Source organism: Stenella coeruleoalba (assembly GCF_951394435.1).
Source record: "Stenella coeruleoalba genome assembly, chromosome: 3".
Taxonomy (NCBI): Eukaryota; Metazoa; Chordata; class Mammalia; order Artiodactyla; family Delphinidae; genus Stenella; species Stenella coeruleoalba.
In genome coordinates this window covers 164,338,020-164,472,861 of record NC_137148.1, presented here as the reverse complement: position 1 = coordinate 164,472,861, position 134,842 = coordinate 164,338,020, and the positions used below count along the sequence as shown (strand labels likewise).

The following is a 134,842-nucleotide window of genomic DNA, read 5'->3' as shown; positions in this document are numbered from 1 at the left end:
AGGTGAGCAGAGGGCGAGAGAGTGAAGCTTCATCTGCCGCTCCCCATCGCTCCCCACCACTCTCCATCACTCTCCATCACTCGCATTACTGCCTGAACTATCCCCCTACCCCCCGCCGGTCCGTGGAAATATTGTCTTCCATGAAACCGGTCCCTGGTGCCAGAAAGTTTGGGGACCGCTGCCTTATAGGATCCCTGTGACCCCAGCAAGCCTAGGGGGTCATAATGCTCCCCAGACCCCACTGCACCATTCTGGGACCCATCATGCCCCAGCATCCTATGGTGCCCTTCAGGACCCCACAATGCAATAACTTTGCCCCTGGTGACCCCTCTGTCCCCCCATCACATGACTGTACCTTCTTATGACTCCACAGCATCCCTGCAAGCACAAAGTGCTTGGTAGGCCCCCATAGCACCCACCCCTCAACCTCACTGTGCCTTCTGTTGCCTCAAAGGGCTCCCCTGTGACCCCCATGGCATTCCTGTAATGTTAAAGTGCCTAATGAGCCCCTACCATACCTTCAAGAGCCCCACAGTGCTCTGCCTCAAAGATCCCCCATGACCCCACCACGGCCCCTGCACCCACAATACCCTTGTTAGGCCCATAGATACATCATGACCCCAAAGTGTCCATGGGGGCTCCTCAGAACCTCTGGGCCCCATCATTCCCCCTGTAACCCCACAGTCATTTTTGTGTCCCCCAGATTCTGATTTTGACCCTGGGCTAACCATTGATGTTTAGGGCTCCCTTTATGCTCCCTAATGATTCCCCCAACGCCACCAGGCCCCGCTGACCCCTGACCCTCAGGACCCATCACCTTGAACCCAAATGCCCCAAGGCTGACCTGACACCTTCCCCTGCCCTGAGGGCCTCGCATCCAGGCTGAACCCTTGACCTCAGACCCGCCTCCTCTTCCCATTGCCCCCGCCCGCAGGCAGTCGTCAGAGCGCGCAGGGCAGCTGGAGGCCACGCTGAGCAGCTGCCGGCGCCGCCTGGGCGAGCTGCGGGAGCTGCGGCGGCAGGTGCGGCAGCTGGAGGAGCGCAACGCCGGCCACGCAGAGCGCACGCGGCAGCTGGAGGAAGAGCTGCGCCGGGCCGGCTCCCTGCGCGCCCAGCTAGAGGCGCAGCGGCGGCAGGTACGGGCGGGGGCCTGGACCTGGACTGGGGTGGGGGCTTCTCTTGGCCGGCCGCTGACTTTAGCTCACCCTCAGCGTGGTGCTAAGTCCTTCCACCCAGCGTCTGCTCCCATTTTTATATAGAGGCCACACCCTTTAGGCCAGCCAGCTCCTCCCTAGGCTTGTAAGCCCCACCCCTTAAGCCTCCTCCAAGTTCCCTCAGCTGGTCCCTCTGGCTCCGCCCTTTCACCTTGTACTCAGTCCCTGCCCCTCCTTCCCACCCTGCTGTCCTCTCCCCTCTCCTCTGTTTAGGTTCAGGAATTGCAGGGCCAGCGGCAGGAGGAGGCCATGAAGGCCGAGAAATGGCTATTCGAGTGCCGCAATCTGGAAGAAAAGTATGAGTTGGTGTCAAAGGAGAAGGAGGTGAGGCTGAGGTCCCTCCACCCAAGCCCCACCCTGACCATCGTGGCAGAGCCCATTCCCTAGGACAGCAGTCCCCAACCTTTATAAGATTTTTTTTTAAGGGAACTTTATTATTTTTATTTATTTATGTTTTGGCTGCGTTGGGTCTTCGTTGCTGCACGTGGGCTTTCTCTAGTTGCGGTGAGGGGGGCTACTCTTCATTGCGGTGCGTGGGCTTCTCACTGAGGTGGCTTTTCCTGTTGCAGAGCACAGGCTCTAGGCGCACGGACTTCAGTAGTTGTGGCACGTGGGCTCAGTAGTTGTATCTCACGTGCTTGGTTGCTCCGCAGCATGTGGGATCTTCCCGGACCAGGGCTCCAACCTGTGTACCCTGGATTCTTAACCACTACGCCATCAGGGAAGCCCAGAAGTGCCCAACCTTTTTGGCACCAGGGACCGGTTTTGTGGAAGACATTTTTTCCACGGACTGGGGGTTGGGGGCAGTAATGCGAGCAATGGGGAGCTATAGGGAGTGGCAGACGAAACTTCACTTTCTTGCCCATCGCTCACCTCCTGCTGTGTGGCCCGGTTCCTAACAGGCCACGGACCGGTACCGGTCTGTGGCCCAGGGGTTGGGGACCCCTGTCCTAGGAGACCGATCCAGCCTCAAGTGGCCTGTTGCATCCCGTCCCTCCAGCGGCTGCTGGCAGAACGGGACTCCCTGCGGGAGGCCAATGAGGAGCTGCGCTGCGCCCAGTTGCAGCCTCGCGGGCTGACCCAAGCCGGTGAGTTGGAGGCCCATCCCAGGGCCTGGGAGATGGCTGGCCTGGCCTTACCTGGTCTGGTGTGCTGTTAGGGCAGGCAGAAAAGGCAGTGTCCCAGGGCTTGTCTAGGTTGGGGGCAGAGCTAGGCCACATTGGAGGGAGGCTAGAGTGGAAAGAGGTGACATGGGCTGACAGAAAGCAGGGACTGTGTATCGGGGCTCTGGGTGGGGCAAAGGCAAACCCAGGCCAAGGATCATGGCTCCTTGTCATGCCAGGGGTGGGGTTTGGGTCAAGTCAGGCTTTTGGCCGAAGTTGAACCCCCAAAGATGCTTCTCGGAAAGAGGATCCTAGGGATGGGGACAGAAACTGTGCAGCCACCTGAAGACTTTTCACACATTCTCCAGACCCTTCACTGGATCCCACCTCACCGGCTGTGGAAAACTTAGCAGCCGAGATCCTACCTGCGGAGCTCAGGTATCCTGGGGTCACTCAGAGCTCTGGCCCCACTGGGGCCTGCCAGTGCCCACCCTCAGCCCCGTCCCCAGTACAGGTATTTACCACTAGCCAGGCCTGCTCAACTTGGTTCCCAAGTCCTAGCCGGGCTTCTAGGCCCACTCACTCCTAATTCTGCTCTTACCTGGCCAGGGCTCTACCCCTATTGGTGCCTCACCTCTTCAGGATCCGTCCTGAGTGCACAAATTAGATCCAACCCATCTGTCTCCACTCCCCAAGCAAAAATCCTTTGCTCCAGCCCTGCCCACATTGGGTTCTGCCCCCAGGATACAGCCCTGTCCTCAGTATATTCCCTGTTAGGTTCACTGCCCTGTGCGCTGCCCGTAAGAACTCCCACCCCAGCTTTTCACTTTTCAGTGTCTTACTTTACCGGCAGCCGCATCTCAGTGTTCTAACCCTCTCCTGTAGCCCCACCCTTCCCTGGCGCCACCCCTAGACCCAGCTCATGGCTCCGCCCACTTTGCCCCCCAGCCCCACCGGCGCTCCGCCCACCCATGCCTAGGACCCTACCCCAGGGTCTGGCTGGGCTCTTCCCCCAGGGCTCTATCCCTCTCCTGGCCGCGTCTGCCCAGTTTCCCTGCTGGAGCCTTGGTAGGCCTGAGTGGTGACCCATCTCCCGCACTGCTCACTCCTTCCCGGTCCGCAGGGAGACGCTCCTACAGCTTCAGCTGGAGAACAAGCGCCTGTGCCAGCAGGAGGCGGCCGACCGGGAACGGCAGGAGGAGCTGCAGCGCCACCTGGAGGAGGCCAACCGCGCGCGCCACGGCCTGGAGATGCAGCACCGGTGAGGACCCACCTGGCGGAGGGGGGCCTCTCACACGCTTGGAGGGGGGCTGAGGGCGGGCGCAGGCACTAAGTGGGCCCCCCAACCCTGCAGGCTGAACCAGCAGCAGCTGTCGGAGCTGCGGGCCCAGGTGGAGGACCTGCAGAAGGCCCTGCAGGAGCAGGGGGGCAAGACTGAAGATGTGAGTGCCCACCTCCTCCCTGCCTGGCCCTCCTTTGTGTCCCCCAATAACCCTTCTCTCTCTTCCCCCTGCTGCCCGATGCCCCGTGAAGTCCATTGTAAGTACCTTGAGCCCAGGGTGGCACCCCCTACCCTCAGTCTGGAAAGAGGTTGGGACCTCTGGAGCCCTCACTCACCCAATGCCTCTTCTCTCCTCCAGTCAACCCTGCTGAAGAGGAAGCTGGAGGAGCATCTGTGAGTCCCAGAGTGGGGGTACTCTTCGTGGGGGGAAAGGCTGGGGCAAAGGTGTGGGAGGTGGATCCGGTGTCGATGGGGAGTTCTTGATGAGGAAAGGGAGTCTGACGGGTCAGCTCAAGTGGGGCCTTATAGACTAAGGGAAGGCATATGGAATGTTTTGGGGGAACAATGGGGTGCCACAGAGGAAATTGCAACAAGGTTGTGTGACAAAGTAATAGTCACCTTTTACTTTTGCATTGTTAAAAAGGAAAGTTGTTTTTGTGTGTTTTTCATTTTTGGCCACACTGTGTGGCTTGTGGAATCTTAGTTCCCCAACCGGGGATTGAACCCGGGCCCACATCAGTGAAAGCTCCGAGTCCTAACCCCTGGACTGCCAGGGAATTCCCAAAAAAGGAACTATTAAAAAAAAAAAAGAAAGAAAGAAACTATTTTAAATGGCTATCACATTTATAGTTTAAAAACCAAAATGTATACCGAGCTATACAGAAATAAAGGGTATACCTCTGAGTGCTCCCTCATTGACTCAGTTTCCACCCCATTCCACCCTCATTTCTATTAGTTTATTATGGAAATCCTTCCAGAATTTTTAAAGCAGATCCAAATGAATATGAATATAGATTTTTACTATCATTCCTTATTTACGCAAAAAGTAGTGTAATATGTGCACTTTGCTTTCCCTACTTAACAAGTTAACTGGAGAAATTTCTCCTTAAGAATAAATAAAGGAGTCCTTATTTTTTTTTTCACATATAGCAGCCTTTGTCAACTGGGGTTCCATAGGGGAACTAGGCCTTACAGAAAATTATTTTCGTGACTATTTTCTCAGTTCTGCCAAGGATGCAATGAAGCTAAGGCCGACCTGGAACACAGAAAGTTATTTCCTTACAGAGGATGGATACCTGGAGGCATTAGGGCTTAATTCTCCTGTAGAATTCTGGTCCAGAAGGTCTGGCCTATAGCATTTTTTGTAATATTGTAATGTGTTTAACTCATTCTTTCTAGGTATTTGCAATTTCAAGCAATGTAACAAAGTAAACCTTGTATAGGCATCATTTTGCTTGTGTGCAAATATACACAAAAATGCAATGGGTGGCTCCCAGGGTACATGCCTTTGTAATTTTAGTAGACATAGCCAGAGGTTCACTATTAGATGTTACACCATGTTCCATGTCCGACACATGATAATAGTCTCACCTACAGGAATCTTTGGGGTTTTGCCACAGGTGGCAGAACTGTCAATTATTAGCTTGCATTTCCTTTCCTGTTTTAAAAATGTTTAAAAGTTTTAATTTATTTTTGGCTGCATTGGGTCTTTGTTGCTGCACGCGGGCTTCCTCTAGTTGCAGCAAGTGGGGGCTACTCTTTGTTGCAGTGCGTGGGCTTCTCATTGTGGTGGCTTCTCTTGTCATGGAGCACGGGCTCAGTAGTTGTGGCTCGTGGGCTCTAGAGCACAGGCTCAGTGGTTGTGGCGCACGGGCTTAGTTACTCCACAGCATGTGGGATCTTCCCGGACCAGGACTCGAACCCGTGTCCCCTTCATTGGCAGGCAGACTCTTAACCACTGTGCCACCAGGGAAGTCCCATATTTCCTTTTGTTTTATAAGAGATTTGCATTCCAGAAAGATACCTGGCTGCTGGGTAGAGAATGGAACTGAGGGGTTGAGAGTAGAGGGGGCTGGCAAGGGATGATGGTGCCTGGACCAGCGAGTGGGCTGTGGAATGGGGAGAAGTGGACAAATGGGAGGGCTGGTCCAGGGCCCACCTGATGAGGGGTGTAGAGGGTTGGGACTCTGATGGCTGAGGAGATGGTGGGGCCAGCGCACATAACCCCCAGGCTTGGGGTCAGGCAGAAAGGTCTGCAGGGACACTTCTGGCTGGCTGGGAAGGCTGTGGCCACCACTAGGAGAAAAGAAATGGGCCCAGAGCTCAGCCTACTGCTGCCGGTCCCTTGCCCGCAGGCAGAAGCTGCATGAGGCAGATCTGGAGCTGCAGCGGAAGCGCGAGTACATCGAGGAGCTAGAGCCCCCTGCCGATAGCAGCAGTGAGTGGGACTGGGTGGCCGGCTGGGTGCAGGGAGCCCCAAGCTTGGCACAGAGCTGAGGGGCCACCTGTTCCCCCAGCAGCCCGGCGTATCGAGGAGCTGCAGCACAACCTGCAGAAGAAGGACGCGGACTTGCGGGCCATGGAGGAGCGGTACCGCCGCTACGTGGACAAGGCGCGCACAGTGAGGACGGGCGCTGGGTGCCCTACACGCCTTCTGCCGAGGCTGCTGCCTCCCATTGGTTCATGCCTCCTGCCCCCACACCTGTCATATCTAATCATGTCACAGACCTTTACACCACGGCCTGTGAGGCCAAGGTCACCCTGGCTGTGTCTTCCCCAACCCCTAGGTCATACAGACCCTGGAACCCAAGCAGCGGCCACCTGGGGGGGCTCCTCCGGAACTCCACACCCTGAGGACACAGCTTCGAGAGCGGGATGTCCGCATCCGGCACCTGGAGGTGGGTGTCCTTGTCCCTTCTCACTGTCCTCAGCATATCCAGGTCCTTGACTATTGCCTCCTTAGCAGATGGACTTTGAGAAGAGTCGAAGTCAGCGAGAGCAGGAAGAAAAGCTGCTCATCAGTGCCTGGTATAATATGGTGAGTGCACCGTTGCCATGCCTGAAGTATTGGGTGGGCATGGCGGTCCTGTGGGCTCACCTGACCCCAACTATGCCCCTCCCTCCAGGGCATGGCTCTGCAGCAGCGAGCCGGGGAAGAGCGGGCACCTGCCCATGCCCAGTCATTCCTGGCACAGCAGCGGCTGGCCACCAATGCTCGCCGCGGACCCCTGGGACGCCTAGCACCCCTGAACATGCGCCCCACTGACAAGCATTGATGGATCTCAGGATCCTGCCACCTGTCCAGCCAATCAGGGCTTAATCCACCCTGGATTCCCCTGACTCACATGGGGCCCAGCATTATGCCTCAGCCAGTTGCTTGAGAGCCTTGAAGTCATAATCTCTGCCCTTTTCTCTCCCAGGTGGGACGAGAGTGCAGGATGAGGCGGGAGGCAGGAATGGGCCTATTCTTTTTAGCAATGTGATTCTTATTCTTGATTTTAGTGAGCTGCCAGGGGAGAGAGTGATTTTATATTTGAGAAGAAAGATAATAAAGACTTTCAATCTGACCTGGCTGGACTCTGGGCTCTGAGGGGAGGGAGAGAAGGTAGGCCAGGGGCTCAGGTCACTGCTTTTAAGAAAATCCTAGCTTGTGTTCTTACTAAAGTGTGAGTGACCGATAGCACCCCGTAGGAAGTTTGAATCATGTTTGTATCTGTGTAACTGTATGTGTGTGTGGTGGGTTTTGAAGAAGCTTCAGGCAAAAATCCCTACCTCAGGAAGCTGTCAATTCCAATGGAGACAGATAATAAACAAAATAGATAAAATATTTGATGTGAGAAGTGCTACAGAGAAAAATAAAGCAGACAAAGTCATGGGGTTGCAGGAGGTGGATTTGGGAGGTGGTGATTTTTTTTTTTTTCTTTGCGGTACGTGGGCCTCTCACCGTTGTGGCCTCTCCCGTTGCGGAGCACAGGCTCCGGACGCGCAGGCTCAGCGGCCATGGCTCACGGGCCCAGGCGCTCCGCGGCACGGGGGATCTTCCTGGACCGGGGCACGAACCCGTGTCCCCTGCATTGGCAGGCGGACTCTCAACCACTGCGCCACCAGGGAAGCCCAGGTGGTGATTTTTAATAAAAGACCAGGAAATGAGGCCTCACCAAGGAAGTGACAGAATTTTTTATTTTTTTATTTTTTGCGGTACGCGGGCCTCTCAACGCTGCGGCCTCTCCCGTTGCGGAGCACAGGCTCCTCACGCGCAGGCTCAGCGGCCATGGCTCATGGGCCCAGCCGCTCTGCGGCACGTGGGATCCTCCCGGGCCGGGGCACGAACCCGCGTCCCCTGCATCGGCAGGCGGACTCTCAACCACTGTGCCACCAGGGAAGCCCTGAAGTGACATAATTTAAGCAGAGACCTGCAGGAGGGAGGGACCATGTAGGTATCTGGGGAAGAGTGATCCAGGCAGAGGGAATAGCACGTGTAAAGGCCCTGGGACGAGACCTTGCTCGGTGGGTTAGAGGAACAGTGAGGAGGCCAGTGTGGCTGGAGTGGAGTGAGTGAGGGGAAGAGTGGAGAGAGTCAAGACCAGGCAGACTGTCCAGGGCCTTGTAGCGTGTGTGGATTACTTTAGCTTTCATTCTAAGTGAAGTGGGAGCCACAGAGTGTTCTAAGCAAAGGAGCGACATGACCTGATTCAAGTTGTCACAGGCTCCCTTTGGCTCCTATGGGAGGAACAGACTGCGGGGGTGTCAGGGCCAGAGCTGAGAGACCAGGTCACTCGTCCAGGTGGGTGGTTGGGTGATAGGGCTCTGGCCAGGGTGTGGACCCTGGAGGAATGGGAAATGGTTGGATTCTGGATACAGTTTGAAGACTAAGCTGATGGGGTTTGCTACTGGGTTGATGAGAGGGGATGAAAGAAAGGAGTTGAAGGTGACTCCCAGGTTTTGTCCTCATCATCTGGAATGACAAAGCTGACAGAGGTTGGGACAGGTGGGGAGCTGATAGGGAGCTGGTTTGGGGGCATGTTATGTTCGAAGTGCCCGTGAGATCCCCACATGCAGATGTCAAGCAGGAAGTTGGCTCGCTGGGTCTCGAGTCAGGGGAGGGATCCTGGCTGGACTTCTAAATTCAGGAGTCACCTACATACGACTGATGTAAAACCTAGAGCACTGAAGGGGTATCTGAGAGTGCAGGGGCTTGAGGCAGAGGGGTCACTTGCAGAAGCATAAATCGAGGCTGGCAGGGGAATTCCCTGGAGGTCTTGTGGTTAGGACTCCGTGCTTTCACTGCCTTGGGCCCGGGTTCGATCCCTGGTCGGGGAGCTAGGATCCCGCAAGCCGCGTGGCAAAAAAAAAAAAAAGAAAAGAAAAGAAAAGAAAAAGAAAAACGCTGGCAGGAGAAAGCTATGGTCCTTGGACCGTGGGTCCTACATTGATGAATGAGTAAAGCCCTGGGCACTAATGGGGCCATTTCAGAGAGAATTTAGGAAGAAGTGGGCAGGGCATCATCAAATAATCTGGAGGATTCCTTAAAGCTTACTTAGCATAAATGCCTGGCAGGAGTTGAGTAAAAAAAAAAACACTAAAAGTTTATTGAGCACCTATTATGTACCAAACACTTTAAAGCCACATTTCATTTCATCCTCACAGCGCATTGAGGTGGGCACTCATATGTCCAATTTGAGGAAAGAAGAAAGGCAAGGCACACTGATAAAAACTCTCACGCAGTGGCGGGTAGGAAGTAGAGCTGGTGGTAAGGACCGACAGTTCAAAGATGCTGGAAGAATACCCTGCCCTCAGTGCAGTGCCTGGCCCACAGGAGGCGCTCCAAGCCTCTGTGCCAAACGTAAAGGCGGGACGCAGGCAGGTAAGAAGCGGGCAGGCGGAGTCCACAGGCAGCTTATAAAGCCCAAACCACTGCTTGCGGGCGGTGTTGGGGCATTTTCTCTATCCTTGGGGATCCAGGGTCCAAGGGTCTCAGGTTAGACTCTCCTCCTCCTCGCCAATAGGGCTGGGCACCCAGGGTGGAGCCGGCCCCCGGGGCCCGGGCATTGGCACAACGGTGAAGGGCTCGGCGGGTGGCCTGGGGGCTGGCGGCTCGCGGCCAGCGTGGGGCTCAGACTCCGGCTCCAGCAGGCCTAAGGGTAGCAGCGCGTCACTGCCACTGCACTCTGGGGCCGCGCCATCAGGGGCGCCCGCGCATGCGCAGCTGGCGGCTGTGGCTTCCTCCGACACGCAGCTGTTCTTGCGGCGCAGTAAAGACAGGCGCCGGCCCAGCAGGCCTCCAGCGGCCATGCCCGCGCCCACCGGCAGGAGGCGCTGCAGGAAGTCGCCGTGTGCGTCGCTCAGCGGCGCATCCACGCCGTCCTGCCGCTGGAACTGCATGTCCTCCTTGGCCAGCCTGCGGAAGAGACAATGGGTCAGCGCTGCGGCCTCTCTCTTCTTCATCAACAGAGTTGGGACCGAGGAACACTGCTTTTCCACCCCATTGTCCCACTTATCCCAAAAGACCTTGGCTCCTCACCCGAGAGCCTGGCCTTATCCTCTGGCTCTGGCTATGCTCAAACTTAGGCCTCAAAAGGCTAAGTTGGGGCCCTGCCGCCTGTCCTTTGGTATCGCTTCTGGCCCGTCCAGTCCTCATAGACTGTAGCCCTTAGCTCTGCCCCCAGTTAGTGGCCGGGTCCCAGACCTTGACCCGGATCCCTGACCCCTGACCCGTCCTAGTCCTCATGACTTTAGCTCTTAGCCCCGAATCTCCAGGGTGTGGCCTTTAGCCCCGACCTGGTCACCCACAGCCCCTTCAATCAGATACACCCCGCAGTCATGAGCCCCGCCCCCAAGAGGCCCCGCCCATCCCCACTGGCTCACGTGATGTCGAAGGTGGAGCCCTGGAAGGAGGGCTGCTGCAACAGGAAGGCGGTGGCAGCGGTGTAGGGAGCGCGAGCCTCAGCTGCGTCCCAGTATAGGTCCTTCTCCAGCATGGCCAGGTCGTCGTACATCTCGTCCACGGCCAGCATCGACACCTGCGGGCGAGGATACGCGGGGAAGAGTGGGCATGGAACGGCGCCGGCACCGAAGGGTGGACCCCTCTGGACGGGTAGGAGTGTGGTGACCAAAGAGAAGGATGGATCAGGGGCGATGTCTGAGCGAGTCTTAGCAGGGGTGGGGCCAGGGCCGCTTTGGGAGCCCAGGGATGGTCTTAACCGAGAGAGTCTCACTTGGAAGTTGCGGTCGATCAGAAAGTTGGTCTCAAAGTCATCGTCGTCCTCTCCGAAGGGGTTGATGAGCTGCTCAGCTACCTGAGTGGGTAAGAGGAGAGGTAGGTGGAGAACTGAAAACCCCTGCCCGCTCCACCCCTGGAGTCCTGGCCTTGGGGCCCCACCCACCTTGAGCCAGCCCGCGTAGAAGAAGAACTGCAGCAGGGTGAAGATGGGTACGCACAGGTCCAGGTCGTGGTCTTTGTAGCCCTGCGCCGGGTCCAGGAACTGGCGACCGATGAGGCAGGCCAGGAAGTAGCTGTACACAGCGATGGTCACCACCTGGGGGAGGGGCAGGACGGAGTGCCAATTCAGGGTTCTCTGGGCCTTGGGGGGTCATGGAGAGACCAGAGCTAGGATCGCGAGTCACTGTGATGGGGTCTTAGCTGGCCCTCAGTTTCTCCTTGAGACCAACGCTCCAGGGCCTCTGACGCGGGATAACGGCGGGGTTACCTGGGTGTAGACAAGGGGTACGCTAATCCAGTCGTAGTGAAAGAGCATCCCACACTTGGCCCGAAACACAGTCAGCTCCTGGAGGCAGATACACGTCATGAGGGGGCCTGAATAGTGAGCTCACACATGGGGATTAAGTGGGGGGGGGGTGTACCTGGGATGGAGGTGAGTGGTCACCTGGTGGGAGGCGGGCGTGTGCTTCTAGGGACTTCAGGGAGAATATTTAGTGGTGAGTGTACGCCTAGGAGCACTATGCACCTAGGAGCCGCCCCATAGAGATTAAGCGTACACCTGGGGGCTGCTAGATAAGGGTGGTTGGGATCCGCCTTGTGGGAGGCGCATGGCAGACACACAACCTCAGGGTGCGTGGGGTACAATTTCCCTGGCATTTGATATGAGTGACCACCCGGAGAGCCCACCTCCAGCAGCAGCTTAAGGGCGCCGTTGTTGCGGATGCGGCCCTCGCGCTGAGCCTGCGCCGCCAGGTTGGAGAACCAGACGCAAGGCACCCAGTACTTGTTGTAGGATGAGTTCAGGTTCTCGAACTTCTTGCGCTCCTCGCGGGTCATAAACCCTGGAGGGGCGAGGTCGGGGGTTATTTGCCCCACCCTCAGTCTTTGCTCCCCCCCGCCCCCCCCCCACCCGCGTTCCTTTTGGCCGGAGCCTCACCTGCTTCCACCACATGGTCTATGGTGGGGAAGCGCTTGAAGACAGCGGTGCTGACAGAGCGCAGGATAAGCACAGCAGAGAGTCCTGCATAGCGCATGAGCGTGCGTCGGTAGAGGCGGCCGCGCTCGTCGCGCCCGTGCACTGTGCCGACCACCACGCACATGAGCGCGTCGGGCAGGGGCATGCATAGGTACTGGTTCCACCAGCGGTGCACCACCAGCGTTACGTAGAAGCCTGCGGGAGAGCCGGGAATGGGAGACTCAGTTGGGACACTAGGGCCAGGGGTGTGGGGTCCCAGGTCATGGGAAGAGGAGTGACATAGGGTCTTCATCAGGAACATTCGGTAGGCTGGATACCCAGACCATGTGGGGCCACCTGAGCTGGGAACCTGGAGATTCAGCCCTGAGGTCAGAGAGGTTGATGCAGGCTGGATCACCCTGGCTACTTGGATGTCACCTGGGATGGGAGATTAGGATCTCCGTATAGAGGTGGAGACAGAGGGCCCACAGGCAGGTTGTCACCAAAGCCACAGGGAGCCCCGGAGCCAGGGATGTGTGAAGGGGTTGGGCATGGTGTCTAAGTCAGGGAACCTGGGGCAGGCTGGTCACCCCATCCTTGTGGGCCCAGAATGGTGGGAGGAAGGCTGAGGTCAAGTGAAGTCACTGAGGACAGGGAGCTGGGACTTGTCAGAGATGCCCCTCAGGCTGGACTTGAAAGGATGGAGTCATGAGGGGCTCTTGGATGGGGGTCCCTGGGGCTCAGTACATGTGAGGGGAGGCACTAGTAATCCCATGCAGACACAGATGGGAGTCCCTGAGTTGACCAGGGATAAGCCTATGCATGACACGGAGTTCTCATTGGGGGCACCTCAGGGGACCCTCTGACCAGATGACATACAAGGTCTCAGGAACTGGGGCCATACTTGGCCTAAAGGACGCAGAAATGGGGATTTGTGGGGGGGTGGCTTTGATGGGGGGGGCGTCTCAGAAAGGCAGGAATGGGAGTCTCCAAAAGGCATGAATGGCAATGGGTTTCTCAGGATGAAGGGAATGGGGAACTCAGGAGCGCGAACGCACCGAGCACAAAAGAGACCGGGATGAGACTGGCGTACTGGTCGCAGTAAAGAACGAGCTTCTCAAAGTAGCGCTTCTGCTCTTCGGTCAGCACGAAGCTGCGAGGGAGGGGGCGCGGGATCACGGGGGAGCCCCGGTCCCCAGTTGAAGGTCTCCCTTCCAGCACCTCCTCCGGGGCCGGCCCGGAGCCCTCCCCAAACGCCCCCACTCCGGCCGGCCCTCCCCCCTCTCCCGGGGCCGCCTCACCGATAGGCGGCACTCAGCGCCATGTAGAGCCCAAGGAAACACAGCAGCTCGCGCCACAGAAGTTTGTAGATGCTCCCGCGCCACAGCAGCAGCAGCTTCGAGAAGCCGCCGAAGCGCGCGTTCGCCACGCAAGCTGTGTACGTGACAGTCATCGCGGCGCCCGGGCCGGTCAAGCCCAAGGAGAGGGGGCTGGACCGGACCCGGGATTGGGGGCCGAGGAATGCGGGGCCGGGCCGGGCTGGAAGGCTGCTGGCGAGGGTGGAAAGGTGCGGGGACGACTCAGCTCCGCGTCACTTTCCACGCCCGGCCACCTCCTCGGTACCGGCTCTGGCTCAGCTTCCCGTCCCCTCCCACCTGCTCAGTCCTGCCCTAGCCCCCAGCCCTCCTCCCCAAGGCCCTCTGGCAGGCCACTCCCTTCCTTGGACTCCAGGTCCCAGCGTCCGGCGCCGACCTCCCCAGGCCCTCTCCGTTCATCCCCCCCCCACCAAGGCCCTTGGTCCACCGAGTTAACCCGAGCTGCCCTCTCTGATCCCATACCCCTTACCTGGACGCCATCTACAGCCTCCCCCCAGCTCCCCGAGTCCCTAGCGCCTCCGTTTCTATGTTCCCGGGGCTCCAGCTGACTTCCTTCCCTCAAGTCCCACTTCTGCTTTCCCTCCCCCTACTCCCCTAACCCAGTCTCGGCCTATTCTCTCCCCTGCACTTCCTTTTGAAGCCCTCCAAAGCCAGATCCCCAAGCTTCCAGGCCCCAGGTCCTCCCCCACAGCCCCTCAGCCTCGGGCTGGCTCCGTCTCCTGCACAGCTGCCCCAGCCTATCCCCCTCCCACTTAATCGAACTGGCTCTGCTCCCTCCCTCTTCTGGATCCACCTAGACCTTTCCTCTGTCCATTCCCCTCTAGCCTTCTGAGCCCTCCAACCCTACCCTGAGGACTCAGATTCTTGCCCGCAGACTGACTCGTCCTCAAGGTTCCCTATTCCCCCAGGCCTGGGTCCTTCTCACCTGGTGGCTGGTTCAGGAACACTCAGGGACAGGGAAAGAACGGGCTTCAGGGTTGGGTGGGGCTGAAGCCAGATTCTGTGAGGGAGGGGGCTGGGGAGTGGGCGTGGGTGGCCCCTCCCTGGCCCTCCCCCCTCAGCTGCAGCCTCAGAACTTTGAAGTCTCATCAGTTTGTTACCTGGGGCAGGGGGTGGGGAATTCACCTTGTCCTCCTTAGCTCCTTCCTGTCCAGTCTCCCAGTCAGTCACTGGCAGATCCAAGAAATCTTGGACCTAGACCTGGGGGAGGGGGCAGGAACGCTGTCTTTACCAGACCCAGACATATACACACACTGCTCAGTGAGTCTGGGTCGCTCCACACTCACCTGTAATCACACACAAAGACGCACCTAGAAACACACACCATAGACCCAGACACAAATTCAGCTTTCCTCAACATAGCCTCCCACAACCACGGTGACCCAGAAAGCAGTACGCACTGTCACAAAGACTTCCAGAGTCACCAAAGAGACAACACTTAGCCCCCCCGCCCCCATACGCAGATATAAAGCAGATGGACCCTAACCCACCAGGCTCTCAGCTCTCAGGCACCCACATAGTGCTCCAAACAGCCACCCAGGAACACAGGGGCAGGGACCCAGGCACCCTGAATTCCTTCATGATCATACTATGTAATAAAGACACACGCAAGGTCACACAACCAGCCAAGTGCAGACCCCAGCCCGACCCCAGAATGCCTTCACACGTGAGCCATCACACAGAGGGAGGTAGCAGACATTTATTCCTGATCTCCCCTGCACAAAAACACACCATGGCCACACACCAGATGCAGGAGCACAGCAGCACACAGTCCTGGGGTCAGAGCCGGGTCCTAGGGAGTCCCTTTGATATGCCAATGTAGCAAAGACACACTCATACAACAACGACCCCTCCCAACAGTCCCACAGACCCAGAGGGTCACATCCAGATGGAGTCAGGCCATAACCCCTCATGAAACTCACCTGCATTCATTTGTACATCAATACGTACGACACACGCTCCCCAACACCCCTTCACTGCGGGCGGCGACGGGCAGGCACACACACACCCTGGGTCTCAAACACTTTGGGCGTTGTCATGAACACACAAGCTTAGGGACACAAAACCTTGTCTCCACATTTGGCATGGATACAGGACAGATGTTCTCCCTTTACAGACACACCTACAAAGGGGGCACTCTAGCCTGGCACAAACAACCCTCCATCTTCACCATTGAATGCACAGCCCAGTGTGGGAGGGGTAGATGCTCAGGGTTTCAGCTCCAAGAGGGGTGCCCTGGGGCGCCCCTGAGCCTCTCAAGTCCACCCCAGCACCAGGAGTGCACATGGCTCCGCTCGACCCTGCACCCGAAGGTCTGGCCAGCCAGGACGCAGTGTTCCTAACCTGGCAGGTGTCTGCCCAGCCCGGGGTAGTTAGGAACCAGCTCGGACTGGCTGTACTCGGACCTGTGCCTCTGCCGTCCAGCTGCTGGACAGCACATCAAAGAGGATGAGGGGTGATGCTGCTAGCTACGGGAACTGGGGAGGGGACAGGCTTCAGGTTGATGGGCTCCATACCTGACCAGAGGCCCCTATTCCCTTGGATGTATCCTCACATACTGCAGCCAGCCCTCCCCTCCACAGCCCCCATCGACCCCCGTGCGCATCTCCCCTCCTCCAGCTCACTGTCCCCACATACTTCTGACTGCCTAACCCGGGCTGGGGCAGAGGCGGGTTGCCCAGGCTAGTTCACATGCTTACTAATTGTTACAGTGAATAGTAACAAATAGACCTTGGCAGGTACATGCCTGGGGCCACTGTAAAGGCGTTACCTATTTCATTTCATTGTGTCCTCAAAAGCAGGAAATGTGAAGTTTGTGCTCCTTATTCCCGCTATCAAGGTAGGGAAGCTGAGGCTCAGAGGACGCACAGTCTGTTCATGGCACAGCTAGGATCTGAAGCCAGGCAGTTTGGTTCGGAGCCGGGGGTCCTGCCATGGGCTGCGCTGCCATGTTCGTCTACAAGCACCTCCTCAATGTGGGCGTGCCCCCATGGGTTTGTGTACACCTGACTGAACTGGGGGGACACGTCTAGGCTCGTGGTTGCATTCCCCTCACACACACACCCTGGCACGCCTAGACCCTGGGTGTGCACTGTCTGAACACCACTTCCTGACTCATGCATATCCTTAGTCACCCCCTTTCTCCCGCCATCCCCATCCAGCTCCAGCTTGGAACTTGCAAACGCCCAAGGTCATGCCAGTCCTGGGTCTTGGGGATGACCATGACTGTCCAGGCAGTGGCAGAGGGAGGAGTGAAGGAGAGAAGGGGTGCTGCTTTATGCCTTTCCGGCTGGTTTGCTAACCCTTCCAGGGTCAGGTGAATTTGTGCCATGGCCCTATGAATGGCCACACTTCTGTCTCCATTTTAGGAATACGGGGACTGAAGCTCAAACTGCAGGAAACAGGCGGCAGGCCACTCAGTGAGGCTGCTCTGGGGGCAGGACAGGACTTCAGGGCCCGTCCAGCCTGAGTCCTTTGTCATCCTGCCCCTTAATCAGCCCCCCTGTTGCAGCCCTGTGCTGGGAGGGGCTGAGGCCATTCCATGTAACAGGAATTGGGAGGTGGGGGTGGAAACTGTTAATCCGCAGTCTGGCAGGCCCAGCCTCTGCCCAGGGTGCCCACTAATTCCCAAACCAAACAGCAGGCAGTGCTGGGCCCGCTGCCGACCTAATCCGCTCCCCACCAGCCTGGAGCTGGCCAAGGGGCCTCCCCGTTCCCACGCTCTGAGCCTTGAAGGAAGTGGGCAGATGCCCCTTTCTTCTACTCCAGGCTTTACAGCCCCAGAGGACACCCTTACCCATATAGAGCTAGAAAAAGGCACCCCTTTACAGAAGAACCCTCCTTCCAAAATTACCACAATAAACACACATCTCTATTAGGTCTCTGTTGTGAAGGACCTAAACATACATCTATGCCTCTCTGGATGTGACATCTTCGTGCAGTGTACAACCTTTGCAACTGTACATGGAGGTACTAGGCCATAACCCCCCCATGTCAACATCCACAGTAGTTTAAGATCATTTTATTGAGGGAGGAGAGGCGGGGAGAGGTGCGGGGGCAACTACAGCTCCCCCAGCCCCACCAGGGGGAAAAGACCCCCTCCCCGCCTCCCTTCCCCCAAGTGGTTCCCCTGTATTATGGGGGAACTTTGTGCAAACTCTGCCCCGGTGGGTGGCGGCTGAGTGTGAAATGGCAGCAGCTGGGGCTGGTGGTGGTGCTACTGGGCACTGGGGGGCTTGTAGGGCTCCAGGAGAAGAGCAGAGAAGGTGTTGACCTTGTCCGCCCCCCGAACCTCATGGGGCAGCAGTGGCAGCTTCACAATGTGGAAGTCTTCATATAGGTCCTCCATCTGCGGCAGGGGTAGAGGGCAGAAGGCAGCAGGGCCACAGGGCAGGGACAGAATGTGATCAACGTAAAGGGTCAGGCTAGGGGTCTCCCAGAGTCAGGGAGAGAATATGAGCAAGGGCTTCACAGGGACATAGGTGGGAGTGGCGCCAGTGAGGTCAGAGACCACTGGGCTGGACCTCCCACTCCCCAGGGTGAGAGGTATCTAGGCCAGGCCAGCCAGTCTATGAAGGCCAGAATCAGAAGGTCTGAAGCAGTGGGTGAAGGGCAGGGGGTTGGGGCGAGGAACAGAAGGTGGGCTGGAGCAAAAGGTCAGAGAATACAGTAAAAGGTCAGCAGTGCCTTGGCTGGGCTGGGACGGACCCCAGCTTCCAGGGTCAGAGCTACGAGGGCTGGGCGGGAGGGTGGGTGTGCGCACCTGGTCCAGGTACTTGGCCTGGATCTTGTGGCGGGCCTCACACATCTTGCAGGGCTTCTCGGGATCAGGGAAGACGAGTTGGTTGACAATGATGTTGTGCGTGTCGATCTTGCACTTGGCCAGCTCCTGGATCAGCCGCTCCGTTTCATACAGGGACAGGAACTCAGCAATGCACACACAGATGAAGGTGGTTTGCTCCTGCAGGATCCAAGACAGGACAGGGAGGGGCAGATTTCAGCCCTGTCTCTCTCCCCTGAGCTTCTCGCCGCCCGCCTGGACCGCAACTCACAGGGTCCTTGAACTGCTCACTGACGGAGCGGATGACAGGCAGCGTCTCCTCCAGCTTGGAGGCCAGCTGGTCTGCGTTCATGTCCCCGAGGCCCAGCATGTTGCACATCTGTGGGGACGATGTGAGAGGGCTCATGGTTTACCTGGGGCACATTATACTCCCTGGGTTGGGCTCACCCGGGGGACGACTCCTGACACCTCCCAGTGGTTAAAGGTGTGGGCCCTTGAGCAGATCGCAGGGGTCCAACCCTAGCTCTGCCATTTCTGCGGGACTGTGGCCAGGTTAGCTTGACCTCCCAGAGCCTCAGTTTCCTCATGTGTAGAGCCGTTGTGCTGTATGACATGTCACGTGCTTGGAACGGTGTCTGGCACACAGTAAGGGCCCCACAAATGTGACTGAGGCACAGGTCCCCGCCGGGGGACCACACACAACCAAGGAGGTGTCAGTGGCGTGCAAAAGTGTGACGGCATCAGGGTTGTCATGTTGTGCTAACAGTAACCCATGGGGGGATTCGCATGCTCTCCATTTGACAGATAAGGCCCAGAGAGGGGAAGTGACTGGAGGTCACACAGCTGTGTCACACCAGAGTGCAAAGCGTTTGAACCCGGGCCATCTGGCTCTGGGATATGTGCTTTCAAGCTCTGTCTGGGGCACTCAGCGGGTGGAGGCAGGGACACTGGGTGCTGTGGAGTAGGGGGGACAGTTCCCCCGCAGTGAAGATCCATCCCATCCATTGGGAAGCGCTGACTGAGAGCATATGTGGGAAATGCCTTTGTTTCTGCACATCTTGGGGTCCGGGGGCCCACTCTGATTCAGGGGACTCCTGGATGCCCTGGGGCTCTGCCTGCCTGTGAGATGAAGGGGCTGATCTGGTTCTTGATCTGCATGAGGCGGCCTAGTCCCCGCTCGACGATGGTGGGGAAGTTGAGCAGTCTTAGCGTGTGGCCTGTGGGCGCTGTGTCGAACACCACCACCGAGAAGTTCATGCCCTTCACCAGCCTGTGGGGAGATGAGGATCAGGCCCGCTCTGCCCCCTCTTCCACCCTAGCCCCAGGCAGCACCAGGCACCCAGAGTCCCCGCCGGGCCTGACCTCATGACCTCTGCATAGCTCATGGCCTCATCGATGCCTGGGAAGGCACTCATGGCTTCCTGCATCATCTTCTTGCCCATGCTCAGCATGTTGTCCTCCTCAAAGAACTCGTCCGGCAGCTCCGCCACACCCAGGCTGGGGTCAATCTCCTGGGGGCCGAGAGGGTCAAGACTCAGGCTGCTGCTGCTGGAGCCTTCCCACCTGGGCACGGAGCCCGAGGGAGCCTGTGGGGTGCCCTGAGCACAGCCCTTCACCAGGTCACAGCTGGGGAGACCTCTGAGGTGCCCTGGCCCTTCCCTTAGGCGCTTAAGGTCTCGGGTGGTGGCACAGATTGTTAAAGTCTTTCACAAGCAGATGGAAAATCGCCAACTGTGCTCAGTGTCCCAGAGGGAAGCCAGAGTGCGTTGCAGTGCCTTCTCACGGGCTGTTCCCCCACCCGGGCCTGTGGCCTCTTCCAGATCATTCCTCTAACATGAGTCATCCCTGACCGCCCAATCTAACAGTGCAGCCCTAGCCCCCTCTGCCCTGCCTTCCTTTCTTCTTAACATCTGGCCTCTCCTCACATGGTTTACTTAGCATGTTTTTCGCCTGTCTCCCCAACCAGAATGCTGGCCCCACAAGGGCAGGGGTTTTTCTGTCTTGTTTACTGCTGTGTCCCCAGTGCCTGGAAGTGTCTGGCACAGAGTAGGTCCTCAACATGGATGCAGATTCCATGAAGGGGATGACCAAGCCTGGGGTCCCTGGCCCGTCCTGCACTCATTGCCTCTCTATCTCCCGCCTGTCACCTCCTCTACTTGAATTCATGTTTCCTGTGGCGAAGCCCTCCACTCCCTGGCCTCAGAGGTCATTTCCCTGCAGGGAGCTTGTCCACACATCACCCCCCCACAGTCACACCCTTGATGGGTTGTTCCTAGTCACCAGGCCACTCTCTGACCCCAGCCTTCTCACTTCCTGTTATTCTAGACCTTCCTGGGCCACCTCATCCCCGCACCTCTGCCCGCTTGTTCACCGTCAGTGTCCCTCTTGGGCGGCACTCTTATCCAGCCCAGTCTCCACAAGATGCCTCTGCAAACACTCCCTTCTCCCTCTGTGGTTGGCAAAAGCCCCATCCTGTTTATTCACAGCTCGCTGGCATGGCTACACCAAGGTGAACATCAGGGGAACATCCCAGACGAAGAACTCAACCTTGCTCCCCATTCCTGATCACAAGTCTCCAACAGGCACCCGACGAGCCAGAAAATCCACCCATGGGAATGTTAATGCCATATCTTCTCCCTGCTCAAACCCCTTCTGGCCCGTGTGTCCCTCACCCTCTGCTGAGGCCTGTGCCTCGCCTGTGTCTCAATGAGAAAGCGAAGCCACTGGCTGCCTACACCCTCATTTCCTCCCAGGAAACGCCCCAGTCCCCCCACATTCCTTCTAAGCCCCTGGTCCTGGCAGAGCCCAAGTCCTGGGTCTGTGCGCTGGAGTGAGCTCACACCTGCCTGAGGCCCGTCCTCAGCCGGCATCCTCACTCCTTCCTGCAATATCACTTGTCCCTCCCAGTTGAAGCTTCCCCCCACCCCCTCGGCTGCACCGCGCAGCTTGTGGGATCTTAAGTTCCCTGACCAGGGGTTGAACCTGGGCCCTTGGCAGTGACAGCCCAGGGTCCTAACCACTGGACCACCGAGGAATTCCCTGAAGCATGTGCAGCAGCAAACAAACATGCTCTAGCATCTCCTTCCTCAGAAAAGCCTTCCTTAACCCTCATTCCCTTCTCCCTCCAGGGATGGCCATGCTCATTTCTCTGCTCCCATCATGGTGATCATTGTGTCCACCTCAGCTCACCCATTCCAGGCAGGCTTCTGCCCCCATTCCCAGGGTGATCTGCTTAAAACTCATGTGCCTGCTAGAGCCGACAACCTTTCTGCCCTAGTCCCTTTGTCCTCCTGGAGCTTAGGAGCCCACACTCTCTGGCTTTCCTCCCACCTCACCTGTGGCTCCTTCTCGGCCTCTTTCAATGGTTCTTCCTCCTCCTCTGCTGGACCCTAAATGCTGATGTGCCCCCGGGGTTGTTTCTGGGCCTCTCTATTCTTTCACGTGCTCCTCCACTCACACAGCTTTAAATACCACCCTTGGGACAATGACTCTCAAATCAATGCCAACCTCCTCTGAGCTCTAGGTTCACATAACTAAGCTGCTGTCCTGATGTCTCCACTTGGATGACCAGTGGGCACCTTGGTCTCACTGTGGCCAAATAAAATTCCTGACGTTTGGTCTTCTAAACCTGCTCCTCTCCCAGTCTTCCCCACCTCAGCTGCCCAGGGAGATAACCAAGACATGTACTTATGCTTAATTCATTTTTTTCTCTCACCCATTACAAACAAGCAGTTAAATTGCTTTAATTCCAAAATACATCCCAAATTTGACCACTTCTCACCCCTCCTCCCAATTTTGGGCTGCCATCATTCCTAGCCTGGTCACTGTCCCAGTCTCCTTGTTTCCATCCTTGACTTACAATCCAATTTCTGCATGAGAGCTACAGGGAACTTTCTGGAAAACAAATTTGGCCATGACATTACTCTGCTTAAAACAAACAGCTTCCCATTAACTTGGAAACAAAGCTAAACTGATCTCAGTGGGCTGCAAGGTCCTACACCATGTGGTCCTGATTGATGTCTCCCTCCCTTCCCTTGCTCACTAAGCGCCAGTCACTCTGGCTTCCTTTCTGCTCCACAAACGTTCCTCACTCGTTCCCCTGTGGGTATGCTGAAGAAGGAGTGAAAGTGGAGAGACAGAGGATGGAGAATGGGCAGGACATGGTAACTGATGGTGGGTGTTCACAGGAAAGGCCTGAAGGTGACTTTGCCAGAGTTGGGGCGGGGGGGTGGGGCTAAGCCCTGCTGCACTCACCATGGCGAAGAGGTTGTCATAGCCTTTGACCTTGGTAGGCACCTTGGAGAACTTCTGGTCAAATGCATCGGAGATATTGTGGGCTGGGTCAGTGGAGATGATCAGAACACTCTCCCGCCCCTTGGATAGCTGGACTGCTAAGCTGCAGCTGGGCAAGGGAAAGGCCAAAAGGTGGGAAGTGAAGGGTTAGGCTCTGCTCCTTAGGTCTGCATGGGGAGAAGAAGGGTCCCAGGAGCAGGGGACCTGGATCAGCAAGGGCCTTGAGAGAAGAGTACGGATGACTGTGGGATCAAGCCTCAATCCCTGCAGAGGGACCCTATCAGACCTCACCTACTGAGCCCTCCAGCTGGCTATATAGTGGTAAGGTTCAGCTGAATGTGTCCGTCCCGCCTGATGCCTGCTTCCTTGCTGGCACAAAGTAACATGGTCCAGCTATCCAGCCAACTCGACCCTGTGTCCCCTCCCTCAACTCTAAACTAAGGGGTCCTTTGCACCTCCTGCTAAATTCGATAGTTCAGTCCACTTGTCCAGGGTAATTTGCCCCGGGGACCCCTCCCCCTCTTCCCAGCTGAATGGGTAGTCTGATCATGTGCCCTCTCTCCCGCCTTCCACCCCCACCCCCACGTGGGCATAGAATGGCAAGGTTCACCAGACTAGGATAGTTCGCCCCGGTGCCCCTCCCCCTACTCTGGGCTCACTCTGGTACAGTCTAGCTGATTGGGACATTTAAACGCTCTCCAGGCTCCCGTGCGCTGGATCCAATGTGGTTCAGCCCTTGAACAGGCCTGCGTTCAGGAGGTAGCTTCCATTTGCTCCCGATAACTTCCGAAGAGTACAACCCAGAAGGCCCCAGCCCAGCCCTCCTGCCCGGCTGGTGGTGGAAGACCCGGTCCTTGGCCTCCCCTTCGCCCTGTGGTACATCCCACCCGTTTTCCCGGCCACCACCGCAGCCTCCTTACCTGCAGGTGGTCTTTCCAACACCACCCTTGCCCCCGACGAAGATCCACTTAAGGCTGCGCTGCTCGATAATGTTGCTAAGCGTGGGCTCCAGCGGCTCCACATCAGGGGCATCTTCGAACTCCTCTGCCTCAACCCCCCACCCGGCCACCCCTGCCGCCATCTTGGAAACGGCTCACGTGATCAAGCGGAGCGCACCATGCAAAGCACCTACAGGGGAAATTTCCTATCACAACCCCATCAAGGCTAGAAGATTGAACCAATTTTCTCATGGCCTAACTCTTAGGAGCTAATAGAAGCTATATTTCCAACGTCTTCCCCTTCCAAGGTTCAGCTTGTCAGCCTCTTGTCTATATTTTCTTCAAAGACTCCCCCTTCCTAATTAACATATTGGTACATCCCAGGTCACTCCCCTTTACTGATTGGCCCCTAAGTCTTGCAGCACTCCTTTCATTGGCTACATCTTTTCTTACTTTTACCAATCACTCTCAGGTCCCGGTAGCCGCCAACCTCTCCTTAGCAACCGGCCAAACACCCACTGCATACCTTTTTGAAGAAGTTAGATCCGAGGTCCACCCTGACCTGACCCCATAGGCTCAACTTCATGTCGATCATTCCCCCCCTATTCTCCAACCTGGGTTCCAACACCGCCTCAGGCTCGTCTCTTCTGTTATTCAATTGGCTGGGAACCACCGGGCTCCTGACGCAAACCAATCATAAACGAACCGATTAGTTGGCTGGAGACGGTCCCGGGGCTGCTGTGGGCGAGGTCCGCAGATCCTTGTCCAGTGAGCCCTGAGCCCCCATGCAGGACAGGACAGGGCAGGGACAACACTTGCAACTGCGCTCCTTGTCGTAGAAGGGACCCTGTTCCCGAAAACCTCCTTCCAGTTTGCTCTCTGTCCGAGGGGAAACTCCAGTTCAGCCAATTCTCTGAAACTCTGCCCTGGGCAGGAATACAGGCTGGGTCCCAGGCCCTTAGCGGATACTCTTAGGTGGAGACTCCAGCCTAGAAATATCCGCGGTTTCATGAGTACTCTAGCACATAAAATAATACCCTGACGTTCAAATGGGGATCCCCGCTCCTTGGAGTCAGCTGTGTCTCTATTCCCAAATAAAAGCTCCACCCCAGAGACAGGTACCCAATCCAGAGACACCCCTATTTCTATTCTGGGGGCCCAGGCTAGATATGCCCTCTAGTTAGTCCTAGTTAGGGACCCAGCTTCCGAGATGTCAGCTGAGCACACAGCCTCAGGCGAGGTCCCACCCCTCACTGAGATTATCCCTGGTGCCAGAAGTGGATTCTAGCCCCGAAAAGCTAATACGCCCCTAAGTCCCAAGCGGGAACCTCACTCCGAGAGCCCGCTACAGCCCCAGGCGCAGACAATAGTCTCATTCCGGAAGAGACCATCTCTGCGTAACGCCTGCGGGAGTCTAGCAGGGCTATAACCATCCGCGGGGCGGAGGCGGGGGCGGGGCGGGGCGGGGCGTCTGCCCGCCGGCGCGTAGCGTCAAACCTTACTCCTCATTCACCCCGCCCCTCATGCCCCGCCTCCACTGCGGATGCCTGAGGGCCAGACCGGTCTTCCCGGCATGCATTGCCCGGGACGAGGCAAGTCTGGCGCCAAGCGCGGGCCCGGAGCGGCCTTCCCGGAATCCTTTGCGAGGTACCTGGCGACAAAATGGCTGCCCGAGGGAGACGGGCGGAACCTCCGGGCCGGGAGGCGCCGGGCCCCGCGGGCGGCGGCGGCGGCGGGAGCCGATGGGCTGAGTCCGGGCCCGGGACGTCGCCCGAGAGCGGGGATGATGAAGTGTCGGGCGCGGGTTCGAGCCCGGTGTCGGGCGGCGTGAACTTGTTCGCCAACGACGGCAGCTTCCTGGAGCTGTTCAAGCGGAAGATGGAGGAGGAGCAGCGGCAGCGGCAGGAAGAGCCGCCCCCGGGCCCGCAGCGACCCGACCAGCCGGCCACCGCCGCCGCCGCGGGTCCCGGGGATCCGAAGAGGAAGGGCGGCCCGGGCCCCACGCTCAGCTTCGTAAGGAGCCGCGGGGGTGGGGGCGGGCACCAGGGCCTTCCTTGGCAGGGGGAATCGGGCTCGAGAAAGGGGAGCGGGATCCAGGTCCACCCTCCGACCCCGATGAGGGAGCCGTCCGGGTCACCCGCTGAGGATTCGGAAACTGGATTCTCGACGAGAGAGGTCTGGGGGCGGAGGTGGGGACCCCCGCAGTATGCCCGCAAGAACTGGGAGTTGGGGGGAATTCCATTGGAAACAGCGCTCCGAGGATGGGGAAACCAGGATACCAGGATTCCTGTTTGAGTGGAATCCCGAACTTTGGATACTGGGACCACCTCCCACTATGGGGATGGGGGGCATAGTCAAGTCTGGACTCTGAGCTGTGTGGATGAGAGACTCAGACTGCTTACTGTGTGACCCTAGCAGATTTGCTTGAGTTCCCTGAGTCTCATTCGTCCAGTGTCCATTTATTGAGCACCTTACCTTGTGCTGGGCAGTGTGCTAGGTGATGGGTATGCTGTGTTGATTATGACAGGCATCTCTGCTTTCCTGGGGCATCTGATCTGGTCTAACCTCATTTTCCCTGCTTGTAAAAATGGGCATCATCGCATCTTCTGATGTGATTAGCACTGGGCCTTTCTTATAGGAAGGGCTAAACCAGTGGTTCTCAACTGGGGACGATTCCCCTCACCTCATCCCCACATTTGCCAAAGTCTGGAGATATTTTGGTTGTCAGAACTGGGGGAGGGAGTGCTATTGACATTTATGAGTAGAGGGCAGGAATGGTGCTCAACATCCTACAATGCGCAGAACAACTGTCTCCCCCTCCCGAACAAAAATGATCCAGTTCAAAATGTCACTAGTATATGCGATTGAGAAACTCTAGGCCACAGAAATGGTACCTACCTTGATTGTCAACTCTGAGCTTGCTTTGTCTCTGGTGTTGAGAGCAAGTTCCTGTGGTATGAAGAAAAAAGTGTGGTGTGAGAGTAACGAACTGGGGGTCAAGTTTCTTCATCCGTCAAAAAAAAAAAAAAATGAGTGTGAGAATAGTCCCAACAGCGCAGGTCACTTAATGCCTGGCTGAGGGTTAGGGATGGGATGTCTGTAAAGCCTGTTGCAGCCCCTGGGGCACAAGAAACCCTCAAGTGTGTGGGAGAAAACAGAAGACCAGGATGAAAGTTCAGAGTAAGACTTATGTTTGAGGAAGGGGAAGTGGCAGGACCTGGGCTGGTGTGAGAACTGGGTGGAGGCCGAGTGCCCCTCTGTGAGTGAGAATAACAGTAGTTGTCGCTGCCTGTTTCATTTGTTCATCAAGGGGCCGTTTGCAGGAGCACCTGCAAAGAGGCCAGGCCCGGTTACGTGTAGGGGAACAGTGTCGCTTGGTGGTTAAGAATGCTGCTCTGGCCTAGACACACCTGACCCAGAATCCAGCTCCACTGTTTGCTGTTGGCATGATCCATGGTACAGGCTTCTCCTTTTCAGAGATGTTTCCTCATCTTTACAATGGGGATGGTAACCTTCATCGTAAGGTGACTGTGAAAGTGGAAGGAGATAGTATATCCAAAGCACTTGGCACAGGGCTTAGCATACAGTAAGTGCTCAATAAAGGGAACTGTTGCTGTCTGTGTGGTTTCTACTAGGGGAGGGTGAGGACAGTGCTCGTCCCCACCGATGTGGGAATTCTTTTCTCTCCCTGGGAGGGCAGCCTGGGGGCCCAGGACTGCCTGGGCATCATGGGCCCAGGGCAGGCGCTGAGTCGCGTGTGCTCCTCTCTGATTGCTGCGCAGGTCGGCCGGCTGGTGGAGCTGGGCGCGGCGTCGGGACGGGCCACCGGGCCGGGCTAGGAAGGTGTAGTGGGCCTCAGCGCCGCCAAGGGCGGGCCCCGGCTCCTGTAACCGTTGCAGTCTTCTGTCCCTTCACCCAGGTGGGCAAGCGCAGAGGCGGGAACAAACTAGCCCTCAAGACGGGAATAGTAGCCAAGAAGCAGAAGACGGAGGATGAGGTGAGCAGGCTGGGTGTGGGGGGCTGCCCACGTTGCCTTTTCCTTCCAGCCTCAGTTCCTGGCCCAGGTGCCCTGTCCCTCCCTCCTCAGTATCTAGCCCTTGGATGGGTGTACTGGGTGGGGGAGGAGGGCTTTCAACAAAGTTCCCAGATAACTTGATTCTCCATATCTTTATCTCACACCCAAGACCTTTGCGGTGACTCTGTGGGTGGGTCAGCTGTCTCAGGACAGTCCTGACCCTGGTTCCTGGCCTCCTTGGCATCTCCTTCCCAACCCCCGTGTGTCCCTCCCCTCCCCCCAACAGGTATTAACAAGTAAAGGTGATGCATGGGCCAAGTACATGGCAGAGGTGAAAAAGTACAAAGCCCACCAGTGCGGCGATGATGATAAAACTCGGCCCCTGGTGAAATGACCCCCCTCCCTACCTGCCCACGGCCTGGGACTCTGCGATGTACATAACTATTTAATGCAGCGGCAGCGCGGCAGCCTTTTTCCCCCAAGGACTTATATACAGAAGGAAACCGAGATGCTTCCTGCAGCTGCCGCAGCTGCGGACGATTCTCCAGGACTCTTTTTTACCTTGAGCACTTGTCTCCTGAGACTTCATAGAACAGTGGTTTACTGTCCCCTGTCTTCCCAGCTCCTCCCTCTCTCTGGCTCTTTCTGTCTTCGTCTTCTCATCCTCTCCTCCCTCCCTTTAGCCATCACTTCTGGGAAGTAAAGAACTTGACCTAGTGCTGGAGCTGTGTGCTTGGTTTGCCTTCTTTGCTGTTCTCCAACCTAAGCCCTCCCCTCATGGCTGGCACTGCACCCACCAAAGCCTGGATCTGGCCCAGTGAGGGAGGGATTTGGGAGGGTGTGGGGGGAGAACGAGGGTGCATCACCTCCTGTAGGCCTGAACTCTCCTCAGGTCTCACCCCTGACTTTCCCCCCCACTGTTGGGTGTTCTTGTTCAGTGTCCCTTCACAGTCCCATTTGGGCTGGGCCAAAGCTGTCAGTTTGTTCAAATCAGAAGACACTGAGCACCTCTGGTGTGCCTGGGTTTTTCTGGGCCCTGCGGCTGCTGCAGTGAACAGAACAGACCATGCATGCTCCCTGCCATTGTGGAAGAAAACAGACACAGATGAAAGGGGGAAGCCGTTCTGGGAGGTGACTGCGAAGGACAGGATAGAGGCTGCAGGGAGGGGTCTATTTTAGTTGACACATCTGACCAGAGTCCTGAGGGAGGTGAGAAAGCCTGTCCCAGGGGTAATGAACAGCCAGCATAAAGACAGGGAGAGTGCCTGGCCCTTATGGGCAGCTTTGAGGAGGCCCCTATGACTGGAGCTGGCTGAGTGAGGAGCATGAGTGGATTATATGCAGAGCCTTGTGTGCTAGGGTGAGAAACCTTTGGGGGTGTTGTGAGGTAAGGAGCAACATGATGTGTTTTATTCAGTATGTCTTAACAGGATCCCTCTGGCTGAAGGGGTCTGGGCAGAACCTGGGAGATGGAGGAGGCCAGGCCATGATCAGGCAAGGGGAGGTGATGGGGTGTTGGCAGTGGAGGAAGTAAAGAGGGCTAGGATCTGGATTCCCGTGGGGCTGCTCTGTCCTGCCAGCTACCTGTAGCCCTTCCAGGGAAGGGGCTTGTTTTTCCCACCTTGCAGAACATGACAGTTGATATATCAGGGGACAAGGTATCCTAAAGGAAACCTGATGCCCCTAGTGCCCCTCTAGTACTCCTTGTACTTCTGTGTCTTCCTGGCCTCATTGCTCATCCTGCTGGAGCTGAAGGCTGCCTGGCTGCCTGCTTTCCCTGGAGCCCACAAATATTTTAAGATGCCCTTGCCTCCTGACCCCTTTTCAAACCTATTAGACCTGGAGCAACATCTAGGCCCCCCAGCTGTGGGCCCATCTCCCAGGCCTTCCCAGGCACGAATGCTGAGCAGCTCGGCACTCCTGCCCATCCTAGGGCCAGGCTCCCAACCCTCTTACAACAGGGGAGCATCATGACTCTGAGGATCAGGTGGTAACCATGTGCTTGGCCCTCCACCACCCATAGAGGCAGGGGGAGGAGGGCTGAGGTAGCACCTACCCAGCCTCACACTGCCAGATTCAGCCTGTGGAGCGTGGGGCATCCCAAATACTGAGCACGAAAACACCAAACTCTCTGTCCTAGTGGAGCGAACATTCTGGTTGGGGGAAACAGACAAGAAACAAAATACAGAACACCACATGTTTATACATTCTGTGGCGGGGGAAAAAAGCATGAAAGGGGGACTGTGATGAGAGTGGGAGAGATGATAACTTTAAATTGGTCGGGAATGGCCACACCATTTGTTCCAAGTCCCGAAGGAGGTGGGGCAGGCAGTGAAGATGGTTCTTGGAAGAGTGTTCAGGCTAAAGGAACAGCAGGTGCAAAGACCCTGAGCTGAAACCACGCCCGGCTTGAAGAGTGAGCAAACAGCCTTTGGAACAGGCAACATGTCCCCCCTCACTTCCTGCTAACACACTGTAAGGCTTGTCTGGTTTATTTTCCACATCACCTCAATGGTCTCCCTCCTACTTTCAGGATGCTGAGCTGGCCCAAGTGTGACTTTAACCTTGGGGATGTAGTGTGGGGGAGAGGACATAGGAAGCCAATGGAGCCAACTCTACCTCCTCCTCCCTCAAAGCCACCCACAGCCTCTGGATCTTTAAAAAGAAACATAAGTGGGAGAAGTAGGTCGCCCCTGCAGCAGCTCAGCCTCTATTCTGGAGTATCAGGAGGCAGAGGGAGCTGATGGCGTCCCAGCACCTCCTTTCACTGAGCTCACCTACCCTGACCTGGGGAAAGTCTGAAGAGGGAGGAGAATCAAATTCAGGTTTTGGTGAGTCACACAGTCCCAGCTTCAAACTATTCTGGTGTCTGTTTGCTGTGTGATCTTGGGCAAGTCATTTAGCCTTTCTGTGGTTCAGGTTCTTCATCTATAAAGTAGAGAGGAAATACTGAAGCTCCTTGTAGAGTGAAGTTCTAAAGTAAGGGCACTGTTCATACAGCCATCGTTAACTCTGACAAAGTGGCTGTTATTGCTTCTCTAGGTGAAGCAATTGGCTTGTGTTTGGGGACCGTGTTTGAGAAATACCTTGATAGGAAGGTGCAGTGTGATGAGATGCTCAGGCAGGGAGGCTGTTGTAAACTGAGAGGTGTTTGTCTCCCATCTCAGATTCACGGTTGGGCATCAGTTCTTTGAGTTTCCTTTTTGCACTGAGCGCTTCTAGTTGAAGTAAGTTTGCCGTGCACAGCGCTGTTGTGAGAATACCATTTGTACACTGAAAGGCAGTAGGTGCATAATAAATACGGGGAAAAAATTTTTTTTTTGATTTTCTATTCAGTACTGAAATTCACCATCAGGGGAGAGGAAGAAAGATCTGTGATCACACGAGGGCCAACACTGTGGACTATACAGGCAGCAGGGGTCACATTATTCTGCCCTAACTCCTCGCTCCCCCGAGGCCTGCTCGGGGCCGTTGGACACTAGACATATTAAAAGTAGGGGGTGAGCATTAACAAATTTTCTCCTGCATCTCCAACTCGCTCCCCACCTGACCCTTGTCTGAGGCAACCCCCAACCGTGAGCAGAAAACTACGGTTCGCATCCTCTCCCGAAACCCCCAGATCCCGTCCCAGCCCCTCAGCCTTATTCTTCCTTCTGCTCAACGCCCAACTCTGGGGAGCTCTCCAACCCCTCAGATTCGAGTCTCAGCCAGAGACCGTAAGCGCGGCGACGCGGGCGCACGGCAAGATGGGATTTGTAGTTCTAGGTCCTCACGATGCGCGAGGGAAGACCATTGCGCATGCGAAGGCGGCGGCTTTCCGCACGTGTCCCTCAAACCGGTTTCCTGTCTAGCGGAGCCGGCTGAGGTGGGAATCCAGTCCGCTACTTTAGGGATCCCAACTCCTGAAGTGGAGTTTGGCGCCAGCTGACCCTTCCCAAAACCCTGGCGGCCCCAGTATTCGGCAAGAGAGGGCTTAGGTACCTGTTTTTCATGAATGAACGGAGCCAGGACTGACTTTGCCAATGGCAAGTGGGCTGAGAAAATTGTCCCCCTCCTCCAGGCTGGGGCAAGAATTGACCTGTGCGTCTCCCGAGGCCAAAACGTCCCTCAGGGCAGGGCGGCTGGGTTGTTCTTTGGGATTAGAGCCCTAGTTGATTCAGTGAATTCAGTAAATATTGGTTTAGGGAGGAGCCAAATACGGTAAAAGGACGGCCTTGAGCCTCGGAGTAAAAGCCACGTTTTTGAAGAACAATTTACTGCATATCTTGTAATGCTTAACTTGGATTATCTCAAACCCAGCAAACTATTCTTACACCCATTCCACAAATGGGGACACTAAAGCTCCGAGGGGCATAAGGTCGCCCAACTTTTTGTCAGGAGGGCGGAGACGTGGGGAGGGGGGAACGGGGACGCTCATGCTCCTCCCTACTCCGCTTTACTCTTAAGAGAAAGAAAAGGGGTGCCCTACTTTGTCCTCAGACGGCACAAGAATCACGGAATGTCTTTTTTCATCTTCCTTCCCTTACCTAAATTTCCTTAACTGTTTCACCTCATTCAGCCTCAGGGAACGAAAGGAGATAAGCCTTTTGCTCTAGCGTTTATTTTATTAGTTCATTTCATTTAAAATTTTATATCCTCGTGGGTTTATTTTTTTATATCCTTTTAAAAGTTGTCAAACAGTACTGGAAAATAAATAACGCAAAATATGGCAGAGGCTTCTTCAGGAACCCAGCCCGTCTCAGGCACTCCCTTTGTCTGACTTTCCCTCCTTTGTCTCGGGTATAAAGTCCACCCCAGGCTCAGTCCCCTCCACTCTTTCTCTGCACGCACATGTACTCCTCCCAAGTACCGTCTGGATGGAGGGAGGAAGGCACAGTTAAATTCTTAGAGGAGGGGGGTGACAAAGGCGCAGGTGGCTCTGACTGAAGGGTTTACAGGTCCACCATACACCAAAAAGTCCCACGCGCCACCAAACTCCTAGTTCCAGAAAAGAGCTCCGGTCAGGCCGGCGTTGAGGCAGGCTGAGAAAACGAGATGGTGGGAGGACCGGCCGGCCAGAGAGGCCTAGAGAGCCTTCATCTCTTCGGTCACGTGACCCAGCCTCTGCTGGGCCTAGGTCTCCCGGTGCCAGGCCACGTGCGACGGCTGTTTCTCCTGATTGGTTCTTCTAGGCCAGTTTGAACGGCGTACGGAAGCCTCCGCAGTTCATATACGGCCGCGTTTTTTTTTCTTTTTTTTTTTTTTTTGCTCCCTGTCTTTGGCTCCCTCCTTCCTCGCGAGTCTCAGGAGAAGCCGCGGCTTAAGGCCCCGCTGCTGCTGCCCGAGGCCGGGTAAGTGAGCCTCACCCGGACCCTAACCGGCTGGGCCCCGGCTTGCGTCGACCCCCGCAGGGCTTCAGGCCTGCGCGGCGCGCGGCCCGGGCGTCGGGGCCGCGCCTGACCGAGAAAGGCCGAGAACCCGGTTGGGCCCGATTGAGGAGGCAGCGAGAATGGGCCGGGGCGGGGGAGGGGGGAACCGAGCCGGGCTTAGGGGGTGGGGCCTCGGAACCGGGCCAGGTCCCGGTGCCGCGAGAATCGGGCCAGTGGGACGTCTGGGGTCGGGCTGGAGGGGCTCTGATTGGGGGAATCGTATGGGGACTGCTTAGGGACTGATTGGGGGACGTCGCGAGGATCGGGTGTGTGTAGGGGGCTGTTTCGGTGGGGCATGGTTGGGTCTGGTTGGGGGAGGCCGCACTGAAAAGTTGGGGGGGTGCTTGTTGGACCCTGATAGGGAAAGGGCTTCAGACTTCGGCCTGGAGGGCTTTTCTGGGTCTGACTGCGAGGCGTCGCTGGGATCAGTTGGAGGAAATGCCCTGGGGAGTGTTCGGCCAGGTCTAATTGGGGGTAGCCGCAGGGATCGGACGAAGAGGGTTTTCGGTTCGAGGTGGTGGGAGGCTTGGTCGAACTTGATTGGGGGAAGCAGCAGTGACCCGTTAGCAGGAGTTAATGCTGACTGGGGCGGGGGGTTGGAGCGCTGTGTGGGGAGGCTTTGCCAGACCTGACTGAGGAAGCGACAGGGACCCGTCCAGGGGCCTTCTGTCGCCGGATAGGTGGGCTTGGTTGACTCTCCTGCGGAGAGGCATCAGGGACCTGTCTGGAGACTGCTTTGGGTCTGATTAAGGGGAATCGCTGGACTGCGTGCCGGCACGGGAGAGACCACGGGGGCTGGGGCACTATCGTGTTCTGGGGCAGGGTCCCTGGATGGGGAGGTGGCTGGGCCCTCGCCTAGCAGCTTCGAGGGAAGTGGAAGTCTTAGGGCCCGGAGCCGAGGGCGGCGGTATGGGCCGCGGTGGGCTGAAGGCCCAGTGTTGGGTGGGATGAGGATCCGCCGGGTCCCGTCGCCACCTCGCATGGCCCGCTTCCACATACCCGCGCCCGCGCTCCCGAGCCCGCGACTGCGCGGCCGTGGATGGCGCAGCTGGCGGGGACCCCGCACTTGGGCGGGCGTGGATCGGCGGCCTCCGTCTGTCCGCCGAGGACGCTCCCGCCCTGCTACCGCCGCCACCACCTCTGTGGGGGCTCAGCCCGGGACTCACACGGAGCCCCTGGGATCCAGCGCTGATCCTGGCCCCTACCCCCGCAGTTCACCTTGCACCATGGACTGGCAGCCAGACGAGCAGGGCCTGCAGCAGGTCCTGCAGCTGCTCAAAGACTCGCAGTCGCCCAACACAGCCACGCAGCGCATTGTGCAGGATGTATCCTTCCTTCCTTCCGGGTCTGGGGGGACGGGGCAGACATCTGCAGCTCCTGAAGGCCAGAGAGGAAGGGGTCTACTCCCTAATTCTTAGACTCTTTCTGCTGTGGCAGGAGCAGGCCTTGGCAGAGAATTAAGGATTAGGATTACTGGGTCCCATTCCCAGAGGAAATGTGGCCCGGCAGGAGAAGGGGGCACTTTTAGCTGGTGCTTGGCTTTAGTTGAGTTTCATGGGTAAAATTTCCTTTTTTCAATTGGTCATTTAAAATGCTATAAGTTAAACTTTTAAATTATTTAAACCATTAGCAAGTTTCACTTGAAAGTGTGAGTTCCCTTCTTTTTTTTAAAAAAAAAAAACATGCCACATTGGATTGCTAGTGAGTGGAGCTGCCAACATCAGAGAGAGCTGAGTTTGCTAACCCTCTCCTGCTCTGGCCAGATCTTCAGGAGTGGTGGGAAGCTCAGACATGCTCCCCCACCCGCTGTATGAATCTCATGTGCCTGAAATGCTGTGTTATTCTGGGCATGGGGGTTGACAGGTGGGGTTCCAGGAGCTGGTTGCCTCGTCCCCATAGTCAGAAGTAGTATCAGCTATATGGCAGTAAGGGGGCTCTGCCTGGGGAAGACCTCTGTCTCCCAAGACCCTTAACAACCTAGCAGAAACTCAAACAACTGAACCAGTTTCCCGACTTCAACAACTACCTGATATTCGTCCTGACCAGACTCAAGTCGGAAGGTATGCCCTTGGTGTCCCTCCACACAAGCCTGACCCCACTTTCTCCCTTGTGGTTCCCTAAGCCTCAGCCCTCTTCCCCCAGATGAGCCAACTCGCTCTCTCAGTGGCCTCATCCTCAAGAACAACGTGAAGGCACACTACCAGAGCTTTCCACCACCTGTGGCCGACTTCATCAAACAGGAATGTCTCAACAACATCGGCGATGCCTCCTCGCTCATCCGGGCCACCATAGGTAAGAGGGTGCAGCGGGAGTCAGCCTGTGATGATGCCCTGAGCTGTCACTCTTGGCCAAGAAACTTCTCAGTGTGTTAAGGATATTGATTCACAGAATGTTCCAGCACCGTGGATGGTAGTGTAGTACTGTTATTACTGCCATTTTACAGATGAGAAAACTGAGACACATAGATGTTAAGGGATTTGCCTGGCAAGTAGCAGAGCTCAGAAGTGACTAGGTCAGGTCCATGCTCTGAACCACTCCCTCCTGAAACAGCTGTTCTCATTTCTGAGAACAGAACCTAGATGGCTTCTCCCTCACCTCCTCAGGTCTTTGCTCAGATGTCAAGGTGTCACCTAGTAAGGCCTTCTCTAGCCACCCAATTAAAAATTGCTACCCTCATCCTCAGCACTTGCTAGCCATCTTCTCTGCTTTACTTCCTCCCTTATATCTTGGCATCTAGCCACCGAGGTCTTTTGCTGATTTATCTTTACCTCACAGCCTCCCTCACTAGATAGTCAGGTCCTAAGGGCAGGGATTTTGTGTTTAGTTATGTGCTGCATCCCAGGGCCTGAAACAGGGCTGGCTCACGGTAAGACTCAGAGGATCTCAAAGAGTGTGTAGGGTTACAGGGGGTAGCGCACAGAAAGTGTGCTGGAGTGAGTGCGCAGCAAGGAGGGCTGGGGCGCCAGGCAGGCCCGCACCCAGCCTGAGGCAGCGTCCTTTCCTGGCCGCCCCAGGCATTCTCATCACCACCATCGCTTCCAAGGGCGAGCTGCAGATGTGGCCCGAGCTGCTGCCCCAGCTGTGCAACCTACTCAACTCGGAGGATTACAACACTTGTGAGGTAGGGGATGAGCCATGGCCTGCCTGCCTAAGCGGGAGCTGGGGCCAGACCGGGACCCACACCCATGTGCCTGCTCCCCTCCACTCAGGGAGCCTTCGGAGCCCTGCAGAAGATCTGCGAAGACTCATCCGAACTTCTGGACAGCGATGCCCTCAACAGGCCCCTCAACATCATGATTCCCAAGTTCCTACAGTTCTTCAAGCACTGCAGCCCCAAGATCCGGTGGGTGCGGCTCCCCAGGGGTCTGCAGGGGGCCTGGAGCAGGTGGGATGGGTGGGGTCAGGAGTGACCCATGTGCGCCTGCCCCCTGCCAGGTCCCATGCCATCGCCTGTGTGAATCAGTTTATCATGGACCGGGCCCAGGCACTGATGGACAACATCGACACCTTCATCGAGGTGGGCCACTGGGCTGGGGAGGGGAGCAGGGGGAGGGCCGAGGGCCCAGCCACAGCTGACCCTGGCTTCCCTGCAGCATCTGTTCGCCCTGGCCGTGGATGATGACCCTGAGGTGCGGAAGAACGTGTGCCGTGCACTGGTGATGCTGCTGGAAGTGCGGATCGACAGGCTCATCCCCCACATGCACAGCATCATCCAGGTATGCCTGGCCAGGGCCAGCCCGCGTGTGCGCTGAGGGGTGGGAGGCAGGTGGGGAGCCACCCCTAGCCGGGCCAAGCCTTAGCCTTTCTCCCATCCCACCCCAGTACATGCTGCAGAGGACCCAGGACCATGATGAGAACGTGGCCCTTGAGGCCTGCGAGTTCTGGCTGACACTGGCCGAGCAGCCCATCTGCAAGGAAGTCCTGGCCTCCCACCTGGTCCAGTGAGTGCTGCTTCTGCCCTCTGTCCCACCCCAGCCTCCACCTCTTGCCATGCCTATGCCTTTCCTTCTGGTCAGCTCCTGCGCTAGCCTCAGTCCACATCTTGTATCTTGGTTTACTTTTATTCCTGTGCACGTTTATTTTGCAAACGGTAAGTATGTAGCTTTAATGACTTAAAAATTAGGTTAAGTTATAGGTGGAAAAAAGTGAAGACTCAACAGAGGCTTTAGGCATAGCTGGATCCAGGTGCTCAAAGGATGTGAAAGGCGCCTGTCTGGTCTCAGATCTACTTCCTCTATGCTGGCTTTGTTCTCAGGCACAGCCTTCCCTCGTCGTAGTACTGTGGCCTTCTGCAGCCTTCCAGCTCAGGAGCCTCAGAGTAAAGAAATTCTCTCTCAACCAGTATCTCCGCAAAAGTCCTAGGGCTGATCCTCCTGGACCAACTTGGATTACTTTTCTATCCCCGAGTCAGTGAGGGCTCTAACCAAAATCTCCGATCCCGACGTGCATGGGCTCCAGCTGAGGGGGCAGGCTGCCCTGCCTGTTTGGTCCCCTAACCAGGCCCCATCCTAGGGAAGTGCCTGGTGACAGGGCCACATGTCCCTGCTTTATGGTGTGCTAGGGGTCAGGCACTATTCCAAGCTTCTCAGTGTATTCAGGGGTCGGGAATTCACTGAGTGGCCAGGGGTCTGGGTCCAGAACCTTCCTGTGGAGCTAGGAGTAGTGTCAGCTCTGACCCAGTCACAGTGGCTGAGACTCGGCTGAGATAGTACCCACTAAGGGAAATGAGTGGATGTAGCATAACCAGGATCAGCATGTGCAGTCGGCCCCTTGGCTCCCTGACCTCCTCCCCTCCCCGCTTCTTCCCTCTCCCCCAGGCTGTAAGCCCCCTCTGGGGCCCCTGCATCCTGATTAACAGCCTCTCTTCCAACAGGTTGATCCCTATCCTGGTAAACGGGATGAAGTACTCAGAAATCGACATCATCCTGCTCAAGGTTAGTTAGGGCTGACCACCAGGCACAGGCAGGAGGATGAAGGCTGGGGCACTGGGGATGGGGGCCTCTGTGGTGCTTAGCCATCTGCCTGGCTCCACAGGGGGATGTGGAGGAGGATGAGGCCGTCCCTGACAGCGAGCAGGATATCAAGCCACGCTTCCACAAGTCACGCACGGTGACGCTGCCCCATGAGGCTGAGCGGCCTGATGGCTCTGAGGATGCAGAGGATGATGATGACGATGATGCTTTGTCCGACTGGAATCTGAGTAAGTGGCCGGGCCTGGGGTGAGAAGGGGGAAGTAGGGGGCAGCAAGCCCTGGGCTCCCCTCTTAGGAGGGAATCAGAAGCCTATATGGAGCAGATCATGAAGATTCTAATCATGATCTCTGATCCTGGGGGGCACAGAGAGGAGGGCTGGTGGCCTGCCTGATGTGCCTCCCTGAGCCCGCCACCCCTCCCACCCCAGGGAAGTGCTCGGCGGCTGCACTGGACGTCCTGGCTAACGTCTTCCGGGAGGAACTGCTGCCCCACCTACTCCCCCTGCTCAAGGGCCTCCTCTTCCACCCCGAGTGGGTGGTCAAGGAGTCGGGCATCCTGGTGCTGGGCGCCATTGCTGAGGGTAAGTGACCTGCCAGCCTGGCTGCGCCTGACCTCTGATCCCCACACTGGTGCGAGACTGGGGCTGGCCCAGGCAGGCTTGTGGGGGGCGACGCCATCCCCAGGTTCTCTCCAGAGGCCTGCTCACCCCACTCCAAACAGCTCTGGGATTTGAATCTTCCCTTCAGCCCGTGGGCCTGAAAGGGACCCCCGAAAGCAAGCTCTTTCCTTAATTCTCATGGACAGGCCATAAGCATAATAACAGCAACAATAATAACAGGCACTTCTGCAGTGCTTGCCCCACAGCAGGCAGCCCTGTCCTGCGGGCTGACTACCACCTGAGGAGGTGGGTTTCTTAGATGGGGGAACTAAGGTGCAGAGAGAATCAACGGCACTTCCCTCGTCACCCAGAGTGAAGCTGGGCCTCAAACCTGCTCTGGCTGCGAGGCTGGCCTGCCAGAATCAGAAGTGTGCAGTGGTGTTTCCTTAAACTTCACACGGTGTGCTTGTGCTGTACTGACACGGTTTCCAGGTTCCCCTCGTCCCGATGGATGGGGTGTACAGCGTGAACTACCAGAGGGCTTTGCAGAACTGTTACAGGCAGCACACACGACCCCCTCAGCATCCAGGCCTGCTAGAACAAGCAGAGAGGGCAGCAGGAGCCCTCACCCTGGAGAGCTTTTCAAAGTTGTCTAAGGAAATGTTTCCTCATATAATAAGTAATGGGCCTTATGTTAACAGGACACATAACACGTTCCACAATGCACATATGTATTTTAATAGACTATGTGAAGTGCTCTGCATATATAATGGGAAAAGATCTCAAGGAACTGACCCTAAACTGGTAAAAATAGATCTCATGGCTTGGGATTATCAGAGGGTGTGCTATTTATTACCCGTGTTCTGTAATGAAAAGAGAGACACAGTTAAGGGTTTTTAAAAAGAGAAGATGTAAAGTAGAAAAAGAAAAATCACAAACATCCAAGAAAGGTTTCAAAGGAAAGGTCCTTTCTGTCCACCTGCGTTGTTACTGCCCATAAAGCCCAAGTCAGTGTGCAGCTTGGCCATCTATGAATGAACTAGTGACCAGATAAAAACATCACAAGCCCTGGAATGGGGTGGAGCTGATGGAGAGGAAAGTCTTGCTCTGATGCCGTTTCCCATCCCCATCCTGCCTTTCACTGGCTCTGTGACTCTGAGCCAGTTATTTAACTTCCAAGCCTCAGTTTCCCCATCTGTCAGGTGCGGCTGATCCTCTCCCCAGGAGGGTGGATGTGACCCGGCCCAGTTGGGCTCAGCCTTGCCTCTGTGCCGGCTCCTTGCAGGCTGCATGCAGGGCATGGTGCCCTACCTGCCAGAGCTGATCCCGCACCTCATCCAGTGCTTATCAGACAAGAAGGCCCTGGTCCGCTCCATCGCCTGCTGGACCCTGAGCCGCTATGCCCACTGGGTGGTCAGCCAGCCCCCTGACATGCACCTCAAGCCTCTGATGACAGAGCTGCTCAAGCGCATCCTGGATGGCAACAAGAGGGTACAGGAGGCAGCCTGCAGGTGAACCTCGACCCCTGGCCCCACAGCCCTCACCTCACCTGGCCCCACTGGCTGCTCTCTGGGAAGTGATGATACTCATGACCCCTGACATTGTACTGATTTCTCACGTATTCGTACTGGCTGATCCCGAGTGCACCCTCCCTGACCCGACTCAGAGCCTAGCCCTGCCTGTGGCTGCCTGCTAAACCCCTTCCCCCTTCCAGTGCCTTCGCCACCCTGGAGGAGGAGGCCTGCACGGAGCTGGTCCCTTACCTCAGCTATATCCTGGACACCCTCGTTTTTGCCTTTGGCAAGTACCAGCACAAGAACCTGCTCATCCTCTACGATGCCATCGGCACCCTGGCCGACTCTGTGGGCCACCACCTCAACCAGCCGGTGAGACCCCACAGCGGCTCCCTCCTCCCGATCCCTGTGCCCCTTGGCATCCGGTGACCTGGCGGCGACCCGTGTCGCACGCCAGGGACGTGGCCATGACCTCGACAGGCAGACATACAGACCCGGCCCCAGCCCTCGCCCTGTTCCCAGTCTAGTGGGGGAGACAGACAGTTATGAGACAGCGTGGTAAGTGCTGTGCCGGGGGAGCTCAGGGGCCTGCAGGAAGCAGGAAGCGCTGACTCAGGCTCCAAGGGGCAGGAGGGGGGGTGGGGGTGGGGCTCGGGATGGGTGAGAAGGGAGTAAATTAGAAGGGCCTGGAAGTCTGGCTGGATGGCGAGGCCTCGCAGGGCCCCATGAACCAAAGCGAGGAGCCTAGACCTCATTGCTCAGATGACGGGCACCTCTGAGTCACAGGGAACCCTGCTGGTTCCCAGGCCACCACCCACACCCAGGGAGCCCCAACTTCCTGCTCCCCTTCCAGGAATACATCCAGAAGCTGATGCCTCCGCTGATCCAGAAGTGGAACGAGCTCAAGGATGAAGACAAGGACCTCTTCCCTCTGCTGGAGGTGGGTGAGCTCCAGGCCCTCTCCCGAGGCCCCGTCCCACCCACCTGAGCTCACCTCTCCTGCCCTCCTCCTTGCCAGTGCCTGTCATCAGTGGCCACTGCCCTGCAGAGTGGCTTCCTGCCCTACTGTGAGCCCGTCTACCAGCGCTGTGTTACCCTGGTGCAGAAGACGCTGGCCCAGGCCATGGTGAGCATCCCTCCAGCACCACCCCATCACCCGCTCCTCTGCTGCTGCCCCAGCCTGGGCCCACTCCCCTCACCTGCCTGCCCCCTTCTGTGCCCAGATGTACACCCAGCACCCTGAGCAGTACGAGGCCCCTGACAAGGACTTCATGATCGTGGCGCTGGACCTGCTCAGCGGCCTGGCTGAGGGCCTGGGCGGGCACGTGGAGCAGCTGGTAGCCCGCAGCAACATCATGACACTGCTCTTTCAGTGCATGCAGGTGGGTGGGCCCCTCGCGGGCCTCTAAGTGGACAATGGTGACACCTTTGTGGGCTGCCTTTGTGGGCTGCCTTGGGTGGACTCAGGGCCTTGGTTATGCCCTGAGGACATCAGGGAGAAAGGACCCATTAAAAAAAAAAGCTTGTAATTATTTTTAAAAGTGATTCAAATAAAACATGTAAAATCTCATTGAAAAACCTAACAATGTAGAAAATTAAAAAGTAGAAAATAGGAAATGTGAAAGCACAAGCCCCTCCAATATGACGCCCCCATCCCCCAGCGTACTGAGGATGGCAGCAGTTCCAAGTGCTCTCTTCTGTAGTGGTACCGAGCTGGGCATTCTCGTTCACATGCCCCGAGTCCCAGATGTACAGATGGGGCCTGTAGCCTTGGCACTGGGAAGTGGCAGGGTCAGGTCATGCTCCAGGAACTGTTCCCTTAGCTGCCCTGCTCTGAGGGGTTAGTTGGGATCCCGGCTGGTTGGGGGAAGGGGAGCCCGGCCACCCTGACCCTGCTCCAACCCCCAGGACTCGATGCCTGAGGTCCGGCAGAGCTCCTTCGCCCTCCTGGGAGACCTCACCAAAGCCTGCTTCATCCATGTCAAGCCCTGTATCGGTACGACCCCCATTTCGTCCTTACCCCATGACCCCAGCCCTGGCCTCAAGTGATGGAGAGATGACCTGGGAGGACTGTGACCGCACTGGGATGTATTCGTACTGTCTGACGGGGCCTGCTTCGCAAGTGTCAGAAGCTTACCCTGGCTGGCCCTCCTGCTCAGCACCCTTCTTTCTCCCTGCCAGCTGAGTTCATGCCCATCCTGGGCACCAACCTGAACCCCGAGTTCATCTCTGTCTGCAACAATGCCACCTGGGCCATTGGCGAGATCTGCATGCAGATGGGTAAGTGCCCCACAGCTGGGCAGGCCCTGTCCCTCCCCATTGGCTTGTTCCCAGCCTGGGGCCAGGAGTCTGGCTCTAACTGACAGGTTCCCTCTAGAGGGCCCTGGTGCTCCTTGAGGAAGGCTCCGATTGGCCAGGGACAAGGGGACACCTCTGAGCATTTTCATCCGAGATGGGGACACATGGCTGAAAGGCCATCTGTAATTGGCTTTTCCAAAGAGGCACAGGACAGGAGGCCTGTACTTATTGGACTACTTGTCACCTCCCTCCCCTCCAAGCAATTGGCTGAAAGGCCCCCTGGGATTGGCTGGGAGACTGTCACTGCTTCTCTGCTCTCTGCCTAACCCCACAGGGAGGCTGGGCGGTGTGGTCTCACCCTGGTGTCCAGCAGTGACGCCAGGGAAGCTTCCGGTGTTGGGAGGGTGTAGGTCTGTCTCTGGTTGGCCATGGCGCCTGGGCAGCAGATAGCCAGAGAAGGTTGCTTGCTTCCTCACTGGTTGGCCAGTGTCTGGATACAACTCGGGTCAGTGTGGGTGGCGTGGGCTGTGTGGGGCTCTGACTGGCCTGTCCCCCAGGGGCAGAGATGCAGCCCTACGTGCAGATGGTCCTCAACAACCTGGTGGAGATCATTAACCGGCCCAACACGCCCAAGACGTTGCTGGAAAACACAGGTGGGCCCCAGGCCTGGGCCCTTGCCGCCCCCTTGCCCGCCTCCTGGAGGTGGGGTATCCTGGCTGGGAGGGTAGCTGACAAGAGGCCTTGGGAAAGAACCAGGGAGGGTGACTGGAAGGACCTGGAATGGGGCTATGGGAGGAGGCCTAAGAAAGATGTTGGCCTCGGGGGAGACCTGGGAGAGACCCAAGTGGGGGGGGAGGAGACCCTGACCGGGCCAAGCTTGGGGGCCCAGGGAGCTGGCAGGAGCTATTCTCTTGGGGCCCGTGGGGCGGGGCTGGTGCCTCGTGCTAGAGGCCCTGCCACGTACCGGGGCCGCTCGGGGTTGCAGGTCGCCTGACGAGTCCCTCTGCCATTCCAGCCATCACCATCGGCCGCCTGGGCTACGTGTGCCCACAGGAGGTGGCACCCATGCTGCAGCAGTTCATCCGGCCTTGGTGTGTGCCCACCTGTGTGGGGCCTGCCGTACGGTGGGCTGGGCGGTGGGGGGAGGGTGGGACAGGCCCGACCCAGTCCCTCGCCTGTGCCCACCCAGCCCTACCCTGCCCACCCGTGGATGCCCGACCCAGCCCCACCGAGCCCTGATCTCCTGCTTCCCCCACGCCTCACAGATACATGTCCCATCCCAGCCCCACCACCCACTGGCCCACCGCTCCCTGCTGTCCCCCACAGATGTCCATCCTGCCCCAGGCCCACTGGCTGATTCCCCACTGCTTACCTTCCCCACAGGTGCACATCCCTCAGGAACATCAGGGACAATGAGGAGAAGGACTCGGCCTTCCGAGGCATCTGCATGATGATAGGCGTCAACCCCGGGGGTGTTGTGCAGGTTGGGGCAGCTGGGCTCTGAGGGAAGTTGCTGGGGCTGGGCTTGGACGGCCCCTCACGTGGGATCCGTCACGTTTCAGGACTTTATTTTCTTCTGCGACGCTGTAGCCTCCTGGGTGAGCCCGAAGGATGACCTTCGGGACATGTTTTATAAGGTAGGGCTCCCGCTTGGCCCTGATCTAGTCTCGGAAGGCGGCAGGGTGGGGAGAGACCGAGTTCATCTTCATCTTGCTCCGCTCCGGGGCGCCCCTCACCCCCTCCCTCGCTGCAGATTCTCCATGGCTTCAAAGACCAAGTTGGGGAAGAAAACTGGCAGCAGTTCTCAGAGCAGTTCCCGCCGCTGCTTAAGGAGAGGCTAGCTGCCTTCTACGGGGTCTAGATGAGTACTGCGACTGCCAGGTGAGGAGGCCGTGTGCAGAGAGGGCTGGCGCTGTTGTGGGAGCCAAAGGGGCGCAGACCCTGACCCTCTCCTCTCCTCACAGGTTTCTGTCTGCGTCGTCGTCAGAGGGGTTGCTGGGGAGCGCGCTGCGTCCAGAAGTCGCCGTGCCCTGGTCGAGGGGGGTTAGGGAGGAGTGAGTGGGACCCAAATCCAGACGCCCTCCCCGTCCATCTACCTGCCATACCCGGCCATAGGCCGGTCAGCGGGTGGGCAGGTGGGTGGGGCCTCCACGTTCATCCTATAAATGGGAGGGGGGTGGGACTTCTTGGCAGCAAGGGCCCCTTGCTCTAATTGGGGTCACCTCAGGCAGCCTACTTGGGCCAGCCACGTGTGGGAGGGAAGAATCAACACGGCCGACCAAATCCGGCTTAGGATGAGGCAAGGGAAAAGCAGGTGGGGAGGGGGGTCCTTGTAGAGACACGTACACTCACACGTACACACGTGGCTACACGCATGTGCGGGCGCTGCAGCCAGCCAGGCTGGGCCAGCCGCCCCACCATTTCCCCGACTGCATGGAGACAGTAGAATTAGTGAACCCCTGAGTTAACTCGTAAGGCCTTCCGTGTAACCTGCATCTAGAGTTTAAGAAGCTTCTGCTGTTTTGCCGGAATTGGCGGTGATTAGGGAGGGCTGGGTGGGTTGGGGACCTCCGCTGGGACCCTGGGGCGGGTGGGGGGGAAGAGGACGGCCACCTTGGGGCCGCCCAGTCAGCACGCACACGCTTTGGACCTGCTCCGCACACTTCTTGCCAGCTCTGTGGCAGCCTCAGCCAGTGTGTCTCCCTCCTTGTCCCGTCCCAGCCAGAAGAGTGGGGACCACCGAAGTGGCCGGGGCTGGCCAGAGGTCGCCTTTTTCTCCCTCCCCTGTGCTCCAGTGACTTTCGAAGATGCTGGGCTGGAACTTTTTCCCCCTGAGGAGAGTTGGGGGCAGCCAGAGCTGCTGACATCTACCCCTGTGTCTCTCCATAAGCAAGTCTGTTTCAAAGGCAGTCCGTTTCTCTGCTTCCGAGAGCCCTCTTCCAGGCCTGGGTTTTAACACAAGGGCCGAGGCTGAGGCATTTAATTGATGGTGATAGAAAACCAAGGCTTATGCTTTGCCAGCAAGAGGGAAACCAAAGGCTTGGAGGAAGGGAAGGGTGCTGTATTCCCTTACCCGACTCTGGCCCTGGGACTTCCTGATCATCACAGCTCCCAGTAGGCCCCAAGACCCCACCAGATTGGGGTAGCGATCCTAGGGAAACTTCTGGGATTGGTTGGGGATGCAGGCACAGTGGGAGAGGCTCCCCTAGAGAGAGGAGGTGTGGTTGCTTCCCAGTTGGCCTCAAAACTGAAACCAAGCCTTGAAGCCCCCTTAATGTTGTTTTCCTCTTCCCTTTCTACTTCTCTGGGGGCCTCTTTTTGCGGTTTTGGGGGTTTGACTGGATTCCTGCATTCTGGGTCCTGCTCCATGCATCCCTCTCGAGCACTGGATCACACCCTCATCACAGCCCTGTGTCTCCTATCAGACAGGGTCAGGCCCCACCTCTCTTCCAAGGGGCACTTGGTGCACATTCCATAAACTCAGCTGGTTCCCCCGCTGTGAAACTCCAGCAGGTCTCTGGAAGCCATTTGTAAAAAAAAGAAAAGAAAAAAAAATTAAATACCATTTAATTTTCTGGTAATTCCAGTTCTTTGGAGCATCCTCTGCTGGGTCTTGGGGTGTGTGGATTGGCTGTCTGATGGGATTGGTAACCCCTTCTCCATCCAGGATGGGGGGCCTCCAACCACCTTCAGGGAAGGGGAGCCTGGTTCTAGTTATCTTTTTCTTCTTTTCTTTTTTTTAATTAAGGAAACTATTTAATTTTTTAATTTATTTTTTTGTTGATTTTTGCACAACGAAGTTTCAGCTTCTCAACCTTTTCCCCTGCGCAGGGCTGCGGACCCTGACTGGCCTCGATCTGCAGTCCCTCTCGTTCCCACATCCCTCCTTCCCCCTCATCCTCTTCTTCCTGCGGGCTCCCAGGGTCTGTCCATTTGTTACCGTGCTGTGCTGGGGACTGGCGCCAAGGTGGCGTGAGATTCCACTTGTGTAGAACTTTGTTGAGTAAAGATCAGTTTCTTGTGAAACCCTTGGTCTCCATCTGGCCTCTTGTGTCCTGGGCTTTGGCAGTAGAGAAGAGATGTGGAGGGGGGCCTGGGAAGTTTTAGAAATAGGGATGCACAGGAATCAGGTCAGGAAATAATTGTGGGAGTGGGGAAGTAAGTAAGGTTAAAGATTAAATGTGGTAACGTAACACATGCAGTGCAGTCTTTGGGACATAATTACAGCTCACTAGAGCCTGAGCTCACTAAAGGGGACCCATTAGTGTTACAGCCCAGATTCAAGATCCCCATCTACTAAAGACTAAACTGAGTGGCAAGGAGCAAGACCTTGCAGCATTCTTATAATCTTTGACTTCACAACTCTGGATTGCTGGGCAGGTTAGACATTTTTGTAGAATGCTCAGCTCAGCGCCAAGCCTGTGGGACATAGGTAAATATGTGCAACAGTTAAAGGCAAATGAGAAACTGCTCATCTGGGGACGCACAGGCCTCAGGATAAAATCTTGTTGCAACCTCAGTACAGCCCAAGCATCACCTGCATCAAACTGGGAAAATCTTTTGAAATGCTGACACACAACCAACTTTCGTTTAACAAGTGTGTGCATTTTAGTGAGAGGAAAGCTAATCAGTGAAACAGCGATATGTCCCATAGAGAAAAATACAGCGGGGAGAGGAGAAAGAACGTTATGGAAAATGGTCACAGTCTTGACAGTAGGGTACTCTGGGACTTCCCTGGTGGCGCAGTGGATAAGAATCTGCCTGCCAATGACGGGGACACACATTCGAGCCCTGGTCCGGGAAGATCCCACATGCCGCGGAGCAACTAAGCCCGTGTGCCACAACTACTGGGCCTGGGCTGTAGAGCCTGTGAGCCGCAACTACTAAAACCCGCGCGCCTAGAGCCTGTGCTCTGCAACAAGAGAAACCACTGCAAGGAGAAGCCCGCGCACTGCAACGAAGAGTAACCCCCGCTTGCTGCAACTAGAGAAAGCCTGTGCGCAGCAATGAAAACCCAACACAGCCAAAAATAAATAAAATTAAATTAAAAAAGAAAAAAAGGGGAGGGAACAGCTAGTGCTGCTTAGAATTTGTGTGTTAACACTGCCTGGCTCAAAAGAGGCTGTCGGTAAATGAGATGCTGTTTCTATCAGTAGGATTTTGGGTAACTCAGAGTTAACTTTCACCGAGGTCTCTGCAGTGTAACTGCTTGTTTCTGGCTCCGGAAGAAAAGAACAGGAGTTCGAGTCACTAGCATGCCCGGACTGCGAACCAGGAAAAAGGGGTTTTCTATCTGTAAGGTCAGTGTCACCTGTGAGAAGTGCCTTCGACAGGGCCGTGTTTTTCAAACCAGAGTCCGCTGGCCCTCTGCATCAGCACCATCAGAGATGCTAGTTTAAAAAACGCAGGAACCAGGAATCTGCATTTTCCAGCTCGGGGCCGACGCGGCTGAAGAACGAGACCCTTCCAGTGAGCTGGCTTTCAGTCTGTGGCCAGTTTCCCCACGACCCGCTCGCTTCCGGTTGGCGCCCTAACGTCATCAGGCAGCGCCGGAAGTACCCTTGCGCTGCCTAGGAGACAGGACGCGGGCTCGGCTGCTGACAGGGCCGGGCCGGCCGCGCCCACCCGGTCGCCATGGAGCTGCCTCCAGGGCCGCGCGATGATCCCTGCGCCTGGGACGATGACTCGGAGCCGGAGCCGGAGCCTGACCCCGACGCACAGGCCGAGGCTTACGTGGCCCGCGTGCTCAGTCCTCCGAAATTCGGGCTGGCGCCCCCGCGCGCCCCTCCGCTGCCTGCGCCCGCTGTGTCCCTTGGCGCTCTGGAGCCGCGGGCCGCGTCCAAGGGCCCGGCGGTGGCGGTTCCGGGCCTGCTGAGCCTTCCTCCGGAGCTACTGCTCGAGATATGCGCCTACCTGGACGCGCGCCTCGTGCTCCACGTCCTGCCGCGCGTGTGCCACGCGCTGCGCGACCTCGTGCGTGACCATGTCACCTGGAGGCTACGCGCGCAGCGCCGCGTACGCGCGCCCTACCCAGTGGTGGAAGGTGCGCGCGCCCGGGGGCCAGGGTGGCCCGCCCAGGTCAAGCTTGAGGCGGGGGGAGGGTCCAGGGTGCTGTAAGTACAGTCACTGGAGCAGACTACCTGGCTGTCCTGGCTCAGCGGTGGCTGAGGTACTTACTGGTGGTACCAAAGCCCCTGACCTCTGGGTGGACTATGAGACAGATACTTGGGGTCCTGAGGCTGTGGAAATCTACTTGGGTAGCTGGGGTCCCTGAACTCGGAATCCAGCGATCCTCAGGCTTGGGGTTGACACAGGGACTTGAAGGCTTAGGCTGTCAGAATCTCCTTGGGGCTCAGAGTAAGCCCAAGAATCCCCAGGTTCTGGGTCTAGGTGCTAAGGCAGTAACTGGTGATGCCAAATCCCCTTACCTCTAGAGTCTTGGCCTAGGTGAGGGTGCGGCAGGACTCAGGTCCAGAGCCTGCAACCCTTGAACTTATTAAGCTAGGGTTTAGAGGTTGGGATCCCTGATATTAGCAATCACAGACCCTCGAGTCCAGGTTCTAACCTGGGATCTTAGGCAGGGGCTGGTGGTAATTTCTCCTGCCTCCAAGGTCTTTGGTCCCTAGAGGATAAGGCAGCTTGGTGATCTTGAATTGATGGGACTTTACTGAACAGCTTGATGAAACATAGATGTTTGGTTGGGTCAAGGGCTTGGATTCTGCATCTTGACAAAGATCCCAGGTTTGGGATGCTGGTTTGGGAAACACTTCCATGGGTCCGGTTCAGATGGCCGAGGCAGGAAGTGTTAGTTATGAAGTCCTAGCTCTTGTGCCCAGCCTGAGGGTTGGGAGGGCTGAGGTTGGACCTTAGCCAGGGGTGAGGCAGGGCCTTAACGTCCTGAGGCTGCTATCCCCCAAACTTGGGTTGGGGGATGAGGCCCGGGAAGGTGATCCTGAGGCTCCAGTTACCCAATTTCTGGAAACTGGGTAAGGAGCAATCCTAGACCTGCTTGGCAGGTGCGTGGGCTGGTGGTCCCAAAGCTAGAGCCTCGGCCTCCTTGGGTGGGGTAAGGGATCCAGGTGGGTTCTCTCCAAGTCTGGTTCAGGTTGTGCTCCCCGGAAGCCAGCGCAGTGAGCTTGGACAGCTGGTGTGGGTGGTGGCAGGGTTCCTGCCCACTGGGGACCCTGCTTTTGCGTCCCACAGAGGAGGACTTTGACTGGCCAGCAGCCTGCATTGAGCTGGAGCAGCACCTGTCGCGCTGGGCAGAGGATGGGCGCAGGACTGAGTACTTCTGCCTGGCCGATGGGCACTTTGCTTCCATTGACTCAGTGCTGCTGCTCCAGGTGAGACGGGGGTCGGTGGAAGGCCAGGCAGTGGTGGGCCAGGGTGACCCCAACAACATCACCTCGCTCCTCTCCCAGGGTGGGACACTCTGCCTGTCAGGCTCCCGAGATCGCAATGTCAACCTGTGGGACCTGCAACAGCTGGGGGTGGAGCCCAGCCGGGTTCTGGTCAAGGCCCTGGGCACCCAGAAGAACAGCACTCACAAGGTGAGGGGGTAGGAGGCCAGGCAGAGGTAGGAGGCGTGCGGCCTGGGTAGGGTACCGTGGCTAAGGGCACAGGTTTTGGCACCAGACCTCACAGATTTAAATCTTGCTCTGCTATTGTCAGTGTGACTTTAAGTGAGATGTATGACTTATCTGGGCCTTAGTTTCTGCTTCTGTCCAGAGGTCAATTAGGATGAGGACGAATGAAATGAATATGCATTAAGAGCGTTGCTCAGGCTCATATACAGTAGGTGCTTAGGAGGTGTCAGGTATACCTTGAGTGGCCCCAGGTAGGGCAGTTATGAGGCCACCCCTGGGGATCAGACAGCTCTGAGCCTGACTGTCATCTCATGAGAGGTGGTCATGGAGGGGCACCTCCACCAGCCATTGAGGTGGTCTAGGCTGGTGGCCAAGAGCTTGGTCTCGGAGCCAGGCTGCTGGGTTCAAATCCCCACTCTGCTACTTCCTGGCTGTGTGACCTTGGGTGAGGGACTCAACCTCTCTGTGCACCAGTTTCATAATCTGTGGAACGGGACACATCATAGTACTATCCTCAGAGGGTTTGGTGACGAATGAGTCAGTGGGGAGCTAGCTGCGTTCTGTGCATTTTAGCTCCTGACACAGGGACTTTTTTTTATGCTCATTTTCCCGATGAAGAAACTGAGGGATGGTACTTCATTCACCCAGGTCATGGAGTAGAGGCCCCATTCTTTTTTTTTTCCCCCATACCAAGCAGCTTGCGGGATATTAGTTCCCTGACCAGGGATTGAACCCGGGCCACAACAACGAAAGCCCAGAATCCTAAACACTAGGCCACCAGGGAACTCCCTGGAGGTCCCATTTCTGTGTGTGCCACGTGGCTTGTGGGATCTTGGTTCCCTGACCAGGGATAGAACCTGGGCCTTTGGCAGTGAGAGCTCGGAGTCCTAACCACTGGACTGCCAGGAAATTCCCATGGAGGCCCCATTCTTAGTCACACTGTCATGTGGCCTCAAACCACTGCTGCAGCTGAGGCTCTGCAGAACTTGATTTAGGAATATTATTAGGTTGGGGTGCGCATGTCCTGGGCTCTGAGGTCAGACCCACAGACCTAGGCTCTAATCTCTACTCAGTGCTGACTCACTCTGGGTTCCGTGAAATGGGGAAGATCATACTGGTCTGGTCCCACAGGGCTGGGTGTGGTCACTGGCGGCGCTGGACCACCGAGTGTGCTCTGGTTCCTGGGACAGCACCGTGAAGCTCTGGGACATGGCGGCTGATGGGCAGCAGTTTGGCGAGATAAAGTGTGAGGGGTCCTGGGCAGGGGGGCCTGGGTGGGCAGGGGTCTGTCTGGCCACAGCCCCAGCCCTGCGGTCTGTGTGTCCCCAGGGCCAAGGCAGCTGTGCTGTGCCTGTCCTACCGGCCTGATATCCTGGTGACTGGCACCTATGACAAGAAGGTGACCGTCTACGACCCCAGAGGTGGGCTGGGGACCCTGAAGCCTAGGTGGGAGAGCAGGGCTGCCTGGTGTCTCCAGAGTCATCCTGGGGAAGGAGACACTTGGGCCTCACAGTCTAACTGGGGTGACAGTCACATAACGAGAGGCTGACCACTCAGAGTGGCCTGTGTTGTGCTGGGGGCCACAAAGGTGACAGGTGGGGGTGGGTATTGGGGGCAGAGGAAGCCCCGCCTCCACGTGGGGTGGGGTCAAGTACTGGAGGGCTCCCAGAGGAGGGGCCTCTGAGCCTGAGTCCCGTAGGAGGCAGGACAGTCCTTGAGAATTCTGGCTCCCCCACCTCCTAGCTGAGTGACCCCAGTCAGGTTTGAACCTCAGTTTCCCCATTTGTCAAATCCAGATAATAATAACTCCAGCCGCCTAGGGCTAATGGGAGGAGATGACAATAAGAACTGTGGTAGATTAAATGTTTACATTAAAATGCCTAGAATGAACTTGGCCCAGCCCATAAGCCTTTTCCATTGTTTATTTATTTATTCATTCTTATTTTAATTGAAGGGCCCAGTGTAACTTTTCCAGCCAGAGCCAGAGCCGGGATGGGGTGGGGGCAAGTCTCAGGCTGACCTGCAGGAGGAGTGAAGCATTTTATGCTGGGACTTGGCTGAGGTCCATTCCGTACTGAGAGCAGATGGGACTGGAGGAAGGAGCGGGAATGGAGATGGGTTGGGGGGTGGTCTGGTGGTCCTGTGAGGCCTGGATCCAGCTGGGGTGGCAGAGGACCAACAGGGTTACCTGTGGGATGGGGGTTGGGGGAGCAGACAGAGTAGTATTTTGCCAGGAAGGATGGAGACCCAGGGTCCTGGGGCGGGCCAGGGGGCCTCCAAGGGGCTCTGATGTCCCCCTCCTCCCTGGCCCATCGCCCATGCAGTCGGCCCGGCCCTGCTGAAGAGCCGGCGGCTGCACTCAAGCGCGGTGCTGGCGCTGCTGGCGGACGACCGGCACATCATTTCAGGCAGCGAGGACCACACGCTGGTGGTGTTTGACCGCCGAGCCAACAGCGTCCTACAGCGGCTGCAGGTGGGTGCTCCCCAGGGGGCTGGAGGGACCAGGGCTGCGGCGGGGCCCGGACTGGCCTGAGCTGCTCCGTCCCATGTCCCTCCCACAGCTGGACTCCTACCTGCTCTGCATGTCCTACCAGGAGCCTCAGCTCTGGGCCGGCGATAACCAGGGTCTGCTGCATGTCTTCGCCAACCGGGATGGCTGCTTCCAGCTCGTCAGGGTCTGCCAAGGCTCTTGCCCGCGCATGATACGCCCTGGGCTGCCTCCCTACCTCTTAATCCCTGGGTGGCGGTGGGGGACTGGCCTTGGGAGAGCCACACCTGAGTGTCACCTGTCCCTCCCTTCCACAGTCCTTTGATGTGGGCCACAGGTCTCAGATCACAGGGATCAAACACTCCCTGGGGGCCTTGTACACCACGTCCACCGACAAGACCATCCGGGTGAGGCCCTGCGACAGTCCCCCCTCTCTACCCACCCTCACTTGCCAGGAGCACACCTCGTGACCTTTGCCCATTGCCCCTCACCAGGTGCACGTGCCCACAGACCCACCAAGGACCATCTGCACTCGAAGCCACCACAACGTGCTGAATGGGGTAAGGCCCTGTCCCATGCGCCCTGCCTGGCTGCTCAGAGCACCCCTGACTCCTCATGTCCCCGCCCTGGCAGATCTGCGCTGAGGGCAACCTGGTGGTGGCCGCCTCTGGGGGCCTGTCGCTGGAGGTCTGGAGGCTGCAGGCCTGAGCAGGCAGATGTGGATGTGGATCTGCCAGCTGGCAGGCTGGGCTGGGGCCTCCGTTCTCAGGGGGGACCTTCCCCCACGCTGGTGCTGCCTTTGCCCCGCCCCCACAGGACTAGGGCACAAGGAGTCCTGGCCATGGTGGGTGGGTGGGTGGGGTCCCTGGGCTGGGCCCCATGCCAGGGGAGGTGAGGTTTGTGTTTCGGCCAACCCAGGGGGCTGCTCCCCACCCTCGGGCCCTTGTTTTTGTTATGATTTGGATGCCTGCTCTCCCTGGAGAGCAAAGGAGAAATAAACCTGATGTACTGGTGCTCCGGCCTGGACTGTGAGCTTGGTGTCACCTGAGGGATCCGCCCGAGGCTGCTTGGCGCTGGGATGCCAGGGATGTGTGTGTGTCTGTGAGTTGGTGTATGAAAGCCTCAGCGACAGCCACTGCTGTGTGTGTGTGTGTGTGTGGGGGGGGGGGGTGCATTTCAGGGATCACGTGCGTCTGAGTGTCCCTGGGGAGGCCGGTCTGGCTGTGTGTGTTGTTATAGTATTCCTGTCTGTGTATGTCTGTGTGGAAGAGGGAGGCCCTTGAGAACGTGGCACCTGTACGATGGCACCTGTGTGTGTGTGTGTGTGTGTGCGCCATGTGGGCGTGTATGTGTGTGGCACGCGCTGGCATGTAGATTGGGACTCTAATCCCAGGTGTGTTTGTGCAGTGGGACAGGGGATCTGCTAATGCTACCCCATAGGCTGGAGGGTGGGTAGCAGGTAGGGGTGAGGGAGGGGCGTGCTTCTCTGTCCAGGGTCCAGGGTGTGTGTGGGCCCCTGTGGCCATGACCCTGGAGTGGGCGGGGAGGGAGGCTGGGCCAGTTGCACACCACACTGGTCCCTGCAAGCCCGAAGTCCCCCTTCGCCCCCCATCGCAACCTGGCCAAGCCATGCCCTAAGGAGCATTCACTTCATGTTTATTGAGGCCCTCTGGGTGGTCCAGGCTACAGGGTCATAGGATGGTGCAGGGCTTCTTCTCCTTGAAGGGGTTGGTGGCAGCTGGGATGCCCACGAGGAAAGGGTCACTCTCGGCCTGCTCCGTGCAGATCTGCAGCAGGTCAGCGGCCGCCTTGGATACCTGCAGGCCAGCCCGGTTAGCCAGACCTGGGCTGGGCTGTCCACCTGCCCCCTTGCTCAGATGCACCCGCCTTGCCCTGGCCTCACCTTTACACGGTTGATGCCCACCTCCATCTGCAGCTGCTCTACGGCCCAGCAGGCCTGCCCGATGTCGCTGCCAGTGGTCACCTTGCCGGGCATCTGGGGGAGTCGTGAGCAGAGCCACAGACAGCAGGCTGAACCCCAAACCCTGAGCTCCCACACATCCTCCTGTGTCCCCTGGGGACTGAGGGATGGGATTGGCTGCTCCCCAACCCCTGTCAGGACCACATACCTCAGCTGAGGACTCCGGCTGACTCCTGGCTGCTCAGTCCTCCTCCTGCAGCCCCGCTCTGGCTCCCGCCCCCACCACCCTGGCCTCTCCAACCCCCTCCTCTCCCTCTCCAACCCCTGCAGAGACTTTGAAGCCAGGACACTCATGGAGTGTAATGTCACCAGCGGCAGCAGTAGCTGCTGAGGCTGGGGGGGGGGGTCCCTGCTCCAAGAGGCCCAGTGGCTGCCCTGGTGTCATGTGTCACCTTGGCTGGGGGAGTGTAGGGGCCCTGGGCTCTCACTGACCTGTTTGATCCCCTGCTAACTGGCCCCTACAGACCTTCTTTGCCAGGCTCCGGCCCTACTCCGATGGGCGGAGGTGCAAAGTGTAACCTGGTTCAGGTGCAGCCCCGTCTCTCCTCTCTCCAACTGCACTCATGGCCCAGGGATCCACAGATGACTCAATCCACTCACTCATGCTGATGGCTTCCCCTGCCTCATCCCAGCCCCTTCCCTGACCTCAGACCCACCTGAGGACCCTCCTCCCTCCTCGGTCCATCACACCCATCTCTCTGTTGTCCCCCACCTAACTTGGCCAAAGCTGGACTCTGGATCATCTTCCCCCGAAACCTCCAGCCCCCAAATTCACCACCATCCATCCAACTTCTCTGGCTCAAATCTTTAACTCCTTCATTCCTTTCTTCCAGTATTCCCACATTTGATCCTTCCTCAAGAGCCATCAGATCAACTTTCTTTTGTTTTAATTAATTGTTTTTAATCGGCTGTAGTTGATTTACAATGTTGTGTTAGTTTCTGCTGTACAGCAAAGTGAGTCAGTTATACATACACATATATCCACTCTTTTTAAGATTCTATTCCCATATAGGTCATTACAGAGTACTGAATAGGGTTCCCTGTGCTATGCACAGATCAACTTCCAAGTTGTCAAACTGGTCACTTCTCTCCACCCTGTTGGTAGCATCCGGGTCCTGGTGCCCCCAGCTCAGTGTGCCTGGACCAGCGCAGTTGCCTGGTCTCCCCTGCCCTGCACAGCCCCGACCCCGTTCTCCTCAAGTCAGCCAGTGGGATCTGTTAAATAAATCACACTACAACACGAATGTACCTTGAGGACATTATGCTAAGTGAAATAAGCCAGTCACAAAATGACAGATAATGTATGATTCCACTTATGTGAGGTCCCTAGAGTAGCCAAATCCATAGCAACAGAAAGCAGAATGGGGGTTGCTGGGGGCTGAGGAGAGAGAGGGAATGGGGAGTTAGTGTTTGATGGGTAAGTTCTGAAGATGAATGGTGGTGACGGTTGAACAACAATGTGAATGTACTTAATGCTTCTGAACAATGCACTTAAAAATGGTTACAATGGTGAATTTTATGTGTATTTTACCACAATTTTAAAAATTGGAGAAAAATAGGGCTTCCCTGGTGGCGCAGTGGTTAAGAATCCACCTGCCAATGCAGGGGACACAGGTTTGATCCCTGGTCCAGGGATCTGGATCCATGTGCTGCGGAGCGACTAAGCCCATGCGCCCCAACTACCGAGCCTGCGCTCTAGAGCCCGCGAGCCACAGCTACTTAAGGCCACAGGCCTAGAGCCCATGCTCCACAACAAGAGAAGCCACCGCAGTGAGAAGCCCACGCACTGCAGCCAAGAGTAGCCCCCGCTCGCCGCAACTAGAGAAAGCCTATGTGCAGCAACGAAGACCCAATGCAGCCAAAAATAAATAAATAAATAAATAACAAAGAAAAGCACCTATTTTGTAGGTAGAATTTGGCAGACGTGTGGAGGGATGGATGTGGGGTGTGAAAAAGGGGAAACATCAGGCTCAACTCCCCAGTTTTCAGCCTACTAGATGAGTGGAAGGTAGGGCTGTTTGCAGAGATGTGGCAGACTGCAGGAAGATCAGGGTTAGGTGGTGAGGGAACTGAGGCCAGGAGTTTGAGATCCAAGTGGGGGCTGTCAAGGAGGATGTTCTGTTCCTCTAATTAAATAGGCTCCTTTTTAACCTCAGGGCCTTTGCACTGGCTGTTCTCTCTCCCAGTGGGAATGCCCCCTCCCAGATCTTCACATATGGGACCTCTTCTGACCTTGGCTGAAATATCACCTCCTTGGCATCCTTCCCCAACCACCTCTCCCTCCAAATAAAACCACCAACTCTTCCACCCACCCCCAACCCCATGGACTCTCACATCAGCCCGTTTAATTCTAAATAGCACTTACCACTGTTGTTACCCTTCTAGCTCCCCAAACTGTGGGCTCCAGAAGGGCAGGGTCTGCATTTTGTTCACTGATAAATATGCAGCACCCAGCACAAAGCCCAGTGTATAGTGTAGACTCCATAAACTGCAGAGTGAGAGTGATTAAAGAGGTCTGGACCAGACCCTATGCATGGTTTGGAGGACCCATGAGATACAGACACCACCCTCCAGGAGCTCAGTCTTGCTGGAGGGAAATAGATGTCAGCCCTGGATCTCAGAGGAGGTCTCTTACCCAGAAAAAGGTCAGGGAAGGCTTCCCAGAGGAGGTGACAGCTGCAGCTGCCAGGGGAAGGAAGACCAGAAGGTTACGCAGCATGTGGAGGCTCTGGAGACTTGCAAGACACGAACAGGGATCACCATCCCATTTGACGAGAGACGCTCAGCGGCAGAAACTATCTGATACTTCCTGGTGATTCGAATTCTGTCCAAGGGCGACGACTAAGAAGCCATCCTCTCTCTCTGAGAGGACAGAAACGAATGGGCAAGCGCCACGCAACGCGGTGGGTCTCCAGCGGGGTCCTCATTCATCTGAGACTGAGAACACGAGAAACAGGAAATAATGGCTCCTTGAGGCTTCCGTACTACGGAATACACAAGCAAAGAAGCCGGCATCCTGGATTCCGGGCGTCGGCGGTTCATGTGACATGCACAACTTCCGGCCCTCCGCAGGTTGTGCGTGCTGGGGCTTAGAGGTGTTCGAGGCCGCCGGAGGCCTGGCCTGGGGCGGCTCTGATTTGACAGTGCGGCCGCAGGAGCATGGAGGGTCCCCTGGAGAGGGAGGCGCCCGCGGCGGCGCTGGCCGCCGTGTTGAAGCACAGCTCGGCACTGCCGTCCGAGAGCGCCCAGGTCCGGGGCTACGACTTCGACCGTGGCGTGAACTACCGCGCGCTGCTGGAGGCCTTCGGCACCACTGGTTTCCAGGCCACCAACTTCGGGCGCGCGGTGCAGCAAGTCAACGCCATGGTGAGGCCTGGGTGGGACTTCCTGGGTTGAGGGGGCGTGGCCTCCAGTAGCACTGTGGGGTACTTGGGGGCGGGACTTCCTTGGGAGGAGGTGTGTTTTTCGTCCGATAGTTGGAGAGAGACGGGGACCCCCTCCTGGGCGCGAGGTTTTGTTCTGGGGAGTGGGTTGGGACTGATTCTAGGTAGGAGGCGCGTTATAGGCAACATGTGCAGGTATTCTGGAATGCGCGGAGTCTGGGGCCAGACCGCGCAGTTGAGGGAGGGATTGAAGGAGGAGCCTAAGGCAGGGCGGGACCTGAGGTTGGATTTGCTTTTCCCAGTGGGGAGAGGGTTCGGGACTGCAAAAGTGATTCCTGAAAAGAGGCAAAGCCTGAGTGTGTGACCTGAGACTTGGGCTGTGGAAAGGGCGGAGCCTGCACAGGGGCGTTCACTTCCTGGTTCCAGGTAGAAGTAGTCCCATATCCCTCAGTGGGCAGGGCCTGGGCGCGGAGTCTGTCTCTGAAACCCACCTGGGGTCCTTGGGCTGGAGTTTGGGGCCAGAGGTTAACTCGACCCTGCCCTTACACACCTAGATAGAGAAGAAACTAGAGCCGCTGGCTCAGGATGAAGACCAACATGCAGACCTGACCCAGAGCTGCCGCCCACTCACCGGCTGCACCATTTTTCTGGGCTACACATCCAACCTCATCAGTTCGGGCATCCGTGAGACCATCCGTTACCTCGTGCAGCACAACATGGTGGGGACCTGGTGGGGTTGTGGCCTTGGCCTCTCTGGGTCTTAATGGGCAATAAGATTACTGGTCATTGAAGTGAGATAGGGAACTATGGGTCAGTTTTGTTTTGCAGCAGAGCTCCCCACAAGGGTCACTGGATGAGAGTTGGGAGTTAGGAGTCCTGCCTGGTACGAAAGCAGGGCCTCCCTTCCTTGGCCAACCTCACTGCCTTGTGACTGCAGGTGGACGTCTTGGTGACCACGGCTGGGGGTGTGGAGGAGGATTTCATCAAGTGTCTGGCGCCCACATACCTGGGCGAGTTCAGCCTCAGGGGGAAGGAGCTACGTGAGAACGGAATCAACAGGTGGGGGGCCCTGAGTGGTGCTGGGTACGGGAGCCAGGCTGAGGGTCCTGGACCCTGATGCCCACATGCCTCCTGTCCCCAGGATCGGAAACCTGCTGGTGCCCAATGACAATTACTGCAAGTTTGAGGACTGGCTGATGCCCATTTTGGACCAGATGGTGCTGGAGCAGAACACGGAGGTGAGGCTGGAGGAACCTGGGGGGGGGGGGCGGGTGGCACGGTGGGTGTCAGGGGAGGTGCCGCTGGCTGAAGCTGATGTCTCCTCCTAGGGTGTGAAGTGGACACCTTCCAAGATGATCGCCCGGCTTGGCAAGGAGATAAACAACCCAGAGTCAGTGTATTACTGGGCCCAGAAGGTGAGGGGCTGGGTGGGGGCAAAGTTGCCAGGCTTTGGCATGTGTTGTTTCATCTTTACAGCCACCTGGGGAGTTGGTACTATTCTTATTCCCACTCCTAGGAGAGGAACCTCAGAAACAGAGAGGTTAGGCAATTTGCCTGAGGTCCCACAGCTGTTGAGTGTGGTCCTTGTATTCTGGCTCTACTCCTAGACTACTGGGAAGCAGTTGGGGGCAGTGCTTAGCAGCCCCCATGGGGCCTGGTGTAGGGTCCCATGCTCCTCAGAGGCTATGGGGCCCAGCAATCAGAAAAACAAGAGCTACCATTCTTTATGTGCCAGGCACAAGTGAAGTTAAGCTCCCTGCCCAGAATCAGGCAAAGAGGAGGGAGTGCTCCCAGACTGCCCCTGCAGGGCTCTGAGCTCTAACCGCTCTCCTGCCTTGCTGTTTCCCAGAACCACATCCCTGTGTTGAGCCCGGCACTCACAGATGGCTCGCTGGGTGACATGATCTTCTTTCATTCCTATAAGAACCCAGGCCTGGTCCTGGACATCGTTGAAGGTAAGGTGCTGGGGCTCCAGAGGAGCGGGGGAGGAGGGCTGCCTGGGCCCGCGGCCTGACACAGCCCTCTTTTCCAGACCTCAGGCTCATCAACACACAGGCCATCTTCGCCAGGCGCACTGGGATGATCATCCTGGGCGGTGGCATGGTCAAGCACCACATTGCCAACGCCAACCTCATGGTGAGCAGGGATGGAGTGTGTGTGCTCCCTAGTAGGGGGTGGCACTCAGGCCCGTCATGCAGACAGGCCTGTGTACTAGGCCTATGCCATGTGCTGGGTAGACAGCTGTGGACTAGACAGGCCAAGATCCCTGCCCTCCTGGCACTGATGTTCTAGTGGGGGGAGATAGCAAACAGGTGACATGAGTATCAGGTGGTAGTAATTGCTATGGAGAAAAATAAGGGAGGATGACAAGATGGCAAGTGAAAGGGGTGCTGTTCATAAAAGGGAAAGCTTCCTGGGAAATGTGACCTGCCAGCAGAGGTTTTTCAGGGGGTGGTCCCATGAGCCATGTGGTTGTCTTGGGGGGTGGGGGCGAGATAGAATTCCCAGCAGTGGAACCAGTCAGTGCAAAGGTTCTGAGGTGCCTGATGTAGGTCAGGGAACAGCTAGGAGGCTGGCGAAGGCGAGAGTGGGAGGAGGAGGTGAGGCAGGAGGTGACAGGCAGAAAGTGCAGGGCCTTGAGAGCCACTCAGGTGCTCTCAGGCGCTCTCTGGCTGCTCTGGGGGGAACAAATGAGGGGCCCAGGGTGGGGGCCATAGAGAGGGGAGAGGTAAGTTGGATTTGGAGGTCTTCTACAGAGCTGGTGGCAGATGTGGGAGGGCTCTTGCTACCTAGCAGGCGAGTCTGGAGCAACGCTGCCCACTGTCTGCCCAGCATCCCGTGACCCCTCACTCTGCCCAGATGTTGACGTGGGGCCCTTCCCTTGGAATGAGGGGCAGCCAAGGGCTTCCTTCATCTGGAACACGTCCCTCAGCCTCTAGCTACAGTGCCCTGCCTTGGAGTCTGTGTGGCTGACAGCCCACTCTGCCCCTCCCTACAGCGGAATGGGGCTGACTACGCTGTCTACATCAACACAGCCCAGGAATTTGATGGCTCTGACTCAGGCGCCCGGCCAGATGAAGCTGTCTCTTGGGGCAAGATCCGGGTGGACGCACAGCCTGTCAAGGTGAGGGCCGGCCAGCCAGCTGGGGCACAGGGTCTTCTGGGGTACGGCCTTGGGTCCCGTGGCTCACCTGAGTCCCCTCCACAGGTCTATGCTGATGCCTCCCTGGTCTTTCCGCTGCTCGTGGCTGAAACCTTTGCCCAGAAGGTAGATGCCTTCACGCCCGAGAAGAACGAGGACTGAACACTGGACGGTGCAGCCCCAGGGAGGCCTCACCACCTGCTCTATTTATTAGTTTGCAGACCCAGCTCCTCCCAACTCCTTGGTCAGCAGCATGTCTAGAATACATGGTCTCAGTGGTCCTCCTCAGGCTGTCTCTCTCTGTCCTTGGTCGTGGGTCCCCCGGCTTCAGCCTGTGCCATCCTCAGCCTTGTAGGTCTCTTCCCGCCAGCATTGGATGCTGCCCCCCATGGCGGTCAGCAGGCAGGGCTCCGTGGGGTGGTAGGCCAGCGACTGTACCACACTGGGACCTACAGGCAGGGCCAGCGCCAGGGCACCCTGTGGAGTGAGGGGGTTGGGAGTGTCACCAGTGTGTCTCCCTCCCCTCAGCTGCTTTTCCCCCCGCTCTCAGCCACATGCGTCTAAGTGCTTCCGAGACACTGTAAATTGAACCAGCCACAAACTGAGCCCCTCAGTCACTCCGTCCTTCTAGGTGCTCAGGTCAAACATCTTGAATCTTTCTCTTACATCTCACATCCCTTTGTCGGTAAATCCTCTTGGTTCTACCTTTAGACCATGCCCAGAGATTGCTGATTCTCTCCACCTTCACAGCCACTACCCTCCTCCACGGCCGGTCACATGTGGGTCCCAGCTTCCCTCCCCCTCTGCCGCCATCTGGGCTTCACCCGCCCACTTGATAGCCTCAATGCCCGCTCCCTTCATCACCCTGCAGACACAGCTCAACAAACACAGTTCTTCAAGGAGGCCACCATTCCTCTTTCCACCTGGAAAGTGTCCCTTCATGTGCCCTCCCCTTCAGGGTGACTTCCGGTCTACAGGAACCTCGAGAAGTAGGCAGAACGTTGGCACCTTCTTAGTTCCCAGAGGGAGAGCTGGCCCCTGGACTCTCCAGGGCCCCCTGGTTCCCTCCATCCTCTTAGGAGGCTTACTTCTCTGGCCAAGCCCCAGCTCTGACCCCACTACGCCTGGCTGGTCAGTTCGCATCCTGACACCCCCAACAGGCTGAGACACATCAGGACAGGGCCCACAGGGCTTGGGGGCTGGATACCACAGGGATGCTCAGGGGTAGCTCAGATTTCCTGAAAACTATAGCCCTGTCTCCCCTGAGGTCAGATGCCACTATCCGCTCCTCCTACCCCAGGGTCAGTCCCAGTGGCCCTGCCTGACCTGGATTCTGCTACCGCCAGTGCCATCCAAAGTGCTTCTATCTCCTGACCAGTGTGTGTGTGCCACAACCCCGAGGCTTATCACATGCTGTGCCCTTTGCCAGGAATGTTCTCGCCTCATCCCCTCACTCACTCCTCCTTCCAGCCCCCAGTTCTAACAGCACTCCCTTATAAAGGCCTGGGAGTGACTCAGGTAAGGACCGGGCAGGCCCCCCGGTGCACAGGCTCACCTCCACCAGGTCCCAGAAGAACACCTTCCCGTCCTCGGAGCAGCTGACCACGTGCGTGTCGCGCTCGCTCAGGCAGCAGTCCAGCTTGTACTCCTGGTTCTTATGGCCCGTGTACCTGGGTGTGAGTGGCATCAGTGGGGGTTTGGGGCCTTACTGGGAGTGGGGGAGGGGCCCCACAGCCCTGAGAACTCACTCGCCCAGCAGCTCCCCTGTGTCCTTGTCTAGAAGCCGCAACGTGGAGTCCAGGCTGGACACCAGGGTGCACTGCCCGTCCCGGCTGAAGCAGGTGCAGGTGATGGGGCCTGGGGGAAGGGGAGGGGTGGGCAAGCAGGTCAGGCTGGGGTCTCCCGTGCTGCCCCCACCTTCCCTGCCTGCCTCACAGCCCCAGCCACACTCACTGCCCACGTAGTCTGAGAAGAGTTGCCCCATCCTCAGGTCATAGCGCCTTACCCGGCCATCTACGGAGCTGCAAGAGAGGATGGATCCAGCTGAAGCATCACACGGGCCAGCAGGTCCAAGGCTCCAGCTTTGGTGTTCCTGTACCCTCTCACCTGGCCAGGGCCCTGAGAGCAAGGCTGGGTGCCTGCCCTTCCTGGGCACCCTTCACTGTCATGTCATGTTCAGGACTGGCCACAGAAAACATGCATTGAAGTGAATTCATGAGTGGAATTCTGAGGCACTGGCTTTGAGACTCAGCCCCAGGGGCCAATCAGGTCCCACTGCATCTGTTTCTGATTTATACTGAGCTCCTTCTCTGGGCTACACCCTGTGTGGGAGCTTGGGACACAGCTGCTACCAAGCCAGGAGCACTTGCTGCCAACGTGGAGCCTTGCTGACTGAGGGTAATCAGGTCCCCGAGGAGGTGACGTTTGAATTGGTACTTAAAGATGAGAAGGAGCCAGCCATATGCAGTCCAAGGGGGGATGTGTGGGAACTGGGTAGGCCACCACGCCATGCAGCCCAAATGCCCCCAGTGGTGGTATCGGCACTCCCTCAGGTTGTGGCAACATTTGGGCAGCCCTGCATGGGAATATTTTTTTTTTAATTGTCTCCTGCAGGTAGAACATCAACTCTATGTAAGTGGGGTTTTTCCTTGTTTTCCTATCTTTTCACTCCTGTATGCTCATTGACTGAAAACGTGACCTGCAGGTGGTGCTCAAACACACTCGGAATAAGTAGTAGAAGGGTAGCCCAGGCAGAGGAAGAGCAATTGCAAAAGTCGGTCCTGGGGTGGGAGCATGTGTGGCATATTTAACAGAAATGAGCCTGGGAATGAATAAAAACTGAGAGCACAACAGACACCAGACCATGCAAGGCCTTGTGAGTGCAGTGAGGAGAGTAGATTTTTTTTTTTCTTTTGAGAGTAGATTTTAATCTAAGTACAGAGACAGCTATGATCCCCAGTGGCACCTGGGGAGGGGCAAGGTCCTGGTCCCACTCACCCTGCGAGGACCTCATGGTCTGACACCTTCACGCTGGATATGCCATCCTTGGCTTCGTCCAACGTCTGTATGGGCTCAGGTCTCCGTGAGCGGCAGTCCCAGCAGCGGATGGTGGAATCGATAGAGCCTGTGAGGTCAGCATGAAAGTGGATCAGGTTTGGGGGGGCCGGGGCAGCCCCCTGCGCCCACCTCCCTAGGCCCCGGACTCACCAGACAGGATAACTGTGGCCTCTTCATTAAACTGCACTGTGTTCACCTTCTGCAAAACAGGAACAGCAGCTTAGAGAAGGCTGGACTTTGGATGGGGATAAAAGCAGGGTTCCCAGTGCAAGTTAAAGCAAGGGAAAAGGCTAGGGGTAGGGGAGGTGAAAGTTTTTGGAGGAACTGCAAGGACAGGGCTTGGTGAAGGCGGGGCCGTGGGGAAGGATCCTTGCGCTGTAATTGCGTGGGGAGGGGTGGGTGCCTGTCACCACCTACACGCAATTCCGGTCCTTTCTAACGAGGCCCTTTCTTGCTTGCACTCACCCCCGCGTGGCCCCGGAATTTGCGCACGACCTGCCCCGATGCCACATCCCACAGCACCACTGCCTTGTCCCCGCCGCCGGAGCAGAGACTGCTGTTGTCAAAGGAGCTAGAGAGCAGAGCAGGGAAGATCAGCGTCTACCTCTGACCCCGGCCTCAGCGCCTCGATCCCGCTCTGGCCCCCGGCTCACCCTGCCGCGTCCAGCACCTCGTAGCCGTGGCCGCTGTACGTCCGCAGTAGCGTCCCTCGCAGCGGGCTCCACAGCTTCAGGGTCTTGTCGCTGCCGCAAGTCAGACAGTAATTGCCATCCACTGGGGAACACCACGAGGGGATTACTGGGCCGCCGACTTCAGAAGGCGGAGGTAGGACCCGGAATGACGATAAGGGTGCTCACCATTAAATCGCACGGCTCGCACCGCCCTCTGCCCGCAGTCCAACGTCTTCAACAGCTTCCGAGGCAGCTCCGGGGCCCGCGGTTTTGGCTCCGGGAAAGCCATTGCTCCGCCCTCCCTTCCTCACCACCGTACAGTAGCCTGCACCGGGGCTTTCTGCCCTGGGAACCCACGCTTTGGTGTAACCTTATTATTGTCCTCCATAGTCTACTGCCTATTTCTCACTTCCTGGTTCAACGTTTAGGCTTTTTGGAGAAAGCGCTGGAAACACTGAAGCTTGTTTCCAGCGTCTCGGTTTCTTTCCCCACGTCCTGTTTTCTTGGAACATTTTTGGCTTCTTCGAATTCTCTGTCCCCTGGATGGGGGGAGTTCCAGCTCCCGCCGGCAGGAACGGAAGCGCGAAGGCTGAGGGTGTTACTCTAAAAGCCATCCTCCGTTTCCCTGCTGGAAGCCGCCGGAAGCTGAGACTCCCGCAGCGGAAGAGGCGCGACTCGCTATGTCCGCGAACAATATGTCGGACCCACGGAGGCCCAACAAAGTGCTGAGGTGAGGATCCTAGTTGTCATGGTGTTAAAAAGCAAAAAAAACAAAATTCATCTTTAAAATTTAAAGATATAATTGGATTTATCAAATGATTCATGAATTGGGCAGCATCCCATCTAGCAAGTAGAGGGGAGCGCTAAAGGGCTACAGAAAGGGAAAGGTTTTTTAAAGGCAAGGCGAGGAAGTCATAATCAGAAAAACGGGTGATTTCAGATTAGGTCATTTACCTTTCGGGGGAAAAAGCGTCTTATTAGGTGGGGTTACCTCGTCTTCCTTTTGGAGGATGGAGAGGGGAGAGGACCCATGTGACCGACTACCTCATTGGTGCTGACCAGAAAATTCCTGACTGACCGGTTAAGACTACATTTTTGGAGGAGGTTGAAGCTTCGGTTAGGTTAGGTATTGAGCCCTGCTTTGGTTGCTTGGCCTAGCATAAGGGACTCCATTTTTGGCCTGTGGTTTTCTCTTTAACAATGCCCCCTCCTCCCACCCTCCCCACCTTAATCAGACTCTCAGCTTAACTGAGAGATGTGAGCAAAACTTAAGGCATGAGGGCCACTCTCAGCTACTGCTCTGAGGTTCTCGTAGTTTTTCTTGTTCCTTTGTGTGCTAACCAGAGGTTATGATATTTTTGCTTAACCCCTGTGATAGTCACAGGTCCTGGCTGGCTTCAGGTTCACAGTTTTTAAGTTGGTCACTTTTTTGTTACTCTTCTGATGTTCGAGTCTTAAGGAGATCTTTTGCTTGGTGGTTAGTGGCAGTGAGTATGCATTTAAAGCTTTTGAGAGATTAAGTGCACCAGGGAGATTATTATAATAAACAGGATAATTCACAATGTTTGGAGTGCACTTCAGAGCCATGGTCCCCAGGATCCAAACCAGGCAAAATCAAATACGTCAAAGAAAGTTCCCATTGGGAATTCCCTGGGGGTCCAGTGGTTAGGACTCCACGCTTCCAATGCAGTGGGCACGGGTTCGATCCCTCCTAAAAAAAGAAAGTTCCCGTTGAAGGAGTCACCTTCTTAAGCCAACTGGCTTGTTCAGTGATTTTATATAATAGAGTTTCAGCTAATCCAGAAGGGTTAATCCAGGTGCAGCTGGTGGTATTGACCACAGCATAGACACTCCTTGCTCAGCTAAAAGATAATCAAGGGCTATTCTATTATAAAGAACAACTTTGGCCAGAGAATCTAAGGATCTTTCTTGGGCTGATGGCCCTGCCGAAGGAAATGAATCCTGAGTCATGAAATCCTCATCGTGTTTTTTTTTTTTTTTGGTACGCGGGCCTCTCACTGCTGCGGCTCCTCCCATTGCGGAGCACAGGCTCCGGACGCGCAGGCTCAGCGGCCATGGCTCACGGGACCAGCCGCTCCGCGGCATGTGGGATCTTCCCCGACCGGGGCACGAACCCGTGTCCCCTGCATCGGCAGGCGGACTCTCAACCACTGCGCCACCAGGGAAGCCCCCTCATCGTTATTTTTAAAAAAATATTTATTTACTTATTTGGCTGCAGTGGGTCTTAGTTGCGGCATGTGGGATCTTCCTTGTAGCATGTAGCATGTGGGATCTAGTTCCCAGTTCCCTGACCAGGGATCAAACCCAGGCCCCCTGCCTTGGCAGCGTGGAGTCTTAGCGACTGGACCACCAGGGAAGTCCCGCTCATCGTTATTTTTTAACTTGATGATGTAAATCCAGGGGATTTGACTAATGAGGTGTCTTAGTTCCCTTGTGGAATGTCAGGGGCCCAGTTACATAACCTAAGAGGTATTGCCCCCTGTGCACTGGCTATCTAGGCATTCAGAGGCCCAAAGAGAATGATAACCACCATGGACAAAGACCCTATGGGGACACAAACCATTCCCGTTAAGAGGTACTGTTAATGGAGTCAGTCACAGGAATTACTGCGTTTACCCATTCCAACCAGGTGTCAGTTAGGTTTTCAGCACGTATGGGAAGAGAATCTCCCATCCTGAAATAAAGTGTTGTTCTAAATGCCTTGCAAACATGGTTGCTGCTGGTGAGATCTCTTAGTGATTGGGGGCAAATCTGATCTAGATTATCATGGGAACATGGGGGTGCAAATGCACTAAGATTTACTAGGTAATTGTGTCTAACTGAGTAAGTTATGATGGGAGAAAGGCAACAACAAGGCATAGGTTGTTCTGGCTGTACAAGTTGAACCGCATAAGAAATTTTTAGGGGGTTCGATTGTAGTTTTCTGTGACTTTGAGAATAGAAGAGAAATTGGTCACAGGAAGGACCAGGGGGTCTCTGGCATCATGGATAGATTGGAATCTTTGTTGACAAATCCAGCAGTCTGAAAGCTTACCTCCCTTAGCAATGGTCTGGGAGAGAAGGGTGAAAACATCTTTCCAGGTCAATACCAGAGTAAAGAAAAGAAAAAGGAGGAAGGGTTTCACGTTTAGTTCAAGTATGGTCTATAGCTGGCGTCTGGGACAGAAGCAGTCCACCTTGATGTCAGCTGCTTCTCTTCCTTATCAGTTACATTCAGAGGTCTCCAGCGTCTGTACAGGACTAGATGTCTGGTGGAGCCTTCCTTAGCTGTGAGATGTGTACCCAAGGCTCAATGCCTTCTAGTTTTGCAGCAGTGTCAGTGGTTAGGAGCACTTGGTGTGGTCTCTTCCAATGGGCTTGAGGGCTGTCTTCCTCTGATGACGTTTCCATAATACCCAGTCACCAGGCTCCAGACTGTGACCAACACAATCGTTTGAACTGGGATCTTGGAAGCCTTCTTTAACCTGTCGATGATAGGCCTAAGACATGAAAGACTTATAGTAGGTGGTCATACTAACATGAGGTAATAAGGGATCAGCAGAAAGGTGTATACCAATTGACACTGGTCTCCTGGTGACTGTTCCATGTGCAGTGAGTCTATGTTTTCCACAGGGGGTACTGGGAACAGTTGGCATGGCCAGAGGCAATACCTTAGGCCAAGGGAGTCCACTAGTTTTAGCAAGTTTAGAGATTTTTGAGGATCCCATTTGTTCTCTCTACCTTGCCTGATGATTGAGGGTGATAGGGAAAGTGATAATTCCAAGAAGTTTGCACGGTTTTCATTAAGCCTTGTCTGGTTTGCCCAGTGAAGTCGGTGCCTCAATCACTGGAGATTGTGGAAGGTATACCTCGCCTGGTAAACACATTTTCTAACAGCTTCTTTGCCATTGTGAGGGCATCAGCCTTGTGGCAAGGGAAGGCTTCAACCCATCCTGAAAATATATATACAATAACAAGAACTTACTGATAACCGATACTAGGTGGCAGTTGAATGAAATCCAGCTGTAGGTACTCAGAGGGTCCAGAGGGAGGAGGTCTGAGGCCTCTGGGAACAAAAATAGTTTTTCCAGGGTTATGGACCTGACAGGTCAAACATTGGTGGTAAACTGTTTTTGTAATTTTGTGTCTCCCCACCAATGTCTATTCATCATTTGAGTCATCTTAAATGCACTGTGGGGCTTCCCTGGTGGCTCAGTGGTGGAGAGTCCGCCTGCCGATGCAGGGGACACGGGTTCGTGCCCTGGTCCGGGAAGATCCCACATGCCGCAGAGCCGCTAGGCCCGTGAGCCATGGCCGCTGAGCCTGCGTGTCCAGAGCCTGTGCTCCGCAACGGGAGAGGCCACAACAGTGAGAGGCCTGCGTACCGCAAAAAAACAAAAACAAAAACAAAAACAAACTGCACTGTGATGGGTGAAGGGATGCAAAAACTGAAAAATGGGGTTTGCCGTGGAGCTGGAAGTGGCCATCCTGGGTTTCCCATAGCCCCAATTGTTCATTTAATTTACAACCATTGTTTGTGCACCTTAATTCCTCTGTTCAGGGAATTCCCTGGCAGACCAGTGGTTGGGACTCTGTGCTTTCATTGCCGAGGGCCAGGATTCAATCCCTGGCGGGGGAACTGAGATCTCACAAGCCGCCCATGGTGTTGCCAAAAAAGAAAAAAAAAATTAAAAAAAAAATGTCTCTGTTCAGGAGCAGGCTGGTGCCATGTTACAAGGACATCAGGATGGCCAGTCAGGCAATGAGGGGTCATTTTTTGCTGAAGCAGAATGGTCTTCATCCATATGTGCCTTATTTATTTATTTACTGGCTGCCCCGTGCGGCTTGCGAGATCTTAGTTCCCCTACCAGGGACTGAACCTGGGCCACCACAGTGAAAGCACCCAGTCTTAACCATTGGACCACCAGGGAATTCCCAGTGCCATAATATTTATACTCTGTTGCTGCTGTCTGCATGAAAGTCAGCTAGGGCATTCCTGGAACTCAGGTTCAGTCCTTTTGGTCTGAACCTCAATTTTTTTTTTTTTTTTCTTTGCGGTACGCGGGCCTCTCACTGCCTTGGCCTCTCCTGTTGCGGAGCACAGGCTCCGGACGCGCAGGCCCAGCGGCCATGGCTCACGGGCCCAGCCGCTCCGTGGCATGTGGGATATTCCCGGACCGGGGCACGAACCCGTGTCCCCTGCATTGGCAGGCGGACTCCCAACCACTGCGCCACCGGGGAAGCCCTGAACCTCAATTTTAATGATAGCAATTTCAGAAGGTAAGAGAATAGCAATAAGAAGGTAGTTTATTTGTTGCCCTTTTTCTTTTTAAATAAATGGATTTTTTTCAGCATTTTTAAAAACAATTATTGGGCTTCCCTGGTGGCGCAGTGGTTGAGAGTCTGCCTGCCAATGCAGGGGACACGGGTTCGTGCCCTGGTCCGGGAGGATCTCACATGCCGCGGAGCGGCTGGGCCCGTGAGCCATGGCTGCTGAGCCTGCGCGTCCGGAGCCCGTGCTCTGCAACGGGAGAGGCCACAACAGTGAGAGGCCTGTGTACCGAAAAAATCAAAAACAAAAAACACAATTATTTATTGATTTATTTTTGGCTGTATTGGGTCTTCGTTGCTGTGCGCGGGCTTTCTCTAGTTGTGGCGAGTGGGGTCTGGTCTTCGTTGCGGTGCGCGGGCTTCTCACTGTAGTGGCTTCTCTTGTTGCAGAGCACAGGCTTTAGGGGCGTGGGCTCTAGAGCGCAGGCTCACTAGTTGTGGTGCATGGGCTTAGTTGCTCCAAGGCATGTTCGTCCAGACCAGGGCTTGAACCTGTGTTCCCTGCATTGGCAGGTGGATTCTTAACCACTGCACCACCAGGGAAGCCCTGCATTTTTGATTGGGAGCCCAGAGGACATAAGAAAACCCCTTTGTTTCCATAATATCCCCAAATCATGGATGACCCCAAAGGCATACCAGCTATTGGTATAAATATTAACAGTCTGTCATTTGATAACTTGCTGCTTTAGTTTGTGGGAAGTTTCCCTTTCAAGTTATTCATATTGGTTAGTAATATCATAACCAGCTTGGAAACAAAGTATCCCTTTTTCATTTTTAGAGTAGGACCCATCAGCAAGATTAGATCAGTATGTTCTTACCTGGCAGTCATGGGGCTCACCTTTGTCAGGCAGGGGTGGTGATGTAGCAGGGTTAAGGACGTTGCAACATTTAAGATGTTGAGTAGGTAGAAAGCAGAAGGATCTCATAGGAGGTTAATCTGCTTGCAGAGAAATGTTGAGTCATTTCAGAGTTAAGAAGACTTTGGACAGCCTGAGGAGTTTGTAAATAAATGCCATTACCTAGGGTTAGATCTGCTGAGGCTCCTACTAACTTTGCAGCTGCAGCTATAGCCTTAAGACACTTGGTATAGGGACTGGCAACTGAATCCAGTTATATGCTGTGATAGGAAACAGGCTATGTTTATTGCTATGCTCTTGTGTGTGCATTGCCAGGGCTTGCTTATCTCTTTCATGCACGCATAAGGTGAAAGGTTTGGAGTAATTAGGTAGGCCTAGGGCTGGCGGTTCTTACAGCACTGGTTTTAGTCTTAGAAAAGCCTGCTTATGTTTATCTTCCCTAGGAAGGGGCTCAGGGACTAAAAGTTTAGTAAGTTCATAGAGTAGGAAAGCCAATAGAGAAGAATTAGGAACCCATAGTCTACAGTAGCCAATCAAGTCTAGAAATCCACAAAGCTGTCGCTTAGTTATAGGCATAGGACATTCTTGGTTTAGCCTAATCCTTTTTGGAGATAGCTGGGTTCCTTCAGCACTAGGTAATGAACAGTATATAGAGATAATTGTAATTTTTCCTTGGAGAGTTTATGTCCCTTTTGTCAGTGGAAATAATCAACAACCAACCTATAATAAGAATTTTAGGGCTTCCCTGGTGGCGCAGTGGTTAAGAATCTGCCTGCCAATGCAGGGGACATGGGTTTGATCCCTGGCCTGGGAAGATCCCACATGCCGCAGAGCAACTAAGCCCATGTGCCACAACTACTGAGCCCACGTGCCACAACTACTGAATCCCACGCGCCTAGAGCCCGTGCTCCACAACAAGAGAAGCCACGACGATGAGAAGCCCACATACCGCAACAAAGAGTAGCTCCTGCTCGCCGCAACTAGAGAAAGCCCGCGCACAGCAACGAAGACCCAACACAGCCAAAAAAACCCCAAATAAATAAATTTTTTTTTTTTAAAAAGGATTTTATTCAAGCCGACCTGAGGACTGTAGCCCAGGAAACACAGATTCAAGAAGCCCTTGAATTGTGTTTTGCCAGACTACAAAATGGCAGAGGCTTATATAGGCAAAAACTGCAGTTACATAACTTGTTTGTCAAGAATTATAATTGGGGCTTCCCTGGTGGTCCAGTGGTTAAGACGCCACGCTTCCACTGCAAGGGGCACCGGTTTGATCCCTGGTCAGGGAAGTACCGCATGCCACGAGGTGCAGCAAAAAAAAAAAAAAGGAATTATAACTGGAACTGGCAAGAAGTAAGGGTGCCTGTCAAGCAAGGATTGGTTGGGGTCTGAAGTGGTTGTATAGTTACAGTGGGAGATCTTGAGACCATAAGGTTGCAGCTGGCAGCTGCTAGCAGATATTGTCTTGAGAATAGTGGTGTAGTTAAGTTTGATACAGTTCAGAAAATTCAAGTTCTCGGTGATGCAGGAATATATCCACATCCACAATGACCACCCGGCTCCATTTCGATGCCTGAAGCACAGTTCTGTCTTGTCAGAACAAAGAACAAACATCAAACATAATACATTCCTTCGAGGTTTCAAGAGACAGATTAGCACATACACAGTGAGTCAGCATGACCTTAGTTTTGGGGAAGGGAACCTCATCTTCAAAGGAGTTGATGCATTGGCATCTTAGGGATGGCGTGAATGGACATTTATCCCTATCTTCAAAGTGGACATTCTGAACAGTCTGATAACTGTATTCCATTTTTTGTCTGTTTGTTTTAATGGTTAAAGCAGATGTACAATGTCTGTTTGACAGGCCACAAGACGGTCTGCTCTAATTAGCAAAAAGTTCAAGCCCAGGGGACTTCCCTGGTGGTCTAGTGGGTAAGACTCCAAGCTCCCAATACAGGGGGCCCAGGTTTGATCCCTGGTTGGGGAACTAGATCCCACATGCATCCTGCAACTAAGACACGGTGCAGCCAAAATAAATAAATAAATAAATAATAATAAAAAAAAGTTCAAGCCCAGTCATGTATGAGCTAGGATGACTTCCCCATACCTCAATTTGTGAAAATTTCTTCCATCACTTCTCAGCTAACTGTTGCAGCAGATACATGGAGTCTTTTATGGATGCCTCTTTGGTTACTGAGCACAGCAAGAAGTCGTCTGCCTATGTAAAAGAGTTGATATCCCCGGGACTGGCGGGTCCTTACATTTTGGTGGAGCACTTGGGAGAAATAAGAAGGGGCCTCAATGAGCCTTTGAGGCATGACTGTCCAGGTGTATTGCTGATTGTTCCAAGTTAAGGCAAACAGATATCAGCCGTTGGGGTCTACAGGGGTGCTGAAAAAGGCTGAACCAAGGTCTGCAACAGTGAACCATTTTGAGTCTGGTGTCACTCATGACAAAAGGGTGTTCTGGGTTTGCAACAACTGGGCAATGGGGAATAACTGTCTCGTTAATAGCTCTTAAGTCCTGAGGGAAGGGATAAATTGGGAGACTGGAATTGACAAATACACACTACTATATATAAAATAGATAACTAATAATAAGAACCTCCTGTATAGCACAGGGAACTCTACTCAATACTCTGTAAAGACTTAAATGGGAAAAGAATCTAAAAAAGAATGGATATATGAATATATATAACTGATTTACTTTGCTGTACAGCAGAAACTAACACAACATTGTAAATCAACTCTACTCCAATAAAAACTAAAACAAACAAAACCTTTCCCTGGGGGGAAAAAGGAAAAACCTCAAGTTCTGGACAAATCTCCATCCTCACCCATTAGGTTTCCAGGCTGGCAGGATCTGTGTGTCATGGGGGCTAATACAGGGCACGATTATCCGCTGGGAGATGAGATCTTTTGTTGCGGGTGTGAGGCTTTAGTGGATATTGAGGTAATTGAGGAAGAGGTTTAGTTATGTGTCTCTGAATCTTTATAGGCTCTGTACTTTTTATTGTCCCAGTGTCAGTATTAGAAATAGCCCACAGGTTTTTGGGCACCTCAATTAAATTAGGGGACTTCTGTTGGAATCCTTCCTCTTCTACGTCAAGGACAGATTGTAAGAACGTAAGAGAACATCAGGTTCAGTTTGGTCAGGAAATTTTACGGTGAGGTCCCCATTGGAAACAAAATGTATTAGCCCTTTTAACTTAGAAAGCAGATCTCTACCTAACAGATTGACCGGGGCTATGTCACATAGCAAAAAAGAATGCTTTTCAGTCAAAAGTCCCAGAGTCATTTGTATTGGTTGAGGTAGAAATTCTCTCTGAACGTTTATTAGATACTTCTACTAAGGAAACCTCTTTTTCACTCTGAGGGATTTGTCGTCCTATGGGAGTGGGGTTTAAAGTAGAAAGTGTAGGGACTTCCCTGGTGGTCCAGTGGGTAACTCCACGCTCCCAATGCAGGGAGCCTGCGTTTGATCCCCGGTCGGGGAACTAGATCCCGCATGCGTGCCGCAACTAAGAGTCTGCATGCTGCAACTAAGAAGCCCGCCTGCTGCAACTAAAAAATAAATAAATAAATAAAAGTAGAAAGTGTAGCTCCATTATCGACTGGAATTTGGCACGGTTTCCCATTAATTTTAATTTTAGTTTCCCCTTGGCTGTTTAACAGCTTACTGGAGAATCCCTCGGAATACTGAGGGGGTAGATGTGGGGCACTCAAGTTGAAGAATTTGCATAAGACCTTTGAGGACAATCTCTTTTTCCAGTGTCCCAGTTGATTACGTGTGAGACATTGGGTCTCGGGCCAGCGTTTTGATGGTGGACCCCTAGGAAGGTGTTATGTTAGGTCTCTGGCCTTGGAGCTTTTGTAGCTGTAAGGCCAACTTGGAAAATTTTTGCTTGTGGTCTTGCTCTAAGGTCATTTCAAAGTGCTCAGCGATGGTCACTGGCTCCATCAGACTGGTGGTCTCCCATCCTATTTCCTGTCTTTTTATCAATGCACTAATCTCAGGAGATAATCTACTTGCAAATAGGGCAGCTAAGAGCAGGTTGAGTGACTCTTTTATATGGGACCGGAACGCCATAGGAGGAGTGCTTCCAAGCGTGCCTTAAAGTTGGCCCAATTCATCTTTCTTTGGTTTGCATGTTTGAATAACAGACCGATCAGTTGGGGTAGGGAAGATCCTAGGAATGGCTTATAAAAGGTCAGGTGCTGTTTTGCCAGCTTTCTCTGGTTGAGGATCTTGAAGATCATCCTCCGGGTTTTGCCATTTTGCTTCCTATGTCCATTTGGTGCTTCATCAGGTCCTACCTGCATGTGCACGAGCTGATAAAGATTTTGCAGCCTGGGATCGAGGCCCTGATAATGACTCCAGATTCTTCAAAGAACTTTTGGGGTTCCTCCCTAGGTTTAGGAAATGCCTTAACTATGGCCCTTAGTTCCATCTTTGACCAAAGAGTGAAAGATACCCGAGGAGGTTCGTCTGCAACCTTGGGTAGTTCTCTCTTACATGGTAACTGTTGAATAGTCCCTTCAGAGTGGAAAAGCAGTTCAGAAAGAAAATCAGTAAAACATGAGTACTCAGGGGCTTCCCTGGTGGCGCAGTGGTTGAGAGTCCGCCTGCCGATGCAGGGGACACGGGTTCGTGCCCCGGTCCGGGAAGATCCCACATGCCGCAGAGCGGCTGGGCCCGTGAGCCATGGCCGCCGAGCCTGTGCGTCCGGAGCCTGTGCTCTGCAACGGGAGAGGCCACAACAGTGAGAGGCCCGCGTACCGCAAAAACAAAACAAAAACAAAAACAAAAAAAAACCCAAACATGAGTACTCAGGTAAAGAAGGAGAGAGGGGCTTCCATGGTGGCGCAGTGGTTAAGAATCTGCCTGCCAGGGCTTCCCTGGTGGCGCAGTGGTTAAGAATCCGCCTGCCAATGCGGGGGACACGGGTTCGAGCTCTGGTCCAGGAAGATCCCACATGCCGCGGAGCAACTAAGCCCGTGCGCCACAACTACTGAGCCTGCATGCCACAACTACTGAAGCCCACACGCCTAGAGTCCGTGCTCCAAAACAAGAGAAGCCACCGCAATGAAGAGTAGCCCCTGCTCTCTGCAACTAGAGAAAGCCCGCGTGCAGCAACGAAAACCCAACGCAGCCAAAAAAAAAAAAAAAGGAGAAAGGAGAGCAGTAGGAGTCATGTCAGCCCTTCCTTTTTTGTTTTAGGTACTTCTTGTGTTTTTAATTTTTCATTAGCCTTTTTGTAACCCATCTTTTAATGAAACTATTTTGGAAACTTGAAGGCTTTTGGAAGCTTCCATATACCAATGAAAATAGGTATCCCATTCTGTTTGCTTAATTTGGAAACCCTCACTTTCAAGGGCACTGTTTTTTTTTTTTTTCTTTTTTTTTTGCGGTACGTGGGCCTCTCACTGCTGTGGCCTCAGCAGCCATGGCTCACGGGCCCAGCCGCTCCGCTGCATGCGGGATCTTCCCGGACCGGGGCACGAACTTGTGTCCCCTGCATCGGCAGGCGGACTCTCAACCATTGCACCACCAGGGAAGCCCACTTTTTTTAAAAAATAAATTTATTTATTTGTTTTTTGGCTGTGTCGGATCTTCGTTGCTGCGTGCGTGCTTTCTCTAACTGTGGACAGGGGGCTGCTCTTCATTGCAGTGTGTGGGCTTCTCATTGCGGTGGCTTCTCCTGTTGTGGAGCATGGGCTCTAGGCCCCCGGGCTTCAGTAGTTGCAGTGCGTGGACTCAGTAGTTGTGGCTCGCGGGCTCTAGAGCTCAGGCTCACTAGTTGTGGTGCACGGGCTTAGTTGCTCTGCGGCATGTGGGATCTTCCCGGACCAGGGCTCAAACCCGTGTCCCCTGCATTGGCAGGCGGATTCTTAACCATTGTGCCACCAGGGAAGTCCCTCAAGAGCACTTCTGAAATAAACAATCTTGTCTCACTGACACATTCCCCACAGTGGCCACTGTAATTCTAGGTTGTTTTTAGTAATATTTTGCCATTTTTGTAGATATTTACAGCTTTTGGGATTATAGTTCTTAGACATAAAAAAGGCAGGTGTGCTGATGGGTGGCATGCTTGATTCATTAAAGGTGAAAGCTCCCATCTCTCTTAGCCTCTCTTAGCTGGCTTTATCTACACAAAGCAAGACAGACAAACATGAATACCTTAACATTCCACCTGTAACCAGTTACTGCGGCCTGGCCAAGAAAAAGGCCCTGGGCGCACCACCACCAACTGCCTACACAGAACCTGGGGCTGGGGGAAAGGATTGAACCAGCAGACCCCAAATGGGGATTGTGGGCTGATTCCAAACGAATGGGGAACTGCAGCTGCCACCAGCAGTGCCCACCGTGGAATCTGGGAAAGGATCCCAAATAAATGGGGAACAGCAGACCATACCGCCAGCAGTTCCTAACATGGAATCTGGGAACAGAACCAAGGCTGGGGGTTTCCAACCAAATGAAGAACTGTGGTCCGAACTACCAGCAGCTCCCAACGTGGAACTAGTGATTCCAGACAAATGGGGAACTGGCTGGAAAGCCAATTAGACTGGGAGTGACACAAAGAGAGCAGAGGTCAGAACTGAGAGGAACTTACCCATGGCCCCCAGAAATGGCAAGAAAGACAGTGGACTCAAAAAGGGGTTCATGGGTACCATGCTTATGTTTCTCGTCCCCGAATGCTGTCAGAGGTTCACTTTGGATCCTGTCGCTGCCACCAGATCTGTTGAAAAAACAAAATTCAACTGAGTAAATTTTAAAGATCTAATTGACCTTATTGAAGGCTTCATGGATCAGGCAACATCTCATCTAGCAAGTAGAGGGGAGCTCTAAAGGCTACAGAAAGGGAAAGGTTTTTAAAGACAGGACAAGGAAGTCATAAACAGAAAAAAGGATTATTTCAGATTAAGTCACCTCCTTTTTGGGAAAAAAGGGTCTTATTAGGTGGGTTACCTCTTCCTTTGGCGGATGGAGAGGGGAGAGGGGCCCATGTGACACTACCTCATTGGTACTGACCAGAAAATTCCTGACTGACTGGTTAAGACTACATTTCTGGGGGAGGCTGAAGCTCCAATTAGGTGAGGTACTAAGCCCCAGTTTAGTGGAAGGCCTAGCATAAGTGACTCCATTTTGGGCCTGTGGTTTTATTTTTAACAATGGGAATGGGCCTCGCGTTGTGGGTTGGAGGCCCAGGGGAGCACCTGCCCATCCTGGGGGCAGAGCTTGAGCACCCCAACCCTGCTGCAGGTACAAGCCCCCACCGAGCGAGTGTAACCCAGCCTTGGATGACCCAACACCAGACTACATGAACCTGCTCGGCATGATCTTCAGCATGTGTGGCCTCATGCTCAAGGTGGGCAGGGCTGAGTTTCCTTCCCGTAGCTCTGCCTGACAGTGGGGAAGGCATGGATTCAGAATGAAGCAGGACCAGTGCTGAGGGGGCAGGGCTGTGGTGATGCTGGGTGAAGAAGGCTAGAGCTGGCGGGGAAGCCAGGTGTCCGGGTCAGGGTGGCACATAGGACGTCAGTCTGAGGGTGGGGCCAGGCTTTAATGCAACTTGGTGGGGACTGGTGGAGAAAATGTGGGGTCCGTAGCACGATGGGGGATGTCAAAGGCCAGGCTCCTTAGGCCTGAGGGGACATGGTGGGGTCAGAGATGCAGGACAGGGAGTAGGACCAGAACTTGGGTACCTGGAGTTAACTATGGGGGTCTGGAACTGAGAGACTCCTGGGGCTCAGGGTTTGAGCTGTATCAGGTGGAACTGGGGTTGGAACTGGTGCCTGGGAATGGCCCTTGTGGGGGCTCACTGGGGTGCCTCTCACCGACCTAACCCACCCACCCACCTACCTCTTCCAGCTGAAGTGGTGTGCTTGGGTCGCTGTCTACTGCTCCTTCATCAGCTTTGCCAACTCCCGGAGCTCTGAGGACACTAAGCAGATGATGAGTAGCTTCATGTGAGGCTGGATCTGGAGAGGGAGGGACTCCTGGGTGAGGGGAAGGGGACCCCAAGCCTATCCATCCTGGACTGACACCTCTCTCCCATCTCAGGCTGTCCATCTCTGCCGTGGTGATGTCATATCTGCAGAACCCTCAGCCCATGACGCCCCCCTGGTGATGTCAGCCTAGAGGGGTCACATCCTGGACCCCTCTATCTACCTTACGCCCTAGGCCTGGCCCATGGCTGCTCAGCCTCCTGCCCTCAGCTGCAGTCCTGGGCTTCCCTGGGTGAGGTAGTCTTGGGGCCTGCAGCTGGATGGAGGGAACCTGGCCCTGTCCTTGGGATCCCACTTCGCTGGAGCAGAGAGGGGAATCTCCTGGGTCTACCCCTCCTGCCTTCCTTCCCCACCCTGCCTGCTGTTGGGGGAGATACTATCCGTGTTTCTAGGTGTATCCACTTATTTTCTTGTTGAAACCAGTTAATAATAAATTTTTGCATTCTGGTTGTTCTCTGAGACCTCTCTCTCCTATGCATTGTCATAACAGGGGGAAGGGCTCTAGTTCCTCCACTTAAGTCAGGCTGGGGGTGGGGTCCCCAGTCTGGAGCCTTTTGGTTAGTTCACTTGCTTATTTCACAAGACTCGAGCCTTAAGTCAGCTGCCAGAGACTGAACAGTGATCCCTGCCCTCTGGCAACTCAGCAGACAGCCCTGCTGATCTAAGGAATCTGTGCTTTGGTTTTCTTATCAGAGGAATGGGGGTACTGTCAGCAAATCGGATGGACTGGTAGGGACTGGGGGAAGGCATGAAAGACTGAGTTCTCCCCCACCTGCCATGTTCTCACTCCTCATCAGAGGACACCGGTATCTCTCGAACAAGGCTGGATGCCTCCCCTCCCCAGCACCGTAACGGCGGTTACTTTACATCTCCATGCATAGGACAGAACAGAGCTCCCATTAACCTCTGTTCCTAGCCAAGCTAGGTCCCTCGCGGACCCTAGCCCAGAAAGTCAACGGAATACCCTAGGATCCTAGGCATATACTCTACCTCCAAGGCAAACACAGCATCCGTAGGAAAATCTGAGACCTCTGCGCCCAGGGGGAACAAAAGGGCACTCGAAGTCCACATGGAGGCCACACAGAGGCCACGAGAGGCTAAAGGCTCGTCTGGCCGAACCAGCACCCCGAGAGTGGGACGCGCTCAGCGCCTCCTTGCGCTCCTAGCGCCCGCATTGTCCCCAGCGGTACCCAGAACTACCGCCTTGGTCTCGTGACGCGCCGGCCACTCCCTAGCCCCGCCCCTCCGGTGCCCATTGGCCAAGCCGGGTTCTGGAGGCGGGGCGTTTACCCGGCCCCAGGCAGGCCCGGGAACCCCCGGGAGGCGGAGGCGGAGGCGGCGGCGGCGGCGGTGTTAGAGTCATGGCCGCTGACGCGCGGTCTTCAGGGGTCCGCGCTGGCGGCGGCCGGGGCGCGGCGGCGTCCCGGACGAGCTCCTGGTCGCTGTGGCCACCGCTCCCGCCTCTCTCCTTTCTCTTTTTGTTGTTGCTGGCGACGCCCAGCGCTTGGGCCGCGGGATACCAGGTGAGCGCGGCCAGCGAGCGGAAATGTACAAGAGCCAGAGTGAAGCCTCCAGTAGGGTCCGGAGGTGTGGGTGGGTCTGTTTTGTGGGCGCCTAGTGAATGGTTGCTAATATGACAGTGTGGTCTGAGTGCATGCTTTGTGTCATTGAGAAGTCTGGCTGTGCGTGTCTGAGAATGGGGCTGTCTGTGGCTGCTTCCCTTGCTTCTGGACTTCGCACGCATTTACCTGTGTGGCTGGATGTGAGCGGGCCAGCAGCTGTATGTGTGGCGAGGACTGGTGGAGAGCTGGGAGTCAGCTGCCTGAAGTTCTAGCTTGGCTCCTCCACTTCCTGGCTGCGTGATCTTGGCCAAGTCACTTCACCTCTCTGATCCTCAGTGTCCTCATCTGAAAACTGGAGATAATGTCGCCCCCACCCTGCAGGCTGACTGCTTGGTATTTGCAAATGCTTAATAAACATTAGCTACTACTATTATTTCTACAGGGTGTGAATGAGAGGTGCTCTGAGAAGTTGTGTCAGGTGGGAGTTGCATCTGTGACACAACTATGTGTGTCCTCCCTGGGAGGGGCTGGCCCCACCTGAGCCACTTGCCTCTAAATCAAGGCTCACCTTATGCCCTCCCCAACGCCCCACTGCAGCCTGCCTCTTAACCTTGGGGTTACTGACAGGGTATGTGTGTTTGTGTTTGGGGTCCCTGTGCAGACATGCCCCAAGGTGGAGCCGGACATGCTGAATGTGCACCTGGTGGCCCACACACATGATGACGTGGGCTGGCTCAAGACGGTGGACCAGTACTTCTACGGCAGTGAGTAGAGGGTGGGGACTGACCCCTAGGACTCCCATGGCCCCTCGGAGCCCCTCGAATTCTTTTTCAGCCCTGGACATTAGGGTGGGGGCAATACCCAGCTTGGGCTTCTGTGTCTAGGATTATGCCCCTTGGCTTGCTGGTCCCTGACTGCCTGACCCCTATTCCCATAGTCAAGAATGATGTCCAGCACGCGGGCGTGCAGTACATCCTAGACTCGGTCATCTCTTCCCTGCTGGCGGAGCCCACCCGCCGCTTCATCTATGTGGAAATCGCTTTCTTCTCCCGTTGGTGGCGACAGCAGACAAATGCAACGCAGGAAATCGTGCGGGACCTGGTGCGACAGGGTGAGGCTGCCCTAAGGAAGTGAAAAGAGGAAACCCAGCCCAGCTTCTGTTTCCACTACTCTGGCTTCTGAGATTTTTATCATACCAAGTGCTGCCTGTATGTGGCTGCACCTGCCTGGAATTTCTCTGTATTTGGAGAACTCCTGTGCGTCCTCTAAGGCCCCACCTCCAGTGAATCCTCTGGAAAGCCTGCCATGCCAGGAGGGCTTCTGTTCAGTATCTCTCTACACTGGCCTGGGAGTGACCCCTCTTCGCCTCTCAGGCCTGGGCATGCAGGCAGGTCTTCTCGTCCCCGGCATCACCAACCCCGGCCCCACTCCTGGCCCTGACAGCTGACTTGGACTTTGCCCCTCCCGGCACAGGACGCCTAGAGTTTGCCAATGGTGGCTGGGTGATGAACGATGAGGCGGCCACCCACTATGGAGCCATCATCGACCAGATGACACTCGGGCTGCGCTTCCTGGAGGACACGTTTGGCAGCGACGGGCGCCCCCGTGTGGCCTGGCACATCGACCCCTTCGGCCACTCTAGGGAGCAGGCCTCGCTGTTCGCGCAGGTCTTTTCCTGGCCTCTTGGGCCAGCCCCTTCATTCCCTCTGACTCCTCCCCCGGTCACTCAAGCCCCTCCCTTCCCTGAAAGTTCACTCAGACCAGGCCCTGCCCCTGGCCCTCTGGCCCCTTGAGACCCTGCCTCTTGGGTGACCTGTGAATCCCATTCCTTTTCTGCTCTGGCCTTGACCCTTCTCTGCCCCAGCCTAGGCTGACCGCCCCCCCCCGCCACCGCACGCTCACGTCCAGCTGGCTCTTCCCCCCCCTCCCCGACCCCACCCCGTCTGCTCTGATCCTGGCTCCTCCCCAAGTGGGGTGAAAGGCGAGGGCCTGCTGTTTTGCAGCCGGCTTCATTACCTGTGCCATGACCCCGCCTCCTTCCCGTGCTTAGGCTGCGGAAGGTGGAGGTGGGTTCTAGCGTTGGACCAGCTCCCTCCCGGCGCTCCCCGCAGGACTTCCGACCCTCCCCAAGTTCAAAATGAACTGGAGGGCCTCCCTGGTTTTAGACCTGGTTTTTCTATCCGTGCTCTGAAGGGGTGGCGGTTGGTGAGGAGAGGGCTAGGCCCTTATTTATCCTGCCCTGTCCTGCTCTCCCATCCCACTCTTCATCCTGCCCCACCTCCAGATGGGTTTTGACGGCTTCTTCTTCGGACGCCTGGATTATCAAGACAAGAGCGCGCGGAAGGAGAAGATGGAAATGGAGCAGGTGTGGCGGGCCAGCGCCAGCCTGAAGCCCCCCGCCGCGGACCTCTTCACCAGTAAGGGGGTGGAGTGGGGAGAGGGCTGCCCCCACGCTCAGAAGGGCCCTGGGCTTGGTTTTATAGCCAGCTGTCATTGTCTTGAAATTCTTAATAATTTAGGAACAAGGGCCCGGCATTTGCACTTTGCACTGGGCCCTGCAAATTCTGAAGTCCGTCCCCTGTGGGGCCTGGCAGGTCTAGGGGGTGGGGCCACCCCTGAGCCTGGTGCGGCCCACAGGTGTGCTCCCCAACATTTACAACCCACCGGATGGTCTGTGCTGGGACACGCTGTGTGCCGACAGGCCCTTTGTGGAGGACCCACTCAGCCCTGAGTACAACGCCAAGGACCTGGTCCATTACTTCCTGCAGTTGGCCACTGCCCAGGTAACCTGGTACCCAGAACCTGTGCCTCTGGTGTACATGCACGGGGCCCTTCCACCGGCCCAGGCAATCCCTAGCACCTCCTCACCATCCTCGGAGGAAGGTAGTGTTCCTTTCACCATCACTATGCCCTCCTCCTGGATTTGTGTGTGTTCCTGACTAGAAATGTGGACCCCTTCACCACTGCACACCTCCACCATGATCATGAGACAGCATGGCACGGTGCCTCAGTACCCATGTCTGGGTGGTGAGCCCAAGAGAATTACCCAACAGCTTGTGGCTATTTTTCTGTTATGTCCCTCTGCTCTCACGTGACACACTTCCACCCCTGCCCCCCCATGCCTCTGTGCACCCACATTCTTGACCACGTATATATCGAGACACAGCTGTCCACAGGGGTGGCCCAGGAGACCCTGGCCTGAGGACACCCCCCCATCCCACCTACAGGGCCAGCACTACCGCACCAACCACACTGTGATGACCATGGGCTCAGACTTCCAGTATGAGAATGCCAACATGTGGTTCAAGAACCTTGACAAGCTCATCCAGCTGGTCAACGCCCAGGTGAGTGTGCCTACCCCGTGGGCACCTGTGCTTGTATCCCTGGGCCTTGGGTCACGTACATTATCTATGGGTGCTATCTTAGTTTTCTATGGCTGCTTTAACAAATTACCACAAACTTAGTGGCTTAAAACAACAGAAATCATGTTATCTTACAGTTCTGTAGGTCACAAGTCTGCCATGGGTCTCACTGGGCTAAAATCAAGATGTCAGCAGGGCTGCGTTCCTTCTGAAAGCTCTAGGGAAAAGTCTCCTTGCCTTGTCCAGCTTCTAGAGGCTGCCCGCTTTCCTTGGCTCATGGCCCCCTTCTCCATCTTCAAAGCCAGCAACACAGCAGCTCTCTGACCCTGCCTCTGGTGTTACATCTCTTTTTCTCACTCTCACTTCTTTCTCCTCCCTCTTCAACTTTTAGAGACCCTTGTGATTACATTGGACACACTAGATAATCCAGGATAATCTCTCTAGTTTAAGGTCAGCTGATTAACAGCCTTAATTCTGCAGGCTTAATTCCCTTTTGCCACGTAACCTAACATAGTCACAGGTTCTGGGGATTAGGACATGGACATCTTTTGGTGGCCATTATTCTGTCTACCGTGGATGTATTGATGTGGCCTCTGTAAATGGTCTGTGGCCATGTGGGCAGGCATTCACTCTCCCATCAGCACAGAACCTCGTCTCCCCTCCCCCAGCATTTCATCCCCAGAGTTGTCTACTGGCACAGTCTTTTTTATTTTTATTCTTTAAAAAAATTTATTTATTTATTAATTTATTTTTGGCTATGTTGCGTCTTCGTTGCCGTGCGCGGACTTTCTCTAGTTGCGGCGAGTGGGGGCTACTCCTCGTTGCGGTGCGCGGGCTTCTCATTGTCGTGGCTTCTCTTGCTGCGGAGCATGGGCTCTAGGCGCGCAGGCTTCAGTAGTTGTGGCACATGGGCTCAGTAGTTGTGGCTTGCAGGCTCTAGAGCTCAGGCTCAGTAGTTGTGGCGCACGGGCTTAGCTACTCCGCGGCATGTGGGATCTTCCCGGACCAGGGATCGAACCTGTGTCCCCTGCATTGGCAGGCAGATTCTTAACCACTGTGCCACCAGGGAAGCCCTGGCACTGTCCTCACCTTCCACGCGCTCCCTGCATTGCTGTTTCACCAAAAACAGCTCTCAGTAATGTAATCAAGGGCCTTCCAGAAGACATTTCCCAATCCTCCCCAAGCCCCTGGTCCCTGAGGAGGCTTCAACACTTTGACTACTTCCTCCTGCAAATACCATGTTCCTGGGCTGCCAGAAGATCACACTCTTTTGGTTTTTCTCCTGCCTGCTCCTTCACACACTCCATTTTACTGGAAATGGAGTTCCTTGGTTCAAATCCTGGTTCTGCCACTTACTGGCTCTGTAACCTTGAGGAATGTTCTTAAGCAGTCAGTGCCTCAATTTTCTTATCTAGGAAATGGGCATAATAGTGGTTCCCAGCTGACAGGGATATTGATGAAAGTTTAATGAGTTCATTTGCATAGACCAGTAGACCAGTGCCAGGTAAATAATAAGTATTACGGTTGTTTATTATTATTATTTGGGGCTGAAAATCTGCTGCTGCTTAAGACACCAGTTGCAACTGGTGTTGCTTCTCTAGGAAGCCTTCACCAGGCCCCAGCCGAGCTCTTGCTCTTTCTCTGTGCTCACAGGAGTCCCCACAAATACCTGTGATGATACATCTAGGCTGACTGTAACCAACTGACTATCTGTTCAGTTTCTCTCCTCTGCACTTGGCTGTGAATACCGTGAGAGTAGGGTTGGCCTTTGGTTGTAAATTGTGTCCACAGTCCTGAGCATGCTGCAGAATCAAGTGATTGTTTGCTCAGTGAACACAGTGTGTGTGTATGTAAATCTGTACATGAGTGTGTGTTCAGGGGTGTAAATGTGTGTTTGCACATAAAGGCATGTAGTCCTATGCACTTCTCTTCATTCACTCAAGTGTTTGTTTTGTTTATTTTTTAAATTATAGTTGATTTACAATATTGTATTGCATTACAAATATTGTATTAGTTTCAGGTGTACAGCAAAGTGATTCAGTTATATATAATTTTTCAGGTTATTTTCTATTATAGGTTATTATAAGATGTCGGATATAATTCCCTGTGTTATACAGTAAATCCTTATTGCTTATGTACTTTATGTATAGTAGATTATATCTGTCAATCCTATACTCCTAATTTATCTCTCCTCCCCTCCCTTTCCCCTTAGGTAACCATAAGTTTGTTCTCTATGTCCGTGAGTCTGTTTCTGTTTTGTACATAGATTCATTTGTATTATTTTTCAGATTCCACATATAAGTGATATCATATAGTATCTGTCTTTCTCTGACTTCACTAAGTATAATATTCTCTAGGTCATTCAAGTGTTTATTGAGCACCTACTGTGTACGAGGCACTGGGGACACAACTCGAGCAGAACAAACATCCTTTAACTCACGGAGGTCACCTTCTTGTTCCTCCACCTCCCTCAGTTGAAAGTGAGCCTCCATTCATTATAACAGTTGTGTCATCTGGCAATAACCTTACAGTGCTGAGGAGTTATTATTCCTGTCCTATAATGTCATATTTAGTTTTTCCATGAAAGTTTTAAATAATAAAATTGGAATTATTTAAAGTTTAGTAAAATCTCAGGTTTATTCTTGCATCCCTGAAATTCTTTCCAGGCTGGTAATATTTAGCTTCGGCCAACATTCATTTTCACACTTGGCCATTGGTTTGCACTCAAACTGTGTATTAAGAAAGAGAATCTGAACCGACTGGATGCATGAATGTGTGCACGTGTGTGTGTAAGTTTGTGCACACTTGTGGGTCCCCCCCTCCCCGGGCTCCTGAGCTCACACAGACACCTCCCCGCAGCAACAGGCCAACGGGAGCCGCGTCAATGTTCTCTACTCCACTCCAGCCTGTTATCTCTGGCAGCTGAACAAGGCCAACCTCACCTGGTATTTGGGGGGACTGGGGAGCCTGGGGATGGGTGGCATGCCCTGTGGGTCATGACCCTGCCCTCAATGCTGCTGCCGTTGCAGGTCGCTGAAAGAGGATGACTTCTTCCCTTACGCCGACGGCCCCCACATGTTCTGGACCGGTTACTTTTCCAGCCGGCCTGCCCTCAAACGCTATGAGCGCCTCAGCTACAACTTCCTGCAGGTAGGTGGGCGCCAGGCTCAAGGGGGTGGCTCAGGGGTCCTGACAGACCTGGTGCCCCAACATACCCCCTGCTCTACAGGTGTGCAACCAGCTGGAGGCGCTGGCGGGTCCGGCAGCCAACGTGGGACCCTATGGTTCCGGAGACAGTGCACCCCTCAGTAGGTGTCCAGCGGGTGAGGGGACGGGGGCGAGGCTGAAGCTGGACTCCAGACCTCCACTGCCCCCTCGAGTCCCTTCTTTTTTTTTTTTTCGAGTCCCTTCTTAAAGCCCCTAAGAACCCAGCCTGCCAGCACATGACTTTTCACGTCTCCTTGGGGTCGGGGGCCAAGAGTCCTGCGGAGACCCCACCCGGCTCACCGTCTGCCTGCAGATGAGGCGATGGCCGTCCTCCAGCACCACGATGCGGTCAGCGGCACCTCCCGCCAGCACGTGGCCAATGACTACGCTCGCCAACTTGCAGAAGGCTGGGGGCCCTGCGAGGTGCGAGGGCGGAGCCTGGGAGAGGCGGAGACAGGAAGGGGCAGGCCCTGGAGCAGAAGGGGCGGGGCCAGTACGGGGCGTGGTCGAAAACAGCGGAGTGGTGTCTGGAAGGGCTCGTGGGGCGGGGCTTGTGGAAGGAGGGGCGGGTCCTGGGATGGGAGGGGCGGAGAAGGCAGGGGCGAGGCTGGGGGCGGGGCGGCGAGGAGGAGACGCGCTTGTTGGTGGCCGGAGCATACCTTCCACTTTACGCGCCTCCCCAGGTTCTCTTGAGCAATGCGCTGGCGCGGCTCAGTGGCTCCAAGGAGGACTTCATGTTCTGTCGCAAGCTCAACATCAGCGTTTGTCCGCTCACCCAGACCTCAGAGAGCGTGAGGCGGCCTGGACGGGGAGGGGCGGGCCCGGGGGACCGTCCCGTGGTGGGTGGTGGGTGGGACGGCAGCGCGGAAAGGAGGCGGGGAGGCCTCAGCGAGTTGCTAATCACTCTGGGGCGAGATCACCGGGGGCTCAGTGAAGCTGCGGCAGGACGGAGACCAGTGTACCACTTGGGGGTTTGAATCACCCAGGGACGTTGCTGCACATGGTGAGTGGGTTTGCAGAAGGCGTATTGTGACCCATGCCTGCTCTGATCCACCCCAGTTCCAGGTGACCATTTATAACCCCTTGGGGCGGAAGGTGGATTGGATGGTGCGGCTGCCTGTCAGCAAACACGTTTTTCTCGTGAGGGACCCCAGTGGCACAGTTGTGCCCAGCGATGTAAGGCCACTCGACAAATATTTTTCCCTGAATACCACAACCCATGAATACCTAAGCCCTTGGAAACCTCCCGCCATGAGCATTTCTCCCTTCGCCCCATGGACACTTTCCCCAGGTTTATTTCCCTCCATGGATCTCTCCTTCCATGGACACCTCCCTCTCTTGGATACCTCCCCCTCCATGGATACCTTCTGCTCATTACTGTCTCTTCTTCTGAATATCTTCCCCCTCTACCCCTTAATATCACACCCCCTTGGGAACATTACCCCCTCTCATGAGTATCTTCCCCCCCCGTTTTTAAAAATGTATTTTATTTATTTATTTTTGGCTGCGTTGGGTCTTTGTTGCTGCACGTGGGCTTTCTCTAGTTGCTGAGAGCGGGGGCTATTCTTTGTTGTGGTGTGGGGGCTTCTCATTGCGGTGGTTTCTCGTTGCGGAACACAGGCTCTAGGCGCGTGGGCTAAAGTAGTTGTGGCACGCGGGCTCAGTAGTTGTGGCGCACAGGCTTAGTTGCTCCGCAGCATGTGGGATCTTCCCGGACCAGGGCTTGAACCCGTGTCCCCTGCATTGGCAGGCAGATTCTTAACCACTGCGCCACCAGGGAAGCCCTCTTCCCCTTTTAAATATCTCCCCGTGAAAAAGTTTCCTGTTTATGAATATTCCCCTCATCCTGGAAGGCCTCTTCCCACTAACCTCTTCCTCCCCCAAGAATCTGTCTTTCCCTCCCTCCCCTGTGTCAAGGATCTCTTCCTGAATTTACTCCCTCACTTCTCCCACTTCCCACAGTAGCTCCACCCTCCTAGTGGATTTTTCCCACCTTATGAATCTTTGCAATCATTTTTTTTTTTGGCCATGCAGCTCGCAAGATCTTCGTTCCCCAATCACAGATCGAACCCATGTGCCCTCTGCAGTGGAAGCACAGAGTCCTAACCACTAGACTGCCAGGGAATTCCCTCTTTGCAATCTTTAACTCAGCATTTCTGACACTCGCATCCCTTCTGCCCAACTCCTAAATTTCCTCTCCCCATCCTGGAACTCTTTCCCCTCCTCAAGTTTGACCCCTCCCTGTATGTGTGGTGTGGCTTTATATGTGTACTCAACAGCTTCTTGACTTGGTTTCCTTCCTCCCTTACCCAAGGTGGTGATGATTCCCAGCTCAGACAGTCAAGAGCTGCTTTTCTCAGCCTCAGTGCCTGCCTTGGGCTTCAGCATCTACTCAGTAACCCAGGTGCCTGGCCAAAGCCCCCAGGCCTACATCCACCATCCCAGATCCCAGAAGCCCTGGTCTCGTGTCTTGGTCATCCAGAATGAGGTGAGACCCTATTCATATCCCCTTCCATTCCTGGGTGACAAATTTGAGATGTGGCAGTAAGCCACATGGACCCTGGGTCAGTGGGTCTTAGGTTCATAGTCTAGCATCATCAGCCCCCCATTGTGTGTCCTCAAGTGAGTGACCGTCTTCCTTTGAGCCTCAGTGTCCTCTCCTGGGGCTGTTATGAGGACCCAATGTAATCATGGGTGACACTTAACAGAAATGTCAGAGCTGATGGAGGTAGGGTTTTGCAAATTAAGTGAGGCATGTCAGAGACTTGGGGGAGGGAGCCGTGTGGCCATTTTCGGGGAAGAGGGATCCAGTCAGGTAGGGAGCAGCAGACACAAAAGCCCTCAAGTAGGCGGGCGATGGGTGTTCAAGGAACACTCAGTGTGGCTGAAACAGGGTGTTGGGGTGGAGGTGATAGGTCAGATCATGTGAGCCTTAAGGGAAGGCTGAGGGGAGGACTCTGGCTTTTACTGTGAAGGAACCACGGGAGGAACAGGGTTGCATTAAGACTCTTGTGGGTCCTAGCACTTTGGCCTTTGTGGGTCCCTCCTTCCATAAAAATATGTTAATTATATTTCATGATAGTATGGATATTAACATGAATATTAACCATGCAGAATTCAATATAATATATTCATTATTATTTCATTCAGGTTTTCTTCTGAACCTAAAAGAAATTGAGATTTATACCTTTCCATGGGCCCTAAAAATCCTGTGGGTCCTGGCACTGTGGTTCCTCTGTCAGTTGCATAAGCAGCCTGGGTCCCGAGCAGATGGGCTGTGATCTCACTTCTGGTGTTACAGGCACCTTTTGGCAGTTATGGGGGGAAAAGACTGGGGAGCGAGCATGGAAGGTGGGAGATCAGGAAGGGGTTGGCTGCAGTCCAGGAATGCCATTGAGGTAGTGAGAAGTGGTCAGATTGAGGGTAAGGTAGAAAGTGGAGCTGTTCAGATTTGCTAAAAGAGTCAGAGGTGAGGAGTAAGAGAGAGAGAGGAGGGAAGGGTGGGTGACTCCAGGGTTTTCTCCTGAGCCCCAGGAAGGATGAAGCTGCCGTTGGCTGAAGCGGTGGTCATTAATGTCTGTCCACCCATTTCTCCCCAGTACATCCGGGCTAGGTTTGACCCTGACTCAGGGCTCTTGATGGAGTTGGAGAACCTGGACCAGAACCTCCGGCTGCCTGTTCGCCAAGCCTTCTACTGGTGAGGGAGGACCACCAGGTCAAGGAACAGGTGTGAGCAGAGCTGGGGTCCCTTGCCTGACTCTCACCTGCCCTGGCCCCAGGTACAACGCCAGTACAGGCAACGGTCTAAGCTCCCAGGTCTCAGGTGCCTACATCTTCAGACCCAACCGACAGCAACCACTGCTTGTGAGCCACTGGGCTCAAACCCACCTTGTGAAGGTAAGGGGTTAAGACTGATGAGTGGGCACTTGGGGATGGGGCATGTGAGGGGTGTGTGTGTGGAGGGTGGTGTGCCATGCGTGCAGTGAGGGGAGGATTTACATCTCCAACAAATAAGAAGGCTAAGACCCGAGGGGAATACTTGAGGATCCTCCCACAGGGTTGATATTCATGGCTGGTTGTGTGACAGTCACGCCATGGAAGCACATAGAAAGGCATTCACATCTATTGTGAATGTCAAGATTATACTTAGCTTTTGAAATTGGGGGTGGGATGCTCCCATTTGGCCAACAGATAGGGAGAGCCAGGGGTAACTGCTTGCAGATTTCACCAAGGATCTGTGGTAGGAGGGGATTTTATCTGGGGTGGACATTTAAAGGTTCACACTTGGATAGGGCTTGGGTGATTCTAACTTAGGGTGGATATTTGAGGGTGCATCTGGCTGGGAACAGGGGCTTAGGCTTGTGGGGTTTCCTGGGGCCTCTCGTTGACGTTTCCTCTTAGGGTGGGAATGGGGCAGGTAACGGAAAGCCTCACATTTGACATGATTCTCCTTGAGGTGAACACCTGCATACCTGGGTCACTGTATGAGGATGTAGTTTTGCTTCCTGTAACAGGGTTACCCAAATTAACCATGCCTAAAACAAGATGGAAGTTTCTTTCCATCTAACGGAAAGTCCGGGCAGGTGGGATGGTTCAGTAGTCATCTAGTCTTCTATCATTTTTTATTTTTTAATTTTTAAAAATTTTTGGCTGCTTTGGGTCTTCATTGCTGCGTGCGGGCTTTTTCTCTAGTTGCGGAGAGCGGGGGCTACTCTTCATTACGGCGCGCAGGCTTCTCATTGTGGCGGCTTCTCTTGTTGTGGAGCATGGACTCTAGGCGCGTGGGCTTCAGTAGTTGTGGCACTCGGGCTCAGTAGTTGTGGCTTGCAGGCTCTAGAACACAGGCTCAGTAGTTGTGGCACACGGGCTTAGTTGCTCTGTGGCATGTGGGATCTTCCCGGACCAGGGCTCGAACCCATGTCCCCTGAATTGGCAGGCAGATTCTTAACCACTGTGCCACCAGGGAAGCCCTAGTCTTCTTTCTTATTGCTCTACCCTCCTTAGCATTCAGCTTCCACCTCATGGCCCAAGATGGCTGCTCAAGCTCCAGCCATCACATTTGCATTTGAGCCAGTGGAAGAGGGAAAGGGGCAAGGAACATTGTTCACACCACTTTAACTGAGCCAAACATGGTCACGCAGCTACTCAGAACCTCAGGGAAGACGAAACAGTACAATCTATTCCCAGTAGCCACGTGCTAAGCTAGAATCCTGTTCTAAGGAGGGGAGATAGGGTAATGATGGGCAGCAAGCATGTATGCCAAACTCAAAATTTACATGGCTATGACTTCGGTACAAAGTGTGGGCATCACACCTAGGCAGGTGGGGGAGGTGGGTGGGGCTCCCAAGCTATCAGTGGGGTTGACCCTGATGTAGGCCTTTATGAGCTTCACAGCAGGGGTGGACATTTGCAGGGCTTACCTCTGCTCAGCTGCACGCTTACACCTGCCCTTCACCCCCATGTGCTTGCAGACAGCCTTGGTGCAGGAAGTGCACCAGAACTTCTCAGCCTGGTGTTCCCAGGTGGTTCGTCTGTACCCGGGACAGCGGCACCTGGAGCTGGAGTGGACGGTGGGGCCAATACCTGTGGGGTGAGTGGTGGAGGCTGGGAGTGGGGGCTGAGTGAAGGGCAGAGTGGAGTTAAAGTGAGGCTCACCACCTTGCCATCCCATTGGGTATAGTGATGGCTGGGGGAAGGAGGTCATCAGTCGCTTTGACACTGTGCTGGAGACAGACGGACTCTTCTACACTGACAGCAATGGCCGGGAGATCCTGGAGAGGAGGTGGGGTGATTGGGGGCACTGAGGGGTGGTCTGTGGTCTTTTGGGGCCCAGGGCCAGTGGGGGCACCTGCTGATCCTAATGAGTGTGGGAGGGAGAGGGTGAAGGGGGAGTGAGGAGTGGGTGAGCGGGGAAGGGGAGCCAGACCCCGGGCCTGATCAAATCCCACCCCACCCCAGGCGGGATTATCGACTCACCTGGAAGCTGAACCAGACTGAGCCAGTGGCGGGAAACTACTATCCAGTTAACAGTCGCATTTACATCACGGTACCCATCTCCCATCCTGCTCCCCACATCTTCCTGACACCCCTTTACAGAGCAGGGGTTATCTCTCATTCTTAACATCTCCCAACTGTTCTTAGCAGTCTCCACCATCCTTGTGGGGCCTGCCTGGGGGCCAGGGCTGGCCGGCAGTGCAGCCCCTCACTCACCCCTTGCCCCCCAGGATGGGAACGTGCAGCTGACTGTGTTGACTGACCGCTCCCAGGGGGGCAGTAGCCTGAGTGACGGCTCCTTAGAGCTCATGGTGAGTGGTCCGAGCCCCATCTAAGTCAGGGACCTCCTACCAGTTCCCTCCCTGGCCCCCTGCAGGACCTTGAAGCCAGTTTCTGTTGCTAGGTGCACCCCTCTGTTTGTGGTCCCCGCTAAGCAGAGCCCTCCATTCCTATGTGAGACATTTACTCCGTGCTTTTATCCAACCCTTACCCAAGCCTCCCCTCCAGGCCCTGATTTGCCCTATCCACGCCCCCATTAGATCTTTACCTCCCGCTGTCCTAGTACCTTGTTAGGTCGGATCCCCACTTTTACTGAGGACCCCCTACCAGACATTCGTCCTCATCCGTTCCACCCCAGTCTTCAATTTTTCTTGAAATTCCCACTTGCTTTTGCCCAATTTCTGGCCCAGAAATTGGCTAGAAGGACCCTCACCCTCTCCTGGCCACTCTCCCCGCAGGTGCACAGAAGGCTGCTGAGAGACGATGCACGCGGCGTAGGGGAGCCGTTGCTGGAGGAGGGGTCGGGGCTTTGGGTGCGAGGGCGCCACCTCGTGCTGCTGGACAAGGCCCGGACCGCAGCCGCCGGGCACCGGTTACAGGCGGAGAAGGAGGTCCTGGCCCCGCAGGTGGTGCTGGCCCGAGGTGGCGGCGCCCCCTACCGCCTCGAGGTCGCCCCTCGCACGCAGGTGAGGGGCGGTGGGGCCGGCAGAAAGAGGACCCGAAGGAAGCCTGCGGGGGAGGGGCGGGGTTGAGGGCGGATTTACCTAGGCTTAACTGGGACCCACCTTGCCTGCCCCTACCCGTCCTGGGGAGGACGTATGCTAGTCCAGTCCCCTTAGCTCAGCCCCGTCACCCCGGCAGCCTCGGCCCGGCCCTCTCGTTTACTCACCTCCTCCAGCCGGGTCTCTCCACTCTTCCTCCCCGTCCTAACTCAGTCTCAGACCGAATCCTTTGTGCCCCCAACTTGACACCGCCCCGTTCCCTCATTGGCTCTGTCCTGGGTGAGCCCCGCCACTCCCCGGTAAGCCCCGCCCCCTCACCGCGGTCCCTCCACGCCGGGTCTCCGCCTCCTGACCGCCATTCAGTCCCGCCCCTCGTGGCTCACGCCCGCGCCACTCTCCCGCAGTTTTCGGGGCTGCGCCGAGAGCTGCCGCCCTCCGTGCATCTACTAACATTAGCCCGCTGGGGACCGGAGACGCTGCTGCTGCGCTTAGAGCACCAGTTCGCCGTAGGGGAGGACTCGGGCCGCAACCTGAGCTCGCCGGTGACCTTGGACTTGACGGTGAGGAGGGCAGAGGTGGGAAGGAGACAGGAGAGAGGCGGGAGGGGAAACCCCAGCTTTGTCCCAACACAGCCCGGTCCATCCACTGCCCGCAGGACCTGTTCTCCGCCTTCACCATCACCGACCTGCGGGAGACCACGCTGGCGGCCAACCAGCTCCGGGCCCATGCCTCCAGGCTCCAGTGGACACCAAACACGGGTGGGGGCCTGCCCGGAGCTGGGGGCCGGGTGGGAGGTGTGGGAATGTTGACCAGGTCCAGGTATAGAGCTCGAGGGCCTGAGTCGGTCGGTGTTCAGATCTAGGTTAGGGGTTTAAGGGACTGAGGTGGGTCCAGCAAATTAGTGGTAGTTCTTGAGGGTTTGAGAATGGAGTGCAGTCCCAAGAACAAGATTTGAGAATCTCCGTCGGTGTCTAGTTCCAGAGGCAGGCGTTGGCTTGACGGTCCTTGGGGTGGGGCTTGTGGGTGTGAGGATGGTGACCAGGCACTGGGGAGGGATTTGGGGATCTGGGGGTGGTATCTAGGCCCTGGGAAGCAGTTGAAGGGTCTGCGAGTGAGGCCCTGGGGACGGATTTAAGGTGGTATGTCTGTGTTCAGGATAGGGAGCACAGGGGTGGTGTGGGGTGGCATATGGGTGTTAAGGCAAAGGAAGTCTACGTCCCTCACTCCTTCTCCCCTCCACCTCCCCAGGCCCCACACCCCATCCTTCTCCTTCCCGGCTGCTCTCCACCACCATCACGCTACAGCCCATGGAAATCCGCACCTTCTTGGCCTCAGTCCAATGGGAAGAGGACAGCTAGACCTGGTGGAGGCAAGATTCCCCCAGAGCCTGAGCCGGGTCCTCCAGGGGTGGGGCAAACTCTCCCCCTTCTCTTGCTGCTGCTGCTACCACCAAGGAAAGCCATTAAAATGCCACTACCAAGAAAAGACTCAGGTCAAGGTGTAACTGAGCGTGGGTTTTTTTTTTTTTTTTTGGAAGGCAGTGGAATTTATGACCCAGAAAGGTCCGCAAACCTTAGCTGACCCTTGACCCAAGGCCTTGCAGGAAGACCACTTGCTGGTTTGAATCCTCTCACCAGAGTCTACACGATTCACACCCCACCTCACCTACCACTCTGTCCTCCACTCCTGCTTTACTCCTCCGTCCACTAGGGCTTTGACACAGCTGTATTTTTGTTTTGTTTTGTTTTTTGCCGTGCCCTGCGGCTTGTGAGATCTTAGTTCCCAGACCAGGGATTGAACCCGAGGCCACGGTAGTGAAAGCGCCGGGTCCTAACCACTGGACCGCCAGGGAAGTCCCTGACACAGCTGTTTTGAGAAGCCACTAAGGGCAGGCTTGTGCTGGCTTGTCCTGGGTCCTGGAAGCCAGACATACCCCAGGGCCTCCCATACTCTACTTTGGGGCCCTGAAGGTGGGGAATCTGGGACGTCTTGGGGTGGAGGAAGACTTAGAGGCAGGTCCCAAAGTGGGGCCTTGGACAGGTGGGCTGGAGCTTTGGGCCTCCCAGGAGACAGGTAGAGAGCCTGGTATACCCTGCTTCTGGTGTGTTCTGGAGTCTGTTACAGAGAAAGGAGACCTTGGGATGAAACCTGAGGTTTAGAGTTGAAAGGAAGTAACTTGCCCTCCAGTTGATACAGTCTTGTGTGGTCCCCTTGAAGGCGTCTGGAGGCTGGGAGGGCATGTCGAGCCCACCTGTAGGCCATGTAGAGAACAGTGTTCGGATGCTCGGGCCCCTGATTCTCAGATGTGCCTTCAGAAAATATTTCTACATCCCCCTTGGTGGGGGAACAGGCATGAGCCTGGGCTGGCTTGGAACCCCCGGGCAGAACACACATGGGGTCTAGGTGGCAGATGTGCCTCTTGAAAAGTTTTCTAAGTCTCCCCCTAGAGAGATAGACCAGAGAGGCCCAAGGAGGGCACCCCAGTCTATTTGCCATCCTGCATGGGGTCCAATCACCCATGCTGTGTGGGTTACAGGATCTTAGTTCTGCTGACCAGGGACTGAACCCCGGGGCCATGGCAGTGAAAGTGCCAAGTCCTAACCACTGCACCACCAGGGAACTCCCATCCCCAGACTTCTAAAAATTTTATTCCAGAAGGGGAAGGCAGCAGAGCTGACTAGGACAGTCTGGGGCATGTGCCCCAGGGCTGCCTGCTGTCCTGCATCGGGTGCTGTCGTAGGAAGTGCCCACCAAAACTGCTTGTAAATATTCCTCTGGTGGCAGGGATCAGGCTGGGCCAGGCAGTGTGCCCCAGGAGTGGCATCTCGTGTCCGGTCATCCACGTGCCTTCTGAAAATGTATCCAAATCCAGGGCATTATCCCAGGAGACCCATGGAGGTTGCCCTGGGTCCTCCCTCAGTTGTGCATGGGGCCCAATCACCGATGCATCCTGTAAACCTCTCTAAGGTGTCCTTGGTAGTGGGCACAGGCACAGCCTAGCCAGAAAGACTCAGGGTGGGTGCCTGAGCCAGCCTGTGGTTCTGCACAGGTCCTGGTATCGGACCCATGGCACCTGGTGGTGCCTCCTGAAAACACACCCACATCCCCGTTCAAAGAGGCAATGACCTGGGCTGGACCTACTGGCCCATTGCGTGTGCCACGGGCTCAGGTGCTATCACTCTTTGGTCATGGTCATTGAGAGCCCCTCCTGAAAAGTTTATGTGACCTTTTGCGGAGGGGAGGACTGGTCTGGGCCAGACATGGAGGCCCGAGGGCATGGCAACCCACTTACTATCCATGTGGGTCCCTGTTGGCAGAAACATGCCCCTAATACATTTCTAAGTCCTGATCCAGTGTGGACAGGCTCCGGGATAGTCAGGGAGTTCTGTGTGGAGACCTTAGCATGCCAGTGGTCTTGTGTGGCATGACTGAAAACATGTCTAGTCCCCTCTGGTGGTATAGACAGGGCTGGATGGACCAGTGTGTCCTGGGGAGTGTGACCGTGGCCTGGCTGTCATCCTCTTGTGCCCTGATCATTGCATTCTTCTGTCCTGAGCAGGGGCACAGGTCCAGGCTGGCAGAGAGGCTGGGTCAGGGCACACTGGCCCATAGTGGTCCTGCTTGGGTGCCAACTTTTAAGATCACCTTCTGAAAAGATCTCTGCGTCCTCCTCACTAGGCTAGGGCCAACCCAGGCTGGGTGGGAATGCCCATGGCCTGTCTGGGGCCTGGATTGAAGATGTGCCTGGGCCAACCAGGGAGGGTGTCCCAGGTGCACCCAATGACCCACTTAGGGCCTGGTCACTGGAGACAATCCCTAAAAACGTAAGTTCCCTTTAGAATACTGGACCAGCTGTGCCAGCCTTGGAGGCTGAGGGGGGCGGCTAGAGGCCTGCTATATGGTGCTGCTTAAGGGTCCCATTTTCAGAGGTTCCCCCTTTGTTGGTGGGAACTAGTTGGAGCCAGGAAGTCAGCCAAGGGGGCAGGTACCCAGACATGACTGTGGTCATGTGTTGGCATCGTGCCTCTCAAAAGAGTTTCCAAGTCCCCCTCTGGATGAGGGCCACTGGTCTGGGCTTAGAGGGCTCCCCACTTCTACCTGCAGACACCTGTGTGGTCCAGTTGGTGGATGCGCTTCTCCCGTGCTTCATTTTTCGAAATCTCTCTCTGGAGGAGACAACTGGTCCTAGCCATCCAGGGAGGCCCCAGGGAGGATGTTCTGGGCCTAGCCATAGTCACAGGTGGGCCCTATTCATCACATATACTTCTGGAAAATGTTTCCAACTCCTCTGCAGAGAGGCAGTGACCAGGAGGGTAAAGGACCACTTCCGAGGTTGTCCAGGGCTTGGGGGAAGTCCCACGTGGGAATGGGTCACCAGATGTGCTGCCCCCAAATATATATATATATATATATATATATATTTTTTTTTTTTTTTTTTGCGGTAGGCGGGCCTCTCACTGTTGTGGCCCCTCCTGTTGCGGAGCACAGGCTTCAGATGCGCAGGCTCAGCGGCCATGGCTCACGGGCCCAGCCGCTCCGCGGCATGTGGGATCTTCCCGGACCAGGGCACGAACCCGTGTCCCCTGCATCGGCAGGCGGACTGTCAACCACTGCGCCACCAGGGGAGCCCCCCCAAATATTTTTAAGCCCTCTTGGGACGGGGAGACTGAACTGAGATGGCCCTGGAGGCGCGTGGAGAAGGCTGAGTCACAGCCCCCAGCCCCGTCACAGTCCCCAGTCCCGCCACAGTCCCAAGTGGGGCCGGGTCATTGGGGGTGCCTCCTAAAAAATGGCTAAGTCCCCCTTTGGAGGCTGAGATCAGCCCCGGTCGTCCAGGGAGTTCCGTGGACGGTGTCCCGGGCCCACCAGGCCAACCCCGGATGCTGAGCTGAGGTACACTGTTTGAGACCCAGGAGAGGTGGTGTCTAGGGGTCCAGGTCCGTCCAGGTCGCGCTGGTTGTCGGGCGCCACCTGGTGGCCTTTTTTTTAAAAAAAAATATAGTCCCCGGAGCTCCACTGAAGTGGGATCCGACTGCCGAGCCCAAGGGCGAGTTCCATAAGGCCGGCAGCGCCGTCTTCTGGGATGCGATACTCTCTGCCTCCGAACACGGACTCCTCTGAGGTTGTCTCTGCTGTATTAAAGGAGAGGGGCATCTGGGAACTGCATGGCTGGCGCATGGAAGTCCCCTCCACCAGCGAGGACTGACGAGGTGTTGCAGGTGACCGGGGTAGGGCGCCCCGGACTCGGCTGCATTCCCACCTCGTGCCCGCTTGTCTGGAGTGCCTCCTGAGAATTTTTCTAGGTCCCCCTCTTGGGGCCAGGATCGCGCGGTGCACTGTTGCATGATGTGCATCCAGAAAATTTTCCCTTCTGAAGAGGGGACAGGGAGGCCGAGAGAGGGCACCCAATGTCCAACTGCAGTTACACTGGAGGCCTGTTCTTGGACACTCCCCCCGTCCCCGAACCTTTGCAAGCCTCCCTCCAGTGGCAGGGACCATCCCAGGCCAACCAGTGGGGTGCAGGGGTAGGTACCATGGACAGGGTCCCCAGGAGATGCTTGGTCATCTGAAGTTGCTGGAATCGGTTCCAATTCTGCCTGGGGTGAGGGTGTGGTACTGGCCCTGGCAGGTGAAGAAGGTTCCAGTTAGATGCCGTCGGGGCTTCATTCCCATGTGGGCCTTCCAAAAAAGTTTCTTTTTTTTTTTTCTTTTTTATTGGGGGTATAGTTGCTTTACAGTGTTGTGTTAGTTTCTGCTGTACAACGAAGTGAATCAGCTATATGTATACATATATCCCCTCTTTTTTGGACTTCCTTCCCATTTAGGTCACCACAGAGCATTAAGTAGAGTCCCCTGTGCTACACGGCAGGTTCTCATTAGTTACCTATTTTATGCATATTAGTGTATATATGTCAATCCCGATCTCCAAAAAGTTTCTGTCTTCCTCAGATGGCTGAATCCTTAGGGGGCTGCAAGGGAGGCCTGAGGAGGTTGCTCTTGGGGTCAGCTGTCCTCAGCGGGACCCACTCACCACCTGTACCTCCTGAAAATGTTTCCTGAGGGGAGGAAGGCCCCAGGTCAGGTCCCTATACCAGGAGAACTACAGTCACATGTGGGTCCTGTTCGCTGAATCCACCACCTGAAACATTTTCTAAGTCTCTCTGTAGTCACCAGTGAGCCAGCCAGAGAGGCCCTCCAGCTGCTGTGGGAGGATGCCCGGATCCTGTCCACAGCCCAGATCAGGCCTGGTACTTGGAGGTGTCCCCCAAAACATTTCTAAGTTCCCCCACCCAGGCTGTGACCAGCCCTGGCTGGACCTGGAGTCTGGAGAGAGCATCCCTGTCTTGGTCGTGGGCTCACATAGCCCCAGTTGTCATATTCGTCCCTTGAAAATGTTTCCAAGTTCCCCTCAAGAAGGGGTCACCAGTGTGGGCTGGTGAGGGACACCTGAAGAGCATGCCTGGGCCTGGCTGTAGTCACATATGGGGCCTTGACAAACACGCCTTACCAAATTTTTATTTTACTTTATTAATTTTTATTGGAGTATAGTTGATTTAAAATGTGTTAGTTTCAGGTGTGCAGGCTTCTCATTGTGGTGGCTTCTCTTGTTGCAGACCACAGGCTCTAGGTGCATGGGCTTCAGTAGTTGTGGCATGAAGGCTCAGTAGTTGTGGCTCACGGGCTTAGTTGTTCCACAGCATGTGGGATCCTCCCAGACCAGGGATGGAACCCATGTCCCCTGCATTGGCAGGCGGATTCTTAACCACTGTGCCACCAGTCCCTGGTTTGCTAATTTTTTTGAGGATTTTTGAATCAATATTCATCAGAGATATTGGTCTGTAGTTTTCTTTTCTTGTGGTGTCTTTATCTGACTTTGGAATCTGGGCAATGCTGGCCTCAGTGAATAAGTTAGGAAGTATTCTCTCCTTTTAAATTTTTTTTGAAGAATTTGAGAAGTATTGGTGTTAATTCTTCTTTAAATGTTTGCTAGAATTTACCAGTCAAACTATCTGGTCCTGGTCTTTTCTATGTTGGGAGATTTTTGATTAATGATTTGTTCTCCTTACTAGTTGTAAGTCTATTCAGTTTTTCTGTTTCTTCATGATTCAGTTTTGGTGTATAGTGTACTTCTAGGAATTTGTCCATTTCATCTAAATTACCCAATTTACTTGTGTAAAATTATTCATTATATTCTCTTGTAATCCTTTTAATGTAAGATCAGTAGTAACATACACTCTTCCATTTTTTAATTTTAGTAGTCTGCATCTTCTCTCAATCTAGCTAAATGTTTGTCAGTTTTGTTGATCTTTTCAAAGACCCAAACTTGGTGTCATTGATTTTCTCCATCGTTTTTCTTTTCTCTGTTAAAAAAAAACCTCTTTGTCTAGTAAGTCTGATGTCTTGACTTCTTCAGGAAGAGTTTCTGTCAGTTTATTTTGTTTCCTTGAGTGGGCCATGTTTTTCGGTTTCTTTGCATGTCCTCTTTTTGTTGTTGTTGTTAAAAATTGGGGATTTAACTATTTTATTTTTGAAAATTTATTTATTTATTTATTTTTGGCTGCGTTGGGTCTTTGTTGCTGCACGCGGGCTTTCTCTAGTTGTGGCGAGCGGGGGCTACTCTTCGTTGCGGTGCGCGGGCTTCTCATTGTGGTGGCTTCTCTTGTTGCAGAGCACAGGCTCTAGGTGCTCAGGTTTCAGTAGTTGTGGCATGGGGGCTCAGTAGTTGTGACTGGCGGGCTTAGTTGCTCTGCGGCATGTGGGATCTTCCTGCACCAGAGCTCGAACCCGTGTCCCCTGCATTGACAGGCGGATTGTTAACCACTGAGCCACCAGGGAAGTGCCGATATGACTGTTTTAATGTGATAACTCTGGAAGTTAAATTCTTTCCCTTACCTAGGGTTTGTAGTTTTTTTTTTTTTTAATTGTAGAAATCTGCAGTAGCCTATTTTGAGACTTTTCCAAACTATTGTTGCAAACACCATTCCTTGTCTGTGATTACTGAAGTCTGTGTTTCTTTAGCTTGTGTTTAATGTTTTGACAGTGTTTCTTTTTTAAAATTAAAAAAAAATTTTTTAATTTATTTTAAATTTTTATTTTTTAAAATTGAAGTATAGTTGATTTACAATGTTGTGTTAGTTTCAAGTGTACAGAAAAGGGATTCAGATATACATATATATATATATTCTTTTTCAGATTCTTTTTTGTTATAGGTCATTACAAGATATTGAATATAGTTCCCTGTGCTATACAGTAGGTCCTTGTTGTTTATCTATTTTGTATATAGTAGTGTATATATGTCAATCCCAAACTCCTAGTTTATCCCTTCTCCTGCTTTCCCCTTTGGTACCCATAAGTTTGTTTTCTATATCAGTGAGCCTATTTCTGTTTTGCAAATAAGTTCATTTGTACTTTTTTTTTGTTTTTTTTAGATTCCACATGTAAGTGATAGCATATGGTATTTGTCTTTCTCTGTCTGACTTACCTCCCTTAGTATGATCATTTGACAGTATTTCATGACTGTCAGGAGCACTGCTGGTCTTTGCAGTTTGGATCTGCTCTGGGCCACTCGTTCAACACTTAGCTGGACTTGCTCTGAACCTGGGGTGAGAACTTTGAGGTCTTAGCTTTTTTCAGAGTGTGCATCTTGTCTGGGTGTGCACATGGCCTTCTAAATTCCCCTGTATATCGCTGCTTTTTTTTAAATTAATTTTTTATTGGCGTATGGTTGATTTACTTTATTTATTTATTATTTTTTGCCACACCGCGCAGCAGGTGGGATCTTAGTTCCCCGACCAGGGATCGAACCCACCATGACCCCTGCAGTAGAAGTGTGGAGTCTCAACCACTGGACTGCCAGGGAAGTCCCGGAGCATAGTTGATTTATAATATGTCAGTTTCTGCTGTATAACAAAGTGAATCAGTTATACATATACATATATCCACTCTTATTTATTTATTTATTAGATGTTGGGGGTAGGAGTTTATTTATTTATTTACTTTTGCTGTGTTGGGTCTTCGTTTCTGTGCGAGGGCTTTCTCTAGTTGTGGCAAGCGGGGGCCACTCTTCATCGTGGTGCGTGGGCCTCTCACTATCGCGACCTCTCTTGTTGCCGAGCACAGGCTCCAGATGCGCAGGCTCAGTAGTTGTGGCTCACGGGCCTAGTTGCTCCACGGCATGTGGGATCCTCCCAGACCAGGGCTCGAACCGGTGTCCCTTGCATTAGCAGGCAGATTCTCAACCACTGTGCCACCAGGGAAGCCCAATATCCACTCTGTTTTAGATTCTTTTCCCTTATAGGTCGTTACAGAGTATTGAGTAGAGTTCCCTGTGCTATACAGGAGGTTCTTATTAGTTATCTATTTTATACGTAGTAGTGTGTAGATGTCAGTCCCAGTCTCCCAATTTATCCGTACCACCCCACCCACAGCTGCTTTCATTTACTTTTTTATAAATTTATTTATTTATTTGTTTTTATTTTTTGGCTGTGTTGGGTCTTCGTTGCGTTGAGCGGGCTTCTCATTGCGGTGGCTTCTCTTGTTGCAGAGCACGGGCTCTAGGTGCGCGGGCTTCAGTAGTTGTGGCTCGCGGGCTCTAGAGCGCAGGCTCAGTAGTTGTGGTGCAAGGGGCTTAGTTGCTCCGCAGGATGTGGGATCTTCCTGGACCAGGGCTTGAACCTGTGTTCCCCACCTTAGCAGGTGGATTCTTAACCACTGTGCCACGAGGGAAGCCCCACAGCTGCTTTTAGATGTCCTAATTTCCTGAAGAGTTTCACTCCATCTTCTCAGGCCTCAGATGGTATGTCGTATGTCTCTACCCACATTCTCTTGCCCCGGTCATCTGCAGGTCTGTGGTCACCTTTATAAGCCATTCAGGCTGCTTTTCCCACTGGGGTTCCTAGTTAGGTGAAACAGAGACAAGTGCCTGTGTCAGTCCTTCAGGGGTCCTCCAGACAGGTTAGAACAGAGATGCATAATAATTTGCAGTTAAGGTCTGCTCTGCTCCTTTGGGTTCCAGGGAGGGAACTGGGAACCAGGCTGCCATTGCTTCCATACTACGGGCACCACCATGCCAGGGAGAGGGTCAGGAAAAGATGAATAAAAGAGGCATAAAATGTTCCTACTATTTGAAGATGGCCTCTTCTTTCTTTCTTTCTTTTCTTTTTTATTTATTTTTTTAACACATATATACATTCTTTTTTTTAAAAATATTCTTTTCCATTATGGTTTATCCCAGGAGATTGGATATAGTTTGCTGTGCTATACAGTAGGACCTTGTTGTTTATCCATTCTATATGTAATAGTTTGCATCTACTCACCCCAAACTCCCACTCTATCCTTTCCCCACCCCTCTCCCCCTCAGCAAACCACAAGTCTGTTCTCTATGTCTGTGAGTCTGTTTCTGTTTTGTAGATAGGTTCATTTGTGAAGATGTTTTTTTCTTGATTGGGCATTCACTTGGTTGCTCTAAACCTTTGATTGTTTTCCAGAGCTTTGCAAAGTTGGCTCAGACAGTTTCTGCTCCCCCTGCCAATATTTCTGTGGGGGAACAAGAACTTGGAGCTTTCTAGCCTACCTTTTTGCTGACATCATTCTGTGCATAATATTTTGTTACTTTCTTTGTCCTGTGTCTTATTCATGGAGACAGACAACACATTGATCTCAAGCAGGAGGAAGAAGACACTTAGACCTCCTCTTTCATGCCTCTACACCAAAACCCTAGGGTGCTTTGGTTACTTTTGAGTACAATTAGTTTATAGACTGTAGCAAGGGTCAGCATCCCATGTGACCCACATGCCAAATCTAGCCCTCCACCAGCATTTGTATGTCACATTTAATTGGAACACATATATTTGTTTACAGGTGTGTTTACATTATATTTATAGTTGCCTATTAGGGGAACAAAGGCAAAATTGAGTAGTTGTGCCAGAGACCATATAGACTGCCAAGATGAGAAAATCTACTCTCTGGCTCTTTTGCAGAAAAATTTTGCCAACTTCTGACTTAGAACACCTGGCACAGAGGAGATGCTCCTAAATTAGAGCTGCATTAAGAGCATGATCTCTGAGGGACTTGCCTGGCCGTCCAGTGGTTAAGACTCTGGGCTTCCACTGCAGGGGGCACGGGTTTGATCCCCAGTCAGGGAACCAGGATTCCGCAAGCTGCATGGCCAAAAAAAAAATAGCACGATCTCTGAGCCAAATGATCAAATGGTATGGGTTTGAATTCAATCTTTTGTCATTTACTAGCTTTTGTGACCTCTGGAAGTTTCCTGAAATTTATTGCCTCACTTCTTTTTTATAAAGATATGGAAAAAAAATCTACTTTATAGAATTTGCTGAGGGTTTACTGAACTAATCTATGTGTACTGAGTTCACTTCCATAAAACATTGGAAATGGTATCTCATAGACAGTAATCACGCTCTGCAAAGTGGTAGCTGAACAGATAGTCCAGATAGGCCTTGGTGTGTCTAGCTGCTGGCCTGGCACTCACAGCAAGGCTATGTTGCTCTACTGTTGAACATAAATTATTATTATTATTATTTTGGCCATGCCACACGGCTTGCAGGATCTTAGTTCCCTGTCCAGGGATTGAACCCGCGCCGTTGGCAGTGAAAGCATGGAGTCCTAACCACTGGATCACCAGGGAATTCCTGAACATAAACTATTTTACAGACAATCAGCATCACACAGGTTTACTTGCTGACTGTGATGGAACAAGACTAATACGAGGCCACTATATGTCTGTACCTGGATTATATAAGAAAATTATCCAAACCACAAAAATGACCAAATCTCTCAGTATTCTGCCACAGATGACTGACGGTTGCTTCTTGATCTCTTTTTAGCCCCATTCCATTCTTTCTGCTTTCTGGATAAGAATGATTCCAGAAATGATTCCAATCATAGAATTATATTTATTTCCTGATACTATTAATCCAAAGCTCTGATTCCTGAACTTCCCCCCCAAACATCCAGTGCAAGCTTCAAATCATACAATAAGTCACCCTATACTGAGATGCATCATGGTTCCTCATGGCGTGTGGTTTCCATCATTACAATGAATCAGTAACTCAACTCTGTTCCACTACAACTGTGTGCCTAGTGATCTTTGGCTGCAGGGTATCAATGAAAGCAAGATATAAGTTTTTACTAATATGAGTGGATACTAAGTCATTTTAATGGGAAAAGATGGTAACTATATAGGAATTCAAGAATTTAACCGTAAAAAATTGCCTTGGATCCTAGAAGGAATCACATAATTCAAATCACAAAAAAGAAGTTTGAAAAAATCGAAGTAATCAGAAGAAAAATTGTAAAAATATCTCAAAGTAAATAAATACAAACATAGAACATCAAAGTTTATGGAATACACACAAAGAAGTTTTAGGGTCAAATTTATAGTTTTAAATACATTAGAAAAGAAGATCTAAAATCACTAAGTTCCAACTTCAGGAAGCTAGAAAAGGAAAAGCATATCAAATCAAAGGAAAAAAAATAAATATTAAGAAAAAGCAGAAATCAATGAACTAGAAAGCCAGAAAACCAACAGAGAAAAATTAATAAAGCCAAAAGTTGGTTCTCTGACAAATCAGGAAAATGGATAAAATCAAAGCAGGGCCAACCAAGAAAAACAGAATACACAAATTACCAAAAAAGGAAAAAAAAAAAAAGCCATCATTACACACATACCTGAGATTTTAAAAGCTATAAGGGAATCACATGAACTACATTATGCCAACATATTGAATAATTTATTTGAAATGGACAATTCCTAGCAATACACACACCTAGACTCAAGTAGAAATAGTGACAGAAAATCTGAATGGGCCTATATCAAGTAAAGAAATTGAATTTGTAGTTCAAAATCTTCCCACAAAGAAAAGCCATGGACCAGATAGCTTCACTCTTGGAATTCTAACATACATTCAAAGAAGAAATAATACCAAAACAACACCAATAAAAGAGGAGGAACTGCATCATAAATTATTTTATCAACGCTAGACAAAGACATCACAAGGAAAAAAAAATGGCAGGAATCCTTTCACATTATATACTTGTGTCAAATCACCATGATGTACAGTTGACCCTTGAACAACACGGTGGTTAGGGGCCCCAACCCCCAATGCAGTACTGCTATCTCTGCCTCAAAAACAAAGGAATTGATAAATGACTCACCCAAGGACAGGAAGCTGAAACAGGATAGACTTGGACAGAATCAGGACTCAAAACCTAGTTCTTTTGATTCCACACATTCTGATCTCTAATTGAACACAAACGTTTCCCCACACTTAGTTAAAGATCTGTAAAATGAAAATACAGGTACTATATTTATTGAAAAAAATCTGTAAGTGGACCCACGCAGTTCAAACATGTGTTGTTCAAGGGTCAACTGTACATTTTAAATATTTTACAATTTTATTTGTCAACTATACTTCAATAAAGCTGAAAAAAAAACCCAACAACAGCACTGGAACAGTATTGGGTTTGGGTAGACTGTGAGAAAACAAAAAAACAACCACCAGGTGAATGACACTCACAAATATAAAAACTTTTAACAAAATAATTGGAAATGAAATACAGCAATACACAAAAGATTTGTATATATAATGAAGCATAGTATTAAAAAATGCAAGGGTGGACTTTACATCTGGAAATCAGTGTAAGGCACAATATTAAAAAGCTTAAGAAAAAGCATGGGATAATCTCTCCATATGCAGAAAAAACGTGAGAAAAAACCAACATGCATGCATGATAAAAATTCTCATCAAATTATATATAGAAGGAAACAACCTCGATCTGATGAAACATATGGAAAACCTACAGGTAACTTTACCTAGTGGTGTAAGACTGAATGCATTCCCCCTCAAACTGGAAATAGAGCACATGTCCCCTTTCACCACTTCTATTAGAAATTTGTCCTAGAATACCTACTTAATTCAGGACAAGAAAGAAAAAGGCATAAAGATTAGAAAGAAAAAAGTAAAACTATATTTATTTGCAGATGACATGATCTTGTTTGTAGAAATTCCTATTGAATCAAGAAGGAAAAAAAGACTACTAGAACTAATAGCAAGGTCATAGGATGCAAGATCAATATACAAGAATCCATTGCATTGCTATATATTAGCAATGAAAAATCCAAAACTGAAATTAAGAAAATTCCATTCACCATAGCATCAAAAGAAAAAATGCTATTCCAGAAATGGCAGCATGAGGAGCTCAATGGACGCTCTTTCTAGAAAAATGAGTATAAGTGGTATAAATTATTTTTTAAAACCCAGTTATTTAAAGTCTCTAGGAGTGTCATAATGGCATACTACAAATGAAGAAACATTGATTCAATAAAATCTACTAAGTGAGAGTCTAGGACATCTGAACCACAACTTGCTCTCTGCCCCTCCCAGTTCAGTGTGATAGAAACTCCACTCCAGGCAGGGGCAGCCAAAAACACAGGTCTTCTTCTACCCTCTGCTCAGTGGAGGACTGTGGTATCTCTCTGGGAGGGGCAGTCCAACAGCATTTCTTATCCCTTCCAGCAACATGTTGCAGAGGCTCCTTCCAGGTGAGTGAAGCAAGAAATTCAGAGGCTCATCTTTTCCACCTGGCCGCCATTGATAGAGACTCTACCTCAGGCATGCCATGTTGAGAATACAACCCCAATTGCCCTTGCCCTAGCTTGTTCATAGGGTGGAGGTTCTATGCTATGAGAGGCAAGCTAGGAAGATGAGAGGCTGCCAACCACACCGTTGTCCTGCTCATAAAGCAAAGCGTAACTCAGAGAGATGCAGGTCAATGTCCTCACCCACAATTCCAGAGCTGTGGCTCAAAGATTTTGCTCATAGGCAGAGGCAATTCCTAAGAAGAGATAGCTCCAAACTCTAAGGTAGCTAACTTTATTTGAAACATATGTGAAAGTTCAAGACTAAGGGTATTCTCAAAAACAATGGAGATTTTGGTTGTAAGCAATGAAGAGGAGGCTAGTAGCTTAATGAGAACAATAAAGGAAACAGGTCAGCTAGTTTACCAGAGAACTAGGGAAAGAGATAAGGAAAGCCCTCGAGGGATCAAAACAAACCTCAAACGCTTGCCCCAAAACTACCTCTACAAAGGGGCAGGAATTAAACTGGATCAGACTCTGGAGCATGAGACTTCTGTGTGTGTGCTTTTTCTCAATTACAATTACCCTGTATACTTTGCTGTTTGTTTTTTTAAAAAAATTTTATTGGAGTATAGTTGATTTAAAGTGTTGTGTTAGTTTTAGGTGTACAGCAAAGTGAATGTTATACATATATATATTGGGTTGGCCAAAAAGTGCCTTAGGTTTTTAAGTAAAAATAAAAGACACTTTTCATTTTCAACCAAGAACTTTATTGAACAACATATTCACCCTTTTGTTCCACTACCTTCTGCCATTTTTCAGGCAACTTCATAATTCCATCTTCCCAAAACTTTTTATCTTTTTGAGCAAAGAACTGTTCCAGGTGCCTTTTACAGTCTTCCAGGGAATTGAATTTTATTCCATTAAGAGAAGTTTGTAAAGACCGAAATAAATGGAAATCCAAAGGTGCAATGTCTGATGAATACGGCGGATGATCAGAACTTCCCAGCCAAGCTGTAACAGTTTTTGCCTGGTCATCAAGGATACATGTGGTCTTGCATTATCCTGATGGAAGATTATGCGTTTTCTGTTGACTAATTCCAGATGCTTTTTGTCGAGTGCTGCTTTCAGTTGGTCTAACTGGGAGCAGCACTTGTTGCAATTAATCATTTGCTTTTTCTGGAAGGAGCTCATAATAGAGAACTCCCTTCCAATCTCACCATATAGACAACATCACCTTCTTTGGATGAAGACCGGCCTTTGGTGTGGTTGGTGGTGGTTCATTTCGCTTGCCCCATGATCTCTTCCGTTCCACGTTATTTTACAGTGTCCACTTTTCACTGCCCGCCACAGTTTGTTTTAAAAACGGAACGTTTTCATTATTTTTTTAAAAAAACTAATTAATTAATTAATTAATTTTATTTATTTATTTATTTATTTTTGGCTGCGTTGGGTCTTCGTTGCTGTGCGCGGGCTTTCTCTAGTTGCGGCGAGCGGGGGCTACTCTTTGTTTCGGTGCACGGGCTTCTCATTGCGGTGGCTTCTCTTGTTTTGGAGCACGGGCTCTAGGCGCGCGGGCTTCAGTAGTTGTGGCACACGGGCTCTAGAGCGCAGGCTCAGTAGTTGTGGCGCACGGGCTTAGTTGCTCCGCGGCATGTGGGATCTTCCCAGACCAGGGATTGAACTCATGTCCCCTCGCAGTGGCAGGCGGATTCTTAACCACTGCACCACCAGGGAAGTCCTCATTACTTTAAAGTAGAGAATCGCATGCAGAAATACGGTCAAGAAGGTGTTTTTCGCTTAACTTATGTGGAACCCAAACATCAAAGTGATTAACATAACCAAGCTGGTGCAAATGATTTTCAATGCTTGATTTGTATATTTTGAGTATGTCGGCTATCTCCCGCATGGTATAATGTTGATTGTTCTCAGTTAATGTCTCGATTTGATCACTATCAACTTCATCTGGTCTACCCGACTGTGGAGCAACATCCAGCGAGAAATCTCCAACACGAAACTTCGCAAACCACTTTTGACACGTTCAATCAGTCACAGCACCTTCTCTATATACTACACAAATCGTTTTTTGCGTTTCGGTTGCGTTTTTACCTTTCTTGAAATACTAAAGCATAATATGCCGAAAATGTTGCTTTTTTCCTTCCATCTTCAATATTAAAATGGCTACACAAAAATTCACCAACTTTGATAAGTCTTTTTTTTTAAATGCACGCCGATATGACAGCTGTCACATACAATCTAACAAAATTGTTTCTAATGAAGTTAAAGACAACTAAGTGCTACTAGAGCCATCTTATGGGAAAAAAACACAAACGAACCTTTTGGCCAACCCAATATATCCAGTCTTTTTTAGATTCTTTTCCCATATAGGTCATTACAGAGTACTGAGAAGAGTTCCCTGTCCTATACAGTAGGTCCTTATTAGTTATCTATTTTATATGTAGTAGTGTGTATATGGCAATCCCAATCTCCCAATTTATCCCTCCCCCTGCCTTCCCCCTGGTAACCATAAGTTTGTTTTCTACATCTGTGACTCTATTTCTGTTTTGTAAATAAGTTCATTTGTACCATTTTTTTAGATTCCACATATAAGCGATATCATATTTGTCTTTGTCTGACTTATTTCACTCAGTATGACAATCTCTAGATCCATCCACGTTGCTGCAAATGACACTATTTCGTTCTTTTTTGTGGCTGGGTAATATTCCATTGTATATATGTACCATATCTTTATCCATTCACCTGTCGATGGACATTTAGGTTGCTTCCATGTCCTGGCTATTGTAAACAGCGCAGCAGTGAACATTGGGGTGCATGTATCTTTTTGAATTACGGCTTTCTCTGGGTATATGCCCAGGAGTGGGATTGCAGGATGATATGGTAACTCTATTTTTGTTTTTTAAGGAACTTCCGTACTGTTCTCCATAATGATTCTACAAATATACATTCCCACCAACAGTGTAATGGTTGTACAAATTTACATTCCCACCAACAGTGTAGGAGGGTTCCCTTTTCTCCACACCCTCTCCAGCATTTATTGTTTGTAGATTTTTTGATGATGGCCATTCTCACTGGTGTGAGCTGATACCTCATTGTATTGATAGTTTTCATTTGCATTTCTCTAATAATTAGTGGTATTGAACATCTTTTCATGTGCTTTTTGGCCATCTGTATATCTTCTTTGGAGAAATGTCTGTTTAGGTCTTCAATCCGTTTTTTTGATTGGGTTGTTCGTTTCTTTGATATTGAGCCGCATGAGCTGTTTGTATATTTTGGAGATTAATCCCTTGTCATTTGCTTCATTTATAAATATTTTCTCCCGTTCTACATGGCTGTTTTTACTTATTTATTTAAAAATTTATTTATTTATTTTTGGCTGCGTTGAGTCTTCATTGCTGCACGCAGCCTTTCTCTAGTGGCGAGTGGGGGCTACTCTTCGTTGCAGTGCCCGGGCTTCTCTTCGTGGTGGCTTCTCTTGCTGTGGAGCATGGACTCTAGGCACGTGGGCTTCAGTAGTTGTGGCTCGTGGGCTCTAGAGCTCAGGCTCAGTAGTTGTGGTTCACGGGCTTAGCTTCTCTGCAGCATGTGGGTTCTTCCGGGACCAGGGCTCTAACCCATATCCCCTGCATTGGCAGGCGGATTCTTAACCACTGCATCACCAGGGAAGTCCCTATGTAGCTGTTTTTTGTTTTTGTTTTTGTTTTTTTTTTTTGCGGTACGCGGTCCTCTCACTGTTGTGGCCTCTCCCGTTGCGGAGCACAGGCTCCAGACGCGCAGGCCCAGCGGCCATGGCTCACGGGCCCAGCCGCTCCGCGGCATGTGGGATCCTCCCGGATCGGGGCACGAACCCGTGTCCCCTGCATCGGCAGGCGGACTCTCAACCACTGCGCCACCAGGGAAGCCCTGTGGCTGTTTTTAAATGTATTAATTTCCCAAAGAGTCTCACAAACCCGAAGCCTACAAGAAGTCCTTTTGAGCACCCTCTTACTGATGCAAGTCATTGTCACTTATGGTTTGCAGTCCTCCTTATTACCATGATTCTTTACACCCCTTCTCTTTGACTACAGATGTCATCCTGGTAGTGTTTGTCAAGAAGGCATTGACAAAACCATGATGTAAGTTTTCAGTATCAAGAATGAAAGAGAAGGACTGAGACTGAATCCTAGGAGTATAGAACAATCCCCCTCAACGCACACCTACCACTACATCAAGAGGGCTCCTGTTTAATAACAATGGAATGCACTGAAAGAACTGTACGTTTCAGATCTTATTTAAGAAGTCTCCAGAGAACCCCAAAGATGATGGGAGACAAAAGCTACCACCCTTATAGCCCATTCTGTGTATCGTGGGTGCCAGTGTTTCATTTTGGGAACCCAGAACCCTCTGGCCCGTCTCAAAATAAAAGTGCTATTTTCCTATCAATTGCACTCACTTGTCACTGGCACTGCCCTACACACATGATGTCATTCAACAAACTCCTACCATTGATGCCGGTCAAGAAACATCCAAAACACATGCAGCAGGAGACTAATATTTCAGATGTTTTTCCTGGAGGAAAACTTTCCCTGGCAACCATGGGAGCTGATGTCCACACGGCTTTGGACTATTTATTGGCCAGCCAGGGAGAGTTCTGTTCCCTTAAAAAGCGTCTGATTGGGACTTCCCTGGTGGTCCGGTGGTTAAGACTCTATGCTCCCACTGCAGGGGTCTCGGGTTCTATTCCTGGTCAGGAAACTAAGCTCCCACATGGTACGTGGTGTGGCCAAAAAAAAAAAAAAAAGCAGTTGATTGCTGCATGTAGGTAGACAACACTAGCAAGGTGCCACCAATAACTCAATGAAATAATCAACATAATTTTTAATCTTTTTTAAATTAAAGTATAGTTGATTTACAATGATGTGCTAATTTCTGCTGTACAGCAAAGTGATTCAGTTATACATATATCTACATTCTTTTTCTTTTACATTCTTTTCCATTTTGGTTTATCATAGGATACTGAATGTTGTTCTCTGTGCTATACGGTAGGACCTTGTTGTTTATCCATTCCACATATAAAATCTTCCATCTGCTAACCCCAACCTCCCACTCTATCCTCCCCAACCCCCTCCCCCTTGGCAACCACAAGTCTATTCTCTAGGTCCGTGAGCCTGTTTCTGTTTCGTAGATAGGTTTGCTTGTGTCATATTTTAGATTCTACATATAAGAGATATCATATGGTATTTGTCTTTCTGTTTCTGACTTACTTCACTTAGTATGATAATCTCTAGTTGCATCCACGTTGCTGCAAATGGCATTATTTTGTTCTTTTTTATGGCTGAGTAGTATTCCATTGTATATATGTATCACATCTTTATCCATTCATCTGTCATTGGACAAAATGATCAACATAATTGACAAATCTTGAGGTAGATTGACCTAGGAAAAAAGAAGACTCAAATTCCTTGAATCAGAAAGCAAGAGGAGGCATTACTTCGAATGCTACAGAAATTAAAAGGATTATAAAGGAATACAATGAACAATCATAAGACAACAAATTAGAACTCTTGTGTGAAATGGACAAATTCCTAGAAAGACAAAATCTACTGAAACTAACTCAAGATGAAATTTAAAATGTGAATATCTATGTCTATTTATATATATCTATAACAAGCAAAGTAGCGACTTCCCTGGTGGCACAGTGGGTAAGACTCTGTGCTCCCAATGCAGGGGGCCTGAGTTCGATCCCTGGTCAGGGAACTAGATCCCAAATGCATGCCACAACTAAGAATTCGCATACCACAACTAAGGAGCCAGTGAGCCACAACTAAGGAACCCACCTGCTGCAACTAAGACCCAGTGCAACCAAATACATAAATAAATATTAAACAACAACAACAACAAAAAAACAAGCAAAGTAGTTGAATTAGTAATGAAAAATACTATCCATAAGGAAAAGCCCAGCCCCAAATGTTTTCACCAACACATTTAAAAAAATTTTTTTTAAATAAATTTATTTTATTTTTTTATTTTTGGCTGTGTTGGGTCTTCGTTGCTGCACACGGGCTTTCTCTAGTTGCAGTGAGCGGGGTCTACTCTTCGTTGCGGTGTGCAGGCTTCTCATTGCGGTGGCTCCTCTTTGTTGTAGAGCACGGGCTCTAGGCACGCGGGCTCATTTTTTGTGGCGCATGGGCTTAGTTGCTCTGTGGCATGTGGGATCTTCCCGGACCAGGGCTCGAACCCCTGTCCCCTGCATTGGCAGGCGGATTCCTAACCACTGTGCCACCAGGGAAACCCTCACCAACACATCTGAAGAATGGATAATACCAATTCTTCACAAAAACTTCCAAAAAGTAGAATGGGAACAACACTGAGACCAGTAATTACTCTTACTCCAAGATCATACAAAAATATCATGAAAAACTGCAGACCCAAATCTCTTAAAACATATATGCAAAAATCCTCAATAAATACTAGCAAAATGAATCCAGCAGTATATAAAAAGAATTACACACCATAAGCAAGTGGGATTTATTCCATATGGAAAGTTGGGTTAACATCCCCAAATCAATAATGTAGTAAAAGATCACATCAATAAAGGGCCAAGGGACTTCCCTGGTGGTGCAGTGGTTAAGAATCCCCCTGCCAATGCAAGGGACCTGGGTTCAAGCCCTGGTCCGGGAAGATCCCACATACCGCGGAGCAACTAAGCCCATGCACCACAACTACTGAGCCTGTGTGCCACAACTACTGAAACCCGTGCACCTAGAGCCCGTGCTCGACAACAAGAGAAGCCACCGCAATGAGAAGCATCCCCCACTTGCTGCAACTAGAGAGAGCCCGTGCACAGCAACGAAGACCCAACGCAGCCAAAAATAAATAAATAAAAAAAAAGACAGTTTAAAAAATAAATAAATAAAGAGCCAAATGACACAAGCATCTCAATAGGCTCAGAGATATTACTGGGGGAAATCCAACATCATTTCATGATAAAAAACACTCAGCAAACCTAGAATGGAAGGAAATTTCCTCAATCTGATAACGAGCATCTATGAAAAACCCACATAAAATATTATATATATATATATATATATATATATATATTTTTTTTGTGGTATGCGGGCCTCTCACTGTTGTGGCCTCTCCCTCCCGTTGCAGAGCACAGGCTCCGGACGCGCAGGCTCAGCGGCCATGGCTCACGGGCCCAGCCGCTCCGTGGCATGTGGGATCTTCCCGGACCGGGGCACGAACCCGCGTCCCCTGCATCGGCAGGCGGACCCTCAACCACTGTGCCACCAGGGAAGCCCATAATATTATATTTAATGGTGAAAGACTGGATGCTTTCCCTTCAAATATGAAAAGTGAAATAAGGATGTCTATTCTTGCCACTTCTGTTCAACAATGTACTAGAGGTTTTAGCCAGAACAATTAAGGAAGGAAGTAAAATGCATCTAGATTGGATAGTAAGAAGTAACCCTATCTCTACACACAGATAACATGTATTGTATAAATAAAACCCTAAGGAATCCACTAAAAAACCCTACTAGAATGGTTTTTAAAAATAATTAATTAATTAATTATTTTTTGGCTGTGTTGGGTCTTCGTTGCTGCGTGTGAGATTTCTCTAGTTGCGGCAAGCAGGGGCTACTCTTCATTGCGGTGTGTGGGCTTCTCACTGCTGTGGTTTTTCTTGTTGTGGAGCATGGGCTCTAGGCACGTGGGCTTCAGTAGTTGTGGCACATCAGCTCAGCAGTTGTGGCTCGCAGGCTCTAGAGCGCAGGCTCAGTAGTTGTGGTGCACGGGCTTAGTTGCTCCACGGCATGGGGGATCTTCCCAGACCAGGGATCGAACCTGTGTCCCCTGCATTGGCAGGTGGATTCTTAACCACTGTGCCACCAGGGAAGCCCTAGAATGTTTTTTCATCAAGTTCAGCAAGGTTGTAGGATAGGACATTGGAAATTATTGAGGCTGAAGAAGGGTAAGAAAAAGATTAAAGAAAAGTAAACAGAGTGTAAGGAACTTGTGCAAAACTATCAAGTGGACAAATGTACACATTTTGGAAGACCCAGAAAAGGAAAAGTGAAAGAAAAAGGGGCAGAGAATATTTGAAGAAATAACGAAATAATTGAAAACTTCCCAAATTTGATGAAACCTGTGTATATAAACATCCAGGAAGCTCAATTAACTCCAAGTAGGATGAACTCAAAGAGACCCACATTAAGACACATAATCCAATGGTCAAAAGCCAAAGAGAAAGCAAGGATGTTGACAGCAGCAAGAGAAAAGCAACACATCATATACAAGGGATCATCAATGAGATAATCAGCAGATTCTCATTAGAAACTATGGCCAGGAGTCAGTGGGCTGATATACTCAAAGTGCTAAAAGAAAAAAACTTGTCAACCGAGAAGCCTATACCCAGCAAAACTATCTTTCAAACGTGAGGGAGAGATTGACATTCTCAGATAAACAAAAGTGGAGGGACTTTATTATCATTAGACCTGCCCAGCAAGAAATGCTAAAAGGAGTCCTACAGGTTGAAATGAAAGGACACGAGAGCATAACTTAAAGCCATATGAAGAAATAAGGATCTCAGTAAACGTAAATACAGGGACAATGATAAAAGCTGGTATTATTGTAACAACACTTTGTAAATCCACTTTTTATTTTCTACATGATTTATGAGACTAATACATTAAAAATTAATGTGCCATCTTATAGATGGCTGAACCTATCCATTTTACATTGATTTTATTAGGTTATATTTCAACGAGTGAGCTTTCTGATACAACCTTGTCACTGAGTTAAATATATGATTACACAGTCTTTCTGGAAGCTCTAGTAAGAATCAACAACAGTCATTAGCAAAAACCAAGATGATCATTAGGAAATTTGTGAAGTCAGTGAAGTTAACATTTAAACTAATCAGACTTATATTCCATCCTTTCTTTATATTTTTCTCTTGAAACCTCAACAAAGATTAATATAATTATTCACCTTGAGATTCACATAAGAAATGAGTAGTAACAACCAACATTTAAAAAGTTGCATGTTTAAGATTATCAAGCACTTTAATATATAGTATTTCCTTTAATCCTTACAGCACTGGTAGATGATCATATTTAATTACTTTTAACCTTTAGACTAGAGCAGTGGTTCTTAGAATGTGGTGCTTATATCAGCAGCATCAGCATCATATGGGAACTTGACAGAAATGCAAACCTTTGGTGCCATCCAGATGGGCAGAATGAGAAACTGCGTTTGTGTGTTTTGATTTTAAAATACTTTTCCTCATCATGAGACATTCAGATCTCTTGGGCATAGGGGTGGAAGCTTCCCCACCAAGCTGCCTTTCAGTTAGTATCTGAGAGGGATATTAATGAGACACTCAGAAAGCCTTTTGCAAAACCAGCAAGTCATCTCTTATGTTTAATAAAGACTAGAGTGCCTCAATCTAGTTAAGGTGACCAAAATGTCTCAAGGCTACAATTTAACCATGGGAGAAGGAAGCTGTGTTGTTACCTGCTTAATATGATGATGAGTTAAAGTAGGGAGTTGAGGGACTTCCCTGGTGGCGCAGGGGTTAAGAATCCGCCTGCCAATGCAGAAGACACGGGTCTGGGAAGATCCCACAGGCCACAGAGCAACTAAGCCCATGTACCACAACTACTGAGCCCATGTGCCACAACTACTGAAGACCATGTGCCTAGAGCTTGGGCTCCACAATAAGAAAAGCCACTGCAATGAGAAGCCCGCACACCAGACGAAGAGTAGCCCCCACTCGCTACAACTAAAGAAAGCCAGCAACTAAGACCCAGCACAGCCAAAAATAAATACATAAATAAATTTATTTAAAAAAATAATAAAATAAAATAAACTAGGGAGTTGACCCGCATGAAGAACACAAAAATAAATAATTGAATAGTAATAACGTTTTGATATATACCTGGCAGTGTCTAGAGAAGGGGGTTAATATATCTGGTAGACATAAGACACTAGAGGGGAGTAGTTTAATAAATAACAAGGAGAATTCACTGAGATTAACTTTTGTTTTTAGCAAATAGCTGGTGAAACCATGAATAAATAATTTTTTTGAAAAAAAATTAAAGCTAATGTTATCGTAGCTTTGGTTTGTAACTCCACGTGTTAGTTTCTACATAATCTAAGAAACTAATGAGTTTTAAAAATTATTAGTTTATGTTTTTAGACACAAAATGTATAAAGATATAATTTTGGGACATCAGCAACTGAAAGGATTGGGGGTGGAAATGTAAAGGATAAGAGTGTTTGTACGTTTTTAAACTGGTATAAATTCAAATTAGAGTGTTATTATAACTTCAGGATTTAAAAGAACTTTTTTTTTTTTTTTTGTCCACACTGCACAGCTTGTGGGGTCTTAGTTCCTCAACCAGGGATTGAACCCGGGCCTGGCAGTGAAAGTGCCGAGCCCTAACCACTGGACCACCGGGGAATTCCCATAACTTTAGGATTTTAAACGTAATCTCTATGGTAACTACAATGAAAATAGCTATAGAATATATACAAAAGGCAATGAGAGAGGAACTACCAATGAGATTTCACTACCAAAACAAAACAAAACAAACAAACACAAAGAAGAGAGTAACGCAGTAAATGTGGCACAGGAAACCTATAAGGCATATAAAAAACAAATAGCAGTGTATAATTGATTCACTTTGTTATAAAGCAGAAACTAACACACCATTGTAAAGCAGTTATACTCCAATAAAGATGTTAAAATAAAAAAATAAAACAAAAACCAATTAGCAAAATGACAGCAGTTAAGTCCTTCCTTAACAGCAGTTAAGCCTTTAACAAGTAAGGAAATTCTGACATATGCTACACCGAGCATCAACCTTGAGGATATCATGCTCAAGATGAAATAAGCCAGTAACAAAAGGACAAATACTGTGTGACTTCACTTGTATGCAGTACTTAGAGTAGTCAAAATCATAAAGACAGAAGGTAGAATGGGGATTGCCAGAGGTGGAGGAAGAGGGAAATGGGGAGTTACTGGTTAATGGATACAGAATTTCAGTTTTGCAAGATGAAGAGGTCTGTACATGGATAGGTGGTGATGGCTGCACAGCAATGTAAATATACTTCGTATCACTGAAGTGTATACTTAAAATGCTTAAGACTAAATATTATAGGTGTATTTTACCATAATAAAATTTAAAAAACGAATCAGTTATTGATACATGCTACAGCATGGATGTCCCTTAAAAATTATGCTAAGTGACTTAAGTTGATCCCGTAGACCGCATATTATATAATTCCATTCATATGAAAGTCCAGAATAGGGAAATCTACAGAAACAGAAAGTATTGATAGATTAGCAATCGCCTAGGGCTGGGGCTTGGAGGAGGAAGATGGGAAGTTAGGAAACTGATAGCTAAAGCGGAGAGGAATTTCTTTTGAGGTGATGATTGCATGTATCTGTGAATATACTGAAACCACAGGGTGTTTTTTTGTTTCTGTTTTTTTTGGTGCGCCATGTGGCTTGCGGGATCTTAGTTCCCTGACCAGGGATTGAACCCTGACCCACTGCAGTAAAAGCCACGAGTCATAACCACTGGACCCCCAGGGAATTCCCCTGAAACCATTGAATTTAAACTTTAAGGGAGTCCATTGTATAATATGTGTATTATATCTCAGTAAAGCTGTATAAATAAATAAACAAATGCACGCATGCATTAGTTTTGATCCAATCTGCTAAGCATATTAGGACTTTCCAGGGGACTTCCCTGGTGGTCCAATGGTTAAGAATCTGCCTTCCATTGCAGGGGACATGGGTTTGATTCCTCGTTGGGGAACTAAGATCCACATGCCATGGGGCAACTAAGCCCAGGCGCCTCAACTAGAGAGCCCGCTGCAACTAAGACCCCATACAGCCAAACATGAATTAAAAAAAAAAGTTTCCAGCTACATCCCAATTTAAATAACCTTTTATTTATTTATGTTTTTATATCAGTAAAAATAAGAATTCGATTGCCTTATGGATATTATACCTGTTTGCATTTCAAGGTTCTCTAGAGAAACACTAAAAAACAGATATAAATTTCCTTCCAGTGTAAAATGTACTCTTGAAAGTTTTATTGAGCACATCTCATAGCTTGTGGTTGGTCTGAGAGGAGTCCCTATGCTCAGGCTAGGGCTGTGTGTTCAAACTTCCTACCAGAGCCACCTTCTCTCGAGACCTCGGGATCTTTAAAGTAACAAATGTGTGGGAGTGGGGAAGGAATGAGTGGATGCCTCAGCGCTGTCAACAGTCAAGGATGCAAATGGAGCCAGACTCTATTACATATGGTCAGGTAATTAAAAAAAAAAAAACTTTCTTGACTATTTTTTTTTTAAATTTATTTATTTTTGGATGCGTTGGGTCTTCGTCGCTGCGTGTGGGTTTTCTCTAGTTGCAGCAATCAGGGGCTACCCTTCATTGCGGTGCGCGGGCTTCTCATTGCGGTGGCTTCTCTTGTTGCGGAGCTCCGGCTCTAGGCGTGCGGGCTTCAGTATTGTGGTGCACAGGCTTGGTAGTTGTGGCGCATGGACTCTAGAGCTTAGGTACTTGTGGTGCATGGGCTTAGTTGCTCCGCAGCATGTGGGATCTTCCTGGACCAGGGATGGAAACCGTGTCCCCTGCACTGGCAGGCGGATTCTTAACCAGTGCGCCACGAGGGAAGTCCCTCGTCAGGTAAATTTTAAGTGTGCTTGTAAACAGGGGTCACAGTTCCATGAGTGGCCTCGAAGCATTATCCCAAGACCCTGACTCTGGTAGGATATCAGGCGCTCCTGTTCAAGTCTACCTGGCCTGGGGGCTCCTCTTGCCCTGGCCAAGGGCGTTTCTCCATCTGGAAACTGACACTGAATTCCCTGTGCACACTTGTTTCTCGCTTTGAGAAGGAGCTGCAGTGTCCGACCAGGGGTCCAGGACCAGTTCTGGTTAAATACCAATATCTCTGGTGGCAACAAACAAGCCCACAGATACTTCGGCACGTAGGGGCGGAGCCTTAAGAACTGTCCAATCAGGGACGCCGCTGGGGAAGGTGGGTGGGGCGACGCTCCGTAAACGGCGTGGACGTTCTTACTCTCTCAGATCATGCAGGTTGTGGCTTGGCGTCTCCTTTACCCCGGAGGGCTCCGTGTGGCTCTGCTGTGCCGCCTGTCGCGTTGTTACCTTCACCAGCCGGGGGAGCCGCCATGAAAGCCGTAGTGGCGACTCCGGGGGACGCTGGAAGCCGGGAAATGGTGAGTGCGCGAGACTGGGCGTCCAGAGACAAGAACTGGACGAAACTGGCCATGGCGGAACCTGGGCTTCCCCTCGGTCAACCCCAGAGTTTGCGGAGCCGAGTCCACCTCCGGCGCAGCTCAGACCTCAGTCCCCTCTGGCTCGCAGCCTGGGGGCGGGGCCGGCAGTCGGGACCCCGGGCGTCTGGTCCCGTCACTGCGGGCGGCATCTTCGGTTCCAGGACCGGAGCCTTTCTGGGCAGCTCTGCGCCCACAGCCCGTCGTTTGCCCCAGGTTGTACGGTGACCACGAGGATGGTCAACAAGGGACAATCCTGACTCAGCCTTCGTGGTTCGTGCGTGGGAGGAGCTGTGGTCTGGGGGAAGGGTCCCCAGTCCCGTTTTCTCCTGAGTTTTCTGGAGTCCAGTTTTCGGAGCTGGACTCTAGGCGTGTGGTCTTCAGTAGTTGCGGCATATGGGCCCTAGAGTGCGCGGGCTTCATTAGTTGTGGTGCACGGGCTTAGTTGCTCTGCAGCATGTGGGATCTTCCTGGACCTGGGATCAAACCCGTGTCCCCTGCATTGGCAGGTGAATTCCTAACCACTGCACCACCAGGGAAGTCCCATAGATGCCGTGTTTTAATTATCATTTTACCACAGAGACAAGGACAGCTTTTTAAAAGATTTATTTGTTGTCTGTGGATATTTTACATGAGAGAAAGCTGAGAATAACCACGTGGAACTACATTACATGAAATCCTTGTGCCCTCCCTCTGAGATCTTCCCTATGGGAAGTCCTGTGGTTGTAAGTGCCTCTTAGGAAACTTTCATGGCTAATCTGTCCTGTCAGCACTTCCCCTCCCTGGTTGTGTGACACTGAAAAGTTGTCCAGGAGGACTTGGGCTATTTTATCATGCATGTGCATTGTTGCACGTCCATTATTTTATAGAGAACTAAAGATGTGATCAGTAGTTTCAAGTTGTTTAGATATCATTATCTTAGTAGGAGTAGGTGATAACACAGCACAAAAGGCAAGAAACAATCACTTTCTAAGTTACACAAACGGTAATCAAAATCGCCAATAGGAGTAACAATGTCATCAGTAAAGATTTAGGCCAAGATCCTCCAGAACCAAACCATTTCCTAGTATTTCCCCTAAACTGGGAAGAGGATCATTCAGAGCAGAAATTTGGTTCTTCGTATGTGTTATAAGATGGGTTATGTTAGAAAACTCGTCAGGTATAAAAACACAACATTCAGGATGTATTATAGCACAAGTTTCCCATTTGGAAGCAATTAAAATATCGAGAGCCATACGATTCTGTAGGAATTTTTTCATCGTGGATACTTATGAATTGAGCACACTAATAGCTTGATTACTATTATTCAAGGCTTGCTGGGTAAATTTTGTTAAAGCCTTTATGTAATAAGTAATAACATTTTCTTCTCCAAGTGAAGGAACAAATATCTCAGCCAAATGATCATACCAATGGAAAACTGATTGAATCCAGCGTGCTCACATTAAAGGCAGATTGGCAGGGGTTGTTTCCAAGGTTACCTGTAGTTGACCCTGGGCCCAAGGGAAACCAATTATGCATTTCTCTAGCCAACCTGGGGGAAGCCAAGACCATAAATTTGTTCCACAGATCCACTGGGTTTCATTAGGAGCCACCCAATATATTCTAGGCTGTCTGAACCAGTCAGTTCCAAACCAACTACTGTTTTTTTTTTTTGGCCACGCAATTGCAACATGCAGGATCTTAGTTCCCGACCAGGGATTGAACCTGCGCCCCTTGCAGTGGAAGCTCGGAGTCCCAACTGCTGGACCACCAGGGAAGTCCCAAATCACTGGTTCTTTTTTTTTAAATTAATTTTTATTGGAGTATAGTTGCTTTACAATATTGTATTAGTTTATACTGTACAGCAAAGTGAATCAGCTATACGTATACATATCTCCCCTCTTTTTTAGATTTCCTTCCCATTTAGGTCACCACAGAGTGCTGAGTAGAGTTCCCTGTGCTATACAGTAGGTTCTCATTAGTTATCTATTTTATACATAGTATTGATAGTGTATATATATCAATCCCAGTCTCCCAATTCATCCCCCCTTCTTCTCCCCCCTGAATTACTGGTTCTTAAAGTTATAGTATGTTGATAATTTTCAGGTGGTGTTCACCCTAAATTAGGGTGAATGAATGAATGAATGCCGTTAGGTTGATTATCTTTGGTATACTTGGCTTGCTCCCAGCAAAGAGGGGCCCTCATATTTATGTGGCCATATCCTGGGATTGGCAAATAAATCCATCCCCTAACTGGGGGATAACACCACCAAAGAGATGGGTAGTTAGTTACATTTTTAGGTTTAACTCTAGCAGGTTGTTCTGGTTGGCACTGAGTAACATCTAGTGAAAACGAATATTTATGGCTGGGTTCAGAACAGGTGTTACTAATTGGCCATGTAAGAGGGTCCCACTTAGTGTGTTTTTTAATTAATTAATTTATTTTTGGCTGCGTTGGGTCTTCGTTGCTGTGCGCGGGCCTTCTCTAGTTGCCGCTAGCGGGGGCTACTCTTGGTTGCGGTGAGCGGGCTTCTCATTGTGGTGACTTCTCTTGTTGTGGAGCATGGCCTCTAGGCGTGGAATAATTTCATGTTCCGCCATAAAATTATTTTTTCAGGAGCCAAATGGGTCAGGGAATGCACATGCTGGAGTAAGGGTAACTGAGCCCCTATAGGCACTATAGGTCTCTTATTTGGTCCGAACCATATTTGTGAGGTGGGATCAAAGAATCCTCCTTTCTTTTTCCGTTTTTGTTTTTCGTCTTCTGGTACTGATTTTTGAGCCTGTAGAAGAAGCTTCTTAACAGTTACATTGCGTTTGAGCAGCAGACATCCTTGAAGTTGGACAGAAATAGAACTTAAAGTACCTCATTTAGCTGCTATGTCAGTGAATTAATTCCCTTTTGCCTTTATTGAACGAAATTTGAAATGTCCAGGTATTTTAATAATTGCCAATTGTTTAGGTGATTGTATAGAGTCTAATAATTATGACACTATCTTCCCATTCTTTATGGGTTGGCCTGAGGAAGTAAGAAATCCCCTTCACTTCCAGAGCATTCCAAAATCATGAGATACTCCTAAAGCATAGTAGCTATCAGTATAAATATTTGCTGCTCGATCCTAAGCTAGCTGGCAAGCTCTGGTTAGAGCAATTAATTCAGCTTGTTGTGCCAACTTTGCATCTGGTAAATAAGAGCTTTCAGTTATGTCCACAGTGGATATTACTGCATATCTAGCTAGGTAATGTCCCTTTACATCCTTTAAGTAAAATCCATCTGTCAACCAAATTAGGTTAGCATTATCAACAGGAATTTCTTGTAAGTCATTCCTAGGCATAAGAAGATAATGTTAACATAATGCAGTCATGGTCATTATCATTCCTGGGTTGCTGGAAGTAAAGTTGCAGGGTTAAGATAACTACATTGAGCCAAAGTAATATTAGGTGAAGAAAGCAACAATACCTTGTAAGAGGAGAGTTGACTCACAGCATAGCAGAGCGTGATGAGAATTCAAAAGCATTTCAACTGAATGTGGAACATGGGTAGTCAAAGGAGACCCCATTATAAGTTCTTCCTAGCTTTGCACAAGAGAGCTGTCGTTGAAAGAGCCCTCATGAAGGGTGGGAGCCCCTTCACCACTGAATCTAGCTGCTGACTATGATATCCTGTGGGTTGATGCCTGTCACCATGCCTCTGAGTTAACACACCTGGGGCGTTTCCTTTATCTTCATGCACAAACCGAAAAAAATGGTAATTTTTGATTCGGATGGCCTAATTCCAAAGCCTACATCAGTGCAGATCTTAAGGAATCTATAACGTTTTCTTCTGTTGTGCATTCAGTTGGGTCTGGTCAGTTAGACTTAAGTAACACATAGAGGGATTGGGCCATGAAGGAAAAATTAGATACCCAATTCCTACAATATCCGGTCAGACCTAGAAATCCTCTCAGCTGTTTCTTTGTTCTGGGAAGCGAGAAAGCCAGGGATTCCCTTGATTCTTTCAGAGTCAATTAACAGTTCTTCTTTGGACGCCTTATGCCCCTTAGAGGCTAACTGTTGTAACAGATGAACAGTGTCTCTGTCCAGCTCTAGACCACAAAAGCAAATCGTCTACATATTGAATTAAAACAGTCATTAGGAAAGGGTACATCAGCCAAATCAGCTTTAAGTGTTTGAGAAAAATAAGTAGGGCTTTTAGTATAGGATTGTGGCATAACAGTCCAGGTATACTGATGATCTCCCCATGTAAAGGCAAAAAGGGCTTGGCTTCCTTTTCCAGTATTAAATAACACACTGCATAGGTCTATTACTGAAAAATAATAGGTGTCTTCTGGATGGCTGAGAGCAGGGCGTGAGGATTAGGAACCACAGAGTGGCGAGGGATAACGGTGTTATTTACAGCTCTCAGGTCCTGAAAAACCTTCAGCCTTTTACATTTGGCTTTCTTACCAACAGAATGGGGGTATTGCGAGGACTGGTACGAGGAATCGAAAGTCCGTTCTCAAGGAATTCCTGAATAACAGGAATGCCTCTGGTCTAAATGGGTACTGTCAAATACTGCGTAGAGGCTTGGGATTATCAATAGTTACTTTATTTTTTTGCGGTACGCGGACCTCTCACTGTTGTGGCCTCTCCCGCTGCGGAGCACAGGCTCCGGACGCGCAGGCTCAGCGGCCATGGCTCACGGGCCCAGCTGCTCCACGACATGTGGGATCTTCCCGGACCGGGACACGAACCCGTGTCCCCTGCATCGGCAGGCAGACTCTCAACCACTGCGCCACCAGGGAAGCCCTGTCAATAGTTATGTTAATGGGAGTGGCTGACTTGATTTTCCCTGTGTCTGAGGAGGAGGATGAGCATAATTCCTCAGGCACTTGGAACAGTGAATCGTTAATTTCCCCTTACATGTCTGAACTTCTGTTTTCACAACCATCAGTTTCTCGGTAATTATGTTCTGGTCTGCGTCCAAGTTTACTAACTCTAAAATCATCTTGCCCTTCAGGCAATATGGGCATTATATGCCTCTAAAAGGTCTCATCCTGTCAAATGAGTTGGAGCACATGTCACCAAAAGGAACACCTGTCTTCCTGTGATTAGTTCCTAACTGAAAAGTTACGGTTTCTGATTTTAAAACTCGCACAGGTAAACTAGAAACACCTGTCATTTGAATTGACTGCTTACTCTGGGGGGAGAGGGCAATGAACGAGGGTAGGGTTGAGAATGGATAAGGTAGCCCCCGCGTCTACAAGGGCCTTAGAAGTCACCCCTCCGATTGTTATTTCAGTTTCCCCTAAGGTGTTTGTGAGGAGGAGGGGGAATGCCCTCTCATACTCCTTAGAGCAGCCCTGTTCCTTACCGTGTTCTAAATCTAATTTAAACCTGTGGCAGTCTCTTTTAAAATGCCCAGGTTTGGGCAATAAAAACGGGTGCGGTTTTTTTTTTTCAAAACTGACTGAAATTTGGTCCAGGTGGTTTCAAGGGACCACTGAACTGCTGTTCGTAACCTTGGAAGCTTTCTTTTTCTCATTTCTGTAAGGTTTTGGAGAGCTTGTCACCAACGGTGACAAGCGCATTAGAATGCAGAGTAGCCCGATAAAGTTCATATCTTTTAAACAGTCACGCCAATTCTTCATCTAATCCTTCTTAAAAAAAAATAGAATGTAGTACTGAATCATTCTCATGGTCCAGAAAACTCTCTGGAGTCATGCCAGAGTGTTGTTTGAAATGTCTTTTCAAATCTTTTGAAATAATAGTGTCTCTTGACCTTTGCATTGATGGATTTTTGCCCAACCTATTTTCTTTGGGAAGATTTTCGTAGTAGCCTGATACAGATTGTGGGTAATTTCTCTACATTTCTGGTGATCTGCCACCTCATGTTTATGAAGACCTTCCACAGGCATTTTCCAGTTTATTTCTTGAAGCCATTCTTTTGCTTTACTTTCAGAGACTAGTAAATGTACAAGCTGGTACAAGTTTGAATATTCAGGCTTGTAAGTTCTTACTGTAAGATCAAATTCTGTGGCAAAACCCAAGCAAAGGATCTTTTTAAAAAATATTTATTTATTTATTTTTGGCTGTGTTGGGTCTTCGTTTCTGTGCGAGGGCTTTCTTCAGTTGTGGCAAGCGGGGGCCACTCTTCATCGCGGTGCGCGGGCCTCTCACTGTCGCGGCCTCTCTTGTTGCGGAGCACAGGCTCCAGACGCGCAGGCTCAGTAGTTGTGGCTCATGGGCCTAGTTGCTCCGCGGCATGTGGGATCTTCCCAGACCAGGGCTCGAACCCGTGTCCCCTGCATTAGCAGGCAGATTCTCAACCACTGTGCCACCAGGGAAGCCCCCCAAGCAAGGGATCTTATAAAGGATCTGGAAATTCCTTAGTTATGTTCTGTCCTAGTCTAAGGGATATGGATAAGAGCAGGTTCCCCTCTATCTGTGGGTTTCTCCTTAAAGGGGGCAGCTGTTATTTTAGGGCTGTCTTTATCCTTTTTGTTAGACTCAGTAGGTTCTTCCTTTGAAATCGGAGGTGGAAGAGTAGGGAGGTCAGGACAGAGGAACTCAGAAGAGGATACAAAGAATCTGAAAGGGAAGGAGGGAAAGGAGGAGAAGCAATGGCTTCTGAGGTCTTTTCTAATTAACTACCGTTTCTAGTAATTTTTGGTTTGTGTCTTGTAATGAAGCCATTCTATCATTCCCTCATTTTGAGGTTTCTAGGTACCAATTAAAATATGCTTCCCATTCTGGCTGTTTGATCTTATAGTTAGCTGTTTCTAATTGAGTGCACAGATAAACCAATTTAGGTAAATCAAAAGTGCCCCATTTGGGCCATCTCAGGGAGAAGTTATCGTTGGTCAGACCTTGCTGCTTAGTTAAATACTTGCAAGTGTCAGTTCCATAGGTGTTCTACATAAATGTATCTGGGGTTCCCATGGGTGGCTGTCTGTCAAGGAGCTCTTTGGCCTTTGAGGCATGGTTCCCCATTCTTGATTTGGTAGCTAATTCAGATATGATCTGAACAACTCTGTGAGGACAGTGTGATGAATCAAATGTGTGCTGCTTCTAAGTCCAGCTCCCCAAAGCGTTACCCTTGACTCGGTTCAGCTCTTACATGTCTTGGTTTCTCCCTCCAACAGTCTAAAACTGCCACAGGTGCTTAGAGCACTAGGTGATCCGCCTTTATATCATGCGTCCCCCGGATAAGCAAAATTTATTTAATGGTTGGGACCCCTGCACGTCATGAGGATTAATACTCAAGACACTTCCCCTAGGTTCTCAGACGCCTGAGGACACCTTCTGGCCAGAGGGAGAAAGTGTCCCTGTTCCTCAGAGCTGAGTAATTCAGTCTTTCATTTCACTCGCAGTTTCTTCAAACCGTATATCAGCTTGTTTTTCAATTTAACCAAACTAACAAAAACTAGCCACCTATGTTTCCCTGTGTCTCCTACCCTGATCCCCCTAGATCAGGGGTCCCCAACCCCCAGGTCATGAACCGGTACCTGTCCGTGGCCTGTTAGGAACCGGACCGCACAGCAGGAGGTGAGCGGCGGGCCAGCGAGCGAGCGAGCGAGCAAGCGAAGCTTCATCTGTATTTACAGCCACTCCCCACTGCTCACATTACTGCCTGAGCTCCGCCTCCTGTCAGCATTGCGGTGACTTGTATAATTTTTTCATTACATGTTACAATGTAATAATAATAGAAATAAACTGCACAATAAATGTAATGTGCTTGAATCATCCCCAAACTATCCCCCCCCACCCCCATCCACAGAAAAATTGTCTTCCACGAAACCGGCCCCTGGTGCCAAAAAGGTTGGGGACTGCTGCCCTAGACCCCTACCTATGAAAATGCACCAGTGCCCCTTAAGATACCAAGTCTCAAGTAAAAACAGCTCAAATAAAATTTTAGGACTGTCACTTAAAGGAATGAGATCTGGATATCAGAACTCGCCGGAGCACCTGAGGAGTACTGAGAAGCTGGCGGGGCTCAAAGGGTCCAGGCTGGTACCAGGTGCCAGTTTGGAGTAGACTCGAGGTATCCCCCGGTGGATGTCTTTGATATCCTGCTTGGTGTAATACACCAAGCAGATGTTGGTGAAAAATTAATCAATACTTAATCTAAGAAAGAAATAGAGAATTTTATTCACGCCAACCCAAGGATTCATATGCAGGAGACAATCTTTCAGAAAGCTCAGAGGACTGTTCAGCCTATTAGAAGTCAAAGCACAGTTATCTATGTTGTTGAGGCAAAGAAGTATACATCAAAATGAAATATTGACATTTTACATAGTCCAGATCTGCAGGCACAAGGTGATGGGTCATCATGACCCCTTACAGGACTGAGAGAGGAATGTTATCTTTTAAGGCATATCCTTACTGGAATCAGAAGAAAATTGTTCTTTATGGTCAAGCAGGCATTCCTGTCTTTGAGGAGATCTGGTTAATGTAGAATGTAGAGGCACACTGCACATAAAAGGGGGGGGAGTGGCCCAAATGGGCAGAGAGAATATGTTTAAATTTTCTTGTCCTGCATTAAAATATAAATTTTAGTTCATGAACATTTTGTATGATTTGCAGTTTTATAACTGTTAGTGTGTAAAGGATGAAATCTTTGGATGTTTTCCTGTGTAGAAGAGTTAAGATTAAATTAAGTTAAAATCAAATTTAAAAAGCAAGATAAATAAAAACTATTTAATGGTAAGATGGTTTCTATAAATTACTCAGTTTATTTTAAATTAAAAATGCATGGGGACTTCCCTGGCTGTTCAGTGGTTAAGACTTCGTCTTCCAGTGCAGGGGGTGCAGGTTCAATCCCTGGTCAGCGAGCTAAGATCCCACATGCCTTGTGGCCAAAAAACCAAAACAGAAGCAATATTGTAACAAATTCAATAAACACTTTTAAGATGGTCCCCATCAAAAAAAAGTCTTAAGAAAAGATGCATAGAAGGTTAGCAAAAATCTGAAAGATAAGAAGGTCTGAAGTAGACTCATCACCGGAAAATCCTGGTCCCTCCAGTGCTCTTGCTTCAGCCACCCCCAAATAACCAGTGTCGATCATTTCTTGAGCATCTGTTAGTGTTTCTTTATATGAAAAGAGACAGTTGCAAACGCATGTCTTTTGACCCACCTTTGTCCTTGTAATGACGAGTCGTTCCCATTTTGAAAAAAAGTTTTTGTATATATTTTGAATTGTTAAATCTTATTCTTTTATTATTTTAAAAATATTTTAATTTTATTGGAGTACAGTTGATTTACAGTGTGTTCGTTTCAGGTGTACAGCAAAGTGATTCAGTTAAACCTATATTCATTCTTTTTTAGATTCTTTTTTCATATAGGTTAGCACAGAATATTGAGTAGAGTTCCCTGTGCTATACAGTAGGTCCTTGTTGGTTTTTTTTTTTGTTTTTGTTTTTTTTTGATGTTTGACAGCCCCTAGCTTAAGCCTCCCTTCCTTTCCCCTTGTGCCGCCACCTGGGCAAACTGATGAGGAAGCCTGAGTGGTCTCTCCTTGAGAGCAGGAGGTTCCGGCCACACAAGCCCTGCCAGTGCAGGAACTATTGCCCCCGCCCTAACTGCAGTGAACACCCAGGCCAGGCTCCTTTCCTTGCTTTCTGAAGCCATTTCAGTGCTGCTGGAGAGGCTGCCCCTTCCCTGAGACCTCAGTTATGTGATTCATAAGCCTTTTCCTTCCCCCTTGGTGTGTGTGTGGGGGGGGCACACTGCATCCACACATGACCACCACCCGTGGGTCTGTCTTCTGCTCTGACTCGCTCACCTGCTCTGCTGTCTGATGGCGGCTGGTGCCGTGGGCTGCTGGGTGTCGGGGAGCTCGTGCTGTGAGCTGTGCTGCCTGCCCTGTGTTGTATTATTGACCCCACCAGTTCTGGATTCAGGTAATTTCTTGTTTGGGAGCAAGTACGGGATTGGGGCCCTTCTTAAAGTGGTCCTGGGTCGATGTCTTGGTGGGAACCTATGTGTTTAGAGGGAACCATGTGTTTAGAGTGAATCTGTTGAGTGTGGTGCTTGTTTGGCTTCAAAGTACAGGGTATGGGGGGGTTGGGTATACTCTGGGCAAGAGCTGGCTCCATTGGCCGGTCACTCCTGAAAGAGTAGTTCCTTAAAAAGAGAAAGGAAAACCGAGGTGAGACGGGGAATGGCAGCCCTTAGGCGGCAGGCTGAATCTACACTCTTAACACCAGAGGGCTCATCAGGACTCTTCAGTACCTCTGCTGCTGCTACTGCCCCGCCTCTGAGGTAAGATTCTGGCTCTTGGGGCTCTAGGGGAAAACACCCGTGGCATCCCTGTAGCACAGCAAAGCCAATCTAATCCCGAGGTCTTTAAACCCTACAACTCCCACTGGAGAGGTCCCTAACTCTGATGGCACTAATGTGATGCTCTCTGGAGGAAAAAATTTATAAATACCAGGGTAGAGAGGTCACCCCCCTCCACGAAGCATGTCCAGTGGTGAAGGAAACAGAATAGGGAAGGAAGAGAGGGAGGAAAAGAAGGAAAAATACTAAAACAAAGGTCCACAATTTGACCCAATTGGAAATCTGAAATATTCTAAAAGAATTTGTACAACCAAAAAGATAAAGGGGTGCTGCTTGGCTTTCAGGCCTCTACAACATGGTTTTTAAATTAACTTTACCATCTGCTGTACTGCACTAAGTCACAGACCCTTATGCAATTAATTAATACAAGGTCTCAAATTATAGTTATATCTGGGAGTCACACTAAATTTAAGCAAGGTACTCCCGATAATCATAGGCAGAGGGCTTCCCTGGTGGCGCAGTGGTTGAGAGTCCGCCTGCCGATGCAGGGGACACGGGTTCGTGCCCCGGTCCGGGAAGATCCCACATGCTGTGGAGCGACTGGGCCCGTGAGCCATGGCCGCTGAGCCTGCGCGTCCAGAGCCTGTGCTCCGCAACGGGAGAGGCCACAGCAGTGAGAGGCCTGCGTACCGCAAAAAAAAAAAAAAAAAAAAGTAAGCACATATAAATTGAGTATTTCTAAAGTGTAATAGAAACTAACCCAAATGAATCTCAAGTTCATGTGATCTAGGAAATACTCAAATTAATATTTGATATTAAAGTTTAAATTTCTTAGCTTACTTAATACAGACATGTCTTAGGTTTATTACACCTAGGTCTACTAAAAGTCAAATAAGATCATATTATCTCCGTTACAAAATTTATTAGCAAAAATAAAAACAGCTTGGGAAGATGACTGACTTTGTCTCATGAAGTTTTTTTGGGTCATCTAAATATAATTGTTGAGAACAAATAGATATAAATGGGGTAAGAGCTTTTAGGTGAACTCTTTAAAGTAATATGTTTTATGATATGTCTGCTTAAAAATGGTTTCTCCAGATTTTTGGTAAGTTGAAACCATAGAATTTTGCTAAGTTAAGTGACAGAAGTTTATTAAATATCTAGGTCATTCCCAAATACAATACTGAAACGTTAATTACTGAACAAAGACTTCCTTTTACAGAAAAACTAAGGATATTTAGGACTATTAATAAAAATGTTTGGTGTCACACAAAATTTTTCTAACAAAAGTACATGTTTTTAGAAATCATAAATAGTATTTATAGGGCTTCCCTGGTGGCACAGTGGTTAAGAATCCGCCTGCCAATGCAGAGGACACAGGTTCGAGCCCTGGCCCGGGAAGATCCCACATGCTGTGGAGCAACTAAGCCCATGCGCCACAACTACTAAGCCTGCGCTCTAGAGTCCACGAGCCACAATTGCTGAGCCCATGTGCCACAACTACTGAAGCCCACATGCCTAGAGCCTGTGCTCTGCAACAAGAGAAGCCACCACAATGAGAAGCCCGTGCACCACAATGAAGAGTAGCCCCCACTCGCCACAAATAGAGAAAAGCCCGCGCACAACAACGAAGACCCAACACAGCCAAAAATAAATAAAAATTAAAAAAAAAAATTTATTAAGAAAGACAGTTCATAATTGTTTACTTCTTAGTTTAGACTAGAAATTAAGGTTTTTAAAGATTAAGAATTCTAGTTAATATATGTAATTAAAACTACTAAAATTAATAAGGAAGACATCTTTGTAAGGAAAAAAAGGTATAAGGAGTGGAAATACATTTTCTTAAGGGAAAAGAAAGTAATTTTATCCTGGGGACATAGAAAGAAGGGGAGAGCACAGAACAAAATCTGAAGGTAAAAAAGTAAGTTATAGGGCTTCCCTGGTTTTCTTGGAATATTGATCTGCTTTTGATAACAAATTGTAAAGTTTCTTTACCTTTTTCTTTTTTTGCGGTACGTGGGCCTCTCACTGTTGTGGCCTCTCCCATTGCGGAGCACAGGCTCCGGACGCGCAGGCTCAGCGGCCATGGCTCACGGGCCCAGCCGCTCCGCGGCATGTGGGATCTTCCCGGACCGGGGCACGAACCCGCGTCCCCTGCATCGGCAGGCGGACTCTCAACCACTGCGCCACCAGGAAAGCCCTCTTTACCTTTTAAGTAATCTGTTGTAACTTTCTGTATTTGCCGTTAAAATCTTTTATTGTCACTTTGGTTGAGTGAATAAGTATTGTTTCACAGTGACCTGTGAGCCTATTTGACTGTTTTAAAATCTTTTGATATCCTTGATAAAATTCCCCATGTCGAATTCTGAGTGAAGTTCTTTTGACCTCTAGCTAACTTGGGATGCTTTTGAGGGCCCCTGAAACATCCCAAAGAGAGAGATTAAACTAATTACGTTTATTTGGTATGTTAAATTACTGAGAAACATTGTCAAGTAAGTGGTGATAAACCTTCTTAGGTTATATTGTGTGGGTAAATGTCATTAATATAGATATTCTAGAAATTATATGGAAATCCTAAAAATCTGATATGTCTTCTTAGTATAATATTATCAGTCATAATTCTAGTTATTACCTTAAAATGTATGTCACAGAAATAACCAAATTTCTTCGTCAATTGCATTGTAATCAGATCTTTATGCCATTTTAAGTCTTTAAAATTTTTTTATTTTATTGACGTATAGTTGATTTATAATGTTGTATTAATTTCTACTGTACAACACAGTGATTCAGTTATACATATATACATTCTTTTTCATATTCTTTTCCATTATGGTTTATCACAGGATATTGAATATAGTTCCCTGTGCTGTA

General features: G+C 51.8%; 11 protein-coding genes and 1 long non-coding RNA gene across 25 annotated transcripts in view; 7 read left to right on the top strand and 5 right to left on the bottom strand.

The window, feature by feature from the left end:
• HOOK2 (hook microtubule tethering protein 2) overlaps positions 1-7,326 on the top strand; it is an 11,340-nt gene extending 4,014 nt beyond the window's left edge. For 2 of the 6 annotated variants that reach the window (XM_079917047.1, XM_079917045.1), the window contains 12 exons: positions 935-1,136; positions 1,428-1,538; positions 2,215-2,302; positions 2,686-2,755; positions 3,441-3,578; positions 3,672-3,759; positions 3,958-3,992; positions 5,954-6,036; positions 6,119-6,219; positions 6,386-6,496; positions 6,565-6,636; positions 6,725-7,326. In XM_079917047.1, coding sequence (XP_079773173.1) covers positions 935-1,136; positions 1,428-1,538; positions 2,215-2,302; positions 2,686-2,755; positions 3,441-3,578; positions 3,672-3,759; positions 3,958-3,992; positions 5,954-6,036; positions 6,119-6,219; positions 6,386-6,496; positions 6,565-6,636; positions 6,725-6,874 — 1,249 coding nt within the window. In that variant the 3' untranslated portion in view covers positions 6,875-7,326. Of the gene's footprint in view, positions 1-934; positions 1,137-1,427; positions 1,539-2,214; positions 2,303-2,685; positions 2,756-3,440; positions 3,579-3,671; positions 3,993-5,953; positions 6,037-6,115; positions 6,220-6,385; positions 6,497-6,561; positions 6,637-6,724 lie in introns of all 6 variants that reach the window. The other 4 variants (XM_079917044.1, XM_079917046.1, XM_079917043.1 and 1 more) reach the window with 3 other exon arrangements.
• Positions 7,327-9,572: 2,246 nt separating this feature from the next.
• Positions 9,573-13,849, bottom strand: BEST2 (bestrophin 2; the record flags this gene model as incomplete). The annotated part of the gene is made up of 9 exons (XM_079917285.1): positions 13,294-13,849; positions 13,051-13,145; positions 11,975-12,208; positions 11,725-11,879; positions 11,306-11,383; positions 10,982-11,134; positions 10,814-10,894; positions 10,464-10,618; positions 9,573-9,996 (listed from the first exon to the last, which is right to left on the bottom strand). The coding sequence occupies exons 1-9, from the start codon at positions 13,443-13,445 to the stop codon at positions 9,573-9,575; spliced, it is 1,527 nt and encodes a 508-aa protein (XP_079773411.1). The 5' UTR covers positions 13,446-13,849.
• A 3,530-nt stretch (positions 13,850-17,379) lies between these two features.
• GET3 (guided entry of tail-anchored proteins factor 3, ATPase) lies at positions 17,380-23,804 on the bottom strand. The gene is made up of 7 exons (XM_079917041.1): positions 23,362-23,804; positions 22,403-22,550; positions 19,511-19,659; positions 19,268-19,418; positions 18,420-18,527; positions 18,131-18,328; positions 17,380-17,716 (listed from the first exon to the last, which is right to left on the bottom strand). Exons 1-7 carry the CDS (start codon positions 23,520-23,522, stop codon positions 17,585-17,587), a joined length of 1,047 nt encoding a protein of 348 aa, XP_079773167.1. The 5' UTR covers positions 23,523-23,804; the 3' UTR covers positions 17,380-17,584.
• Positions 23,805-24,899: 1,095 nt separating this feature from the next.
• On the top strand, positions 24,900-28,840 carry TRIR (telomerase RNA component interacting RNase; the record flags this gene model as incomplete). 2 transcript variants are annotated; one of them, XM_079917931.1, is made up of 3 exons in its annotated part: positions 24,903-25,392; positions 27,299-27,376; positions 27,681-28,840. In XM_079917931.1, the coding sequence occupies exons 1-3, from the start codon at positions 25,042-25,044 to the stop codon at positions 27,786-27,788; spliced, it is 537 nt and encodes a 178-aa protein (XP_079774057.1). In that variant the 5' UTR covers positions 24,903-25,041. The 2 variants fall into 2 exon arrangements, with proteins under 2 accessions (XP_079774058.1, XP_079774057.1); XM_079917932.1 differs by lacking the exon at positions 27,681-28,840 and having other exon boundaries at positions 24,900-25,369; positions 27,299-27,375.
• Positions 28,841-32,650: 3,810 nt separating this feature from the next.
• TNPO2 (transportin 2) lies at positions 32,651-44,316 on the top strand. Of its 3 annotated transcripts, none has more exons than XM_079916575.1 (25): positions 32,651-32,724; positions 34,016-34,127; positions 34,787-34,862; positions 34,945-35,094; positions 35,817-35,923; positions 36,012-36,145; positions 36,238-36,319; positions 36,396-36,518; positions 36,625-36,743; positions 37,676-37,736; positions 37,837-38,002; positions 38,203-38,355; positions 39,659-39,884; positions 40,088-40,259; positions 40,741-40,827; positions 40,906-41,013; positions 41,111-41,269; positions 41,796-41,883; positions 42,069-42,167; positions 42,743-42,838; positions 43,201-43,276; positions 43,569-43,668; positions 43,748-43,822; positions 43,939-44,066; positions 44,150-44,316. In XM_079916575.1, exons 2-24 carry the CDS (start codon positions 34,029-34,031, stop codon positions 44,044-44,046), a joined length of 2,664 nt encoding a protein of 887 aa, XP_079772701.1. In that variant the 5' UTR covers positions 32,651-32,724; positions 34,016-34,028; the 3' UTR covers positions 44,047-44,066; positions 44,150-44,316. The 3 variants fall into 3 exon arrangements, with proteins under 3 accessions (XP_079772701.1, XP_079772700.1, XP_079772699.1); XM_079916574.1 differs by having other exon boundaries at positions 43,171-43,276; XM_079916573.1 differs by lacking the exon at positions 32,651-32,724 and having other exon boundaries at positions 33,493-34,127; positions 43,171-43,276.
• Positions 44,317-47,739: 3,423 nt separating this feature from the next.
• On the top strand, positions 47,740-53,099 carry FBXW9 (F-box and WD repeat domain containing 9). 2 transcript variants are annotated; one of them, XM_079916577.1, is made up of 10 exons: positions 47,740-48,228; positions 49,389-49,528; positions 49,607-49,735; positions 50,903-51,015; positions 51,101-51,192; positions 52,096-52,244; positions 52,333-52,446; positions 52,577-52,666; positions 52,754-52,819; positions 52,893-53,099. In XM_079916577.1, exons 1-10 carry the CDS (start codon positions 47,820-47,822, stop codon positions 52,965-52,967), a joined length of 1,377 nt encoding a protein of 458 aa, XP_079772703.1. In that variant the 5' UTR covers positions 47,740-47,819; the 3' UTR covers positions 52,968-53,099. The 2 variants fall into 2 exon arrangements, with proteins under 2 accessions (XP_079772703.1, XP_079772702.1); XM_079916576.1 differs by having other exon boundaries at positions 52,754-53,098.
• An 851-nt stretch (positions 53,100-53,950) lies between these two features.
• GNG14 (G protein subunit gamma 14) lies at positions 53,951-54,255 on the bottom strand (the record flags this gene model as incomplete). Its single annotated transcript, XM_079917484.1, has 2 exons — positions 53,951-54,076; positions 54,163-54,255. 2 exons carry the CDS (start codon positions 54,253-54,255, stop codon positions 53,951-53,953), a joined length of 219 nt encoding a protein of 72 aa, XP_079773610.1.
• An 899-nt stretch (positions 54,256-55,154) lies between these two features.
• On the top strand, positions 55,155-61,067 carry DHPS (deoxyhypusine synthase). Of its 4 annotated transcripts, none has more exons than XM_079918464.1 (9): positions 55,155-57,606; positions 58,178-58,342; positions 58,561-58,682; positions 58,765-58,861; positions 58,952-59,038; positions 59,473-59,578; positions 59,656-59,759; positions 60,622-60,747; positions 60,832-61,066. In XM_079918464.1, exons 1-9 carry the CDS (start codon positions 57,400-57,402, stop codon positions 60,925-60,927), a joined length of 1,110 nt encoding a protein of 369 aa, XP_079774590.1. In that variant the 5' UTR covers positions 55,155-57,399; the 3' UTR covers positions 60,928-61,066. The 4 variants fall into 4 exon arrangements, with proteins under 4 accessions (XP_079774590.1, XP_079774591.1, XP_079774592.1 ...); XM_079918466.1 differs by lacking the exon at positions 55,155-57,606 and adding an exon at positions 57,701-57,787 and having other exon boundaries at positions 60,832-61,064; XM_079918467.1 differs by lacking the exon at positions 55,155-57,606 and adding an exon at positions 57,966-58,049 and having other exon boundaries at positions 60,832-61,064.
• WDR83 (WD repeat domain 83) lies at positions 60,943-64,889 on the bottom strand. Of its 2 annotated transcripts, XM_079918469.1 has the most exons (9): positions 64,680-64,884; positions 64,476-64,596; positions 64,288-64,393; positions 63,973-64,021; positions 63,763-63,889; positions 62,719-62,786; positions 62,514-62,622; positions 62,321-62,435; positions 60,946-61,242 (listed from the first exon to the last, which is right to left on the bottom strand). In XM_079918469.1, exons 1-9 carry the CDS (start codon positions 64,780-64,782, stop codon positions 61,093-61,095), a joined length of 948 nt encoding a protein of 315 aa, XP_079774595.1. In that variant the 5' UTR covers positions 64,783-64,884; the 3' UTR covers positions 60,946-61,092. The 2 variants fall into 2 exon arrangements, with proteins under 2 accessions (XP_079774594.1, XP_079774595.1); XM_079918468.1 differs by having other exon boundaries at positions 60,943-61,242; positions 62,514-62,786; positions 64,680-64,889.
• On the top strand, positions 64,882-79,115 carry WDR83OS (WD repeat domain 83 opposite strand). The gene is made up of 4 exons (XM_079918479.1): positions 64,882-65,223; positions 77,945-78,050; positions 78,554-78,651; positions 78,746-79,115. Exons 1-4 carry the CDS (start codon positions 65,174-65,176, stop codon positions 78,810-78,812), a joined length of 321 nt encoding a protein of 106 aa, XP_079774605.1. The 5' UTR covers positions 64,882-65,173; the 3' UTR covers positions 78,813-79,115.
• Positions 79,116-79,995: 880 nt separating this feature from the next.
• Positions 79,996-95,303, top strand: MAN2B1 (mannosidase alpha class 2B member 1). Its single transcript, XM_079918601.1, has 24 exons — positions 79,996-80,213; positions 80,914-81,016; positions 81,190-81,363; positions 81,726-81,919; positions 82,537-82,669; positions 82,890-83,035; positions 83,480-83,596; positions 86,474-86,559; positions 86,644-86,764; positions 86,844-86,922; positions 87,135-87,244; positions 87,505-87,612; positions 87,881-87,997; positions 89,136-89,309; positions 90,421-90,518; positions 90,601-90,718; positions 92,293-92,411; positions 92,502-92,603; positions 92,780-92,867; positions 93,046-93,126; positions 93,553-93,780; positions 94,221-94,376; positions 94,472-94,574; positions 95,065-95,303. Exons 1-24 carry the CDS (start codon positions 80,052-80,054, stop codon positions 95,172-95,174), a joined length of 3,027 nt encoding a protein of 1,008 aa, XP_079774727.1. The 5' UTR covers positions 79,996-80,051; the 3' UTR covers positions 95,175-95,303.
• Positions 91,435-93,695, bottom strand: LOC307184816. Its single transcript, XR_013827833.1, has 4 exons — positions 93,528-93,695; positions 92,480-92,592; positions 92,242-92,379; positions 91,435-91,745 (listed from the first exon to the last, which is right to left on the bottom strand). It is a non-coding gene; the product is annotated as an uncharacterized lncRNA (long non-coding RNA).
• Positions 95,304-134,842: the final 39,539 nt, after the last annotated feature.

Bases quoted from the DNA above. Each gene is read 5' to 3' on its own strand.
- GET3 (XM_079917041.1), bottom strand. From the start codon at position 23,522: ATGGCGGCAGGGGTGGCCGGGTGGGGGGTTGAGGCAGAGGAGTTCGAA. The intron at 18,528-19,267 runs GCAGGCAGAGCC...TCGTCCCCACAG, and splicing joins TCAGCCCCTTCATCTCACAG to ATGTGCAACATGCTGGGCCT. The intron at 17,717-18,130 runs GTGCGCACACCC...CCCCTGCCGCAG, and splicing joins AGGCCAAGTACCTGGACCAG to ATGGAGGACCTATATGAAGA.
- TNPO2 (XM_079916573.1), top strand. From the start codon at position 33,750: ATGAGGATCCGCCGGGTCCCGTCGCCACCTCGCATGGCCCGCTTCCAC. The intron at 36,146-36,237 runs GTGGGTGCGGCT...GCCCCCTGCCAG, and splicing joins CACTGCAGCCCCAAGATCCG to GTCCCATGCCATCGCCTGTG. The intron at 36,744-37,675 runs GTGAGTGCTGCT...CTCTTCCAACAG, and splicing joins CTGGCCTCCCACCTGGTCCA to GTTGATCCCTATCCTGGTAA.
- FBXW9 (XM_079916576.1), top strand. From the start codon at position 47,820: ATGGAGCTGCCTCCAGGGCCGCGCGATGATCCCTGCGCCTGGGACGAT. The intron at 51,016-51,100 runs GTGTGAGGGGTC...GTGTGTCCCCAG, and splicing joins CAGCAGTTTGGCGAGATAAA to GGCCAAGGCAGCTGTGCTGT. The intron at 52,667-52,753 runs GTGAGGCCCTGC...GCCCCTCACCAG, and splicing joins CCACCGACAAGACCATCCGG to GTGCACGTGCCCACAGACCC.
- DHPS (XM_079918464.1), top strand. From the start codon at position 57,400: ATGGAGGGTCCCCTGGAGAGGGAGGCGCCCGCGGCGGCGCTGGCCGCC. The intron at 57,607-58,177 runs GTGAGGCCTGGG...TTACACACCTAG, and splicing joins TGCAGCAAGTCAACGCCATG to ATAGAGAAGAAACTAGAGCC. The intron at 60,748-60,831 runs GTGAGGGCCGGC...TCCCCTCCACAG, and splicing joins TGGACGCACAGCCTGTCAAG to GTCTATGCTGATGCCTCCCT.
- WDR83 (XM_079918468.1), bottom strand. From the start codon at position 64,782: ATGGCTTTCCCGGAGCCAAAACCGCGGGCCCCGGAGCTGCCTCGGAAG. The intron at 64,022-64,287 runs GTGAGTGCAAGC...CCTGTTTTGCAG, and splicing joins AATTCCGGGGCCACGCGGGG to AAGGTGAACACAGTGCAGTT. The intron at 61,243-62,320 runs GTGAGCCTGTGC...CTCACTCCACAG, and splicing joins TCTTCTGGGACCTGGTGGAG to GGTGCCCTGGCGCTGGCCCT.
- WDR83OS (XM_079918479.1), top strand. From the start codon at position 65,174: ATGTCCGCGAACAATATGTCGGACCCACGGAGGCCCAACAAAGTGCTG. The intron at 65,224-77,944 runs GTGAGGATCCTA...ACCCTGCTGCAG, and splicing joins AGGCCCAACAAAGTGCTGAG to GTACAAGCCCCCACCGAGCG. The intron at 78,051-78,553 runs GTGGGCAGGGCT...TACCTCTTCCAG, and splicing joins TGTGTGGCCTCATGCTCAAG to CTGAAGTGGTGTGCTTGGGT.
- MAN2B1 (XM_079918601.1), top strand. From the start codon at position 80,052: ATGGCCGCTGACGCGCGGTCTTCAGGGGTCCGCGCTGGCGGCGGCCGG. The intron at 81,017-81,189 runs GTGAGTAGAGGG...CTATTCCCATAG, and splicing joins GGACCAGTACTTCTACGGCA to TCAAGAATGATGTCCAGCAC. The intron at 94,575-95,064 runs GTGGGGGCCTGC...CCACCTCCCCAG, and splicing joins CCAGTGGACACCAAACACGG to GCCCCACACCCCATCCTTCT.